The following is a 142,460-nucleotide window of genomic DNA, read 5'->3' on the forward strand; positions in this document are numbered from 1 at the left end:
TGTAATATATATATGACCCTGGCTCAGGAAACTCACCAGGTAATCAAGTTGTGGTCCCATCAGGAATGGATGCCACACTTAGGTGATTTTTTTTTATTATTTTTTATTTAAGAAAGGATAAATTAACAAAACCATAGGGTAGATAGGGTAGGAGGGGTACAACTCCATACAATTCCCACCACCCAATCTCCATATCTCATCCCATTCCCTGATAGCTTTCCCATTCTCTATCCCTCTGGGAGTATGGACCCAGGGTCATTGTGGGATGCAGAAGGTGGAAGGTCTGGCTTCTGTAATTGCTTCCCCACTGAACATGGACATTGACTGGTCGGTCCATACTCCCAGTCTGCCTCTTTCTTTCCCTACTAGGGAGAGACCCACCCTATTAGGTGATGTTTTGAAGTGCATTTAAAGAAGGCACTATTTATAATTGAATCGGCAAGGTATAATAAGACCCTAGACACTAAAATTCACAGTTGCTTGAGTCCATTGTATAAAATGGCATAGTATTTGCATATGACCTTCACACATTCTCCCACATATCTTAAATCATCTCTAAGTTACTTATAATACCTCATATGTTATAAATGCTATATGTATATTCGTTATACTGTCTTACTTAGGAAATAAGTACACGAAAAAATATGATGCAGACTGTGGGAGTTCTGGCTTCTGTAATTGCTTCTCTGCTGGACATAGACATTGGCAAGTTTCTGTCTTTCCCATTAGGGTAGGGATATGGGGAGGTGAGGTCCCAGGACATATTGGTGAGGTTGTCTGCCCTGGGAGTTCAAGATGAAATCATAGTAGCGTCTATAACTTACAGCAACTGAATGGCCAGTAAGCTATAAAGCAGGACAAAATGTTTAATAAACAGCAACTAAAAAGTAGGAATATAGCAGATGATAATAGGTATCTTAGGGTGGAAATAAGCTAGGAATACTATTTTAGGTAAGTTCCTAGATTCCCATGACTTTTTAGTAATTTCTTCCTGAGCTTGATAACTACCATAGAGATGGATTAAAAATACTGTCTGGGAAGATGGTGTCAAAGTGGAGAACAGGAATAGAAAGCTAGATTAGGGAAGAGAGTAGCTCCCAAACATGAAGAAAAATATATATACAGTTAACTGTTTACCACAAAGATCTGACCCAAGGCCCATATATGTTAATATTTAGCATACGACACAGTAGAACCTTCAAGTCCCTATTGGTCTGAGCTCACAGTCCGTGGTCACAGCAGGGAATATTCTTTTTTTTAAAATTTATTTAAGAAAGGAGACATTAACAAAATCATAGGATGGGGGGGTAGAACTCCACACAATTCCCACCACCCATTCTCCATATCCCATCCCCTCCCCTGATAGCTTTCCCATTCTTTATCCCTCTGGGAGCATGGACCCAGGGTCTTGTGGGTTGTAGAAGGTGGAAGGTCTGGCTTCTGTAATTGCTTCCCCGCTGAACATGGTCATTGACTGGTCGGTCCATACTCCCAGTCTGCCTCTCTCTTTCCCTAGTAGGGTGGGTCTCTGGGAAAGCGGAGCTCCAGGACGCATTGGTGGGGTCTTCAGTCCAGGGAAGCCTGGCCAGCATCCTGATGGCATCTGGAACCTGGGGGCTGAAAAGAGAGTTAACATAAAAAGCCAAACAAATTGTTGAAGAATCATGGACCCAAAGGTTGGAATAGTGGAGATGAAGTGTTGGGGGGTACTCACTGCAAACTCTAGTGTACTACTGCTTTCAGGTATATATTCGCCCTGGTTTATGGATATATGTGAACATATGCTCTGTCTCCTGGAACCTGGTCTATATCTAGGTTTTGGGACTTTGTTAGGAAGTGAACCACCTGAGATGGAATTAGAGAATACTATGAAAGGAAGGGTCTCACCCGAGTGATGAAGCTGAGGGGTTGTCATTCCACACCTGAAGTCTCTGGACACAGTCTGAAGTGAAGCATGCTGGGGTGGCACTCGTTGTGTTGATTAGGTTGCGATCAGCGGATGCAATATTATTTGATAAGAATTGGGAGAAGCATAGGCGAAAGTGGGCCCTATCCTAGGGTCCCAGGACTGGGGGAAGTTTAGGCTCTATAGTGGAAATGTGAGGTTTGTGCTGTCTTAGGGTTCAAGAAGACAATGGATAGTTATTCTTTTTTTTCCCCCTCCAGGGTTATTGCTGGGCTTGGTGCCACCGTTCCTGGAGGCCATTTTTCCCCCTTTTGTTGCCCTTGTTGTTGTAGCCTCGTTGTGGTTATTATTATTGCCATTGTTGATGTTGTTCGTTGTTGGATAGGACAGAGAGAAATGGAGAGAGGAGAGGAAGACAGAGAGGGGGAGAGAAAGATAGACACCTGCAGGCCTGCTTCACCGCCCATCCGTGAAGTGACTCCCTGCAGGTGGGGAGCCGGGGGCTCGAACCGGGATCCTTACGCCAGTCCTTGTGCTTTGCACCACATGCGCTTAACCCACTGCGCCACCGTCCGACCCCCAGATAGTTATTCTTATCATCACATTATTTGGTAATTGGGTTAACTTTGAAAAGTCCCTTTGTTAGACATATAATCAATTTTCCCCCCTCTCATATTAATTAAATAGTGATTTATATGACTACAATTTAATAGGTGTGTACATAAACACCATTCCCACCACCAAAAGATTGTTTCCCATCCCACCCACCCCCACCCCCACCCCCTGCCGGCCCAGAAAGCCACATATCCACCCTCCCCCTCACCACATGGTTTTTACTTTGGTGTCCTATTTTCAATTTAGTTAGATCCTGCTTTTAGTTTCCCTTTCTGATCTTCTTTCTCAACTTCTGTTGATAAGTGGGATCATCAGCAGGGAATATTCTATCCTGCACTTACTTCAAGACCAGTCTTCCTTAAGTGGCAAAATAGGATGACCCAGCTTCTCTTCAGAAAGTAGGGTAGTCCCTACCATTGCTAATTTATAGTGATGGTTTTCCTTGACCAGTGATGTTGGAGAGTCTAGGATCATTGCACCTATAGGGGAACCCAAGGATTCCCCAACTAGGGTCCTAGGTAATGGGGTGATCTGGTATGAACCAAAAAGCCATCATTAAGTGAGCCCCTTTCTTGCTTTTTTCTAGATGTTTGTAGTCCCTTCTCTGTCTGATGAACTTAGATCTTCTCTCAGTTGTTAAAGTGTTGAGTGTCTTTTTCTGTGTCCATATTGGTATTGGGTTTATAGGATCTGGCCTTTCTTAGGATTTTAGTGGGGTCTAACTTAACCTCAAGTTTTAATGCAATTACTTGTTTGGTCATTCTAATAAATTTTGTCATAGGGACAGTAATTGCCCTTTAGTTGGTATATTTCTTGCCAGTGTATCTCTTGACCAGTTGTATATGCTGTTTCTTCTAAAGATTATCAAGGAGTGACAGCAATGCTGGTATTGTCAGAAGAGATAGGAGACATATCTTACTTTATTGTGTATAGTTAGTTGAGTAGATAGAGTGATTGAAGAAAGTGAAGTGGGGGGGGGGTAGAGAGGGAAGGGTGTCTAGGCCTAAGTAATAAATATTTGATTAGAAAATTTATTAGGCCTTCTTTAGGCCTTTTTTAGATAGCCAGTTTTATTAGGTCTAAGTCTAGTACAGAATCCTATTAAGCACTCTTACTTTTAGGTATATAGTCGCCTTGAACTGACGAATATATGTATACCTATACTCAGAACCCTAGGCCCAGCCTATATCTAGGATCTGTAATTTTATCAGAGAACGTGCCACCTGAAATGGAACTAGGTAGTCCGACGTGTTGGGAATTATTGGATTATTGGAGATTATGGGAACTGGAAGGTTGACATTATTGGAGTTGGAAGGTTGACATCTCAGGCTTGGCATCTGAGAAGCAGCAGCGTAACATGGCATGGTGGCACTGGTTGCAGCGATTTAGTTGATGTCAGCAGTAGTAGTATATAACTCAATAAGGGGTCAAGAATAGTAGCATCAATAAATAGAGGCAAAATCCCAGAGGTACTGGGAGAAATACATATTTTAAAGAGAATGTGGAAGGGTCCTTATAGTCTTTAGAGTTTAGTCAATAGATAATTATTATTGTAACTAAGCTAGTTGGGAGCCTGTTTTTCTTTGAAAATCCCACAGTTAACCTAGACCAGAATAATCTAGTCCTGTCAGTATCTAATATACTGTTATTAGTAGATATTATTAAATGACATAAAGCATGGTGAGGTCAGTTATAGTTTAATACACCTTTTTAATTCTTGAGTAATTCTGATCCATTCATTTACCTGTATTGTGGGATACTCGATATCTCAATGCATATACAGAAGCCAAATCAAATTTATATAAACTGTGTTTAAGAGACTAGTTGTGTTTCCTATTATAGATGCTAATCTTGAGTCCTTTCTTCTTCCTCTTCTCCTCCCCTTCCCTTCCTCTCCTCCTCCTCTTCCTTATTCAGTTTGACTTATTTTGTATCAGGACAGACTGCAACCTTTGTCACAAAATAGTCAAAGGATGAGAAATTTAGTGATTATATTAGTTTCTTGTATACAACATCAGACATAAGAGTAGATATAAGATTAGCATCTTTTTTTGGGGTGGGAGGGTGTGGTGGATATTGTTTGCTTCTTTTCTTTTTTGATTTTAAGTTTTTGGTCACTGGTGCTTTACCACTCCAAAATGACTTTTTCAGATGGATAGAGTGAAACAAACAGAAATAGAAACACTATAGCATCAAAGCTTCCTTCAGTGCAGTGGGAGCTAGACTCAAACCTGGGTTCTCTGTGTAACAAAGTAAGTATGCTATCAAAGTTATCTTGCTAGCTGATCTAGCATCTCTTTTTAACTACCACTTACAGACCCATCTCAAATAGCATTCTAAAATTTAGAAACTTGGAATGTCAGAGTAGAAAAGCAAACATAAAGTTCTGAGACACAAGTACTAGATAGGGAATGCATTTCTAGAATGTTAAAGAATATATCTTAAATATCTCTGATATTGCAGAGATGATTGTGGTGCTCTAGGAAACTGGTAGTGAAGCTTACAGGGTTCTGCAGACCCCTTAGCATCTTAGAGCTTTCCCTGCCGTGTTTATGGGAGCACTGTTCTTTGAAAAATAGATTTGGTTATGTCCTATATAATTGCAGATTTCCTCTCTATGGTCTAGAAAGAAGCAACTAAAATTCTTTAAATTTGAGTATATATTGCCCATTGTATGAAACTGCCATTAGATTTTAATAAAGTCTGTTAAAATTTTCTAAAATTGATTAGAAAGTGATAGAATGTTGACATAATTCAACTTTTAAGTTGATTTACATTTGATTGTATAGATACACAAAGTTTTTAAAATGTGGCTATAATAAGGCTTATCTTTTAGTAATGATGTGAAAGCAAAAAGCAAATAAAAGGAATCCCAATAATTTGTAAAAAAGTTTAGCTTCTTGATGTTCAAAGCAGATCAGATCAAATCAGAGCAGCCCGCATAGCTAGCTTAATCCACATATTGTATGGTTAAACATTCTGAAATTATGTCTCAGAGTATCACTTGAACCCCATATTTTGTCATATATGACATGACACTATCATACTTGTGGCTATAGTCACCATAACAGTTTCAAACCAGTAGTTCCCCCATTTCTAATTTTTTACTTATAATTTAGACCCTCATATAATATTTTTCTTTCATATAATATTAATAAGGTTTAGAGTTTACCTCCACACAGAAGCCTTATTCTGCTTCTTAACCTCATATGTAGTCTGGAGTCTATCTAGTCAGTGCTCAACTTATATGCTTATAGATCCCCAGTGGGAAGTAAATAATGGAGAAACATTTTCTTTCTCTGAAGAGAAAATACTATCTCATACCCTTCTTTACTTTCTTAGTACTACAAAATGTGTTTCTGACTTATTTGTCACATGTGAATCTCTCATTTACAATAAATAAAATAGATCTTTGAAAAGAAGCAACATAATAATTTATATTTTAAAAAGTAAAAACACAATATAAAATAAATCAAGGTCCATTTCAGCCAGAAGACATTGAGGTTTATTATGTATCTACATTTGTCTGTCTGAAAGCTAGCATTTCATTATAACTTTTGTTGAGTTTTTTTTTTCTTTTCTTACCCTCTGAGTATGTAATTTTCTGGGAATTGTTAAATGGGTAAAGTAATAGATACTGTTTGACAAAATTTCAAAGTTTCCTGTCAAAATACTATAATGCAGAGATGCTTATCTCTTAACATATTATTTTATTATTATATATATATGAGTGTGTGTATTATAGTTGAGATAGATTAACATTATATATGCTGGTGTATATGATGTCAACCTACATGATTTTATAAATATATTCATTCATTCTAAACACGTGTGATTTAAATATATATAACTTACAGGGAAGGTGTTCTTCCAAGTACTAATCGTACATAAGCATATTATAGGAATATGAATGTGTTCTTTATATTTCCTACCAAATAACATTCATTCCTTATTTGATAAGGATAAACGATTTAAAGAAACCATAGTGCGGGATCTCCCACGTTAGTCAGTGAAACTATTGTTTGTCTTCTGCTAAATTAAAGAAACTAAAGAAGGCCAGGCGGTGCCATACCCAGTGGAATAAACATGTCACAGTGTACAAGGACATGGGTCCCAGCCTCTGGTCCCCACAAGCTTCACAAGCAGTGAACCAGGGGTGTAAGTGTCTCTTTTTCTCCCTCTGTTTCTTCCCTTTCCCTCTCAACATCTCTCTGCCTGTATCCACATTTAAATAGATAAAATATTAAAATGAAGAAAGTTAGGAGATAGGATTATCGCTATCACTTGAAAGGAGAGTAGTTCCCGTCATGCTTTGGAACCGATGGCTTTGCGGTTTGGTGTCTGGGATGACCTGGGATGATAATTTTGGTTAGACTGAGTTAGACTGAGACTTACTTTTCTTCTTGAGCAGGTCTATGGGCAGAAAACACTGGTGTTCATTCTAGTATTGATGGCCTCATGGCTCTGATCTTGTGCAACCACTGACTTCAAATCACCTTCACATTTTAATCAGGAGAAACATCTCCTGAGTCTCCTGTGTAGACCCTGCCATGCATTTTGTCAACCTGGGTAAGAAAATGGAGATGAGCGGGATTGTCATGTACACTGTTCAGTATACTTGCTTAGTCAAATTGTTTTTTAATATTCCACTCAGCCCAGAAATGAGTTTAACAGGTTTCCACAGCACTGTAATTTCCAGAATGCATGTGGGAGGTCACTGAGCCGTTGTAGTCCTCATCAGAGTTGAAGGAATTGTATTAATCTTTTCATTGTCTCGCCCCACACACAGCAGAGTGACTGATTGGTTTGCATATGCTTGAGTACCACATGGTGCAAAAACAGATGGAGACCACTCAGGCAGAAGCAGAGTTGGGCAGAGCTATACTCCACAAGGTAGTGTTTGTAAAGACAAACAATTGGCTAGGTTTCTTTTCTTCCTTTCTTTGGCTATCTGGATTCTGAACTAAAGGGGGGACATGCTGAATTTAACTCGTCTATTCTGTTGACATAGTCTCTTGAATGAGGCACATTTGTAACTGATCCAACAAACAAGTAAATTTGTTAATGATGGAAATTAGAAAATATATTTATAAACTTTGTTATTTTAGTTTAGAAAAAGAAAATTATTCGTCTCGTGCTGGCATGATTTCTCAAGTAGATAGTGTGCTTTCCTGTAGGTGCAATCCAGGTTTCAGCCCAACCCTCACGATTTTGATGCAAGCTTTGGTGCTGCGGTTTGTGGTCAGTCTGTTTCTGTCTGTGTCTTTCTGTCTGTTTATCTATTTATCTATCTATCCCTTCCATTCTGTGTAAAAAAAAAAAAAAGCTACCCTGGTTATCTCTGTGGTTAGCTTAAACTATGAATCCCCCACTTCTAGTGGACCTCTTTTCTTCTTTGTTATTTTTCTTTTTGATAGAAAAAATGATAAATTGTGAAGGAAGGGGGAGGTATAGGGAGAGAGAAAGATAATCACTTGAAGCACTGCTCCACTACTCATGAAGCTTCCCTCTTGCTGATAGGGAGTAGGGGCTTGAACCCATATCCTTGTGCACTGTTATGTATGTGCTAACTGGGAGTGCTACCACTGTGCCCCAAAAGGAAATTATTTCTTTACAACTTTGTCTTTTCCCCTAGGATTCTCTGTTTATTTTCTATAAATCTACTTCATTCATTTGTGAAGTTGTTATAGATATTATTATAATGGTCTCACTATAGAGCACTTATCAAAGGACTGGAGAAAGTGTGAGAGTTTAGATCCTTATGTCATATTAGAATAAATGAATATACTTATCAGTAATGGAAATAAATAGAAAAATAGGCCAGATGGTAAGTGTGGTGGAGAACAATAATAGGAGAAGAGTTGAGAAGCCATGGACAAAGTATGGAATTGGAAGTTGGAAAAAAGAATGAGACAGGGGCAGAACATAGGACATGTCTGTTTTAAAAGTTCCCAAGAATTAAAGGTGTTATTTTGTCCTATTTTTGGACAATTTTCTCCACCAGCTGAAAATTTAGACTGCAGTCTCAGCTTTAATTTTTTTTTTCCATTTGTTTGTTTTTTGCCTCCAGGGTTATCTCTGGGGCTTAGTGCCTGCACCACGAAAATCTACTGTTCCCGGAGGCCATTTTTCCCATTTTGTTGCCCTTGTTACCTTGTGGTTGTTACTGTCATTGCTGTTATAACTGTTGTCGTTAGGACAGAGAGAAATCAAGAGAGAAGGGGGAGACAGAGGGAGAGTAAGACAGACACCTGTAAACCTACTTCATTGCCCAGGAAGCAACCACCCTGCGGGTAGGGAGTCGGGGGCTGGAATAGGAATCTTTATGCTGGTCCTTGTGCTTTGTGCCATGTGTGATTAACCCTTTGTGCTACCCTCCAGCCCCCTCAGCTTTAAATTATTAACCCAGGAAAAGCACTCACGTTTTTCAGGGGATGCAAAAACTCCCCATTAATAGGCAGGTGTGCCTGAGATTAGGTGCCTGTAGGATGCTTGCTCTTTACTCCGCGCCACACACTTTGCTTGGCAAGCGCACTCTTTGCAGGGCAGCTGATGGATTACATTCTGTGCAGTCTCAGTGCCGCTGTGCCAGTGTGATGGAACACAGGCTGAAGATAAATGACTAGGGAACATATCCAATTTATGTGTTGACTTTTCCCGTATAGCTCCCAGCTAGGATCCTTTACAGGTCATAGGCATCTCTGAGACTCTGGTAACTCACTCACCTTCTCCTGCTGTCTACCAGCTCTTTCTTCTTGACCTCTGTATATCTTAAACCACCCATCTGAATGCAGACGGTGACTCTGTTGTAAAATTGATCTGTTCAACTTCTCCCTTTTTGGAATATTTCAGTGATTTATCTGAAAGAACATTTTCTATATTTTCCAATAGGCACTTCGGGCAGTTGTTGGTACTGTTGTTTTCTGATTCATTCCCTACATTTCACTCACATTTTGGCTAATTTTCATTTCTCAAGATTTACAGTGCAAGTGGGCTGGTGAAATAGCTCACTTGGATCCTGTGACTGGTTTGCCACATACATGACTCAGGTTTGAGCCTGGCCCCCAACACATGGAAGAAAGCTTTGATGCTGTGGAATCATTTACTCTGTCTCTGCCTCTGAGAAAAACATAATGGAAGTGTCTGGTGACTGTTCTCTTCCTTTTATTCTACCTCTAAGTGTGTTCACTGGAAAGGCAGAAAGGAAAGTTAACTAGTAGCCACTAAAGAGCATTTTACTCTATGAGACATGTGCTACTTGGGCTTGGGTCCTCATCTTCAACAGCCTTGGGATATAGCTGTTACTGCTCTATATTAATGGAGGAAATAGAGACTCAGCAAAACCAAGACTTGTGCTTAAAGTTTCTGAAGATACAAAAGTCATTCCTTTATATTCTACTTCCCTTTGCAAAACTGTCTTATAAACATCAGGCAGAGACTATACTGTCTGATTTCATATATATGTATATGTTTTTTGCTTAAACAACATTGATATAATATTGATAACATTTCTAAACTATAAAAACCAGCTTAATATAATTTGTTACATACAAATATACTTAGGGGGCCCAGTGGTAGCACAGTGGGTTAAGTGCACATGGAGCAAAGTACAAGAACCTGTGTAAGGATCCTGGTTCAAGTCCCTGGCTCCCCACCTGTAGGAGGTCGCTTCACAAGCAGTGAAGCAGGTCTGCAGGTGTCTACCTTTCTCTCCCCTTCTCTGACTTCCCCATCTCTCTCAGTTTCTCTCTGTCCTATCCAACAACAGCAATGGAAACAATAACAAAAGCAACAAAATGAAAAAATGACCTTCAGGAGCAGTGGATTCATAGTGCAGGCACCGAACCCCAGCAATAACCTTGGAGGCAAACAAACAAATACATCTAAATTTACAGATATACAACTTGGTAGCTTGTATAACACACGTTACACATTATATTCTTCAGCTAACTTTTTAAAGTTTAAATGTAATTTTTTCTTTCAAAAATTAGGTTCTAGTTTTGTAGATCTCAACACTAGTGTATGTTGTGACTTTATTTTTAATCACTTACTACTCTGCTGTTAGATGAAATATCTATGGTTTCGCTGTTACAAATAAAAGTGCAGCCAGCAACCATCTAGACACATCTTTTTACATATATAAATGCACTATTCATTTCTTTTCTCTTATTTGGCTCTTGTCCTTTTTCCATTTAAGACCCTGTAGTTTAATTAGCAAATGCACTGGTCAGTAGCTCTGCCAGCTTACCTCAGTCTTGCTCTGACATTTAAGTGATCTCCTTTTCATTCAGGCAGTTTAATGCTGGCTGACATTGCCACCCAAATATCAAATTTCTTATTCACAGCAATTCAGATTTTAAAACTATAGTATTTAAAATCAGTATTTAAGGGGAGTCGGGCTGTAGCGCAGCGGGGTAAGCGCAGGTGGCGCAAAGCACAAGGACCGGCATAAAGATCCCGGTTTGAACCCCGGCTCCCCACCTGCAGGGGAGTCGCTTCACAGGCGGTGAAGCAGGTCTGCAGGTGTCTATCTTTCTCTCCTCCTCTCTGTCTTCCCCTCCTCTCTCCGTTTCTCTCTGTCCTATCCAACAATGACAACTACAACAATAAAACAACAAGGGCAACAAAAGGGAATAAATAAATAAAATAAAATATTTTTTTAAAAAATCAGTATTTAAATACAGTATTAATATTGTCAGAATAGGTTCATAGAATTATAGAAATAAGAGATTGAAATGACCCATTGGGTCAATTGTTTTTTTATACATTCCAGGCCAAGATTGTTTTTTAAAATATACATTATTAGTTGACAAACTGAAATATATATATTTTAGAGTTGATTGCCCCATAGAAAAATAGGGAAAGAGTCATGAGTGAGGTTGGGGGGGGATCCTTTCGAGTGGACTGCATCATAGTCTCATAAGAGTGGGAATGTTGTGTTGGGGGTCCTGTGGGGGTGGCACGTCTACTTGAGCACACATGATGCTGTGCAAGGACCTGGTTTGAGCCCCCAGTCCCCACCTGCAGGGGAAAGCTTTGCAAGTGGTGAAGCAGCACTGCAGGTGTCTCTCTGTCTCTCTCCCTCTTTATCTCCCCAGACCCTCTCAATTTTTGGCTGTCTCTATCCAATAAATACAGATAACAAAACATAACAAGGCAGTGGGGATGTAGCTTTGTTATAACACCTTTTTTTGTTATAGCAGAATTAGGTGAAGCATTGTCATTCTGACCAACTTAAAATGTTCTAAATCAGTAGAACACTTCCCAGCCACTCAAGACACTATCTCACTATTTAAGATTGATTACCAACAGAAAAAAAATTCATCTTCAAAATAACTTTGCCAATAATCTTGAGTGTTCACTGGGAATGGTTTGACAGCTGAAGGAGTGGGTGATATTCTGATTTCAGACATAATAACATCAGATGACATAAACAGAATGCTTTTAAGATCAAGATAGGACCCTTGTCACATGTAAATGTATGATATGTTTGGATTTTCTGAAAATTAGGCAAACAAACAAATGCAGTGCTCAGTACAAAGCCTGACACATATTTAGTAAATATTGCTTCTTTTTCTCTACTCATTTTTAAAATGTCTTTACCTCCTAAACTCACATTCAGACTTCCCCCTTTCTAATTCTATATATCTTAGTCATTATTCAGTTGTTAAAAATGTGTTGAATTCCCCATGGTGTAAAGACTGATAGCCCTTTACTTTTAGAGAGTATATCCTTGTGATAAGCAAATTACAAGTTAGGAAATCAGGACATGAAAATGAAACATTTTAATATGGTAGATGGAAGAAATCTGTTTAATAAAACTGCAGGAGAGTCAGATCTAATCTATATAATCAGAACAAACCTCTCGCATTGACTACATTGAATCAAAGAATTTTCAAGGTGGAGAAGGGATACCGTTGTTTCCAGGAAGAGGAAAGAGTGAAGAGATCCTCTGTTCTGGGAGGGAGGATGACACATGCACCAGCCCACTAGAGGTGTTCTGGCTGTCGAAGAGAAAGTACAGTGATAATGAGTCAGATGAACTTGGGGAGGACAAAACAAGAAACCAGGAGATGAAGCAGGGACAGTTAAGGGAAAACTAATGACACAATAAGAACAGCACCACTCATAATAGCCCAAACTTGGAAGCAACCTGGGTGTCTAATAACAGATGAGTGGATAAGAAAGTATATACTTTCCCCGTATTTTAGAGCTGTTCACTGCCCTGATCCATGTTTCTAGTCCTATTTCAGACACTCTGGCACTTGCTTCCCAGACAGTACTTTTAGCCCATCTGCATATTAGCTACCCATCTCAGGCAAAAATTCGTGAAGTCATCAGCTCCTTGAAATATACCTGGGGAGTCGGGCTGTAGCACAGCGGGTTAAGCACAGGTGGCGCAAAGCACAAGGACCGGCATAAGGATCCCGGTTCGAGCCCCAGCTCCCCACCTGCAGGGGAGTCGCTTCACAGGCGGTGAAGCAGGTCTGCAGGTGTCTATCTTTCTCTCCTCCTCTCTGTCTTCCACTCCTCTCTCCGTTTCTCTCTGTCCTATCCAACAATGACAACAACAATAATAACTACAACAATTAAAACAAGGGCAACAAAGGGAATAAATAAATAAAATAAAATTTAAAAAAAATTAAAAAAAAAGAAATATACCAAAAATACATTTCCTAGCTTCTTCCAACATGAATACCCCAAATAGCATCAGCTGTATATTCCAGCTCTGTGGGATCCCAAGAAGGGGAGGGAAATGAGACACTTAGGCAAAGAACCTTGGAACCATTCAGGGAATGGAACTCTGAGCACATTTATTGGAGCATTTTACATGGCAGTTTTTGGCCCTCTTCCCCATGGACCTGGATCTGTCACACATTTATGTAACTATTTGTCTTTTTGTCTCGCATCAGAATCTTCCTCTAATCAAATGTGGGAGAAGGTCAGGAACAGGTCATGGTGCTCTTTTAGCATGTCCTACACTGCGGCTTTCCTCAGAATACTGTCTTAAGTCAAAGCTTTCCCCCTGCAGGTGGGGACTGGGCGCTCAAACCTGGGACCTTACGTACTGTAACATGTGCACTAAACCAGGTGCTCCACCACCTGGCCCCAACAAACATTTTATAAATGTGGGAAGAGCTGACTATGTCAAATGATATAATGTACCCTTCGTTTTACAGATATAGAAACAGAGACTTGGATAGATAATGCATAAGCTGATCCTGACTCAAACGCAAGCAGTATGTCCGTCAATGATGAATTAAAAATGCATTGGTGATGACAAAAGTTACACAACAGTATTATTATGACACACATGTTTAATATTTCACTGGTTTCAAGGTAGCATAATTGGGTTTGTGAACTGCATTCCAGTGACACTTCCATTTAACCCTGTTACTATCACACTTATCTAGTAACAGGTGGTCACTTCTTTTTCCTCCATGTTCTGAGATGGTCTCTTATTCTGATGAATTGTCTTATTTTCCAGTTTCATCACAAGATGGTGCCAGTGTGTCTCTAACACCACTGATTAAGATTAACAGATAATCTGCATATGCTGGCATTGGAGGCTGCACATGGTCCCACTATTGCACTTGAGAAGTTCCATTACTTGATGCTTCTGTGTGTTTACTTTGAATGTAGAGATAACTGAATTACTCAGAATGACTCCTCCAATTTTGCCCATGTAATCTGTGGCCAGCCATTCAGAGATTCTGCAACATCCTCTGGGATGCTGCCAGATCCTGCTTCTTCTCAGAGTGTGTCTGACATGTGTGCATAGATACTTAGCCACACACAGGCACTCAGGTTCAACTCTCCCTACCAAGAGACATTTGTTTCAGTCCAGAGTTGATTCCTTCCAATGAGCCTAGACTCTTGAAGACACAGGTCAATGTGCCCCCTAACAAAGCTGAAGAGAGAAAGTAATATTGGGCTCTCTACCTAGAGTGGAAGGAGAAAGGGAGGAGATGGAAGTGTAAAAGAATAGATTCAAGGGAAAAACAGAATCTCTGCCTCAGAATCAACTTCTTCTCCTTCTCCTTCTCCTTCTTCTCCTCCTCCTCTTCCTCCTCCTCCTCCTTCTCCTTCTCCTCCTCCTCCTCCTCCTTCTCCTTCTCCTCCTCATTCTCTTTCTCCTTCTCCTTCTCCTCCTCATTCTCTTTCTCCTCCCCCTCCTCCACCTCTTCCTCCTCCTCTGCCTCCTCCCCCTCCTCCTTCTTATTATCATTAGTAGTAGTAGGACAGAGAGAAATCAGTCAAGTCAAAGAGATGAAGGGGTGATAGTGAGAAAGTCACCTGCAGCACTGTTTCACTGCTTGTGAAGTTTCCTCCGTACAGTTGGGGACTAGCAGGTTGAACATGTGTCCTTACACATGGTAATGTGTACACCCAACTGTGTCTGTCTTTGCCCACCACTCAGAAAATTATTCTAGCATCTGAACATGAAAGTCATCCAATAACTGCAGACACTACTTTTTTACGTTCCCATTGATGTGTGTAGTGTGCTTTGTGGGTTTGATAAAAGAGCAACCAAAACGTGTGAAATGGAGAACTTACTAAGTAGAAAATACCCCTCACTCAGTGAATAAAGTAATCAATTTATTATAAATGGGTTATTACATAATTTGTCAGTCCAGGGAGGATTTAGTATAACTTTTAACTACTCATCTTGAATATGTGCATTTCCCACTGTTAATTAGACCTATTTGTTTATTATGACCAGTCCGCAGTGAGACTAGATCTTGAATCAAGATGATGATGCAGAGGAGAGAATTGTGTGCCTGGAGAGGCTGTGGGAATCCTTGATACTACACATGCCGCTTTTATTCTTCTCACTTAGGAGAGTGCCATTTACAGTTATTTTTTGTTCTTCCATAGCACTTATTAATAGAACATTTTTCAGTAATACACCATTCATATAGTCCATGTAGAAGTGAGGCTTACTAATCCTCTTGATCAATTTGAAAAACAGTAGTTAATATTCATTGGAGAAATATTTATACTCATCTTTACTGAGTATAAATATTTATTTATATTTATACTCATCTTATTGGCCAGTTATACCAGGTCATCGTATGTATAATCTGTTTTTATGTTTTGGTTTGATCCCAAACAGCTCTACTCTTTGCCAAGAGACTTAGGAGTTGTTCAATTTAAATATTAAATATTTTTATATCAAAACCACATTAAGTAAATCATTTTATATCCCCAAACTATGACTGCTGGCACTTAGGAGGGGTGACTCTCAGCAACAAAGGTAAGCTTACTGGTTCTCCCTCGCTGACTCAAGGGCTCAGTGATACAGACAAGAGACACCGGGGAGAATTGGAACACTCTCATTTATTGGCAGGTGGACAGGGGTTTAAATAGAGAACCAAAGGACATTTTTCAAATATGTCATAAATTACAGGTTTCTTAAAGGTCAGCTTGCCCCTATGGTAGGGGGCTGGTATGACAGGAATTGATGCCATACAAGACAGTTATTCTCCATGATGCAAACAGGTTAATTATCTAAAGGCATTTGAGAGAGGCATAGGGGTTAAACCAGCAGGGTGAGATAGAGAGAAGATAAACAACGCATGATGTAAATCATCATTTCAAAGGATATAAGGAAATAGTGTTTTGGGGGGCTTTACTGACTGATGTCAGGGAGGTGTTTGATGGAGTATGTTCTCTTTAGTGATAAAAAAAAGGGGTGGTTATGTGAACTCTGGGTGACTGTGAACTTTGAATGAACCTTAAGGCAGGCAGCCATGTGGCCTGCAGTTAGGGAGGAGAAGCAGTGAGATCTCTGTGGGCTTGAGAGTCTGATAAGGGAAAACTGAGTCTGAGAGACTGTTTTTCCCCTTTGCTCATCTCAGTGAGAGAGGCTAACAAGGGAGTGTCTTTCCAAGACCTCCATCCAAGGATGGGGGGGAGTTTTCCCTAAGCTCTACCAAGCTTACACATAGCCCCACCTAGGACAGACTAGAAAAACAAGTGTGTAGTGCTTATGTTTCATTCCCTGAAGAACAGAGAACTGCTTAATACCTCTAAGTTACTTCTGAAAGAGTAAAAGTAGAATGTGTGTGTGTGTTTTGCTTACATATGGTTTCTAAGTGATTATGATGTGCCTTAGTGATGAAGAGTTCCTCTTCTCTGTCTCTTGCTCTTCAACCTCTCAAATTTGATGTATTGGTTTTATATTTCATAAATATAAGTTAATATAAGTTAAATATAAGTTAATTTCATGCATACTTTCCAGCATATAGTAGTATCTCAAACTTAGTATTTTAATTTAGTTTTCTTTATCCCTCATCTCCTTCTCTGTCCCAAAGTTCTAAATAATTGAGTTTGTTTTACATATGTGTTTTTTCTCTCTCACACTACTATATTCCATCATATCTTTAGTTATTTGATTAACTTCTTTGTCTCTTAGGAAAGATTAATATTTTGCTGTTATATAGACAGCTATGGGGAAAATGAGTTGGTCTATATTTTATTCAGTCATTGGTCTGTTCTTTTTCTTATGGCTCATTTATTTAATGGCAGTTAGGAGCAAAACCCTGCATGAAAAAAAAGAGATAAAGAAAGGAAGAAAGAAAGAAAAAAAAGCCATGTGAGTCACTTTCTGAACCCTAAGAACTGATAGAAAATGAAAAATTAAGTGTCAGATTGGGGAGGATGTTAAAGGCCCCCTAGGTCAGCAGGTACATAGACAAGACAGATCAAAGTTGCATCTAGAGTTAAAAAAAAAAAAAAAGCGGAGTCATGGATTTCACACCTCAAGTTGGTCTATAAGCATCAATTGTCATTAATTTGGACTTCTTTTATTATTTCTTTGCAGTTAAAATACATTATAGTTAAAGAGTGATGCATAGTGCATATTTACAGTAAGTTTATGATTTCCCCTTAGGTCAACTATTCAAGAATATTTTTATTCAAATGAGCTTTACTGTGTGTGTGTGTGTGTGTGTGTGTGTGTGTGTGTGTGTGTCTCCATAGAAGCTGAGCCAAACACTAGATCTGCCTCTGGTCTGTAATCAAGCAAGTTTTCTCATCACAATTCTCTAGAAGGTTCCCAAATTTACTGTAGCACAATTCACACCAGCTAAGATATGGAACCATTCAGGAGTCTATGGATAGCTGAATGGACATAGGACATGTGGCCATGTGGCATTCTCTTGGGCTCAGGAGTGGCATACTCAGCTGACCACATATGTTACGGTACACAAGGACCCTGGCCCAAGCCCCCCAGTCTCCACCTGAAAAGGAGAAGCTTCACAAGTAGTGAAACTGTGCTTCAGTGACTTTCTTTTAAAAAAAATTATCACCTTTATTTATTGCATAGAGACAGCCAGTAATTGAGAGGAAGGGGAGATAGAGACAGAGACAATTGCAGTCCTGTTTCACCAAAGCTTTCTCCCTGCAGATGGGGACCAGGGACTCTAGCCTGGGTCCTAGAGCTTTGTAATATGTGCACTCAAGCAGTGTGCCATCACCTCACCCTGTGTCTCTCTCTTCCCCTCTCTATCATCCGTTTCCTCTTGATTTCTCTGATTCTATCCAATAAGTAAGTAAATAAAATATAAATAAAAGACATTACATTAATCATATAAAATGGATGAAAGGCTAGTGATTTCATAAATGTTTTTCTATTTTTGTTTTCTAGATAAGAAAACTGTTTCTCTTATTTAACATGATTTATATAGTCAATACCTCCTGGTGGCCATTTTTTCCATTTATTAATATTTTTCCTGTTTTATTCAGTAGGACAGAAAGAAATTAAGAGGGGAGAAGGAGACAGAGAAGGAGAGAAAAAATTGACAGTGTATAAGAGCGTTAAATGAAGGTTGTAACTTCTAAATCTAATTGATCATGAGAGGCAGAAGTTAGAAGAGTATTGATACTGTGGAGTTACATAATGTTTAATCTCCTTGAATATTTAGAATATTTTCTAAGTGAGTCCTTACTCTGATACTTAAGAGTATCTCCTGTGTTTTCCTCTTGTTGTTACCTACATATTTATGTGCACAGAAATTTCCCCCAATAATCGTAAGATTACTTAGACAAAAGGTTCTAGGAGTTATGTCATCAGATACCTATAAAAGAGCTTTGAAGAACTGTTGTCACTACTTTTAATTCTAGACTATTTCTCTTTAACTGGATGTTTAGGAAAACAAAAAACAGGGTGAATCTTCTGAGAAAAGTAAAATATTTCCTCTAAATTCTTTTTATTCCAGGAAACATCTGCTTTTGAAGGGCAGATAAGAATGTATTTTTCTTCTTTACAGTTAATTTTCCCCTTTTATGTCCAATCTTTCATTCTCCTTGGGTGACATTACTGATTATTCTCCCCTCCACTGGGGGACACTCACATAAAAGTCAGTGTTATTATAGAAGGAAGAGAAAAGCAAGAAGGGTAAATATCTGACCACAATTTATTTGCATTATTTGCGATTCCAATTACATGCAAGTCTAATTTAATAATTTTGACAAAACCTTGGTAATGTGAGCAGTTTTATGTATGTCATTCAGCTGGCTATTCACTCCACAAGTCATTTTTCTTAATCATAAATATGACTTTCCACCTAGTATTCTTAAATGGTTTTCCATTGTCCCAGAGATAAAGAATAGCCCCAATGCCTTTCACTGCCACACTTAATCCTTTCAAGCCACACTTAGTCTTTTATAGTTAAGACCTACCAACATCTTTAAAAATAGGCTGATATCCCTCTCACTCTGATTTTGTGCCTGCATTTTCCACTGCCTGATTAAGACCTCCTTCCAATTCTTCTGTATTCTTCATCTGTAGTCCTTTATTTTTTCCTCCTCTCACAGTCACCCAAGGCAATGGAAGTCAGGCGGAAATCTTCTGTACTGCAACTACCCAGGCTTAGTCCTGGATTTTGCAGGCTGACTCATGTGACCTATTTCCCAGCATATTCATTTCACTAGCATTTAAACTGTGTGCTTGTGTGTTATTTATGATTATGCATCTCAGACCCAGAGTGTTTCCTGTAATTTCACCAGCACATCCTGTTTGAAGAAAATTGTTGTTCTGCGTTCTTGATTAACTTATGTCACTATTAGTTGTGTTCTAAAGAGCTTGATATAAAAAAAGAATCAACTGATCAACTGTATAAAATAGGAAGAGTGGAGAGTCGGGCGGTAGCGCAGCGGGTTAAGCACACGTGGCATAAAGCGCAAGGACCAGCAAAAGGATCCCAGTTAGAGCCCCCGGCTCCCCACCTGCAGGGGAGTCACTTCACAGGCAGTGAAGCAGGTCTGCAGGTGTCTGTCTTTCTCACCCCCTCTCTGTCTTCCTCTCCTCTCTCCATTTCTCTCTGTCCTAACCAACAACAATGACATCAGTAACAATAATAACTACAACAACAATGACAGGGGCAACAAAAGGGAAAAATAAATAAATATAAAAATTAAAAATAAAATAAAAATAGTAAGAGTGGAATTGTCCTAATGATAATATAACCAATGCATGTGGCATTCTTTACTATCCCTAAAAGCATTTTATATCAGCAAAGTCAGATCTGTCTGTCTGTCTGTCTATCTTATCTTTATGTGTGGCAAGTCTAAATATTCAGATGGAAATTCCAGTCAGTGCATGTAAGGACCAAGGTGAAGGATAAAAGGTGGAGTTGGAATTCAGTTCAAAATGAGACTGCATCATATCTAACTTAAACGTTTTTGTAAACTCACTGTAAGCCTGTGTACCTCACCCTGTATAGAGCCAAGTCAAAACAGAAATGAAGAACAGATCCAGAATGATCACTGTAACCGAGTTTAGCAGACTAGCAGAGGGAAGACAGTTCTGATGAGAATGGTCAGTAATACCAACACTGTTCAGGTGAAAACTAGTTGAAACCATGACATTCCGCCTGATGCAGCCCTGTATCCCTTTCTTGGGATCTTCACAGGTATGACCTTTATTTAGAATTCACTGGCATTGTTACATTCACTCTTGCCAGTGGTGGAAGCCCTTTTGACACAGGGTGTGTATGTGCAGTTAATGAGGCAATTTGGATGTCAACATCTCTGCTTGGTACAAGCAGCTGGCAACATGATTTACTTGGATCGTGCTCTTGCTGTGTTATATGGACCGCCCAGGTTTGAACCTGACCTCCTCTACTCTGAAGGAATGCTGTAGTGTCATTTTCTTTGTCTTTCTACCAGAAAAAGTTTAACTGACATGAAGTGGTGAAGGCCCAATGATAATAAAAAAAAATGTAAAATAAAAAGAGGCAGACAGCTCACCTAGCAACACGCCTGCTTTGCTACGTCTGTGGCTCAGAATCAAGTTCCAGGCATCCTGGCACTGGCAGAAGCTGTGGTCTTGATCTCTCTCTCCCTCTGCCTCCTTTTCTCTTTCTTCCTCTCTGAAAAAATTCCACCCAGAATAGTGAAGTCCTTGTTAAAGCAAGGCAAAAAGAAAATGAAGCTCCATACCCCCTTCCAAGCCTTACGCTTTACATGGCTGTCTACCATAGCTGTCCCACTTTGTCACCTTCCATACCCTGCCTGAGCTTCAGCATCAGATGAACCCACCCACCAGGCCTTTGCCATCACAGCACTCCATGTTGGGTCAACACTGTCAGTGTCCTGAACAGAGGCACACTCCACCCCTTCTGGGCTCTAACACCTGCCCTTAGCCTTCCCTCCTGCTTTCCACTCTTCACTCAGGGTTTAATATTCTATAATAATGCGAGTCAGACTCGAAGGTAACTAATTAGATTCCCAAAACTTGGCAACTCCCATTACAGATAACCACCTTGCTTAGCTGACCCAAATATTTTTTGTTTGTTTGTTTGTTTTTAGAGTGAATATCCCAGTAGAGTAAGAACATTCACATTTGTTGTTTTTCAACCTTGAGAAAGATCTTCATATACATGATTCATATACAGAATATGAAGACACGCCTATGTTTAGAATCAGGATAATGAACAACTAGTAGTGGGATTCTTGGGGTCATTATGCCAAAATTGAGAACAAAATTCAGATGTTTTTTTTTTCATGCCAGTTATGTGAAATTGGACCTGCTAGTTTGTACTTGGATTCTCTTACCTGTAAATTGAAGATAGTACTACTACCTAGCTCATGGAGTTGTAAAGATTAAATGATTCATTGCATATAAAGAACTTAGAAAAGTATTTAAATAGTAAGCATGCAAAAAACAGCTAGGTATTATTGTAAGCTACAAAGTAGCTAATTTCTCTTAGATAAACCTGATAGCATTTTAAAGCTTCCATGATTATTTTATTGCAGTCTGCTTAGTATCTAATTACCTTCAATCTATAGAGAGAAAGGTTACTGCCTTGTTAACTACCCAATAGTAATCCCAAGAAAACTTAATGATTAACAGAGATGGAGCTAAATTCTTTCCAAATAACAGAAATTCCCATCTGACCTATTGTGACCTCTGGCAGTAAAAGGCACAGAATAGTACTCAAAGAAAATGTCTAGTAGTCATAAGATCATTTAAAGAAGAATATTAGAAAAAAAAAGAAAATTCTTTTTTCCTTAAGTGTGTGATATTTCTATTAAACAATAATAAAGGAAAGAGGAGTACTTAGGATCTGACAGGACTAGCTAAAAAATAATCTCTACAGGGAATGTAGAGATCAAACTAAAACACATGTATTTGAAGGGCTATGTGGGGCCCCAAAATTCAGATATGATCGTGTCTGTGATCTAAGAGAGTCTTGATATCTGTCACTGTATTTCATGAACTGCCTTCTTAGCATTGTTGAATATATAGCCAGTGGCTAGAAAGAAACATATCTCCTACATGTCTACTACATGCAAAGGAAAAATTTAATGTAACACGAATAATTTTTGTTTCGGTTTTGAGATCTACCTGTCAAAGAAATATAACAAAAAGAAATCATGAACTAACTCTATTAATGCAGTGCATATTCTTAGAGAATGTAACTAATGACACAATAATCCAAACACCTATTGAGTATGCTAATACTATACAGATAAGCTGGATAGAAATTAGTTTTAATTCAATTTAAAGGTGAGTACATCTTCTTGGCAGCATTTGTATTTTAATGCCTGCTTTTCCTTACTACTTATAAATCTTTCATCATACCCTCTGACATCTGGCCTAATTCCTTTTAAGATTGTCCATTGCAATGTTTTTGAATTTAGCATTAACTAGAAATTGGTGTCTATTTTGATTAATTCTTTATTTTCATGCAGAAGTTGTATTATGAAATTGGATATATTTGGGGACTTTCAGAAATTATAATGGAAACTATTTTGATTCCTATGACACTTTGCCGACACCTAGATTTCTTCACACATAAAATCTTTTAATTAGATGTCTTGGTTTGATGTTAATATCCATTAATTATTTTAGCATTGCAAAACTCTTTGTAAATGTTGAAGCAAAGCATAATCAACCAGGGAAATTTGCTTGATTTTGCACGAGAATAATAGAAAATTCTTAAGTTCAGAAACTGTGCCATTTTAAAAGAATAAAAACACATTATAGGAATGGTATAACTGTAACAGATATAATATTGGAAACAAAGGTTAATGCATCTTTAAGAAATTATCCAGGATTCACATAAATAAACAAACCAAAAAAAACAGCATTCTTAGTCACTGGTAGAGAATTGTAATTTAGCGCAAGTGATGAAATAACTTAAAATTATCGTTGCCTACACATGATAGAATACACACTTGTGCAGGGACCCCAGTTTGAGCCCCTGATTTCCACCTGCAGAGGGGAAGCTTCAGGAGTGATGAAGTCTTGCTGCAGGTGGCTTTACCCCTATCTATTTCCTTTCCACTTCCCTCTCAATTTCTCTGTCTCTGTCAAAGAAAAGGATAATAAACAAATGACCATCAAGAGTCCTGGATTTATAGTACAGATACTGAGCCCCAGTGATAACCCTGGTGTCAGAGAGAAAGAAGAGGGGGAAAAAAACCTAATAGAATGTAAAGAAATTGCCTTTCTTTCTTGTGTCTCTAATACCTCCAAGTTAATAACAAATGAGAGTGAAGAACAAAACTAAAAGAATGGATCTGGAGGACCTAAAAATAATAATAATTGATAGTGTTCTATATTGGCAAAAAATATCTAGTTATGAACCATTTACATCCCAATTATTGTAAAGTGGTTAAAATTTTTTTTTTAATTTCGAAGTTAGTGATTTAATAGTTATATACAAGTTTATAAGATTACAAAGGTATAGTCCTGTATGGAACCCACCACTAAAATTCTTTGACTAACTCACCCCCAACTGCCAAGGTGATAACCACCTCAGTACTCACAAAGTCTTAGAAACAGTTTTGTCACTTTCTTTCTCCTTCCTTTCTTCTTTTCCCTCCTCCTCCCTCTCTCCTTCTTTTTCCTCCTGCTCTTCCTTTTATTTGCATGTCCATGTATCTAAATTCCATATAGTCCACATATGAATGAAACCATCTACTGGTTGTCATTCATTTCCTTGCCTACTTCATTAAGCATGATCTCTTCTGGCTCCACCTGTTTTGTCCAAAGAACACCACTTAATCTTTTTAAAATTGCAGATCAGTATTTCACTGAATATTTATCTTACAGCATCTTTATCTGGTGATCTGTCTCTGGACATTTAAGTTGATTCCACTCCCTGGCAATTGTGAATAAAGCAGCTATGAACTTAGGGGTGCATATGTCCTTTTGAATTAATGTTTTCATGTCCTTTGGATATATCCTCTTCACTTACCATTAGAGAGATGCAGATTAAAACCACAAGGAGATAACACCACATGCTGTGGGAACAATCCCCATCAACAAAATTAGAAATGACAAGTGTTGGCAAGGATGTGGAGAAAAAGGAACTCTGGTCCAATACTGGTGGGAATGCAAACCGGCCCAGCCCTCTGGGAAACAATATGAAGGTACTTGATCAAATAAAGTGGGGATTCCTTTTGATCCCCTAATACCACCACTCTTAGATAAAGACTTTTGGAAGGTCGATTTGAAGGGGAAGAAAAGGTTTCAAATATGATTTCATTGATCAGATGTCATTGGGCTCAGGAGATAGCTCACCTCGTAGACCACATACTACCATGCTCAATGGTCTGGGTTTGATCCCCAGCACCACTGGGACATCTGCACTAGGAGAAGCTTCAGGGATGGTAGAATGGTGGCTGTGGTGTCTCTTATTTTCAAACCTCCTTTGTTCCTCCTTGAAGTATCCATGGCATGTACCCAGCTTCATCAAAAGCTAAGGTTGTGTCAGTTAAATGTGTCAGTGTTACTTACAGTGCATGTTTCAGTCACATCAGTAGCTGAATTCATTAGTAAAAAATGTGAATGTTCTTGAGAACCATTAGCATAATGTTGTCTAGGAAATGGTGTTGGAGAGGAAATTCAAATTATTGAATCACAAGTTCTGTTTTTCTTAAATTCTGTGTCAATTTTAGTGAATCAGGAAGGAAGCAACAATTGTGAAGTGCAAAGACTTCTGTTGCTGCAGAGCACACACACAGAATGCTTGTTAAGTCCCAAACCCAGCTGTCTTAGGAGAAAATATATGAACAGTTCCCTGGGGGAATCTGTAGGGCTGGTCAATAGGACACAGAGCCGGGTGTGGCTGCAGAGCTGACTGCTGGGAGGCCTCTCCACAGCAGAGTGCACAGTGGCCCCATGAGCTGCTGTGTGTCGGAGCTTGCACACTCATACTTCTCTGGCTCAGCTCTCCTTCACTTTCAGAAGCATGTTCTCACTGCACTTCCTCTTTGCTTAGTCCTGAGGTTTTACTCCTAATCTTAATTTCTTGCTTTCTTAGAGAAAGCTTGTAAAAATAGGTATTTGTTCCAATAATGCATTGTATAGCTCTATTCTTAAAGTACCTCTGTTCTTAAATTATTTAATTCTCGTATAAAAGTGGGAGAAATAGTTTCAACACTGCATCAGCCTTTGAATACCAGAAAATGTAAAATGTAAACATTTGACTGAGAAAAGGCTGCAGTGACAGAGTCTAGTCTCTGAGCAGACCAAGTAGAGAGTTGTAGGGTGGCACCTCTAGAAAGACATGACCTTGAGATTCTACTCCAAAGTCTCTCTACCACCGAAATCGCCATCCTGACACGTCAAGCATGCTATGCCTTTAAAATAGGCGCATTTTCCCTAGACAAAGTGTTTCTTAATAAAGCAAAACTGTAGTCATTGTGACTTTGAGTAACTTTGTAATGAAAATATTTGTGAAGGAGTAAAGCATTTGTTTAGGAAACATAGTGAACTCTATGCTAGGTAGTGTGCTGCTTTGCTGTGCTGGCCCTCTTTTGAGCTTGGACCCTACCTCAATGGAGGAAGCTTTGGGGGTATGGCCTCTTTAACTCTTCCTCTCTCAATAAAAAAAAAAGGAAGGAATAACAAGAGGAGGGGAGGGGGGAAGAAGAAGGAAAGAAAAAAGATGGGAAGAAAAGGAAGGAAAAAGAAAAAGTGGAGAGAAGGGAAGGGAAGTAAGAAGATAGGGAAAGGTGGTCCTCCCGGCCCACCTCTGGTGCAGTGGATAAAGCATTGGATTCTCAATCATGAGGTCCTGAGTTCAATCTCCGGCAGCACATGTACCAGAGTGATGTTTGGTTCTTTCTCTCTCTCCTATCTTTCTCATGAATAAATACATTCTTTAAAAAAAAAAGGGGGGGGGAAGAGAGAGGTAGAAAGGAAAGTGAAAGGAAGAGAAGGATAGGGAGGTAAGAAAATAGGGGAGGAGAGAGAGAGGGAACATACATGACAGCATACATACTTTAAACCCTGATAGACCCTGAGGCCAAACAAGAAGAGGAACACTATGGTAAGCACTGTGCCGGCGCTCCATGGGCCTTGCCTCCTGCTTTTCACCTGGAGCGAATCTTCCTCAGCAAGGACAGGCTGCCTTCCAGTGTGAAGCAGATTCTCACAGTGCTCCATGCCACTGAGAGGGAAAACTTGATTTACTCCTATTCTGAGCAGCAGTGGCAGCCATTTTATTTAATATTAAGCCCCACAGTCAATCACAGGTAATAGACATGACGTCTGTATAACTCATTGAGATACAGTGGAAGCCGACTCCTTGTTAGCTGACAGGGCTTACAAGCAAGTAAATGGCTGTCACTTTTTGTCCCTATATCATAAAATTTAATATTATTGCCCTTTAATACTAGTGTCAGTCCAGGTACTTTGAAAATTTAGCAAAATTTTAAAAATGGGAGACATTTTTTGAACTGTTGACTTAAACGTTCCTTAATACAAATTTTTTGGGGAAAGAGTATATACGAGAAAATATCGATTTGGGGGTTAGTTGGTGGTGCACCTGATAGAGAGCACATGTAACAGTGCACAAGGTCCTGGGTTCAAACCTGCAGTCCCCACCTGCAAGGGAGAGGCTTCATAAGCAGTGCAGCAGTGTCCAGCTGTCTCTCCCTCTCTCTGCCTTGGTGTCCCTCTGACCTCTGGATTTCTCTGAGTCTTTCCAGGAAATAATATTAATATACAAAGCATTTGAAAAAGATAATGTTGAAATGGTTCTACTATTTAAAAAAGAAAACATAAGAAAGAAGAGAAAGTTGTCTGATGGGCTACCATTTCTAATTGATGACTTTTCTAACTCAATAGTCACAGCCTTTATATTTGAAACCAAGATTTTGTCAAAATTATGTAAACTTGGTAAAAGACTGAGAATTATCAAGGAAACTATAGTCTATTAGAGAATATAGCTTTCTCAGATAAATATTTGTTGAGCTCTTTTTTTAGTCTGCGTTAGGTATTATGGAAAGTACCACAAACTTGATGGAAATTTATTTAGTTTCCTGCCACTTTGTAAAATGTTGATCCATATGGTTTGGGTCTTGTTGTTGTTTTGTTTTATTTTGTGACTCCACACTTTTCAAATGATAAGCTGTGTTTCTTTAGAAGAACAAGAGCTAGAAGTATCTGGCCTCATCTTTGATGCAAAAAAAAAAAAAATGCTGCTAGAATTAATGTTAAAAATTCAGCAGACACATTACTGGTTGGTTAAGGTTACACTTTTAGCAGAGAGCAGCCAGGACCACATTCATCAGTCTTACCTGCAGCTGTTGATAAATGTAGGTTAATGGTCCTATCTTCCACTGATAGCGAGTCATTTTGGCAATTAAGGTGTCCAAGAAATAACAAGTCTAGGAAACAAATTAGTCCTTAAACTGTCAGATTCATGGTGATTCTTCCGTATAGTGGCTGTTGACCTTGCTAGGTGATTTTTTTTTTCTTTTTCTCTTGAGTGATTACTGGGCCCCAGTGCCCCCACTAGGACGCCATGGCTCCAGCGGCCTTTTTTCCCCCTAGTAACCAAAGAAAGCAGAGCAGAGAGACAACTGCAGCTTCACTTCATGTTCATGAAGCTTCCTGTCTACAGGTAGGGACCAGGGGCTTGAACTTGGTCCTTGCACATGGTAACATGTGTGCTCTACTGGGTGTGCTACCATCCAACCCAAGCAGATCTTAATGCCACATTATTTAAATACTCTCCAGTAAGGATCACCAGTCATCTCTAAAATCTGAATAGCCACTGTACTATCATCCTTGTAAATATTACTAACATTTCTCTTCCTTTTTCTTCCTTCCTTCCTTTATTTATTTATTTCCTTCTTTTTCTTTCTGTCTTTTTGCAGAACTAGGGCCTCACACGTATGATACTACTCTCACGTTGCACTTTCATTCAGGTGTGTGTGTGTGTGTGTGCACACATGTTGGGGGGTATAGACAGCAGGGTATAGCGCGCACATGTTGGGGGGTATAGACAGCAGCGTCCGTGGTCCGTGCTGCTCCTGGTGCCATGGGTCTCCCCTGTGGTGCCTGGGCTTGAACCAGGGCTGCAGCATAGCAAGGCATACACTATGCAGTTAGCTGTATCTCCAGCCCACTGAGTTTACGGTTTCATATTGATTGAACACATGTTGAAAATACAGCCACAATACTTTGTAAAGGGTAGAAGAAATGTTAGAATTGTTTTCAGAATATCACAATCTTGGACTTGCTGAGAACTCTAATCTGTGATTCCCCAATCCTAGAGGATAAAAATGAGAGGAAAGATGGGTGGGGGCTGTGTTTGAGAACACTACACCTTTGAATCTTTGCTCACTGGAAATGTGGTAAATGATGGTACTTCAAGATCAGATTCTTTTTTTTTTTTCTCCTCCACCCTGCCGCCCTCCCTTCAGGGCTTTACTGGGCTTAGTGCCTAAGTGACTCCACCTCTCCCTGCATAGTCACTGTTCTTTTTGCTTCTGCTTCCATGTTTGCTATCATCTGGTGACTGGGGACTAGAACCCAAGTTCCTCCACATGGTGGCGCTCTCTATTGGTGGGAACACCTCCTGGCCCCCTCAAAAGTGTGTTTTTTAAATTTATTTATTTTTTCCATTAGAGATAGAAGTTGCGGGGAGTGAAGGGAGTGAGGGAGAAAGAGAGAGAATAGCACTGAAACTCCCTTCAACATGGTGGGGAATAAGCTTTGGCTGGCCACCTAACTTGACAGTTTTTGATGATGCTTTCTTATCCATAAGGTATTTTCCCCCAAATTACTGTCTCTAATTCAGTTTCAGTTATTTCTGTGATTGAGCACATCTGTAGTTTATTTCTACAAGTGTGCACATGTGAACTGGATTAGTTCTTCATCTCTTTGTTTTGTGTGGTTCTTCCTAGACCTATTTGTTGACATTGCCAAGTTCTATTATAAGACCTTCCTTTATTGGAAGCACTGTAGAGATTTAAGGATTAGCACACATTACTGTGAGAAATTTGGTTTAATCCAAACATCTTAGAGTTATTAACTATAAATTTACATTTTTCCAGTTGCCTTTTTCAACGTTTTCTATTCATTAACTGCAAGAAGTAAGTTTAGAAAGTAACCAAAAGAGCCCTCATGTGGACTATAAACAGCAGGTGCATTTTGACAAGTGTGTAGGATGAGTTACCACTGAAATCAGGCTACACTTGATGCCCTTGCTTGTCTTGTGGAGACTGACACATCACTTTTCCTTTCATTATCTGTTTCAAAGCCCCTTAAGCAATCTGTTTTTTTTTCTTTTTTTATTTAAGAAAGGATTAATTAACAAAACCATAGGGTAGGAGGGGTACAACTCCACACAATTCCCACCATCCAATCTCCATATCCCACCCCCTCCCCTGATAGCTTTCCCATTCTCTATCCCTCTGGGAACATGGACTCAGGGTCATTGTGGGTTGCAGAAGGTAGAAGGTCTGGCTTCTGTAATTGCTTCCCCGCTGAACATGGGCATTGACTGGTCGGTCCATACTCCCAGTCTGCCTCTCTCTTTCCCTAGTAGGGTGGGTCTCTGGAGAAGCGAGCTCCAGGACACATTGGTGGGGTTTTCAGTCCAGGGAGGCCTGGCCGGCATCCTGATGACATCAAGAAGGTCAGGGAGGTGAAAGAAAGTTGTGTTAAGTAGCAAACAGCATTCTGACTCCAAACCTAACATCACATCTGTCCTGGATTCTCAAAAGCATTTTTAACTAATGCTGCATCAGTTCTGTTAAATTTGCTCTTGTATCTGGATTCCTTTCCAGTGACTACTGGCAACTGAAGATTGTATGTATGACAGGCAACACAAAATAATAGTGAAACATTCACACTTGTTTAAGACATTTTAAAAAATATATATATCTTATTTTTTATTTAGGGTAGAAACAGAGAGACATTGAGAGGGGAATGGAGAGATACAGAGGGAAAGAGAAAGCTAAACACCTGCAGACCTGCTTCACAACTTGTGATATGTTCCCTCTGCAGCTGGGGAGCAGTGGCATGAATCTGGGTTCTTGAGCATGGCAATATGTGTTCTTGATCAGGTGTGCCATCTCCAGGTCCCCTATGAAATGCTTTTAAGAGGGCAGGGAAAGAGTCCATCCAGTGCAGCATACATGTGACCATGTGTGAGGGCCCAGGTTCAAGGTCCCACCTTCTCCACAGAAAGGCCATGAAAAGATTTTTTTTTATGCTGAGGTTGGAGCAGTGGCTAAAGCACAGGGATGACAAGCACTGTTCTCTGCACTGTGCTCTCCTGCACCACATGACTTCTCAGAAGCCAGAGGGGCTATATTGGTCCATCTTGACAAAAGGAGGGCGGGGCAGGCAGTGGCTTTACAGGCTCAGGGAATGATAATGGCAACACTATTATCCTTTTAAGTGATACAATTTATTTTGCACTACTTAAAGCAAATGTGTACTTCCACATAGAGCACTAACAGTGACTGAGCACAAACTCTACTCCTTACTTTTGAATATTCACTTATTATTTGAAAGCTTCCTCTAATTTATAATAAAACATGATGATAGAATATTCAGGAGTAAATGCTAAGTGACTCAAATGAGGAATGAACTCACTAGTACCCTGTTAATGGTTGTATTCTGTGAGACAAGACACAAAATAAAGATGAATTATTTTTACTGCATCTATGAAAGTCTCCTTTTGCTGGTTTTAATATTTCTTATTTAAATGTTACTTATTTGAATCAATTTCTAGGGTTAATCGCTGCCATCTTTAGACCAGTATATCAAAAGAACTTATTAAGAATACAGGCCCAGGATGAAAAGATGGCTTTTCCAGTAAAGTTCATACTTTATTAAGCATGAGAATCTGGGCTTGAGCCCCTGGCCACCACATGGGAGCACCTGCATTTGCATGGGGGAATTTGGCAAGGGCTGGAGTGGTGTGTGTCCTCTGTCTCACCCTTCTCACAATCATGCAGGTGCACAGTTCTAGCAATAACCACGGTGGCAAAATAAATAAATAAAAATATTAGAGCTGATAAGATAGCTCATATGGGAGAGTGCTAGGTTTGCATGGGTCCGCCCAGTTTTCAGTTCCTGGTACATACCACCTTTATGTGGAGGGACACAGCATGCTGTGGTGTCTCTGCATTTCTTTCTGTTGCCCCTCGATTTTTATCTGCAAAAATCAGGCCAGAGTGGTGAAATCCCAAGTGACAGCAACAGCAATAAGATGCCTATGATCCAATAGGATAAGTCATGTTATGTAAATAGGTGTGTGGCCACATAATCTCCTTGGCCAATGCAGAAAATCAGACATTTGTACTAATATCTTTTAAAAAAATGAAATGAAATTCCTATGTATTGCAGATGTGATTAGTGCTTTTTTCTGCTTTAACTGCAAGGACATAAACACTTTAATAAAGAAAATACTGATGGCATTGCTTTAAATAAATAATTTAAATGAAAACTGATTTAAATGAAACAGTAGGCAAGTATGGCTATGACATTAATCACTCAAGTTTCTTAGTGAAATAGCTGCAGTTTTGTCTTTTAAATTATAGTGAGTCGCTCTTTTTTAATGTTTTATATTTTCTTTATTTATTTTCCCTTTTGTTCCCCTTGTTTTTTTATTGTTGTTGTAGTTATTATTGTTGTTGTTATTGATGTCGTCCTTGTTAGATAGGACAGAGAGAAATGGAGAGAGGAGGGGAAGACAGGGGGAAAGAAAGACAGACACCTGCAGACCTGCTTTACTGCCTGTGAAGCAACTCCCCTGCAGGTGGGGAGCCAGGGGCTCAAACCGGGATCCTTATGCCAGTCCTTGAGCTTTGTACCATGTGTGCTTAACCCGCTGCGCTACTGCCCAACTACCTGTGAGTCATTCTTAATGTCTCTATATAATGCTGTGGTAGACTGTTAATAATAAATGGGTTGCAAAAACTAGATTACTCAACAGAAACATCCTACCTGCATAGTTCTTAAGACCTTATAAGGGTCAGACATCATTTCCAACCACATTAAAATAAGCTGGAATCTCTTATTTTTAACATCAGTGGTCCTACACCACTTAATTTTCTGTTCCTGATTTATTGAGAAATAAAATATACAAAGAATGAGAAAACCTGACTTCTAGGCCTCAGTATAACAATAACTGACACCTTGGTTAAATCACTTAATAGTTTAGTAAATATTCTTACCTTTGAAATGGTTTTTCAGGAGTGCTTGCAAGACTGTAGGTGTATATTATCATTAAATCATGTAAGAAGTATAAGAGTAGTTTTAACAATACAGAGAATACAAATATAAAGACATATATAAATATTTTAAATCTTTCATTTTGCAGATACTTAATTTTTTTCAGGGGTCATCACTGTGCATAATAGTATTTAGTTATCTCCATTTGTTTTTCTAATAGTATTTAGTTATCTCCATTTGTTTTTCTAATAGTATTTAGTTATCTCCATTTGTTTTTCTTTTATGGAGGTGTGAATAATTTATAAGATTGATCATGTTTACAATCTTAATTAAAATTTGTAAGTTAAATTTTATAAATTTAAGGATTTTACATAATATCTTTTCTAAATTACATTTACATTTGCCTTGTGTTGGTTCCTTTGACTGAACATGTTGCAAGATAGGAGATCAATAATCTTTTCTTTTATAAAATTTCATTAGGGGTTAATGATTTACAGTATATTCCTTAACACACAGGCACAACCTCTCAGCGCCCCTTGACCCACTGGAATTTGTGGCCATTGAAATTATCACAAGATGTTAATGATCATAAAACAACCTATAAAAGATTCTAGTTGAAAGATATAGACTTCAACTGCAGTCACTTAGACTAAACTCCAAGCGACCAAAATAAGACTTGATTGATTCCTGTTTTGATTCTCCCAGCAATAGAATTTTAGCCACTTCGAAATGGCCTGACCAGTGGCTGCAATATGCAAAGAATAAAAGCATGGAGACCCCCACTTCTTTGTACAGTACATATCTTTCTTGTTCCTGCTCCTTCTGACTATAAAATTACTTTGCATTGTACAACTCCTGGTCTCCCCTTTCTAGCTTTCAGACCGGTTCCTGTCAGAATCAGATTAATTTTTGCTCAAAGAGGTTCACAATTTTAACACTTCAGTTTTTTTTCTTTTGTCATTTTTTTAAAAATCTGGGCTATTTGCCAGTGTATCTAATTTCAGTAGTGGTAAGTGGAGGGGGGGGAATTATCAAAATTTAGGTAATCAATAGTATTTAAGGGAGACATGGGGAAAATCAATAGTAAATCAGGCATGTCTATATATAGCACAGTCCTTTAAGAGTGACCTCTAAATTTCTGTTAACTTGGAGCTATTTTTCAGTTCTTTATAAAGTCGAGAGTAATTTACAAATATACAAGCACATTCTATATTGTTTGGCAAATGTTAATTATTTTCCTTTCACTCCATGGGAAAGGGAAACCCAGTTATGCCATCATTTTCACGTTTACTTCCATATGTTTGATCTATAAATGGTCTTGTTTTAAAATTCTCTTTTGAACCAGTTGTAACCTCTTATTCTCTCACTAAGTTTATAGATTTTAAAATGCATACTCATTTTATATTTGTATGAGAGTAATTGTATCCTTTACTGAAGTTGTCTTTTAGAAAGGAAATCAGCTGAAGAGAACTGCTCCTCTGAATACATTTGGTATTTAGTATTTATTCAGAGGATTAAAACAATGCAAGGTAGAAATGATGTTCCTGGGGCCAAGGAGAAGATGATTTGGAAAGAAGCGAATAGTCACATAGCTCAATAGTGTCTGGAAAAATGAATAGGCTTAGGAGTCTATTGTATTGGCAACCAAAAGCCAATGGAATCTCTGCAGGAATGTTTTCATTATCAAGTATAATGCACAGCTTTGAAGAATGAATGAAATGTGAGGTAGAAAGACAGAAAAGGGATACAATTTTATTTTTCCACCATTTTCTTTTGAATAATACTCTTCTGTAATACAAAAGCAATCTTAATTTCAAAAAATAATCTAAAAACATTTTATGGAATGAGTACAGACCTCATCTGAAATCGTAATGACATCTGTTGAGTAACTTTCATGCACACAATTCAAAACGAACAGACTCATAATCTATAAGCAAGTAGGTCTCCAACTTTGATTATTAGTTGGCATTTTCAGTTAGCCTATTTCTTTTAGATGAAAAGACTTTCTATCCAAGAAAAGGTAATAACAACTTTACAGTGAGGAAACTAAGGCAGCCTCAAAGTTACAAATGTAAGTAGTCTAATTTATTTTTGCATATACAAATAAAATGTGCCAGGGTCTTCATTCAACAACAACATGGAAGAAACTATGAATGTCGCAAAAAAGAAGAAATGATTTCTGTCCTCCTTTCTGCAACTCAGAGTTACCTTAGTTAAGCTATTTAAACAAATACAACAATATTACACTGGGGAACTCTGAGAAAAAAACTGAACAAAGTAAGAATGACTGCTCAGTCTTCCTAGTCTGCTGATAGGGTTTGCAGTGCTATTACAACTTAAGTGTGATATAAACCAGACAATGTTTTTAGAAGAAATTCTGGTAATAAATAGGGCAGTGAGATTTTAGGGAGCTCTTTTGAGATGCATACTTGAATTTTAGACCAGCTCAACCTAAAGTTAGACTATGTGCCTTGCCGGGTGTGCAGTACACGTTCAAGTCCTAGATCCACATAGGAAGCCCATGACACCAGAGGACACTTCAGAACTGTGGAGAAGCTTCGTGCATATGGTAAACCCCAAACAGGCAAACCCCTTGATTTCAGGACTTCACTGAATGAACCAAGAAAACAAAGTAGGCTTTATTTTTAATTTTCATTTATTTATTTGTTTTTTACCTCCAGGGTTATCACTGGGGCTCAGTGCCTACACTATGAATTCACTGCTCTTGGAGATCATTTTGTCCATTCTGTTGTCATTATATTATTATTATTATTATTATTATTATTATTATATTGTTGTTGTAATTGCTGGATAAGGCAGGGAGAAATTGAGAGAGGAGGGGAAGGCGGGGAGAGAAAGACAGACACCTGCAGACCTGCTTCACCACTTGTGAAGTGACCTCCCTGCAGGTGGGGAGCTGGGGACTCAAACCTGGATCTTTGTTCCAGTCCTTGTGTTTAGGCTTCTTTTAAAGGTAAGCCTGTCATATAGACACAATGAAGATGAGTGAGAGAGTTTAACCAAGACACTATTAAAGTATGCATGCCATCTTCTCAGTTTCAGAGATTCATGTTTTCTGTCCTTCCCCCAGAAAAACTGGCTGTTAAAGAAAAGCTCTTTGGAGCTGAAATATTCAGCAAAGTGAGGGCCACTGCAGATACCTCTTGAAATGGCAGAAAAAGCAGCATGCATATAACCCTGACCTGGTGCAAAAAATCAGTATTGCAGCAGATCACCAAAGCAAGCTGCTTCTACTCAGAAAGTGAAGAAACGATAGACATTTTTTTTTAAATTTTCGGTCTATTTTAACTTAAACAGAGAAACTCATACCTATTTTGTTAGTTTAAGGTCAAAGGATTAACATGCATTTATATCTGTCAAGAAAGTGATTTGTATTTAATAAAAATTTTTTATAAATAGAGATGAGATTTGAGATTTAATTATCTTAGATTTTAATTGCAGAAAATAAATACTATTTTATTTGACTGGAAATCATAGGTAATTGATGTAACTATAAAATCACTGTCATTGAGAGGTATCCCTATTATGTGAACTTTATAAAGCACACTTTGAAATATAAAATATAAGGAGTATACATGACTATATTTTTTCATGGCTTTGATGTGGAAATGGTTACACATCAGTGACAGTTACATCACTTAGATTCAGCTCCAGCACTCATGAGTCCATCTACAAACTCTGCTGCACAGGTATTTATTTCCACATCACTTTTATTTATTATAAATTAACTTTATTTTTTAGCACAGGTTCCCTGATCATATGGCTACCTCGATTTGCCCCTCAGTCTCAGCTCTCTAGCCGTGCTTAATTTCTGGGGTCTGTTGCCGGGATAGCCTGAGGGTACTTCTTCCTGAGCTAGTGCTCTCTGGGTTGGAGAGAACTCAACTGGAGCTGATCTAGGCTGCTGTGTGGGAGAGGGATCAGGAACTCGTGCTGCACCAACTTCCGCAGGAGATACACTCTGGAACTCTCGGAGCCGGAAAGCAATTTCCAAGTGTCTTTAATCAGAAGAGCAGCTGTTTTTATACTCTCCAAGTAGGGTGGAAACAGGATGTGATATAGAGAGGGTGGAGAGAAAAGTGACTGGTGAAAATCAGAGTGTGACAAAGAAGGGATCAGTGTGTGACAAGGAGGGGGTGGAGCAGGAGAGAATCCTATCATAGAACCACCAATGCCCTGGAGTGCTTTATGTAAAAGTGATTTATGTAAATAGACCAAAGCTTTGGATCAGTAAAATCCCTATATAGGCATATGGTTAAGCAGAAGCCAGGGGGAGGTGGCAACTACCCAACAGTCTGTCATGGAGCCCAGTTGTTGACCATGTTCTCCTGTGCATTTCTGATGCCACTCAAGGTTGCTTGGGTGCCACTGTGCTGACCTCTTCAGTCACTTCATGTCAGATGAGGCTGGAGTCCCAGCCCTGCTAACTGAAGGGCCGGCCCCTTTGTGGTCATTCCACCCACCGGCTGCAAGTTCAAGAGGAGCTCAGACTCTGCTGGTCCTTAGCCCGGCACTTGTCTCTTTCTTCCTTCCTTAAAGTCACAGACCTTCTTCACTCTATGGCACTAGAGGAAGTTTTGGTATTTTATTCTTTTCCTTTCTCCCTCTCCTGGGTTTCTGTCTGTTGATCTGAAGAAATAAGTCACAGCTCTTCTCCTTTCATCGACTTGGCTTGGGCAGTAAATAAATAAATAAATACAAGAAATGGTGCCGTAAACCCTCTGTACATTTATACTGCAAAGAATCTGCCTAGTGACATGAATGAGAGGGGAAAAATAATTCCCAAGTATCTTGTCATACTTTGAAAGTGGAATTTCAGTATTGTTGGAGTGTTAATATATCCACAACATAACTTTCTAATTTTAAGGAGGAACCAGTCTGTCTCCCACACTCACCCACCAAGAAAGTCGTCAGTCATCATATTTTTCAGAATTGAATGCCACTCAGCCTGTAAATGCTAGTATGAATGTAAATATGGCTCTATGCCATCGCTCGGCTAAGATAATATATTTCTCTCTCTACGTGTGAGCATGTGGATTCATAGTTCTTCTGTCTTATAAATTGTTTATGTAGTCAAACAAAATACCTTGAAAGTTTTAAGCACCTCCATCATTCAACCTAGAGAGAATGCCAGTTTTCCGTATTCTCGAGCACTGCCCCTGGACTCCTTTTCACGCTTTATCACATTCGCTCTTGCTCAGTCAGGTCATGGCAGGTCATGTTGACCTTATTTACTTGGGGTTAGGTTTAACGACGGGATTTCAGTCTCAATTCAAACATTTCTTAGCTATGTGACATATATCCTTATACTTTCTAAACCTCCATCTCATTATTTGAAAGTGAGATCATAAAACTGTCTCACAACGTAGGATAGGGAATTCTATAAATATAAGATAATGCAAACAAATCTGACTGCATATTGCCTGAGACATATTTTGCACTCAGTAAATTGAATGCAGTAACATTTTGAACTAGACGCTTGGTAGGCAATTTTTGTGAGTGAATGGATGGATCATCATTTTTTTCTCTTCCTTACTATGTGCTCATTCGGGTAACATATACAGGCATTTGTTTTGACTCATTATGATATAAAATATAAACTATTTGGAATTATATGGTGGGTATAAAATGATTTGACTACTTTTTAACTAATAGAGATGTAATTAAGGTATAATGATATCATTTTTAAATCTATAAAATGAAAATGTTATATCTCTGTAGAAATATATACATTAATAAATACAGATACAGTTATCCCAATAAATCTAGTTAGTGTCTATCATCATGCATAATTACAATGTTTTGTTCCTTATGATGGGGACTTTTAAGATTCATTCTTCTAATAACTTTGAGGCATGCAATAAAATATAAAGATGTTTAATGTGATTCCATTTTGTAAAAGCACACTTAAGTAAAAAGTATTTCCCATATTATTTAAATGAAATGAAATTCAGTTCTGTAAATAACCTTTCCCTGAATATGAGGATCTGACTTAGAGGAGTCATTGACATGCAAGATCTGCCACTGTTGAATTTACACCATCTGTAAAGCTTAGAAAGTAGCTTAGTTATAGTATTATGTACTTGAAAGTGTAATTTTAGTTTAGTATATTTTTCATTCCCCAAATTTGAAGTACAAAGAGGAAAGGAATAATGACAAAATTATGAGACTATGCAGCAAGCAAGCAAGTTGGAAATTCTCCAATTAACAATAATTGCAGAATCAGCATTTGGTATGCACTCAAAACAAATGCCTCTTTAAAGAAACTACAATTTAAATATTCATAAAAATATAGAGAACAGCTCTGTCTCAAAAGGAAATAAAAGAAAAATATATTGATAGCTAGCTGAGATAATTACTGTGTTCAATTAGTCTTGTCTATTTTTACATTAAAAGCATAAGCCTTAGAGCGGGAAGATAGTACAATGGTTATGCAAACAGACTCTCATGCCTGAGGCTCTGAGGTCCAGGTTCAATTCCCTTACCACCGTAAACCAGAGCTGAGCAGTGCTCTTGCCAGAAAAAAAAAATGTGTATGCCCTAATTTCTATAGATATCTCTGAGAGAAGAGGGGAGAAAGGTGTTCTCTGGATTAAAGTCCTGCTCACCTATTTTGATGATGATAGCAGGTACTAATGACTCACAAAATTGACAAAATTATAGGAAATATCCACATAATAGCCCCTTGTCTTCTATGGGGCATATAAATATATTTTCTCATCCTGTAGGGTGTCTAACGTTTCCTTTTACTGTGCAAAAGCTTTTTAGTTTAATGTAGCTCCCGTAGTTTATCTTTTCTTTTGTTTTCCTTGCTGTTGGGCTCCAGACTCAGGAGACATTTCCAAAGCAGAGGCCATGTAATGTTCTGCAGGTGTTTTCTATGTATTTTATGGTTTCTGCTCTAACATCTTAGTCTTTGGTCTAATTTGAGTTTACCTTTGTGCATGTTGGCATGCTGTGGTCCTGTTTCATTCTTTTGCATGTTACCACCCAATTTTGTCAACATTGTATACTAAAAAGATGTTCCTTTCTCCACTTAAGGTTTTAGACCACTTTGTGGTAGATTAACTGACCTTAATATGAGTGCTTTAATTTCTACTCCATTGATCTAAATGTCTATTTTTGTCCCAATGCTACACAGTTTTCTTTTCTATAACCCAGCTTGCTAGCTGTTGATTTTGCTATTGCTAAGAACACAGAATAATAGTTTTGACAAACAGTAGACTAATCAAAAGTTGCGAATAGATTAAACCAGCATTTCCACTCCTAGCTATTCTGCCCAAATGTGAAAACATGCAGCAAGCAAAATACATGTGTGTACCTGAACATTCATAGCAGTGATATAAACAATAGTGCAAAATACATGTGTGTACCTGAATATTCATAGCAGTGATATAAACAATAGTGCAAAATACATGTGTATACCTCAATATTCATAGCAGTGATAGAAACGATAGTGCAAAAAAGTGTAAACAGTGAAACATGCAGCAACTGATCAATGAAACAGACAAATGGAATGTCTCTGTATAAAGAAATATCAACTGGGCATAAACTCAGTGTTGAGGAACGTGTTCCAGTTCTTAGTGGCTCCAGTTCCTTCTATTGTGTCTAGAGCCCAGGTCCTGCTAGTAGCAGTCACTGCTTAGTGAGCGAGCATACCTGAGTGGGATAGAAAAAAACCATCAGAGATCCTAATCCAACCATTAAACTAGGTCCAAGAATTTAAATTCTCTAGCCCTGAGTCACACACTAATATATGTGAATGGAATATCATTGTTTTACAGATAACATAAGATGATATGTGGAGAATATTAACAGAGTAAATCCCTAAATGCTCTGTCTCTCTCCTATCTAAAAATAAAAGCCTCTGGGAGCACTGGGGTCATACAAGCACTGTTTCAAAAAAGACACAACTTTAATAAAGATGTTTGCTTTTTTCCAGTATACTCTTTCCTCCCTACCCCCAGGTAGGAGGTAAGAGACAGAATGGGAGAGAGAGAAGGAGAGATACCATAACACTGCTCTGCAGCTTATATTTAGTGATGGCCTTCTGGTAACTGGTGTTGCAACAATTATTCAGATTCCTTACTTCCCATATAGCCTAATCTAGCACTGGTGAGTCTACATACTATTGGGGTGTGTGTGTGTCTTAGCTGGGTTTTTCCCATGTCACAAGTGTTTGTGAGCACCAGTTCTGTTCTGTGTATTCTGGCAGGCTCTCTGCTTACAGAACGAAATATGCACAGTTCTGACCCTAAAAGAGCTTATGGTTTTAGAGGAAATCAGACATTAAATGACAAAATCAAATTGCTAAACACATTATCACAGATTATGACAAGTATACCGAAGGGGTGGGGAATTCCATTTCATGCCATTAGCAGAATATCTAGTTTAAATTGGAGAACAGAAACATCCTCTTAAAATAGTTAAGGAAATAAGCATATGAGTTATGCCCATGAATAGTAAAGGGGTTTTAAGCAGAGGGAACTATATGTGTGTGTGGAGTGACTTGAGGTCAGACGTTTCAGAGTACATTGGGTCAGGGGTGGGGAGTAGGTGCATAGACACAGGGACATGTCCGCAAACTCCTTCTCATCATCAGTCTATGGAGATGGCACATAGTCTCTACTGAAGAGAGATCAGGAAAGCTGGTCTCTTAGTTACTTGTGTTGGAGGTCATCTCTTCTCAAGTTATCTTATTAGGAAAAAGGTCTGTGTTTTCCTTTTCTGGTTCCAACCATATCAGAAAATAGGGGTGAGGTATTTTTTTTTTCCTGAGGAGTGGTTTTTCAGCTTATAAACTCAGTTCTGGGTAAGGATTGGGCAATTCTGAGTCTTTGGTATTGAATTCTGCCAAATCAAGACATTAAATAGTGAGAGAGGGTGAGGGTAGATAGCATAATGGTTTATGGGAACAGTCTCTCAGGCCTGAGGCTCTGGAAGTTCCAGGTTCAAACCCCCTGAAACATCATAAGGCAGAGATAATCAGTGCCCTGTTTAAAAAAAAAAAGAAAAACAAACAAACAAAACATGGTGAGGGAGTGTTTTTCTTCGTGTGTGTGTGTGTGTGTGTGTGTGTGTGTGTAAGTTCACACACATGCACAGGGTTAGGAATTCCATGCATCTTCCATGTAGATTTCAGTTGCTTGTATGATTTCTTTTTTTCTTCCAAATTAAAATCTTCTCTTTAAAGTCTGCGCTTTATAATAGCATTTCTCCTGTTTGCTTTCCTTCATAAATTTAAACTGACTAAACTCCGAGGCCCCCTTTTTCTTCATGATTCTTTGAAGTCTGCCTTAGACATTGTACTGATGCCCTTTGTGGGTCTCTTCTGTTTGGACTTTGCTAAATTTAATAAAAACCAGAAGTTTCACTTCTCTTGAGGGAATCTTCATTTCCTCTACCAGTAAAGGCTAGAGATGGATTTCTTCTCAAACTACTTAATAGCAAACTCACCATGTCCAAGTGTATTAAATGTCTTCTAATGAATACAGAGTGTATTCTCATTAAGGGATGTAAATTTATCCTATTATTTCGACTTTAACCTGACATGAGACATAAATCTTAGCGTTATTGTTCTAGGAAGCATTTGCATCCTTTCCAAGGTTTTAGTCAGGACAGAAGGCAGCTAAAGGTGTGTAATGTGGAAAGTAACTTAATGTACAGGGCCTCTGAGAGTACACTCACTAACAAGCTACCCCAGAGGTCATAAAACAGAAAGGCCTTTAGACTTATTAAATCAACTACAATTAAACAACAGCAACAACAACAACAACAACAAAAAAAAAACTCAGAAAATGTAATGGGGTAGATTAAAACAGGTTCAAGCCAGGTTCTCTCACTTTGGTGCTCACAGTCCTCAGATATCCTGCTGTTCCTTGCCTGTATCACAGCTGATGCTTGATGGAGGTCAGAGCAAGAGAGGTCCATAGAGGAGGGTATCTGCAACCAGTGACACAGAACTACTTTCACACAGTTGCAGAGGATTGTGCTTGTGATGCAAGATTATGTGACAGCTTCTGGAGTATCCTTTGGTCTTATTTGTATGCTTTGGGTAGGGCACAGGCGGGATCAGAATGGGCATGTATGGAGTGTCAACAAGTGGTGTCCAGATCCGATCAGATAAAGTTCTAGTCCAGAAGTGGTGTGATCATGATGTAGGTCTTTGTTCTATTGTATTTTCTGTCCACTACCACACATCTGATAAACATTACATCCTAATAATTTTTTTAGTAATTTAATAAAATTAATAGTAATTTTATTAAAAGTAATTTAATAAAATTTAATAATGTAATAAAAGTCCTATGAATTCTGCCCATGTCTCACAAACTACTTCTTATCCACTATATAAGTAACTTCCCCTGTGAGTTTTACATGTGTATTATATGCTTACTTTCTACCCTATCACTATCCATGCTTAGCACTTCTTAGGGATTTCACCCTTCCTATTTATTTTCTTGCCTTTGATAACATAATAGAATATTCTCAACAGTATAGAAAATGCTCATTATAGAATGTCATTAAGTTAACCATCTAATTTGATTTTGTCCTAATTACAAAATCTGTTCTTTGTGTTTCCCAATATTTCCCCTGGCAGAAAAGGAGAATTTGCATGTCTTAATGGCATTAAGAGATGCCTGTGGTAATTCAGGTGAAAGATGATAATATCTCAGTCTAGTATGAAAGTATAAAATATGGAGAAATGGGTGAAATTAAAAGGGAATCAACTAACAGATATGACCAAATTTAAGTAGCATTTTCATGAAGGATATCTCATAAGAGCTTGTAATATATACCTATTTCACTTTCTAAGATAATGTAAAAGAATTACAGAGGTCTCATCTGTAGGTATGGGATTAATAAGTACAAATTCAACTTTAGAAATAAACTCAAGGGTGTCAGGCGGTGGCACAGTGAGTTAAGTACATGTGGCTCAAAGTGTAAGGACCAGTGTAAGCATCCTGGTTCGAGCCCCCGGCTTCCCACCTGCAGGGGAATCACTTCACAGGTGGTGAAGCAGGTCTGCAGGTGTCTGTCTTTCTCTCCCCCTCTCTGTCTTCCCCTCCTCTCTCCATTTCTCTCTGGCCTATCCAACAATGAACGACATTAACAATAACAACAAGGCTACAACAAGGGCAACAAAAGGGGAGAAAATGACCTCTAGGAGCAGTGGACTCATGGTGCAGGTACTGAGCCCCAGCAATAATTCTGGAGGCAAAAAAGAAAAAAAAAGAAATAAACTCCAATGGAGATATCTATTTGATAATTATTAATGTGAAACTTCAAAGACAAATCTAGCAAGTGATCATAATGAAACTCTGTTAACATGCAAATTGCTTTAAGTGTCATGAAATTGAAGGAGAGCATCTAGGAAGAGAATGTGGAAGGAAAGAGGCTCAGCAGATCGGCTTATAGGGGGACGTATGTATATGTGTCTTTGTCGTACTACAAGCAGCTCTCACTGTTTGGATTTTGTATTTTATTGTCTATGTTGATTTCTAAATTTATCTGTCCCTGAAGAATTTCAGGATAGCACCAGTCATAACAGGTATGTTTCATGAGAGTTGGGATATGGAAATGAAGCAGCAGCAAGTTCTCTGTAAACATGGGAAGTGAGGGAAGAGTGTCAGTCTTTGCTTGCAGCTCAGGTACGTTGCTGCCCACCTGCTTGGCTGTGGACAAACACTGTGCCCACACTCCAGTCAGACTAGGTTATGCCCTTCAGATTTATTTAGTTAGTTTTTATTGATTTAATTATGATCAACAAGTCTGTTGGATAAGAGGGGTACAATTCCACATAATTCCCACCATCAGAGTCCCACACCCCTTCCCCTCCATTGGAAGCTTCCCTATTCTTTATCCCTCTGGGAGCACGGACCCAGGATTGTTGTTATAGGGTGCAGAAGGTGGGAGTTCTGGCTTCTGTAGTTGCTTCTCCACTGGACATGGTTGTTGGCAGGTTGATCCACACCCCTACCCTGTTTCTCTCTGTCCCTAGTGGGGCAGGGCTCTGGAGAGGTGGGGTTACAGGACACATTGGTGAGGTCATCTGCCCAGGGAAGTCAGGTTGGCATCATGGTAGCATCTGCAACTTGGTGCCTGAAAGGCATTAAGGTATAAAGCAGAACAAAATGTTTAATAATCAGGAGCCTAAAGGTAATAGAGCAGATGATGTTTGGGGTCTCCGTTTTGGGAAAAAGCTAGGGAGAATATAAAAATACAGCCGATGAAAATTGGGGTCTTCATGTTGGAAGGATCTAGGAAATCTATTTTAGGTATATTCCAAGGGGCCCATGACTTTACTGATTTTTGCCTGAGCCTACCAGCTGGCATGAAGGTAGGCTATTGTCTGGGGATATGTGTCAGAGTTGGAAATAAGACTAGAAAGCTAGATTATGTCCTATGACAGTTTAGCTCCAGGTCTGACTTGAGCAGTCACTTCTTCTGAGAACTTACATGCCTATCTCTGAAGATGGAGTCTTGGAAACAGGAAGCCTGGTGCAAATTCAGTTCTTACTCTTGGTTCCTATCTGACCCTCACAGGTTTCTGTAACTTATCTTGCTTCCTCCTCTTCTAGTCCATCTTCACTCACTCTTGCTTACACAGTGGAGTTCAGACTTCGGCCATAGACACAGAGACATCAACCTCACGCCGATCAATCAACCAGCTTCCAGGTGGTCCTGCTTCTCCTATATTATATATTTATAACCAGTATGATTTCTATGGTAATTCTCCTATAGAAAAAAAAAGAGGGGAGTCAGGCGGTAGAGCAGCGGGTTAAGCGCACATGGTTCAAAGCACAAGGACCAGTGTAAGGATCCTGGTTTGAGTCCCCAGCTCCCCACCTGCAGGGGAGTCACTTCACAGGCAGTGAAGCAGGTCTGCAGGTGTCTTATCTTTCTCTCCCCCTCTCTGTCTTCCCCTCCTCTCTCCATTTCTCTCTGTCCTATCTAACGATGACATCAGTAACAACAACAATAATAACTACAACGACCAAAAAAAAAAAAAAGACAAAGGCAACAAAAGGGAAAATAAATAAATAAAATTACAAAAAAAGAAAAAGAAAAAGAAAAGAGAGAGAGAGCAGAAAGATGTTGAAAGGCTACACAGGGCAATGCTGCCGCTATTATTTACCTACCTCAAATTCACAACCCCATCATCTTTATATGATGTTGCTGCTAAATTTATGCAAACCCTGCTTTTTCTTTATTTGTTTACTCAGTTAGATTCATATGAAGTTCTTAACATAAGGGACAATGATAGTAACTAGAAATAAACTTAAGGTAGCTCTTGGTTGTGGGCTTGCTTTGCCGTGCACACAGCCCAGGTTCAATCCTGACACCCACTATACTGGAAAAAGCTTGCTTGCTGTATTCCCTTTCCCTCTGTCTCTCTATCTCTGCCTCTCTGTCTGAAAAAGTTGCCTTGGATCAACCAAGACCCAGTGACAGTAACAGGAAGGAAGGAGAAAGGGAGGGAGAGAAGGAGGAAGGGAGGAAGTTAAGGAAAACCCAAAAGCGAGACATAATAGCTTATTCATTTATTATTTTCTATTTCACTCTGTAAGTGGTGGTCAGCCTCATATCTGAACTTATCCCAGCATTCCCATAACTCATTTCAGTACGTCCATGAAGAACTCTCAACAGATGGTAAATCTCTTTCCTCAAAGGTCGGAAATCTATTACATAGGACCCTCATATTCAAGTTTTAAATTGTCTGCCACTGTGTCCCTTCCTCAGGGAAGTGAATTTGAACTTTCCAAGTCCTTTCTTGTACACATACTTAACATTCTGATAACCCCAACTCTGCTTTTGAATTCTTTTAACTTTGGGAGTGATTGATTGATTATTTCTGCAAAGCACAACTTTGTGTTTCTTCAATATTCCTTTTTTCTCCCTTTTTAGCATTTGAATACCTGGTGAGAAAAAGCTATTATGTTTCATCTACTTATCTTTATCAAGTGCTATCTTTTGTTCTACTTGAACCACTTTTAATAAATGCTTCCTCTCAGGAACAGGTAAAACATGTTAAAGGAGTATACAGTGATTAGAAGATGTCCTCTGTATGCACATGTTATCAGTGTTGCTGTATTATTTGGGGTGTGTGTGTGTGTGTGTTGATGAGTTAGAATAAATATTGAGCAAAGGAGACAGATTTTTTATTTAGGAAGTAGATTTATTTTATATTTATTTATTTATTTATTTACTTAAGAAAGGAGACATTAACAAAACCATAGAATAAGAGGGGTACAGTTCCACAATTCCCACCACCCAATCTCCATATCCCATCCCCTCCCCTGATAGCCTTCCCATTCTCTATCTCTCTGGGAGTATGGATCCAGGGTCATTGTGGGTTGTAGAGGGTGGAAGTTCTGGCTTCTGTAACCGCTTCCCCGCTGAACATGGACGTTAACAGGTCGGTCCATACTCCCAGCCTGCCTCTCTCTTTCCCTAGAAGGGTGGGTCTCTGGGGAAGCAGAGCTCCAGTACACAAGAGGAAGTAGATATTTACCTGACAGGGGAGACACCATGAACATACAGTTGAGAAGTTGGGTTGTCTAACTTGGAGAAGGACTTGATAGAAAGGGAGGAAAAAATAAAAAAGAGAAGGAGCTTTACTGCAAACCTCTGTTTCTGTTATGAGTGGGTGTATGGCAGGAAATGCCAGACATCAGCACAGTGTTTCTAGAAAGAATGGTCTGGATTAAGATTCTTGGTTTAGTTTAGCATGTGAAATGTGACTAGCATTACAAGGTATGATGCTGCCCTTATAGACCGTGTCTTCTCCTGGGACCAAATGGGCATGGGAGTGGGAAAACAAAAGTACGTAGTGTCATAAAGTAATCAGACCTGTTGGGACACATGAGGCAGGGTTAAGATGTCAAGTGTGGGAGGCAGGTGGGAGTGTGCTATTCTGTGCAGGGTGACTGGAAAAGCTCTGTGAGAAAGTGCTCAACTGTGATGTAGTAGGCAAGGCAGGGAGGTCTGGGCATGGATGGGAGGATTGTCTCAGGCAAAGTGTAAGCAGCTTCTGAAGCAAGAACAAGTCAGTCAGGTAAGAGGAACAGCCCTAGCTGATCTTGAGAGCATACAGGTAGACCAGGTGCCACTTCCTGTAAGTTCAAGTGAAGCCTACAGAGAACAAGGAGACACTAGCACTTGTGAATTTGTTTCAGGCCTGATAGATCAACAAAACTCATTATGAAGCTTGTAGGTGAAACTATCCAAACATGGCCTTTATCATGGTCTGATCACTATGAGAAGAAGCACATGTAGATGATTTTCTGAATAATTCCTGATGTCAAAATTTTAATTATAATTCTTCTGATACTTTCATTTCAATCATGTTGTGAGAAGCATAAAGGTATATTTACAATGGTACTTTATCAACAATGCTTACTTCAGTAACAAAACTGGAAATTAGTTAAACTCAATAAAATATGTTCTAATACACTGCTGAAATAGAATATTAAGAAGCCATTAGATTAGAAAGCACTCTAGCTTCTAATAGAAGCCTCAGGGGCATTTGTTTGTTTGCCAGATGATTTTATTCAGGATTAAAGGTTGTGGACACATGAATACATGTTGTTGTGCCAGATGTTGTGCGGGCCGCGGAGAAGAGAGAGGGGATCTGGAGCAAAGAGGAAACACAAATCTTTATTTGCGCTGGCACCTCAGAGTTGGGTGCTAGAGAGGCAGGTTGGGCCACGTGGAGGTAGCGAAAATGGCCGCCTCACGCAGTAACCTTTCCTGTGTCTGAACACTGGAGTGAAGCGCTGGCAAGAGAACGAGGTGCGGAAGAAGAAGGGCTTTTATAGGAGTAGCTTTCGCGAGAATGGGAATAGGGAGGAGTAACCATAGCACTCCAGGATAGGATAATAACTCTCGTGAGAATGGGAGGGGGGAGGAGTAACCAAAGCACTCCAAATATCGTGGGGAAATAGACAATGCCCTGAGGGCACAACATGGCTGAACAGGCACTCCAAGAATGTCCCAACTCTTGCGGGAACTAGCAGTAGCCTGAAGGGACAACATGGCAGATGTGACTGCATCGACACAATTTCCCAGCAAGTACAATTTCTCATCTTCCTGCCATAGATTCTCGTCCCCAATTTACGTCTTTTGCCACCATCATGCTCCAGGACCCTAATCTGCTCTCTACCCTTTCCTTTATTTCCTTCCTAGATCCCTCTCCTTTCGGGAAGTACACCACACCAAGTCCAAGTTTCAGTTTGTATTTCCCCTTTTTGTTTTTGCTGCTTCTTCCTCCCCTCCCCGCCCCCCGGGTTATCCTTGGTGCTCAGTGCCTGCACTAAGAATCCACTGCTCCCGGTAACTGTCTTTTTTCCATTATTGTTGTTGTTGCTGCTGGATATGACAGAGAGAAATGAAGAGAAGGGGGGAGAGAAAGACACCTGTAGACTTGCTTCACTGTTTGTGAGGCAAACCCCCTGCAATTGGGAGCCAGGGCCTCGAACTGGGATCCTTGCTGTGGTCCTTGTGTTTCACACTATGTGTGCTTCACCTGGTGCACTACTGCCCTGCCCTGTTCTTGCTTCTTAAATGAGACTGTCTAGTATTTATGCTTTTCCTTTTACCTTATTTCACTTATATCTTTGTCAACTTTCATCCAAGATGAGGCAAAGGAAATGACTTTATCATTCATAACAACCCAGTGACTATATATATCCAAGTTTCTTAACTACTTATCTGTTGACTTACCTGTTGTTGGGCATCGGAAACCCCCTTTTTTGGTAAGCTATCGCTGTGGTAACTATCACCAAATGTTTCATTGTTGAGTTTTCCTTGTGACTGATTTACAAAAATGAAGAACTGTGATTATCAATTAAAAGGAGACACGTGATTTGAATATGATGAAACTATGTAGGAATTTTTTTTAACTTCTCTGGTCATTCTCTTATATGAAAATAGATATTTTAGAAAATAAATGAAATAGACTGAAAACAATGTAAAACTTTTTAGATGTTCAATGTAGCTTCTGAGATAAAATTCATATGCATGTATGTTTAAAAATCAGCAGTGTCATTTTTTTTAATATGAGTTTATGCAAAGAGCAATATAAACCTTTACTTAAATATAGATTTCCTATATTTAATATTTAAGTAAAGGTTCATACTTTAAGATATACATATGTATATATGACTTAATGATTACATAAAAATATCTAGGCAATAACATGTACTAATTTAAATCTCATCCAAATATAATAGAAGACATATGTCATGATTATAAAATTTACCCAAAAGGATGTGCAATAAAAAAATCAGTTTTTATCAAGGAAGGATTAGTGGATTATAAAACAACAGTGTAGGCTTGATGTGGCTTAGTCCTGAATATAAACCAGTGCATTTCACTGTGTTGACTTGTGCTACAGCCAGAGTCCCACTATGTGATAGACAGTGCACAACTAGGCATTAGATATGCAGAGCACCTGCTAAAAATGAGCCACTACATACCTGGAAACTGGTTTCAGTAAAGGTAACTGATCCAAAATTGAAAAGAAGGACTTAGCCGACAATGGAAAAACTAATCAGGATTTGTTTTCCTGATTTTCTGTTATTATCCAGAATTCAAGAGACCTTGCTGTTCTGTTATTGTTTACTTTTCCATCTGAAGAAATAGGAGATTCTAGGTTTCCTATGTTGATCAAGGTTATTGGTTTTGTTTTATTTTGAAGCTCCTGAGTGGATTTTAATATATTATAGTCAAATATCTTTTAAAGTTGTTGTCAAAGTAATGTTTATCTTATATCCTCAAATCAAATAATCCAGTAAAAATTCTTAATTAGCATTATGAGACTGTACAGTAAGAAAGTAAATAAATAAATAATAAAAAATAATAAAAATATAAATAAAAAATAAAATAATCATCATTTCATTAATAGGTATTTTACAATTGGTAAGGCATTGAAAAAATATAAAGACCCTTCCTAATAATAATAATATCCTATGTGTAATTTAGGGATAACAGAATCATTTAAAATATAAGATTATATATAGAACAGTATGATATTTAAACTTGAAAATAGAGAAAACCTAAAAGTGTAACTATATTTCATTACTGCAATTTTGGATACTTCATAAAATTTCATACACAAAATTTAATATCAAAATACTAAAAATTTTTGCAACTACATGACCATAAGTTTTCATATTGGTGTCTCAGAAGATAGCACAATAGATAAAATATTGAATTTATGTACATAAATATTTTTGTTATACATAACTGATGGAATAACAAAGTTAAAAATCATATTTAGGACATGCATTATTGTCATTAGTAATGGTCATAACAAAGTAATAAGAAAACAGACAAACTATTACGCAATGTTTATAAACTTTATGACAAAATAACATAGATTTACTGTAGTTAAAAAACAATTAAGAGGTATCATCATTAAGATTATGTGGTGTTTTTCTTTGAGTTTTTAATCAGCATGCATGATTTACCTTTATGTAAGAAAGCAAACAATTTTGGAAACATGCTTTAACCATCAAGTCAGTCAGCAGTGGCACAAGGGTGAGCTTAGACTTGCATTTGTGGATGATATGCAGTTGGGAAGATTCACATACAAATCATCTTGCTTTAAAATTGACCTTTTAAAATAGTAGGTTCATAGAAGCTATAATGTCTCAGTTTTCCTGGAGAATGGAGAGAAAAGCGAATATGAGTAATGGGGCTATTGGAAGTAAGATATAAATAGAGCTAGTCTCTACTATGTGCTGTATCTTTGCGAAAAGCCTCTGGACTCCCAGCGCTAAGTGGGAGATTCTGCATCCACTGCCTCATAGCCGCAGCCTGGCTCTGCAGAGTCAGCTGCTCTGTGCTGCAGGCAGGCCTCCTGGTAAAAAGGCCTGTGCCCCAGCTGAACTGACTTGGGGAGGAAGCCATGTTCCAGCTCTCCATAGCATGTCTGCTTCCTGCCTGCATGAGATCTAAGTCTTTTCTTCTCATTGAATCAGTCCTGGGGAAAATGTGGACTAGAAGGTTTTCTAAATGGAGTTAAGCCTTTAACACAACCACTGTACTGTAGCCACTGTCAGGAAGGCCAGGATTTCACCTGCAGCTATTCAGAAGAGCCTCAGTAACTGCTGAAAAGGGGTACTCTATCCTTGTTCTTCACCCTGACTTCATGTACAAACTAAGCAGGAACCATAAAGCCCATTTCTTGGAATACTTACCTGACTTTTAATTCCCAGGAAAAAGGTAGAAATATCTTGTCATGGATACTCTTTCCATCGTGGGGATCTGGGCAGTTTGGTTTGGAGACTCAAATGAACGTTGTACCTGCCATAGTAAAGAAAGGCTTTAGTGATTCACCAAAATGGAAATCTGTACTTCTCTCATAGAAGTGAGAAAGTTTGCAGTGTAGCAGAGCAATGTCAACAGAAGAAAGCATTGCACTGGATGTGGTGCACAAGCAAGTGAATTAGTAACCGTAGAAGCATCCCCAAAATGAGCAAGGCTGTTAGAATCAGAAGTTCCAAAGCATGAATGTTTTAATAAGCTTGTAATACAGAAGAGAAAGCATCAGGATGGCTACAGAGCTTCAGAATTCCTTAAACAGGTGTGCAAATGGCCCCAGAAAGTGTTCTGGGGAGTAATATTGAAATGACATGAAAATCCCTACCTTTCGAAAAATGTCTTCCAAATGACAACACCAAGAATATTTCTTGAAGTAGTAAATAAGTCGGGAAATAAATACAGAGCCTGTTTCAAGTCTCCAAGAAACATTATCTGTACATAAGAGACAATAAAATATTGGGGAAGGGTGACATTTGTGTAAATGTAAAAGACACAGTCACAGGTTTGACTTTTTGGTGCCTTCGAGGATGCAGGCAGGGCAAATCTGGGCAAAGCTGGCCTAAAATGCATCAAGCTTTTCAGAGAGAGACTTCCTTTATCATCTGTAAGACTGCAAGTTGTGGTCAAAAACCAGTCATTGAAATGTTTATGGCATTATTGAAAAGGGGACAACTCAGTTTTTTTTATTTTTATTTTTTTAATTTTTTTTTTTATTTAAGAAAGGATCAATTAACAAAACCATAAGGTAGGAGGGGTACAACTCCACACAATTCCCACCACCCAATCTCCATAACCTACCCCCTCCCCTGATAGCTTTCCCACTCTCTATCCCTCTGGGAGCATGGACCCAGTTTTTAACATTCCTTCATGCTGGGTCTCCTCTTCAGTCATCCTTACTTGCGACTGTTTGACTGTTCAGTTTGTTTCATTGTGTAAACATACTTTTATTTACCTCTTTGAAGTGTGATCAGATCCATCGTGAAAGGATAATATTCTTCTGCTTTGCCATGCATACAACCCAGGCCCAGGCCCAGCTCCCACAGCAGTGAAGGAAACTTTGATGTCGTGGTCTCTCTCACTTTTTACTTCTCTACCTCTGTATATCTGTATCTGAGTATTTTCATCCTGGAGCAGTGAAGCCTAGCAGTGACATTTTTTTAATGGTAATATTCTCCAAATAGCCACCCTATCTGCTGCTCATGTTACAGTCTAATTTCCCCAAATTGTCTCTCCTTGTCATCTTCATTTTTATTTTTCCTCACTTATTCTGTTCTGACTTCTCCTTCTCACACCAGTTCTACATTCAAGAGACTCCAAGGAGAGGAGGACTACAAGAGATTCTGTCTTACCAACTTTGACAGCAAAAAGACCTATTTTTCCCCATACTCTTTAATTATATCTTCTGAATCCAGTTTGCTGACAATTTCTAGCTCTGATCTTGAACTGTGGAGTTCTGGAAATGTTTTGGAATCTCGTCTTCCAATATTTCATGTTCCTGCATAATTTTACCCATTTAAAAAATAATAAATATTCTTGAATAAAAATATCCCAATATCAGAATGCACAGCTGTGTATGACTTCTAAGTAAAAGACAACTACCAAATGATTTCACTCACATGTAGAATATAGGGAATTGAAACACAAGAATTTGCAAGAAAGAGAGAGAGGAGAGAGAAAGAGAGAGAATATGAGAATGGATGAATGGGATCAAACTCTCTAAGACTTTGTAAGAACTACATTGGTTCTCATTGTAGGTAATATGGTTGTGGCAGAATGTTGGTGGTGGGTACGTGTGGAACTATAACCCTGTAATCTTGTAACCTTATAAAGTATGATTAAATAATAATAGTAATATTTTAAAGGATGGCATTTAAAATTTTTTAAATATTTTAATATGTATTTATTCCCTTTTGTTGCCCTTGTTTTATTGTTGTAGTTATTATCGTTGTTGGATAGGACAGAGAGAAATGGAGAGAGAAGGGGAAGACATAGGGGGGAGAGAAAGGCAGACACCTGCAGACCTGTGAAGTGACTCCCCTGCAGGTGGGGAGCCGGGGACTCAAACCAGGATCCTTAACTCCAGTCCTTGTACTTTGTGCCACCTGAACATAATCCACTGTGCTGCCACCTGACTCCCAAAGGATGGCATCTTTATGTATGCCCAAGGTAACACTTACTTGCCTGCAGAGTCCTATTTTGATTAATGTATCACAATCATCTACTTGCAAAACTGAGTCATCTCTCATGCTAACTGTTGCACCTTTCATACCTAGTAATCCACCAGTTCATATTAGTTCCAAATATTATTCCTTGAATCTAACAATGCTTTTCATCCCAAGGCTATAATGGACACTTACGGCTTCTAATACTAAGGTAGCCTTGTGATGCCACACCCTATATTTAATAATTTTGTTGTGCTCTAACCCTTTCCTCACATCACCCCACAGTAAGTTATTTAAAATGAAATTCTTATTATTTCATTGTTTAAATCCTTAAACTATTGGTATTAAGTGATATTAGTAATTGATCAGATCACTATAAAGGACCGCATCTTCCCTCACAGATTCCATCTCAAATTGCATTGCTCCTGCCTGTCTTTCCAGCTTCACACTAGATTCCCACTGTCTCAGTGCTGCAACCTCTTTGGCCCTCTGGTACAGACTGCCCTCTTCCTCTGCCCCTGGGTGAACTCTGCTTTTCTGTCTGGACTGTACCTCTCTTATTCCTGACATGGCTGGCTCACTCTTCCTCTCACACATGTGAGCAGGGAAAGCGTTCAAAAGAAACATATTGTCTGTTAGGCTATATTTCTGGTCGCCTATGGCTTTTGCATTCCCTCTTGTAGGTAAAGATGTGCAGCTCTTCTTTTGAAGAAAATCCTATTAAAATCCCACTGTGTAAAACAAAGGGGACTGTTCTGGTGGTGGCATGGATGTCACCTGCATGGCCTTTTTTCTCTCCCTCCAGCCAGATGAGAAGATCCTCTAGTTCTTGCTGCTCCCTGGTGGCCTTGGTCACTGCTATTAGCATTGACATGGAACTTGGTAGAAAGGCAGCTTCTCCAGCCCCACCCCGTAACTACTGCACCAGAAAAATTCAAAGATATCTCTAAGTATGCACATGAAAGCTCTGTCACTATACGAATCACTATACCAGCATTTTTAGAACTGAGACTTCAGTAAATCAGGTTTTTAACAACTGACCTTATTTAAATCATTGATAAATGGTACCTTGGATAACCCTTGGATAGATTTCATACGAGCTTGGCCAGGCATAATCAACCTTTCCATACAACTTCTAACTTCTATTATGACTTTCTAGCCAAAGGAATATTTTCAGTCAATAGCTCCCTTATTGTGAAGGGAGGGGGGGGAAGCATTTGAATATTTACTATTTTCCTAAGCCTGGATTCAAATAACAGGTTAAGAGTCTCTAGGATGCTTGGAGTATCACATTTTTAGTCTCATTGGCTTGCTTAATTGCTAGATTAAATTATGAGATGGACCAAATCACTGAAAAACGGATACATTTCTGTTCTATGTGACTGTTACACTAGCTTTGAAATCTATCTTCATTTATTTGTAGACTATTGTTAGCATGACTCCTATGAAAATGCTGTTTTATTTAAATATTCTTTAAAAAATCAAGATTTATACCTCTTCAGTTATAGTTCTCAAGATTCCTCAATGTTTTAAATCTCTTCTCCATGTAAAATAGTGCATTAGTTAGAGAAAAAAAAAAAAACATTATTGAATTTGTGATAAGGTGCAGTCATAGTCATACTTGGAAACTAGGAACAAATAGGAGATTTAAAATCATTCTCTGAGGGGCCAGGCTGTGACACATCAGGCAGATCACATGCATCAAGTGCATATCAACAGGTCCAAACCGCTGGTCCTGCAGGAAGTTTCACCAACAGTGAAGGTCACTGCAGCCGCCTCTCTCCCTCCCTTCCTTTCACCCACTTTCCTCTCCCTATCTCAATTTCCCACTTCCCTATCAATTTCTATTCATCTCTATCCAAAATAAATACATAGAATATTAAAAAATGAAAAAACACCCTCTATGAAGTGACTTACGTGGAGTTGAAGATTTGAAAGCAATGAAGTCTTTCTCCACGTGGGCTTTGGTGATCGCATCATTCCAGATGACACAGGTGGTTCTCCTGACCAGCTGCATGTACTGGTCCTGTCCGCATGCAGAGGCTCCACCCGCGTCAGCCACATAGACAAATCCTAACCCTGCTGAATAGACAACCGGAGCTCATGCAAGATGTTGCACTTGACTATGTGCGCACACACGCATGCACACACACACACACACACACACTCACTCACTCACTCACTCACTCAGGATTTACTCCTAGAAAAGCTTCCCTGCTCACTGGAAACCAGAGGGGACACAGGTAGCTTGAGGACAGCTGTGCTAAATGATCTCCACAACATATACTGTTCTCTGACACAGCCATTTCCTCAGCAACGGCACATACTAAAGTATGGTGTCTCTTTACACCAGACCTAAGACTAGAACTAAAATATCGATTCCTTCACCTACCACTGGCGTAATGACAGCTGGACACCAGGCCAAGAGGACATGAATTCTAACCATTCCCCAGGTTTCTGAATGTATACTTACTGCCTCTGCAGGCCTGCATGATGATGACCTTGGGTTTGTCTTTCAAACTTCTGCAGTTACGGTTGTTGAAAATTCGGAAGATGGTGTCATCATGAAGAATATCCTCCTTTTTGTCACTGTGCTTAGTCCCGCAGATTCCATCCAGGGTGCCGTGCGACATAAATACAAGGAATGTACTATCTGAGTGTGAGTGCTCTGGGCGGGCAGCAAACCGTTGCAGTGCTGCTTCCATACCCTGGAAGAGACATCAGAATCGCTCGAGGAACCCGCCACAGCCACATGGAGGTTACACTCAGGTGGCGCATGGAGTTCACAAAAAAGAAACCTTAAAGAGCTGGGTATTTTGGGCTGAGAGAAATTATATTCTGACACAAAACCAAAAAAAAGGTCAATGCAGCAGATACTAAAGTAATATAGACCTTCTACTTGCATAGATGCTGGAATATGGGATCTAGAGAGGGGAGTGCAGAGTGTCTCCAGCAGGAAGGCCTTGTGTCCATCTATTTTAATGATGGAGTTGCTTGGAGTTTCCATTAAGTGACAGGAACAAAGGCACACACAGAATCTTTCTTTCAGCAGAGCATACCTCTCCTTTTCTTAGTTTATGTGCAACACTTTTTTTTATTATATATGTGATTTGGTCACATGCTGTTGAAACTCTGCAGGTGCCTTGAACTCTTTCTGTAGATGCCCAGCACCTGTCTCACACTGACCTTCAAGTAGCACATGCCTCTCAAATACGAATATTTGGAAAGAACCGACCATTCTGCCAAAATACTACTGAGTAGAACTATTCTGAATCTTTACAAAGTGACTTTGCTTTGAAAGAGGCTGATGTCCAGAGAATTCTTTTCTGTAACATCATTCCTGTACTATCACACATTGTATTGCTATAGCTGCTAACTAAGAACTCAGGACTATTGAGGAGGGAAGGAAGCTTGCCCCATCCCTGCTGGACCGTTACCGGAGCTGTGAGATTCTCTTCAACAACCACTGAGTAGCCAAGGCTTTCAAGCAGGTCTCGCACTCCCCTAAGGTCCACTTCACAACCATCTCTATTAGACTGGCATTCAAATTTCTTGTTGCAGATGATAAGAGCCAGGCGAGTTCGACCCTCCTTCTCCATCACTTTATAGATCTGCAATTAACCGACACAGACTGAGTTGCCCCAAAGCTACACCCTATTGTTTTCGAAGTTCATATGAAATAGGTGCTTACAGTGACAACATGGATGGTTGAAAGTGTGGAAACAGGTCCTCATGAGGAAAGAAACAGGACCACAGGTGGAATGCATGCCCCTGAACAGACAGAATGCATGTAGTGCATTGGAGCTTGGACTTCAGGAAGCTGGAATGGTTGGATGTTGGAGAGCAGTTTAGAGACTGTTTCATGATGAGATGACAGAGAGAGAAGAAATATGATATAAGGACCTTGAGAAAACAGATTAGCTACATCCTATGACTGGGCTTGATGTTCAGATATTTGAAAAGATCAAAGTATCCCAATGAGTCTCCAGAGTCCTAGTTGAGTTAGCAATATTATGTCACCTTGTTCTACAGTGTTCACCTTTTTTCTCTTTTTTTCCTTCAGTGTAAGAAAACGGTCAGGAGGACAGAGCTTCAGCTTATCACTGGGTTGGGAAGCCTGGTTTTCTTGAGAAGCTAGAAGAGAAATCATTAAGCTATAGTATAGTCTTGTAGTCATGCAAATCTGTTAGCTGGGTGCTCCTGGGGAAAGGTATACTGTCATCCCACAAAAGAGCTCAGTGTAATAAAAAATAAATAAATCCCCCTTTCAAATGGATGAGACAAAAATTAGGCTACTATATTTTCCTTTCTGTTTTTATCTGAATCACCATATGTGTTAGTAGTCATGGCACTGAATAATCTTTCAGTCAGCACACTAGACACATATAAGCCCCATATCTCAGCTTCATGTTCATCTAAACTAACCAAGATGTTCTTCAAATATCTGAACTCCATCTCTCTTGCTACTACTATCTGAGATGTCTCCACTAGCAAGAAATAACTGTTCCAAGCTATTTTGGGACAGTTTTGTTCATCAGAAAGTGTGATCCTTCTAGAATTCCTTCATTGGACTCATAAAAAATAACACTTTCCTTTTACCAAGTCCATGAATTCTTCATGACTTCAATCTGTCTTTCTGGTGATTTCATACCCCATATAAAAGGTTATTGTATTTTATCTTTTTTTTCTTTTTTTTTTCCCTCCAGGGTTATTGCTGGCCTCGGTGCCTGCACCATGAATCCACCGCTCCTGGAGTCCATCTTTCCCCCTTTTTGTTGCCCTTGTTGTAGCCTCGCGCTGGTTATTATTATTGTCATTGTTGATGTTGTTCGCTGTTGGACAGGACAGAGAAATGGAGAGAGGAGGGGAAGACAGAGGGGGGAGAGAAAGATAGACACCTGCAGACCTGCTTCACCACCTGTGAAGCGACTCCCATGCAGGTGGGGAGCCGGGGGCTCGAACCAGGATTCTTACGTCGGTCCCTGCGCTTTGCGCCACATGCGCTTAACCCACTGTGCCACCGCCCGACCTTCTGTATTTTATCTTAATTGGGTTTACTTCACTACAAGCTCAGCTAGAACAAGTGTGTTCTAGAACAGGTGCTCCCTTTCATTTTTGTATTCTTGGTAACTAGGATGACACAGCTTGTAAGTTTATAACTGTTTACTAACGGATACTTATTACCATATATTTGAAAAGAGCTGTCACTTATTTATTAATTTTTGTTCTTCCTCAGAGCAACACACCTGCTTTTCCATCTTATATTTTTACCTAAGTGTGCTTTTAGGGCCAAGAGCTAGCTTACCTGGCAGAGAACATGCATGAGGCCTTGGGTCTGAGCCCTGGCACCAACGTGGCAGCACCAAGGCACTCCACAGATGATGGAGCTGTACTGTGGCATCTCCACTCTTTCTCTGTCTCTCCCTCTCTCTCAAAAAAGCAACAAAGAGTGGAACATTGTGCGGTGAGGCTGCACAGCAGATGCACCAACTGTGTGATCACCCTGGGTTGTTTCCTGAGAACTACAAAATTTTTTATAACCTTTTTACTCTCAGAATCTTCCAATTTGCCTCTGTCTCTATCCTCCTGTCTGCTTGCTCTCTTGCTCCAAAGAAGACCTATTCTTCCTATTTTCTAAGTCCAGTCCATAGGGTCCATATTTAAGTCTACAGAGTCTCCCTGTGTACTTTAGCACAGGTACGGTCACTGTGTGCCCTAGACATTAAAGTCAGAGGTAGAACTGTTGCCTGGGCAACCCAGCATCCTCCTCCGTTTCATCGTCTTCATTGTCATTTCCTGACTCTTAGGAGAATTAGAGACCAGAGGGAAGAGGGCACGGTATACATTTCAGATTTACTTTGAGTGGCATAAATAGTAACTCAGATTTTGAGAATCTCAATTTAGCAACTTCCATTAAAACATAAGGTCCCCAATCCATTTGTCATAGCTCACGTTAAGCTACTGGGATCGGTGGTGGTTACCATTTGGCAAAGGATCCACTGAGTTTTCTGAGCTAGCTTCTTCCTCATCTTCACTTTCTTCACTGTCATCTTCAGATTCTGAGGTGAAAGGAGGAAGGGATAGATATCAGTGTTCTCCTCTGAGGCTTGTTTCTGAAGATGAGAGCTGACTGAGGACCATGTTCCCTGAGGCCTTTACAGGAGCACCTGCTGACAGCACAGCATCCTCTGAGCTCTCCTGTGAGGTGCGAGAGAGAGAGAGAGAGAGAGAGAGAGAGAGAGAGAGAGAGAGAAACACTTACCTGTAGATGAAGAGCCCATGTCCTCGGGCTCCTTGGTATCCTCACAGTCATCATCTTCATCTTCATCAAGAAGTTCTGAAATAATGGAAGATACTGTGTTAACAGGACTCCACCCCTGGAGTTCACCCTCTTCAAGCCAACTCCCTTTACCACCCCCAACCCCACACATTGATAATGTCCTGACTGTTTATGAGGGCTGCCGGGAAAAGCATGAAGACCTGCTACTCCGTTGGGGTGTTTTGGAGGACTTGGCCATTATGTTCTCTGCTCAGCACACCTTCTACAATGTCAGGATTAGTCAGAATCTTTCATCAGGGCTTTCCTTCAATCTGGAGACTGCTTAGAATGCTAGAAATAGACCCACTCTACAACCCAGCTATTTCTGTCCTGGGGATTTACCCAAAGGAAACAAACATCTCTCAGAAGAGATCTGTGTATACTTATGCTCATAGCAGTGTAATTGATAATTGGTAAAACTTAGAAGCAACCCACATGTCCAAGAATAGATGAGTGGGTAAAAAAAAAAAGTGGTATATTTACTTGGTGGAGTACTACTCAGTTGTTAAAAATGATAAATTCATCTCCTTTTCATCATCATCTTGGATAGAATTTGGAAACATCATGTTAAGTGAAGTTAGCCCCCAAAAGAAGGACAACTACCTAGTGTTCTCACTTATAAGCAGGGCTTAGCGAACAGAGACACAGAGAGAGAGCATAAAGTGAACCATGAACCGGACAGAGTGTATTGCATCAAAGCAAAGGGCTGTAAGGAAGGAGTATGAAGGAAGGGTGGAAGAGTGCTTCGGGGTGGGGGTCCTGCTGCATAATGATGTCATATTTTTGTCAGTGACTCATTTTAAACATTATTCCCCTCCAATGATCAAAAGACTTCCTATAAAGTACTGCCCCAAAAGAATCCAAATTTCACAAATTTGAAAATTTTCTTATGTGTATATTTAACTCTTATGGTGGGATCATTAGAGTGTGGTTAGCAGTCAAAATTCAGTGTGTGTGTGTGTGTGTGTGTGTGTGTGCACGCACGCGCGCGCACATGCAGCCATGTTCATTTTGCATTATCTACGGATACTAGTTATCATATTTTCTTGTTTCTTTACCAGAACAGGACCTCACCATTTCAGGCTTAGTTTTCCAGACAGACACAGTGTGTGTGTGTGTGTGTGTGTGTGTGTGTGTGTACAGACACCCCATGGTCTATAACAGTTCAAAGTAATTTACTACTTGGTCAAAGAAAACACATGACAACTCAAGTTCTAGGTAGAGAAACACACGTTTGGTGGAGGACACTGCATAGCGGTTGTGCCAAAGACCTTCATACCCAAGGCTCCAAAGTCCTAGGTTTAGCCCCCACCGTAAGTCAGAGGTGAGCAGCACTCTGATCTCTCTCCTTCTCTGTATTTTTCTTTCTGTATCTCTCACTCATTAAAAATAAATAAATAAAATTTAAAGAAAGAGAAACATTTATTTCTACCAACCCTCAAAGTCCCTGCCTCTTCCTTTTGCAAAGAGCAATCTAGGTACGCAGAGATTAATCCTTTGTGCTAAAGCACAGCTAGACAGAAGATGATAGTTTTTTCCGTTTAAACATTCTGCACCTCAAAATGGCTCTAGATTGTTACCTAGAGTAGCTCACAATAGATAAAGACTACCACTGCATGCGTGCAGTTCTGCTGTACAGTTCTTCTGTCATTCCTTTAGCAGATACTTACTCAGCAGCATCAAATTCATTTCCAGAAGTTCAGGATAGCTTCATGATCAAAGCAGACAAAGACTTTTGGCTCATGGAACATAGTTTATGGAATGATTAAGCGTGGCAATTGCCAAACGGGAAAATAACAGTGCAGTTGTGTGGAGTAACTGGGGATCCCCGGGCAGAGACTGGTGTAGATCAGGCCATTTCCTGATAGGTAAGGAAGGTACTAGACATGCATGCAGCTAGATATCTACTTATAGACAAAAGAACTAACAGATAAAATGCTTAGGGAGAATAGCAAAGGGGCTGGGCTCACATATGAATAAGCACAAAGACCCAGGAGTGGTGGACTGTAGTGCTGGCACCAAGCCCCAACATTAACCCTAGAGGCAATGACAATTCATCAGTTAATTAAGGAAGCTGCTAGTCTCTTGAGCTAAAGGTACTCACTTAAATTTGGGTGGTTCTTGGGTTTGCTGAAGCGGTCCTTTAGTAATTTGCCTACCACTTGGGTTTTCTCAGTGAAATCCTCAAGCAGGTTTTCAGACACCTTCACGATGGTATTCACCCCTTTTCCTATTTTTTGCAGCTCCTGCCTGTTTAGGACATTATTTTCCCTGAGGTCATCAAAAATGCCATCCAAGGTGTTTCTGGTAAACAGCTTTAGCACATTGATGGGATCCTCCTCTGCTTGTTTTCCTATAAGAATGACATGGTTTTAGATGTGGACCGTCCCTGAGAGTTCTGATTTCTAGGTTGTGACACTCAAATTTTATTGTTAAAGAATCTCCAGGGGCCAGGTGGTGGTGCACCTGGTTGAGTGCATATGTTACAATGCGGAAGGGCCCAGGTTCCATCCCCTGGTTCCCACCTGCAGGGGGAAAGCTTCACAAGTGGTGAAGCAAGGCTGCAGTTGTCTCTCTGTCTCTGTCACCCCCTCCCCTCTCAATTTCTACCTGTCTCTATTCAATAAATAAGTAAATAAAGATAATTTTTAAAAAATTTTAAAAGATGTTTTGAAAAAAAAAAAAGAATCTCCAGATTAGCTGCACAAGCAGACATTCCTAGCTGCGGGGTCAGCGTGGAAGCCTGGACTTGTCGTGACTGCATTTTCTCAGGCAGTGACAGAACTGCTGGTTTTGGCATCGCAATCAGAGCGTGTCGACACCTGACACCTGTGTGTTCAAGCCTCTGCTTCTCTCCAGCTGGAGGACGTGAGGCTGAGGGGAGAAGGGACCCCAGTAAGGAGCTCAGTGATCTCTAGCTCCCAGTTCACACCGCTCATGACACCCTCGTGGTCTCCCCTGTGCATCATGTGATAATCTCAGTAACTTGGCAGCAGTTGAAGTAGTAAAACACGAATGTCCTTCACCTGCGACATTCTGCCATTCTGTTTGTTCTGGCAGCTGGTAGGACTGCACTTTATGCAGGGTTGAGAACATGGTGTGGCTGGCTTGCTCCCTGCCAGAAATGAAAGTTCATTCAGAGAGCAGAAATACGGAGGAAGCCACTGATTTGGTTCAGATGTCTGACCTCTCACTCTGGCAGTAAAACACTTGTTAAATCAATGAGAGTTTGTAGGTCAATGTGAACTCAGAGAAAACTTATAAACTTATAAATTTCAGGAAAAAAAAGTTTATGGACACCGGTGCACATTTTTGACATACATTCTCATTTCTGCCAAACCGTAATGTTAGCAAATACTTGTGTCTATCAGCACATTCATTGCCTGTTAAGCCCTATTCTGTCCCTTCCACTTTGTCTGCACCCATTGTTCCTGGAAGGTGCCTTTCCCTGCCTTCTCCTCCTCTGCCCACCCTGCTCTCTAGGCTACTACGTCCCTGAAACACAGTAGAAACAGTGGAAAACCTGGAGGAACTCACCAGCCATTGTAGCTTCGGTTCTCTGAGCAGAAGGGCGGGGGAACCCAAAACGAAAGCAACTTTCTTCTTTGCTCTGAGTGGCCCAGCATGTTTATAGTGCCTACACTGCCTAAATAGGAAGCCACGGCAACTTCTCAGAGCCACTGTCCTGCGTGTGTGTGTGTGTGCGTGTGCGTGTGCGTGTGCGTGTGTAGTGATTCCTCCTCTGCTGCTAGACAGTAGTTTTCCTGTAGGAAAACGGGAAGCAGAAATGCACCAAAGTCCTGGGATCTACCTAGGTCCCTTGGCTACAATTGGCTCCTCAGAATGAAGTGAAGCAAGTGCTTGGACACACACACACACACATATGCACATGCACACTTCTTTCTATGTTCCCTTTTCCGGTCACAGTTCACCACAGTGAACAAATCACTTGGGCCTTGCTTGTCTCTGTGGCTTTAGTCACTAGCCAGCATTGAGGCCCACTCAGCCCCAGAAGTGAAGTATGGTTTTTCAAAACCTCACCCCTCAGTCTACTGGAAATCAAACGACCTCTGTTTAGCAATAATACTCCTGTCATATTTTTAAAGTTTATATAAACCACCTATGTCTGTCTCTCATTCCTGATCAGCTTACTTTGTAACGAGTATTGTTGATCCATGTGATTCATGTTCATGACTGTATTTTTGTCTGCTGAATAGACATAAGTCATTTCTACCTCAAACTTGTGTTTAAATAATAGATGCGTGGGAGTTGGGCAGTAGCACAGCAGGTTAAGCGCAGATGGCGCAAAGCCCAAGGACCGACCTAGGGATGCCGGTTCAAGCCCCCAGCTCCCCATCTGCAGGGAAGTTGCTTCACAGGCGGTGAAGCAGGTCTGCAGGTGTCTGTCTTTCTCTCCCCCTCTCTGTCTTCCCCTCCTTTCTCCATTTCTCTCTGTCCTATCCACCAATGATGACATCAATAACAACAACAATAATAACTACAACAATAAAACAATGGCAACAAAAGGGAATAAGTAAATATTTAAAAAAATAATAGATGCTTGCCATTAAAATGAAGTCGTCGCTTACCAAATGGGGTAGGGTCATCCACCATCTTTCATTAGACACTGTACACTGAACACAGTGATCTTGCATCTTTTCACCTTCTTCCTGTGGTCTTGTAAAGTGCCTGTGATCATTCTGGCTTTGTTGGTGATGCCAGCCATTGGCCTCCTTGTATCAATTCTTTGCCTGACTACAGACCAGCTTGATGACTTGATTCTGGTCAACATGTGCGACTCTTAAGTCCAGACTTCAAGAGAATTGTGCACTTCTGTCACTGGGGGACCCCATTCCACCATGGAGATAAGACTGGGTGGTTCCATGGAGAATAGGAGTCTCATGTGGGAGAGACCCATGTGGTTCTAGGAAGATCACCCTAGGATAGTTCTGCTCATTACTGATCTTCTCAATTTGGGGTTTCATGCTATCTCATCATTGTTTTCTTTGCAAGCTTCATTACTTGCTTTCCTCTATTTTCGTACTTATTTAAAATTTACCTAACATCTCAGTTGGATAATTGTTTCATAAATTGTTATTTCCTTTTCTCTATGTATGCATGTACTTGGTAATCTGTATAATATAAATATTCCTGCTGTGTGATGCTGAAAGTCTTTGCAATTGGATTTCTAATATTATCTTTCATTAGTCAGAGGATGAGATTTATTTTTTATTTTTCATTTTTATTTTTATTTTTTTTGCCTCCAGGGTTATTGCTGGGGCTTGGTGCCTGCACCATGAATCCACTGCTCCTGGAGGCCATTTTTCCACCTTTTGTTGCCCTTGTTATTGTAGCCTTGTTGTGGTTATTATTGTTATAGTTGATGTCGTTCGTTGTTGGATAGGACAGAGAGAAATGCAGAGAGGAGGGGAAGACAGGTGGAGAGAAAGATAGACACCTGCAGACCTGCTTCACCACCTGTGAAGCGACTCCCCTGCAGGTGGGGAGCCAGGGGCTCAAACTGGGATCTTTACGCCAGTCCTTGTGCTTTACACCACATGCACTTAACCCACTGTGCCACTGCCCAACCCCCAGAGGATGAGATCTTTACAAATATGTATTCTTTGATTTTTGTGATGTCTTACGTTTCCACATGGACCAACTAAGTCCAGAAATATAAACATGGACCTTTGCATTGTTAGCTAACCTCTACAATTCAAAATTCGGTTAACCATCATGATATTTTCACTCTCTACTTGCTTTGTAGTGGCAAAGTGCAAAATGGTTAACAATTTAGATTCCCCATGTTAAGGGGAATCTCAAATAGAGAGACAAATATCACCATGTTAAGGGAGATAAGGAGAGAGAGAGAGAGAGAGATTGGAAGAAATGTCAGACGGCCTCACTTATAGGTAGAACTTAAGAAACAAGGGCTGAAAGAAAAGACACAAGTGAAAGTGAAACTCGGACTGGGTGTGCTATATTGCACCAAAGCGGGAGACTCTGGGGGAGAAGAGGGAGGAAGAAGACAGGGTGTTGGAGTCCGTGTGCATGACCGTGGAAGTGTCCTAAGTGGGGTGACAGTGTTGTGAAGACATCTGTGACAGAGAGAGGAGAAACTGTAGTCATGATAGTTTTGTAGAGAGCACTATGAGCTCAGACTCGGATGCAGCTCCAGGACAGGAATGCCTCCTTTCATTGCACTTGAGTTTATTGTGCTTCACAGAATGCTGGTGTTCTTACGATGAAGGTTTGTGGCAGCACTGCACAAGCAAGTCTATTCACACCATTCTTCCAACAGCTTGCACTCAATTCTTGTCTGTCACCTTTTTGGTATGCTTGCAGTATTTCAAGCGTTTTCATTATTATTGTACCTGTGACAGTGTTGAGTGATCAGTGATCGTTGATGTCTCCATTATATTGAGGGCACCGTGACTATGTCCTCATATGACCATAAATTTAGCCAAGATTATGTGTACTGACTGCTCGGCAGGCTAGCCATTGCCTGTCTCTTGTCTCGCTATCCCCTCAGGTCTCACTGTTTTCTGTGACATCAGCATTCTAGAAGCTAAACAACTAATAACCCTGCAGTAGCCTTTAACTATTCAAGTAAAGGGAAAAGCTAGAAGTAACTAGGTTCAGGGTAGAAGGCATCTTGAAGGCTATGACAAAACGCTAGATATCTGTGCACAGTGATAAGTGCAAAGAAAAAGATATCACAGGAAATTAAAATGCTACTCCAGTGAGCACATACATGATAAGAATGGGAAATAGTCTTACTGCTGATATGAGAAAGGTTTGGTTCTTTATGGAAGATCAAATCAGCAATATTCCCTTAGGCAAAAGTCTAATTCAGAGCAAAGTCCTAACTGCTCAGTTCTGTGAATGTGAAGAGAGGGGGTGAGCTCCAGAAGTGCTGGGAGCTAGCAGAGAGGGTGACTCCTGAGACTTAGTCAGTAAACTGCTTCCAAAACCCAGAGTGCCTGACGGAGCAGCCACTGGTGCAGTAACTGCAGTGAGTTGTGAGCTCAGCACCAGGGGGGTGATTGCACTGCACAGCAGACTTTCAGTGCGGATTAAACAGCTGCATTTGGAACAAGATGGCATCAAGGACTTCAAAACATATTGTCTGGGAAGGTCACTGATTCATGGGAGACCCGCATATCATTATTTATTAACAGTAGTTTGAAAGAATCTGATACCAACCCTCTTCACAGGTGACTTTGAAGGGTTCAGAATTTCAACAGAGGGCATAACTGCAAATGTGGTAGAAATAGCCGGAGAACTAAAACTAGAGGGGGATCCTAAAGAAGTGACCGAGTGGCCGCAGTCTCGTGATGAGACTGGAATGATGAGTGGCTGTTGTATAGATGAGTGTTGCATATCAGGTAGTCCCAAGCTTTATGTGGACATGTTAAACTTGAAGAGTCTAGTCCATTGCACAGAATAGCAATAGGATTGTCTTAGTGCATTTTTTCAGTTGAACTAGTATTAAAGGTTGTAGAAAGGGCTGTGACCCCACTATGACCCTGGCCTGAAAATAGACACAGCCTGCTACTGAGCGCCGCCCGCAACACCGCACCCCCTGCTGCAGTTTTCCTTACTTTCTTCCTTTTTCTCTTCTTTTCTTTCTTTTTTAAAAAACATATATCTACGTACTTAATGGAAGAAAGATAAACAGACTAGAGCACAGCTCAATTCTGGCTTATGGTGGTGTTTTGGGTTGAACCTAGAACCTGGGAACTTCAAGCGTGAGCCATTATGCTGTCTCCCCAACCCACAGTTTTCCATGTGCAGAGAGGAGCCAGTTCTCCCCACTGAAGAAGTCTTCTGGGTCACGGACAGAGCCTGGAAAGCATCTCAATCTTGATGTCATTAGTCAGAGGCATCTTACCAGAAGGGACCACTTATAGATTCAGCTTGGGCAATAATCAGGTATTGCTTCTTTAGCTCCTGAGTGGCTACCACCTTTTCATCAGCGGGGACACCCTCCTATCTGAGTGTCCACCTCCTGTGCTTTCAGGTTATTGCAGTGTAAATGCACATGCTACTCTGGTCTGTCAGGATTACTGCAATACCCACACATGCAACAGTGGGCAAAGAGAGTGGTTTCTTGAGATAAAATCAACTCCTGTGAAGATTCTGTGAAGGTTGCTGCAATGACAACAAAAGATTTAGAATATTCTACAAAACAATGGAAAGGTTTAAGAGGATTGGCTCAGCTTTTGAACTTCTGCCGTTCTATTCTAAATGCTGTTGCTATAGAGAAATCTTTGTGAGTTAATAGACCTGCAAAACTTCATGGTTTTCTCATGTTAAGAAACTAGTACAGTTGTTCCCAGCCTTCACCAACCACAGCTGGAATTAAGTCATCAACAAAGAGGCAAGGCCCTCCACCAACAGAATATGACCAAACTAGACTCAGATCATGGTTAGCACTCTTTAGCAGGAACATGTTTTTACTGGAAATTTAACTTTTTAAAAAACACTTTAGGTGGATTAATTTTTAACAGTACAGTTTTTTATACATGAGCGCATTTTCTCACCTCCCTATAGTAGGTGGCTCCCTCTACCAACATAGGTCCTAAGAAAACATTGTTTCATTTAGGCTTACATTTTTTACACAAAACTCTACTGCACACTTAATGAGGACGATCAAAAAATGAATTCATGTGACTCTCTCCCCCCCCCCCAAAAAAAAAAAAAACAAATTCATGTGACTCTTTTGCAAAAGTTCATTTGAAAGCTAACCCTTGATGGCTCCAAGATAAGCCCTGATAAATAAGGAAACTTTTTCCAAGTCACTTTAAACCTGGGTGTGATGAGTGTATACATGGAGAATTGGCCTTTGGGAGCCAGCTGGTGGCGAACCTGGTTAAGCAGACGCATTACAATACACAAAGATGCAGGTTCAAGCCCCTGATCCTCACCTGCAGGGGAAAGATTCATAAGTGGTGAAAGCTTCATGAGTGGCTGTAAGTGTCTCTCTGTCTCTTTGCCTCTCTATATCTCCAGTCCCCTTTTGATTTCTCTGTCTCTATCCAATAATAAATAAAAATAAAAGAGAGCTGGTCTGTTCATAGATGTCATATCCATATTTTTTTTAAAAAAATTTATTAGTAATTGAATAAGATTGTAAGATAATGGGTACATTTCCCACCACCAGAGTTCCATGTTCCATCCCCTCCATTAGAAGCTTCCCAATTCTTTATCCCTCTGGGTGTAGGGACCAAAGATCTTTATGGGTGCAGAAGGTGATAATTCTGGCTTCTGTAATTGCTTCTCTGCTGGACATGGGTGTTAGCAGTTGATTCATATCCCCAGCCTGTTCTGTCTTCCCTTATTGGGGCAGGACTCTAGGAAGGTGAGGCTTCAGGACACACTGGTGTGGTTGTCTGCCCAGAGTAGTCAGGGTGGCATCATAGTAGCATCTGCAACTTAGTGGCTGAAAGCTGATAAGATATAAAACAGGAAAAATCATTTAATAAACAGGAACCCAAAGGTGGGAATAGAGTAGATGAATTTAGGGGTCTTCTTTCACATCCATGTTCTTATAGCTACCTTGTTCATTTTCCAGCCTATTGCTAAGGGCATGTCTTTTTTTTTTTTTTTTTCCTTTTTAAGAGAGAGTGAAAGAAGTCACTTCCTTCAGTGTAATAGGAGCCAGGCTCAAACTTGGGTCACACACATCATGACAAAATAGCAAAATAGCACACTGGTCCAGAGGGCATATCTTAATCATGCCCTCAGTGAAAAGTAGAGCCCGACCACAAATCTATAAAGTTCATCTTGTTTCTTTACTTCATTTCCATTCGCCCACCTTTTTTAAAAAAATATTTTAATTAAGTATTAGATAGAAACAGAGAGAAATTGAAAGGGGGGATATAAAGTGAAAGACACAGAGAGATGAGAAATTGAAAGGGGAATAGAGAGTGAAAGAGACAGAGAGATTCCAGCAGCCCTGCTTCGCTACTCGTGAAGCTTTCCCCCTGCAGGTGGGGACCAGGGCCTTGATGCTGGGTCCTTGCTCACTGGAGAGGGGGCTCGGTGCCTGCACTATGAATCCACTGCTCCTGCGGCTTTTTTTTTTCCTCTTGATTTTTTTTTTTTTTTTTTTTTTTTTGTATAGGACAGAGAGAAATTGAGAGAATAGGGGAAGATAGAGAGGGAGAGAGAAAGATAGACACCAGCAGACCTGCTTCACTGCTTATGAAGTGACCTCCCTGCAGGTGGGGAGCTGGGGGCTCGAACTGGGATCTTTGTGCAGGTCCTTAACCTTTGTACTTTTTGCATTTAACCCGGTATGCCACCACTCAGCCCCAACTGTGATTTCCTGAAGGAGATAAAAATGGCAAGGTCAAGGTGATAATCCCTAGAAACCTTGAATCGGTGTCTCATGATTCTTCTTCCCTCTGCTTCTTTGGGCCTTTGCCACTTTCCTACCTGTGACCTACGTGATCTCTTCACCAGAAGGTACACAGGGTAATCTTGATAAATCTTCATTGGAGTGTATCTGTCATTTAGAAACACTAGACGGGTGTCCACTCTCAATCACAGTAACATTCTTAGGACATTGGACGTGCAGTCCCAGAGCCCATCGATGAGGCTTCTTTCTCACAGTCTGTAGTTCCCCCAGCCCCTCCCTCTTGCCCTGCCTTAAACACGTGAAAGAGATTCCTGCTGCAGGACATTTGTGCTTGCTGTCTTCTGTTTGGAGACATTTCCTATATAAAAGCACATTTTCTTGTTTGATTTCAACCCCTCAAGAAGCCTTTTCTAAATGATACATCAATCTTAGCATAGTGTCCATCTTTTTGTGTTTCTTGATGTCTTTGAGTTTTGTCTCCATTCTTATCTCTGTATGTATAATTAAAGTCTCTCTCCACTCACTAGAGTATGGGATTTTTGAAGCGAGAAATTCACTTTGCTCTGTTTACTGGCATATTCTAACCATTTAGAACATAATCCAGAACATAGTAAGTGCTTGCCCGAGATCAATGAAAGCAACACTTCCATTCTCAGATGGGGTTCTGTTGGACTAATCATGTGAGAAAGCTGTTTTGCTGAAGGATTAATGCCATGTTGCCATGGAGACCAGGAGCTAAGAGTAAGAGATGGTGTTAATAAGTAAGGATTGAGATAAGATTTACCAGAGTTTTAATGTACAGTTTTAATTGTTTTCCAGACAAAAATACTGCACTTAAAATATACTGTCATATAAAGCCATTATGACTGAATCAAGGAACTGTGGGTCAGAACTCAGTGTATCCATCTCAAATGTGTTTACCCAAATGAAATCATGTGGCATAAGTGCCTCAAAGTCCAGACTCCAAGTGCTCTGTGATCCCCACTGTGGGAGCATGCAGCACCAGTCTGCACTGACACAGAAGGAATTGCGCATCTCATCCAGTCTGGGAAAGGTAGTTCACTCTCAGAAATGCCGTCTGGGTTTAGTTCTGGTTTTCCCCACAGCCATGTCATCTGTTTCTTCATCATCTGAACCAGAGTTTGGTTACTCAGTGATTTACATGTATGTGAGAGAGTGGTGGGTGGAGGGGAAGATAGAGATGAATATAATTAAAAACTGAACTGAATAAAATTGTGTTTTTATGATTGCTGCCTTATGTCTTCATTGTTTATTTTACTAATTTTTGTCTTTGTTAAGGTTACCTCCTGTATCAACCTATTGATTAAGTTCTTGATTGTGAAGGAGGGCATCCAGATACTTAGGAGAAGAGTATAAAATAGCAACTAGGCATCTAATGCCATATATATATATATTACATACACATCACACACACACACACATTGATCTGACCACACAAGTAGCCAACTGTCACCAGCCATTAGATTTCACTACCAATCTGATTTTCCTACTAATTTGATACTAGATAGACACTTACAGTTTTCAGTGGCCAGGAAAGAGATAGAAACGTCTTAGCATAGTTTTCCGGCCAATGGTGGGCATCTGGGCTTTGCCACTTGGTTTTTCAAATGACAGTTGTACCTAGAACAAAACGGGTGTATAAGTGTGCCATGCATTTTACTCTCAAAAAAAATAGCAGCATGAGTCATGAGATTCTGTGTTTGAAGGGTACTTCTAGGGCTGACAAAAATTCTAACTCCCTGCCATTGCTAACCCTGCCCCTGAGACCTCGCACTCCCTATCAGGATGTGTTCCTTGTCTCAAAAACCTCATAACTAATCTAAGGCCTTTCCAAATCTATTTTCTCTGTTTTGCATGTCTGAGCTACAGGTGGGGGGCTGGGGTCTGGAACACAGGGACTTGCACAGTATGACGTGTGTACTCAACCAGGTGCACCACCACCTGGCCCCTTGGCATCTCTTTCTAAATTAGATTTAAACACAGGAACGAGAGAAAGCAGGTACCACTGTGCTTTTTCTGTGTCTGACAAATTCTGTCTGAAAGGAAAACAATTTAAAGTCTTTGTAAACAAAAATGGATTAACAAAAGAAGTTGCTTACCTTGCGAAATATTTCCTCTAAGTCACAGCACCACGCATATTTCTGGAAGTTTCTGATGAGCTGCGTAATGAAAAGAGAGCCCCTTGTCTCGTGTCTCCAGGACTTATTATCTGTGAAAACCAAAGTGGGAGCCTTCAGCTATGGCTTTCGTTTTTTCTTATTGTTTGCATTTTTTTTCTTTTAAAGGATGGCTAGGAAATTATCACAACATGTTTAGGGAAAGCATTTGCATTATGACATGAATGTATTTTCCACAGAGGGAACTGACCAACCAGTCACCACCACCACCACCACAAACAACACACTGTTGTAAAGTTTGGGTAGAACATCAACCAGTCAGACTTACAGGTGCTTGTCTAGTGACATGGTGTTTCACTGAGCATGAATTTTTGCTTTGTGCTCAAGTGGTTTGAAAAAAAATTTAAAAAACAACTAATTAATCCATCTTACAGAGGGAATGGTAGAAAGAAATTCAAGAAGAATCAAGAATTGCCCCACAGTCAATGAGTAACAGCAATAACAACAAAAGATCATTTAGTAATCGTACCATCTTATAACAAACTATTAATAATAAATAAAAATATTTTAAAAGTCATCATTTTAGTCCAAGATTATTTACCAGTGAGACTGCTTTTTCTCAGAATGTGATAAGCAAAATGGAGAGACATATCTAAAAGGTCTGTGTACATACCAGTAGAGGATTGTTTATGTCATAGATTGTGGTGGTGCTTTCAGAGATGAATACTGACCTCCAGTACATTAACATATACTTAACTATCCCCAGCCATTTATATGTCAATTACACCTCCACAAAAGGTTTCCAGAAACAGTTAAATTAAGACTTCTTTTTTTTATATTTATTTATTTTCCCTTTTGTTGCCCTTATTGTTATTCATTGTTTTTGTATTTATTATTGTTGTTATTGATGTCATCGTTGATAGATAGGACAGAGAGAAATGAAGAGGGGAGGGGAAGACAAGAGAGAGGGAGAGAAAGACAGACACCTTCAGACCTGCTTCACCGCCTGTGAAGCGACTCCCCTGCAGGTGGGTTCGAACTGAGATGCTTACGCTGGTCCTTGCACTTCACTCCATGTGCACTTAATCCACTGTGCTACTGCCGGACTCCCAAATTAAGACTTCTTAAGATGAGTATTTGGGATTCCAGGACTAGACATTGTTCACAATCACAGAGAATGTTTTTTCCCTTCTCCTATAAAAGGACATGTGGAGGGCTGGGTTGAACACACAACTGGTGGAATGCATGTGTTACAATGTGCAAAGATGTAGGTTCAAGCCTCCAGTGCCCACTGGCAGGGGGAAAGCTTCAAGAGTGGTGAAGCAGGGCTGCAGGTGTCTCTGTCTCTCTCCCTCTCTATTATCCTCATCCCTCTCGATTTCTGGCTGTCTCTATCCAATAAATACAATAATAAAAACTTTAAAAAACAATAAGAATAAAAGGGCATTTGCAACCCTGCAGAGGCCTGCAATGGCACAGCTCTTAGTAAGATAAGTCAGTGAGATAGTTCACCTAAGAGGGGGCCAGCTTTGCCCCACCAGAGACTCAGATTCAAGCCCCCCAGCACACCACATGGGAGCACTATGGCACCTAGAGGAAGGTGGTGCATGGAGTCTCTCTCTGTCTCTATTTCTCAGTCAGCCCAGAGCCACAAAGCCCTAGTAACAACAACAACAAATGGTAAATAACATACTAAGTGGAGAAGGCTTGGAGTTGATCATTTGTGGAAGGGCAACCCAGTCAGGATCCATAAAAACTCAACTCTAAGTATTTTTTTCTTTTTTTTTAAAGATTTTATTTTTTTTAATATTTCATTTATTTCCTTTTGTTGCCCTGGTTTTATTGTTGTAGTTATTGTTGTTATTGATGTCGTCGTTGTTGGATAGGACAGAGAGAAATGGAGAGAGGAGGGGAAGACAGAGAAGGGGAGAGAAAGACAGACACCTGCAGACCTGCTTCACCGCCTGTGAAGAGACCCCCCCTACAGGTGGGGAGCCGGGGGCTCGAACCGGGATCCTTAGGCAGGTCCTTGGTCCTTATGCTTTGTGCCACCTGCGCTTAACCCGGTGCGCTGCCGCCTGACCCCCTCAACTCAAAATATTAAGTGGACTTCATAAAACACTGAAAAAGCCAGCCAGTGATGGACACTTAACGGGCTCGGTTGTCTCAGTGTTTAAATTTCCTTTGTAAGATATGAGACTTGCAATAAAAGTACAGTTTTAAAAAATACATTTCTTTTCCTTTTTAATTTGGAGCCAAGGCCTCCTATGTGTAAGCTATCACTGCTGAGTGACCTAGTCAGCTCAATATTTTTTATTCTTTATTTTAGAGGGAGAAAGTAAAAAAAAAAAAAAAAAAGGAGAGACACATTGAAAGAGAGACCAAGAAGAGACTCCAGATCCACTTCACCCTGCACTGAGCTCCCACGCCACTGCCAGGGCTGGAAGCCTGAGCCTCACACAGAGCAAGGTGAGTGCTGTGCTGGGCGACCTATCTCCTGCCCCCCACACCCCCCACTCTGATTCCCTGGAGCCGGTCAGAGATGGCCCCAGGCCCACAAACCCAGCGTGTCCCTGAAGCACACCTACGTGGCGTGGACGCGTAGAAAGCGATCAAGTCCTTCTCTAGGTGGGTTTTGTAGGAAGCATCATCCTCCAGGTTGTCAGGGGACAGAGAGGCGCTGTCTGCAAAGACCTCTGGGGCAGCACTGACCATCACATCCCCACGATTCACTGGAAAGACAGCAGTATCCTGCCGTGTGCCTCCCTGAATGTGTCTGCCACAGAGACCCGTCTCACCACTGCATCTGTTATCCTGACCAGTCGCATGCACAGGCATACTGTGTGACTTTCCATGTCACCGTGCCAGTCAGCGCCGCCACCTGAACCACATCGTACCACTTGGTTCTGATAGTCCTGTGACACTGGGGCAAGAGCAAAGGGCTCAAAGCCTTCAGTGTATAATTTCAGCAAAAGGCTACCAATTTCATAATAAATTGTTTCTCTTCTGCATGCACCAAGGATATTATAATTCTCCAAAACTCAGAGGCAGCTGTGGGCCAGGAAAAAATGAGAGAATAGATGCTTTTGACTACAGTTCAAAGTTCCCTGACCTCCCTACTCACTTTCCTTTCAATACTCTCTGAGGGAGAATAGGTGCTGCATAGTGGCCTTATTTTTCAAACGCAAGTCTGATCAAGCCAGAGAATGTCAAAAAAGCTCCCAAACATTTACAAGCAAAGTTGTCATTAAAGTGATCTCATTCCAAGACTTGAATATTTTTGTTTTACTATGATTTGGAGATTCTGGCCAACTCCCTCACCACTTGTCATGAATTAAACTGAATACAGTTTCTCAGCTGAGAGAACACATGTTCCTTGCTCCCAGCCCCTGAAATGGAACTTCCAGATAATTCTCTTCCATATTTGCATGGGGAGGGAGGGTCTAAGGCTGTTTCCTCCCTTGTAAATAATGCCTCACAATCCTCAGCAAAGCCCTCCCTCCCTGTAGTCCTTTCCCATGTGAGGACCCACCACCTCTGCAGGCCTGGACAATGACGACCTTGGGTTTATCCATCAGCAGAGGGCATTTGCGGGTGTTGAGAGTCTGGAAGATGGTGTGATAGGACAGCACGTCTGGGTTCTCCTCACTGTGCTTGGTCCCAAAGATCCCTTCCAGGATGCCATGTGACATGAACACCAAGAATGTGCTGTCTGAGGATGCGTGTTCTGGACGGGCAGCAAATTTCTCCAGCACGGACACCATCTCCTGAAAAAGAGCAGAGTCTGACTTCAGCGGGGCCAGTGTTACCACTGATTTGAGGGGCGTGATGAACACGAGTCTGTCTTGTTCCCTGGTGCCTTCTCAGAGTGCTCTTTCAGAGATGACAGCTGGTGCATCACCTTCCTTTTTAAAAAATATTTATTTATTCCCTTTTGTTGCCCTTGTTGTTTTATTGTTGTAGTTATTATTGCTGTTATGGATGTCGTCATTGTTGGATAGGACAGAGAGAAATGGAGAGAGGCGGGGAAGATGGAGGGGGAGAGGAAGATAGAGACCTGCAGACCTGCTTCACCGCCTGTGAAGCGAGTCCCCTGCAGGTGAGGACCTTTTTTAAAATAAAAAAAAAAACATTTTATTTATTTTGGATAGGGACCGAGAAATTAGGAGGGAAGGGGGTGATAGAGAGAGAGCGAGACTGGCAGCACTGCTTCACTGCTTAGGATGCTTCCTCTTGCAGGTGGGGACCGGAGGCTTGAACGCTGGTCCTTGAACACACTAACATGCTGCTAGACTGGGTGTGCCACCATCTGGCCCCCTGGTTCATTGTCCTTCTACAGTGGAGCGGTTGTGAATACTGGCCTTCTAGAACCTAGCCTCATGAGACATTTGATATTTGCTTATAGCCACTTACAGATTTTTACCTTTCCATCTATGTCGCCTTCCCCTTTTAAGATCATCTCATCTGGACTTTGACTACTACTGACATGGGCAGACTCACTGCTGCTTTTGTGTCCCTGTCCTGTGCCAGGGCCACTCCTGAGCTCAGAGCTCTCACTTGCAGTCATCTCTGCCTGCAGATGCTTCATGCACCGCTTTCCAAAGCCGTCTTGCTCCTGGTCGCTGTGCTCAAGTCCCCACGTTTCCTCTTCACACAGGCTTTTCTTGACCCTCCCTTCAAAGGTTATTACTTCCCATTCATCAATTTGCTCGTTTCCTTTGTCCTTTTCTTTTTACTTATTTTAACTTTTTCTCTAACTCCTACAAAGACACACACTCACCAGATCTCTGTAATTGTCTGGACCCAGACCAGGTCTCTCAGGCCTATCCCTACAGCCAAGAGGAGCTTCCTGGGGACTAGTAAGACTGAATCCCAGTCATTCTGTGTTCAAACCAACAGTTATGTAGATACATTTGGAGCCATTTGGAGCTCAAAAGAGAGAGAGATTTAACCTAGCTAGTACTTGGATGTTGTAAACGCACATGCATTTAGACCCACAGACTACTTGAGGGTGTGGAGAATTTTCCCACCATTCTGAATGCCAGCAGAGATGCCTGTTGAATATAGGGGGGGTCTTACCAGCAGAGTTGCCTGTTGGGGTGGGAGGCTTACCGTGGCTGTGAGCTGCATTTCCACATCTACTTTATAGTCAAGGGCCTCGAGGAGCCCCTTCATCCCAGCAATGTCCTGGTCAGCCCCATGCCTGAAAGAAAGGTTGTCAAACTCCATATTGCATATGATGAGTGCCAGGCGAGTGCGATCCTTCTTCTCCTTTATGGGGTAGATCTGCAACAAGGGGCAGCGAGAGTGAGTGACTTTCCTGCACCTCTGTCAGACGTCCATGTGACAGTCGCTGCTGCTTTGCTGGGGACTCTTGCAGCAGCCCTCTTGCTCTCTTTCCCTGCTGCTCTAAGGAGACACCACCCTCCTCTTTGCACTGGAATGAAGAAAGTGTGACTTGGAAATGAATTAATTTTCAAGCGCCCAAAACAATAGTTAATAGGTATCCAGGGTGGCTACTCAAGACTCTTAAAACTAGAGTATGTTTTCCAGATCTTTGTTAGCAGTCAAAATCCAGAGCACGATTTGTAAAATACATGAACCATTTGCTGCTGGTTCCAGCTACAAAATAAATATACCAAACAGCCTCTGGCTTTGGCAACAGTTTTTGATACTGGTTTTTGACACTTCGGTATATATTGCTTTATAGATTTTATCTTTTTTAATATGCTTCATGTCTAGGCTTCTCAACAAGAATGTAAGCGATCAGTGTATAACTCTGTTATTTTATAACTATTTGCATTTCATGACTACAGTTCTGTCATAAATCCCAAATAGTTATAAGAACAGAAAACTGAACAGAACCAGAAATCTGCATTCTATCCTGGAACTGATAGAGTTAGAATCACTGTGAAGCCACATGACTTGCTCCTTGTCCAGTGTAGCTGTGAAGAGGACTCACACCCCTAAATCTGCCTCTTCTACATTTAGCTCTGTAAGAAGTGATGTATTCAGAGAAAAGAAAAGAAAAAAAACAAACAAATGAAAGCAAAACAACAATAGCAGCAACAACAACAGTCATTTCTTCATTTCATGTATAGCACAAAGCACCTCTCCAGCCATTTGATTCCGGATCCTCAGGAACTCCTCTGGAGGACAGAGCTTGAGAGCTTCTCTAGACTCTTCTGGCTCAGGTGGCCCAGCGGCAACCTCCAGATCTCCTGTGGGATATGTCACGATACGAGCTGCAGTGACTTGCTCAGATATTACCAACATCACAGAGAAAGCTGGGGACGGCTCCTCTGTTTAACTTCAGGGTAACCATTGTATTCTAGTGTGAGAGGTGAGGAAAGGTTTGACTGTGAAATGAGATGCAGTACTTTTTCACCCACCAGCAGACACACTTCAAATAGAGTACTCAGTTCAGATAATTTAAGGAAGACAATAATGATGATTTGGGGTCAAATATACCTTTTTGTAATTTGGCTTTTTTCGGTAGCTTTACTCTAGCGTCTTCCCTCATTCTTCCAGACTTCCTGTTGTCTCTGATCATGGGTGTAGTGAGTAAATACTCATCAGGTTATAGCCATTGGAAATATAATTCCAAATTTGCCCATGCCCATAGAGGCAAAAATAATCAGATAAAATTAATTTTAATAAGGGACTGGGTGGTGGCAAACCTGGTTGAGTGCAGATGTTACAGTGTGCAAGGGCCTGGGTTCAAGCCCCCCAGCCCCACCTGAAGGTGGGAAGCTTCATGAGTGGTGAAGCAGGGCTGCAGGTGTCTGTTTCTCTCCCTCTCTACCTTCTCCTTCCTCTTGATTTCTGGCAGTTTCTATCCAGTAAATAAATATAATAGAATTTCTTAAAAATAATAATTTTAATAATTCTAAAATATAATCAGTCTGAGATAGGTCACTGACCACAGCTGAAGTTCTTAGCTGTGACTGTATGGGGTGATGTGCCAGCTGCACTCCTAATTCATACAGATAAACACCAGACTACTCAGTGAATAGTTAATCTTGTATCATCTGAATGGTATATTTTTAGCAACCTCATCCCAAAATCGTCACTTTTCTATAAGAGAGAGAGAGAGGCTTCAGGGAGAGTTCAGTTGGCACTTTTGAGGAGAAATGCTAGCTAGTGAACCCAGTGCTGAACCCAGCCTCACCATTTGGCCCAAGCGTGTAAATATGTTACACTGGATGTCCTTTGTCCCCAAAACTGAAAAAGCAGAACTATTTTCTACCCATGTTTTGAAATGTGAGGGAACAACTCCTCTACATTGGGAGCATTCGTTTTTGACTCACCCTAAGCCTTATTTGTCATCAGAGAAATGGAACAGTATTCAATGCCACTTGGTGTCATTTTAGGAACATTGTGTGAGAATCTGGGAAAGTCCAGAGATCTTACGTAAAAGGGGGAAGGAAATGAGATTCACAAAGAGAAATAAGAAATACGGATACGTCTTTATATACAGTCACATGAGCCAACCATTCTCTGGCTTTTGTTTTTGGTAAATGAGGCTATCATTATTATCCTGTATAAATTTTTCAGTGCTTATGTCTTACTATTTTTTTCCTACTTCACTTGAAAGTATCCATTTGTTTTTAAAATAAAAATCTTAAACTCTTTCTTAAAAATATGTTGAGACCCTAAACTCAAGAAACACAGCAAGTCTTAGATCTTTAAAGTTACCAGAATTTCTAAGGACTTCTCTTTTGTTATTTGAGTGTGACACATGCTTTTCCTTCTCACTCTAGGAAATTCCACCATTGGGAAGATAAACAAGATGCTGGGATTCCCCTAACCTGAGGGTATGTTTTCTCAGTAAAAATTTCTTTCCTATATTTTGAGTTTACTTGCAAGTTTGATAAAGTCTCTAATTTAATTAATGTCATTGACTATTATGTGCCTATATTTAGATAAAGTATTTGCTGATAAAAATAAGGAAATTAGAAATTCTGCCTTATATTTGAAAGTAAAATCAGCATGAAAACAAAATTACAACTTAATAAACACGGCAGTGTGTATCCTGATGCTCAAGGGAATTTCCATTAGTATGGAGATAGCAGAAAGAAATGAGGAAACTAGATAAACTATTTTAATAGCTGGTATTCATCTGTTGTCTAATGAGGTGCTCATGAAACCCCTTAAACTGATACAAAAAAGGCAAAAGGAGTTGGTGCCAGAAAAGATAAAACCTTCTCCTCCAGAAGGTATGAATTCAAGTGGTTACTTCTATAAGTCGCAGTACCTGGTTCAGGGTTTATATATGTATATGTGAGTGGGGTGAATAATAATAAATATCTTGTTGTTTTTTTCCCTTCCCTCCACCCTATGCTATGGACTGTTAGAATTGTCCTATGTCCAGAGGCCTAGGCAAGGGCTCTGATTATTCCTCAAGCCCCTGTTGTCCATCTTCCCGGCATGCTGGGACAGTGTCCTTTATGAGGCCTGAGATCACCCTGAGGGCCTCATGTTCATGAACGTCTGTCTGTCTCCACCTGCTTCCTGTCTGCCCACTCTCACAGGTGGGGCAGGTTACTTTCTGTTAGTGCTTATTGTGATTTGCGAGGTTGATAAAAGGTTTCTGAAGCCCTAACTACTTCAATTCTGTTTCTCATTTGCTAAAATATCTCCAATCCTAGATTTTTTTTTAAAAAATGTAATAAAACTCCACATGGACCAGTTTAAATAGTAGCAGGAAAACAGCTTGAGCCACAGCCTTGGACATCTGTGAGGCAAGATGAGTTCCCTTTGGTGCAAGTGCCCCTTCTCCATCAAGAAGAGTTTCTAGAAATAGCTTATGTGAGAAGGGGTTGGGGGGGGGGGGTCCTCTGCAATTCCTGTTACCTTGTATTTGTGATTGCTTCGGTTATTATTACTGGTAAACCCTGATATACAGCTCATCCTCTGTTAGACTGAATCTGTCATTGGTGAACGTGAGCCTAGGAATATTTAGGTCTCTTGATATCCATCATTCAGTCTAGGTCAAGCGTTTTGGAAGACTTTAATGGTAAGGGCACTTTACAGGAATTCTCCTAATTATATTTTCTAAACACACGAATGATTAAGCACTGCTTCTCAATATCAGGAACTGAATTGCTATGGTGACCAGTGCATATTGAGCATATGCTCTTCATTTGAACGCCCATCCTGTTACTGCCTTCAGTGTGTCTGGTACTCTGCTAAAACCTAATGTTCATAAGTATGACAACTGTAGTGCTCTGGATTAGGAACTTGATGAGAAAGGGAGTATATCTGGGGCTCGCAAAATAGCTCACTCAGACACTGTGGTGCTTTGCCACGTGCATAGCCCAGTTCAAGCCGGCCCCACCTCACCGTCTCACTGAAGGAAGATTTGGTGCTGTGGTCTCTCAGTCTCTCCATCTGCTTCTCTGCCTATACAAATGGGGGGTTGGTTTAAACTGGAATCCGTTTTGAGGGGGGAGTCAGATGTTTGCGTTCAGTACTGTTGGGTTTGTGAACCCAGTGGATCATATAATTATCTAAGTCCACACTGTGCACCTAAAGCTAGGTGCATCTGGAAGTCAGACATTCTGATGAAATGTAAATGTCTAAAAGTCACCAATGCACCCTCCCCTACTCCCCCTCCCCTCTTAATGGCTCTCTGTCTCTACCCAATAATAAACTAATTTTTGAAAAAGTTAGTATGCACCTGCCGCTATGTCCCTAACATTGCAGGGTCTGTGGTGGCTGAAGTGACCCACGTCATAGATGCTGAAGCTGATGTGTCCAAAATGATAATGAGATGCAGGTACCACTGACTCCAAAGGGTCTGTTTATCTGTCCGTATGAGTGGCCTAAACACAAGACCTTTGCTTCTTAGCTCACTGGAAATGGGATTCCATCCCATCCCACAAGGTCAAGGTGATCTCTTAAAGGACAATAGTGTGTTCAATATAAATGATAGTGTGGTACTGGAGTGGTGGCGAGGGCAGGTTATGGAGGACATGTAGAAGTCTTGGACTAAAAAGATACTGGAAACTGTCAGAGAGCCATTGTAGATGACTCCACCCTCACCTTCTTCTGAACTGGTGGAGTTTGTGTCGAAATTGAAGAAGGTCTGGATAAATCGTTTGCCTGCTTCTCGCCGTTTGCCTTTGAAGGTGTCTGCCAAGACCCAGGCCTTGTCTCTCGGGTTGGCATTGTTGAAGTTCCTCTTCTCCTCTTCCTTCAATTTCAAGACATCCTGTTCCACCAGCTTACTCAAAACACCAGTGAGGACTTCTTTACCCACAACTTCAACAATCTTAAATGGGTTTTTGTTGTCTCCTGTTGGAAATACAAAGATGCCTGTGACATTAGGAATTCTTCCCTGTTTCTGGAGACCTTCCTGTAATGGGAAAGATCCCTGAAAATACAGTCTGGGTCATTCGCCTTCTACTCCATCAAGGACATACCTCCTGCATTCTGTTTGTATATTTCTTCTAGCCATCAAACCCCCACCAGGTTCTAGTGTTTAAGGACCCATTGCCATTAAACTGTCTGTCTAGTGGCTGAACACCAATTTTCTTCCTTTCCTTTTCCTCTCCCTCACAGTGATCAAGCTGATAACACACTTGAACTGTATTTTCCAAGGAAAGTTCACACTCAGGTTGAGACTGTCCATCTTTCCACTACACTGCAAGACCTTTCTCTTCTGTCCTTTGCTTCCTCTGTGAAAACACTGTGTCTTTTAATCCACATCTTTCTGTTTCTTTTTTTTATATTTATTCATTCCCTTTTGTTGCCCTTGTTTTATTTATTGTTGTAGTTATTATTGCTGTTGTTATTGATGTTGTCATTGTTGGATAGGACAGAGAGAAATGGAAAGAGGAGGGGAAAGCAGAGGGGGAGAGAAAGACAGACACCTGCAGACCTGCTTCACTGCCTGTGAAGGGACTCCCATGCAGGTGGGGAGCTGGGGGCTCGAACCGGGATCCTTATGCTGGTCCTTGTGCTTTGTACCACATGCGCTTAACCCGCTGGCTACCGCCCAACTCCCCACATCTATTTCTATTGTGTTCCGCCGCCTTGATTCTTAAAATATGCGAAAACACATCTATGCTTAATGACTGTTACTATTTACTGAGTCCCCATGAATATCAAATGCTTTATAGGAATCATATAAACTGTATGCAGTGTGTACATATGTGCTCCCATTATATAGAAGAGATGTGAAGTAACTGACCCAAGTTGTGTGTAGAGCTGTACATGGTCCACATAATACGTGGGGCAAGGGATTCAAGCCCAAGGGTCCAGAATCAAGGGTCCCCTCATCATACTATGGCACTAAGTGAGGAGTTACTTAGAGGAGAGTAAGGGATATTTCAGGGACTCGGGTAAGACTGGATCAACCTCTGCAGGTGATGTCACAACACTTCATTTATTTAAAATTGTTTTTTGAAATCTATTTATTGGATAGAAACAGAGAGAGATCAAGAGGGAAGGAGGAGAGAGGCAGAAAGAAAGAAAGAGACACCTGCAACACTTCTTCACCACTCATGAAGTTTTCCCTTTGCAGATGGGGAGTGGGGACTTGAACTTGGGTCCGTGTGTGTTATAATTTGTGTGCTCAACCGGGTGCACCATCAGTCCCAGAAGCTTCTTTAAAAGGGTGACAGAAACAGTGGTTTTGCAGTAGAGTAGGTGGGCACAGCAACAGAGCTTTTGAAGAATTGCACACAGCCTGTGGAGTGCTCATTCCTCCTGAGTTTGGGGGGGGGTTCTTTAAGACCCACATTTATTGATTTTTCCTGAGCGACAGAGAAGAGCCCAGAGCCCACTGTTCAGCTCTGGCATATGCTGGTGCCTGTGACTGAACTTGGAATTTCCTGGGTTTCCAGTCTGAAAGTCTGGTCTGCTACTTTGTGTTACCTTCTCATCTCAACTTTTTAATTTCTTGGTGTTGTCACTGGGCTTTCACTGCTTTGGGCAGACTTTTTCAGATATAGAGAGAGAAGGAAAGGAAAAGACAGCACAGCACTGAGACATTCCCTGGTGCAATAGGGGCCAGGCTCAAACAGGGATCACATGTACGGCAAAGCAGGTGCCCAGGCAGCTGAGCTGTCTTGCTGGCCCGCTGGCTTTCAGTTTCTGAATTGCCCTTAAGTCTGAGATCTCTCTGTGTGATGTCTCCTGCCCCCACAATCCTCCCTGCATCCTCCTCTTTCCCTGTTAAGGATTCAAGTCTCAAATCACACGCCGTAGTCTGATGCAGGCATCTAGGTAGCAGACTGGTGGAGTTCTAGCCTCAGGTAGCCTCTTTCTCCTCAGGCTACAATACCCACCTCGTCCTGTCCTTGCTAATGAGAGGGGACAACTACCAGCCAAACTGAATTGTTCACTTATCTGAGCCACCAGACTCTTCTTCTTCTTTTTTTTAAACTACCTTTATTTATTTGTTGGATAGAGACAGCCAGAAGTTGAGAGGGAAGGGGGTGGTAGAGAGGGGGAGAGACAGATACCTGCAGCCCTGCTTTACCACTAGAAAATCCCCCTGCAGGTGGGGACTGGAGGCTTGAACCCAGGTCCTTGCACACTGTAACATGAGTGCTCAACCAGGTGCACCACCACCTGACCCCCTGACTCTTCCTATTTAGTGGTTTTGAATGTGTCGCCTCTGTTAAATGATGACTCTTGATTCCAATCCCTTAATACTGAGATAGGTCTGCCTGACCAGAGAGGAGACTGATTGTGATGGGTAACTCACAGCCCCCAGCAAATGATTTGTTTGTATCAAGAAGAAAGAGTGGCCTAGGAGTGGCACAGTAGATCAGGTGTTAAACTCTCAAGCGGGAGGTTGGGAATTCAGTCCCTAGGGTGAAATAAGCCAGAGGGATGCTCTGGCTCTCTGTCTCCTTCTCTGTTACTCAGTGAGGAGGCAGGGGGTGCTGGTGGCAGCACACCTGGTTAGGCATTCATAATACAATGTGTAAGAACCCAGGTTCAAATCCCTGGTCCCCACCTGCAGGGGGTAAGTTTCACAAGTGGTGAAGTAAGGCTGCAGGTGTCTCTCTGCCTCCACCCCTCTCTATCTCCTCCTTCCTCAATTTTTGTCTCTCTATCCAGTAATAAATAATAACTATTTAAATAAATGAATGGACATTAAAATAGGATGAAAATGTTTTAGGTGTGTAAGCTAAATGACATGGGATGGAGATATACCCCCTGAAAAGCATTAAATTGCAGGGAGAAGCCGGGAGGGGACACAGCAACAATGAGAGGAAGTGTGGATATGGAGGAAAGGGTAGTGCTGGGAGAAACAGACGCAGGGGCTGAGCACGGAAACAACTTTTTAATGAAGATGAGGACATGTGTTACAGGAGTTCATGGGAAATGAACAAAAACATTTTGAAAGGTATGAAAACATGCCTTGAAAGTTGACATTCATAACAGACAATAGGAAAATTGCACATTTCTGTATAAGATAAGTATATTACTTGATACCAAGATGAAGGAATCCAAACCAAGCCAGCTGGCTGACTTCCTGGTAGTGCTGATTTGCAGGCTGAGCTGATGCCACACCAGCTATGTCAGAGGACATGTAGAGCTTATGAAAGATTAGAAATGTCTACATTTTAATATTGAGGAAATAAGGAAATGTGAAGTGATCAGCATGTTTTGAAATTGTCTACAGGGCCTGGGAGACAACCCACTCAGTAGAGTTCATCGCTTACCAGCCACAAGGCCCTGGGTTCAAGCCCCAGCACCACATGGTAGTACCATGGATGGTACAACTAACCTATAACCTCTCTCTTTCTCTCACCCTCCCCCCCCAAAAATTTTTTTTAAAAATGGCATGAGACCCTTAGCAGTGGTATTACATGTGTGTGAAGCCATAGGTTCACAATTCCTGTCTCAAAATAAAAAAAAAAATGCCTACATATTATTAAGATTTATTATAAGGAATTAAAAAGCATTAAGCTTGTGGTACCACTTCCTTTCAAATGAGGAAAAGAAAGTCAAAGAAGTGGGGGCCATGTCGTAGTGCTCACATTACAGTGCTCAAGAACACAGGTTCAAGTCTCTGGCCCCCATCTGCAAAGGGAAAGCTTCACAAGTGGTGAAGCAGGACTGCAGGTCTCTCTCTCTCTCTTCCTCTCTACCTCCTCTTCCCCTCTCAATTTCTCCATCTTTATCCAGTAATAATAAACAAAAAGAAGAAAGAAAGTCAAAGAAGTGACATATGGTATGACACTAGCTATGTAAATGACAAACAATCCCACATCGTGTCTCTATGCAGAAATATGACCCAAGGGACTGGGCTGTGACTCTCCTGGCTGAGTGCACACATTACCAAGGACAAGTACCCGGGTTCAAGCCCCTGGTCCCCACCGTGTGTGTGTGTGTGTGTGTTAAGCTATTAAGCACCCTCTTCTTTCACTCCCCTCTCACCCTCTCCCGTACCCACTCATTTCCTCTTTCCTATCAAATCAAAAACTTAAAAAGGGAAATATAGCTGCTGGGAGCAGTGGATTCAGGCAGTTCATACAGGCACTGAACCCCAATGATAATGTTAGTGGAGGGGAAAAAAAAGGTTAAACAGACAGGATGCAGTCTGAATTGGAGGGTCCAATCTTAGAGAAGGGAAGGAGGGCAGTTAGAAATTGTACAGCCATCAGGACTACAGGAGAAGGGGGGAATTGGAGTCATTTTAAAAACAGACCAGGGGCATAAGTCACGGCAGAAAATGGCAAAGGGGGCAGAAAGCCCAAGCTTGTTCTCATGATTGGGAGGACAGTCTTTACCACCCTGATGACTGAATTGGAGTCAGAGGAAGTAGAGGACATTTCATAGTACATTTATAAACTTCTAAATGTCTCTCACACAACTCGCTAGCTTTGTCTCTGCCCCTCCATTGATGGCCGGGAGCTAAGGAAGTACCTGCTTCCAGCCCCTCTGTGTGAAGACCACCTCCCGCTTTCAAACTGCACAGAGCTAATGCAGCTGACTGGTGTGCAGTGCAGAGGTGTTATTTCTGCCTGTCACAGAGCTATAGAAACACTTTGTTAGATCCCAGATCCTGAACCTCTAATGAGAAAAGAACACCCCATCCCTCCACCCCCACTTACCAGCCATAGGTAACAGCCTCAGTCCTCCCTGCAATCTCCAGAGCCACAGACTTCAAAGTGAAAGTGACTGGGCATTTACTTAGTGTGGGATGGGCAGTGGCTGCTCGGAACTTCTGAGTTGACGGCCAGCAACTTCCTGCGGCCTCAGCTGGGACTGTCTGTGCATTAGGAAGACAAGTTTCTCTCTCTAGGAAGCAAACAAAGGCAGAAATGGAAAAAATACTGTCCGGTAGGGAAGACCTAAGTCAGCAGTTTAAGGGGAGGTCGTTAGTACGCGGCCTTGTCTGGCCCTGGCTTTGTCACCTTGAGCTCTGGGGCTTGTGGATAAGTCACTCACTTTTCTCCATTGCCACCTTCCCTACATCTTTCCTGATAAGTTCCAAACTCAAGACCTGCTATGATTCAAACCTACATTTGGAAAACAGAAAATCCAGTAAATGCTTTCTAGGAAGAACAAATGTATCCTCAGCCAGCGGAGGACTTCATGGACACAAGAATAAAGGCTTCACATTATTGCCAGTTCCAAAGGCCACCCCCTGCCTCCTTGGTGTGTGTAGATAAAAACAAAGACAAGAAACCTTTCATTTTGTTTTTATTTTTTGTTACTAGAGCTACCATGGGGGCATGGTCACTTCATGGCTCCATTTCCAGCCGGCATTTCTTAGGCAGAGAATGGAAGAGGCGGGGGGGGGGGTGTGTGCTCATGAAGGCTCCCCATGTAAGTAGGGAACAGGGACTTGAACCTGGGTCTTAATGCTTGATAACGTGTGTTCTCTACCTGGTGAGCCACCACCTGGCTCTCATTTTTGGTTTATAATCAGGACAATATCTGAGGAAATGTACTCCTCTTGCAGACATGTAATCCATATCAGGTTCAGGATGGCAAAACTCCAGGCTTCCTATAGGATGAGGAAATGAAACACACATAAATGAGTTCTGCTAAAAGAAATGAGAGCTCTGAGACTGCTCTTCCTGCAGTGATGTGCAGAACCATGACATGAAATATGTTTAACTACGTGGGTTATTCTGTCACCAGAAAGCCACCTTTTATTCCACTGACCTTGACACAGCCCCACCTAATTCTGCCAATCTCAGAGAAACACAGAGCTGTGTCCTGCCCTCACCACCCCTGATTATCGTGCTAGACCTGGAGACTCCTGCTGTCTATACACACTCACATGCACACACTCACACACACACACACACACACACACACACACACACACATGCCCCTACATATAGAGGTAGCCTGCTTACCTAATGTCCTGGGAACAGATAGAAACATCTTGTCAAAGTCACTCTTTCTGTGGTGGGCATCTGTACCCTACCTCCTGGCTGCTCAAATGAAAGCCGTACCTAGATGAAAAAAAAGATAAGTCTATAGATTGTTGTTGTTCTGGGTAGAAGAATCTTACTGGGGCTCAGCTGCTGGTGCACCTGGTTGAGTGTACACGTTACAGGGCACAAGGACCCGGGTTAAAGTCCTTGGTCCCCAACTGCAGGGGGAAAGCTTCACAAGTGGAGGAGCAGGTCTGCAGGTGTCTCTCTGTCTCTTACTCTATCTCCCCCTTCCCTCTTGATTTCTGGCTATCTCTATCCAATAAATAAGTAAAGATAAGCAGGATGTATTAATTGATAAGAGCAAAAATAATAGGTATCAATAATAATTATGAAAGTTTTCATCTTTAAGCATGAAAGGATCCCCAGCCTTCTAGAAGTGACTGCTGGACCTAGTAGCTATGGACACAGGCAAATTGGAATCCACAGTTTTTTTTTTGTTTTTTTTTTACTATTTTGGCAGAAGAGAAGTTAAAATAAACAACTGGAAATCAAGCGAGTGAGTGAGCGAGAGAGTTAGTGAGTTAGTTTTCTGAGGGAAGTGAACAAGCAAAAGACAATAGAGCAGCACTGGGGATTGAACACAGGGCCTCAGACATGCAAAGCCACCTCTAAGGCCATGTGATGTTTTTTGAGGTTTTCTAGATTATGTCTAACAGATGGATAAAATACTTGCAACTTCATCAAAGGATCTAAAGGCTTGTTGAGAAACAGAGGTATTTTGTGAAGAAAACCATGTCCTGAGCTGCTCCTAGGTTTCTTTCAGAAGAGTCAAATATTCAGGGAAGTTGAATAAGAACAGCGTAGAGACCCCTACCTTTCGGAACATGTCCTCCAGGTCACAGCTCCAAGCATATTCTTGCAGAACTTGGATGAGCTTCATAATGAACAGAGAGCCCCACTGAGGATGTCTCCAAGAAAGATTATCTGTGAAGGAAGCATATTGCAGTCTCATACGAGGCCCTTGCCCGGCCACAGAGCTAGTGGTGCTGGGCTTTGCACACCAGCAAGGCAGGTTGTGGAATTCATTCTTTCTTCTCTACTCCATACCACAGACACTCTTCAGCGAATATACTCAGAGTTCAGCAATTATAAATATCAAGGTATGCTTACTTTTGAGAGAAAGAACCAGACCATCACTGTGGAACATGCAATGTCAGGGGTTGAACTCAGGACTTGGTGTTTGGGAGTCCAGTTCTTTCTCCATCAGCCCCCTGCAGAGCCACCAGTGAGTACATTTTTACTGACTGTCAGCGATCACTGAGGCCATGTGGAGGACACGCTACAAAGTGCATACACTAGGGCTTCAGGGTGTCTGTCAGAGAGCTACAGATCGACACAGGAGGAAAGGCAGGTGCGGGTCCCAAGAGGGAGACTTGTTCATTCTGTGTCAAGTCAGTCATGTCCTCTTGGCTATAATGAGGCAGGGTAGTGATGCACGAAGACACGTGAAGATCTGGTAGCACACATTATATGCGCTGGAAGAACACAGGATGCTGAGCCCAAGTCTGTGCAGAGTCATTCAGTCAGTCATCCAACATACTTAATATATAAACCATTTAATTAAATTCAAATAATTCTAACTACAAGGTAAGTGGACAAAGAAAAAATCAGCTAAAAATGAAAATGGCATCAAAAGCATTAAAAAGTGCAAACCAAAAAGTGTTTAAAAGGAAGAGATCATTTTATATCGGAATATTAGACTGTCTTATGGAAGAGAAATATTGAGGAAAATAATGCCAATTATATGAAAGCATAGAGATAAACAGTTTTGAAATTATGCAGAAAAAATGAGAAAAGTGGCAACAATAGCTGTATGCTAAACTACAGGCAATGCTTTAATGAAACCTTTTATGTGATAACAGTAATACCATGGTAGAATTATAGTTATGAGGCCGGTTTTTATTTAAGGAAGTGGGCAAAAGAGTCCTTCTAGCAATTATGGAAGTAAGATACTAGTTTTTCTCCAAGAATGAGACACTAGTAGGTAGCTGGGATTAAGGCAGGAGAAGATGGAACTAAGGTGACTGGCAGAGGCTGGAGATGAATGAACTGCAGACTCTGAGTCATATGGAAAGAAAAGAAGGCAGAAATCATCGAGAGACATGTTAGAGGCTTGCAAAGGACTGTACAGCTGAAGGGAAACTTCGTGTGGAAGGTTGGTGTTAGAGAATCGTAAAGAATAGCTGTGCCTGACACCAACTTCTGCTGAGAGCACTCAGCTGACATGTGTGAATGCCGTGCGTGGCCTTATTGCTTATTGAAGATAACGTCCCTGAGCCCATCAGGAAAATGAGGTCAGCACAGGGCAGCATCAGCTATCTCCCGGGAGATGCCATGTCACTGTAGGTGGGGGAGAACCTAAGAAGTAAACTGATGGAGCTGAGGCCGGAGCCTCGAAGGAAAGAGGTAACGAGAACTGCGGAATGCTGCGGATGAAAAAGTCGAGTGACTTTCATTTCAATTCTGAGACCAAAAATAAGCTAAGGGGGCCAGGCAGTGGTGCACCGGGTTAAGCACACATAGTACAAAGTTCAAGCACCCTGGTTCAAGCCCCTGGCTCCCCAGCTGCAGGGGTTGCTTCACAAGTAGTGAAGGTATTTCTCTTTCTCTCTTCCTCTCTATCTTCCCATTCCCTCTCAGTTTTTCTCTGTCCTACCACCCCCCACACACACCCCAAAAAAAGAAAAATGGCCACCAGGAGCAGTGAATTCATAGTGCAGGCACTGAGCTCCAGCAAGAACCCTGGAAACAAACAAACAAACAGAAAAAGAATGAAAAAAACAAGGTAAAACCTTCAGTTAAATATAAATATCTTTGATAATAATGTAATTTTATTTATTTTAGTGAGAGAGATTGAGATACAGAAGAGAGACACACCAGAACACTGCTCAGCTCTGGTTGATGGTGTTGCAGGGACTGAATTTGGGACTTGGGGGCCGCAGGCGTGAGTCTTTCTGCAGAACCATTATGCTGACTCCCCCCCATATCTATAATATTCAGTGTGATTTACGCTGCTCTACTCAACATTCCCCACACACTGCTTCATTTGATGTGCAGCACAAATGTATGTTGTATTCACAGATACTAGGGAGGGATTTAAATACAGCCTAGAGAGTCTGAATTCCTGGGACTGGTCTACAGATGACCAAGCAGCCATGCTCGAACTCTTCTCCTGAAACCTCGATGTAGAGTCACTCGTTCTTCTGTCTCCTTCATTCCATACTCCAGTGTCGACTATTTCAACTAAGAGCTTCTAGACATTTTGCCTACTTTCTGTCTCCTGCTCCCTTTTAGAAATACTACTTTTCTTTCTTTTCTTTTAGTATTTTTTTAAATGAGTGTGTTGAATTACCCACCGTCTCCTAGGCCCAATGTCCTCCCTCCCCCGTAATTTATAGGGAAAGGAAGAAATGTGAAACAGCACAGCCCTGTTCCACTGTCCGTGGAGCTGCCCCAGGACCGCCTAGGTACTCGTGGTGCCAGGGCTCAAACTGTAAGCCATGGCCGTAGTAAGGCGTGTACTTTCCTAGGTGAGCTGTCTCCTCAGCCCAAGCACCGTTTTCTCTATAGACATAATTTCTAGACAGATTGGATTCTGAGTGGATTCCAGCACTGCAGACCTCTTAGTGGATCCAGGCTGTGACTGACTTCACTGCAGAGAATCTATTTATCCTTCAGAGTTCCAGTTAGATGTATTGCACCATGAAGCATCTTAGTGAAGCTGGGTGCACATCTGGCCTCAATAGAGAAAGGGAACCGGGGTCCCAGTAGGCAGAAGCTAGAATGATCCCCCTACACTGACAGCCCTTACCTGGGGTTGAAGAGCAGAAAGCAATGAAATCCTTCTCCACGTGAGCCTTCTTAACGGCGTCGTCCTCAAAATCTTCAGCACCCAGTGAAGGGCTGTCTCCAACAGCTCCTACTGAATCTCTCACCCACGTCACTCCTTGTCCCTCTGGAAAGAGATTTGACTGGCTGTGAATAAAAACCACTAAGAGAATTATTTGCTCGATTAAGCATCCTTCCCATCACATTGACTAATCACTGGCTGTCCTACACATGTGCATACATCCCAGGATCTACCTTTATCTCTTCTCTCCCGTAACTCTCAAATGAATCCTAAAGGTATAGAAACATCCATCTGTGGAGACCCATCTGGCCTGCTGCCCCAGAGGCTCAAGTTCAATTCCCAGCACTACTGCCATCACATGCCAGACCTGAATGATGATGATATATTCTCATTCTCTCTCTCTCTCTCTCTCTCCCCCCCATAAAAATAGATACAAAAATAGACACAAAAATAGATACAAAAACTTCAAAGTCTTAGGATTAAAGAAAGCATCACTTTAGTTAAAAACCCACTAGGGAAAGATAGAAACTGGCTGGGCATATGGATCCACCTGCCCACGTTCAGCGGAGAAACAATAACAGAAGCCAGACCTCCCACCTTCTGCACCTCATAATGATCCTGGGTCCATACCCTCAGAGGGATAAAGAACAGGGAAATTTCCAATGAAGGAGATATGATATGGAACTCTGGTGGTAGGAACTATATGGAATTGTACCCCTCATATCCTATGGTCTTATCAATCATTATTAAATCAATAAATACATTTAAAATAAAGTAAAACGGAAGTTGTCAACCTAACATACAGTTCTCAGAAGGTCTGCATATATGCATTATTTACTGTCAGTAGGTGGCCTTTCCTGGCACTGAGAAGCAGACACAAGGAAAGTGGAGAATGCGGGGTTCCCGTGGATGCTGATGTCAGCACTGCAGCACCTTGTGCTATTCCCGACACCGACACCAGCACTCACCACCTCGACAGGCTTGGATGATGATCACCTTGGGCTTGTCCTTCAAACCTGGGCAGTTCTGAGTGTTCAGACTTCGAAAGATAGTATCCACATGTAAAACATCAGGGATGTCAGCAGAATAGTTCTTCCCGCAAATGCCTTCTCGAATACCGTGAGACATGAAGACCACAAAGGCACTGTCTGAATCTTTGTGTTCTGGGCGGGCGGCAAATGCCTTCAGCTCCCCAATCATGTCCTGGAGACCAGACCACCACTGTCAACTGTGACTCATTAGTCATGGCACCTTGCAAAGCAATAAGGCTGCACCTGAGAATTCCTGGATGATTAGAAAAGCAGTGGAGTACAAACAAAAACTTTGAATTTGGAGGGAGACGAAGAGAAGGGTTGCCAGGAGTCGGGTGGTGGTGCACCTAGTGAAACACGCGTCCCAGTGCACAAGGACCCAGGTTCAGGCCGCCAACCCCCACCTGCAGGGGGAAGCTGCACTAGTAGTGAAACAGGTCTGCATGTTTCTCTTTCTGTCCTTCTCTCTCCTTTCCCTCTCCATTTATCTCTGCCTCTATCCAAATAAATAATAAATAAAGCATTTTCAAAAGGGTTACTAGATGCCCTTTGGGGACTAACTGGCTGAGTAAACAGTACACTTTGTTAGAAGGAGTTATGTTGGCGTTAAGCTCCCTCCCAGGGAAAACACAGGTTTGGATTACCAAGTTATGTCCTTGCTGGAGGTACTACCAAGCTGTCTGACATCCCTCGGGAACAGCAAAGGCTTGGACACAGCTCCACATGGCCTAGGCCTTACCGAAGCCGTGAGGCTTTTTTTGACATCCACGCTGTACCCCAGGCCTTCTAGCAGTGCCGTCATTCCTCTGATGTCAACATCAGCTCCAGTCCTCTTGGAGAGATGTTCAAACTCAATGTTGCAGATGATGAGAGCGAGACGTTTGCGCTCTGACCTTGGCATGATTGGGTAAATCTGTGCAAAAGCAGATGGGAGGTAGTCTTGTCTTTAACTCAGTACCATAGTGGGAGCTTAAGGCAGCTTTGACTCAGCCAGACATCTCCAGAAATCACACCCACAAGCTATATATTAAAAGCGGGCAAACTAGTCTTGACACAGGAGCAAAATGGAGCTTGCACATGTCCGGATGCCAGCTGAACACTGAGGTAATTATTTTTGAGAAGAAAGATTATTAGATGAATAGATTTGGAGGCCAGGGTAGCTGAGAAATAAAATTGACTCCTCTACTTACTGGCCTGTTGAAAGTATTTAACATCCCATGGCTCAGTTCCCTGGGTTCTAAAATGGGTTGTCTTGAGAATTAAATGGAGTGAGGACACATGGCATGTTTGGGATAGTGTCTTACTCTTTGTACCTGCCCAGTAGATGACCATAAATTGTTACAATGATTTACTCAGGGAACTGGATCAAACTTGGAAGTCTCTGCATAAGCCTAGCGTTCTAGTGGACACAAGTCCTGTATGTCAGGGAAGCACCAGGCTGAGCTGTGGGTCCTCTGGGGGAGAGGCTCTCTGAAAGCAGGCTGCACTTGAGGCTTGCCCCAGGGCATCTCCCACCCAGATGCTTGTGTCCTGAGCACAGCACCTGATTTGACTTTTCCCTATGTATCCTTTGGGCCATTTCCAGGGGACAAAGCTTGAGTTGCCCTCCCAGCTCTGAAGATGCTGAAGATTCAGTCCCAAGTGGGCTTCGTTCCGCACTCATTGCCTGGGGAACTGCAAGAGATAAGAGGCACGCTGAGTGTCAGCATCCCGAAGTCCCCGTTGGTGCCCTGTCTGTGTGTGAAGCCACGGGGGAGCCAGTTGCCCCAGCAGAAGGATGACCCTAGACTGGGCGTACACACTGTGACAGTGAGGCCCTGCCATGGGGACAGCGTCCACACCAGAGGAGAGTGCCCTTCATCTCAATGCATCAGAGCATTTAGAGAGGCTGTTGAGTATAAAAATCAAAATGGGATTTCCCTGGTCATTAATTCATGTAAACTGAAAAATGTCAATAATATATTAAATAGCTGAGTCATAATCTCACTTGTAATGATTTAAAGCTTAGAACACATTGTAATGGAGATAGGAGGTAGGAATGGTGCTTGGTGTTCCCCTGTGATAACAGGGCTCAAACCCAGGGTCCTGAGCATGACCGGGCATGCACTCCACTGGCTGAGCTATCTCTACCCCAAGAGAAATGTTTGGTTTATGTTTGAGCCTATAAATATTTTATGTGTATTGTGAATGTAACAAAAAATCATATTGTCCTTAGTACTGCCACAGGGCTTTTGGTTTCAGTCAAATAGCTAAGAAAGCATGTTTTTGATAGTCATTAGGTTCACCAGAGTAGTTCAGAGCCTGGTGAAATACTAAATCCCTGACATCTAAATTTCTTCCAAGAAAATCTCTTCCAGGGGAGACAGCATGATGGTTATGCAAACAGACTCTTGTGCCCGAGTCTCCAAAGTCCCCCAGGTCCAACCCCCATATCACCATAAGCCAGAGCTGAGCAGTGCTCTGGAAAAAAAAAAAAAAGAAGAAGAGGGGTGGCTAAATATCTTCCAAATATAATTTTTGTTTTTATTTTTCTAAACTAGAGACAGAGAGTTAGAGGTGGAGAGAGGTAGAGACAGAAGAAGGAAGAGAGGCACCATGGCACCCAGGCTTCCTCCTGTGAGGTAGGGCCAGGCTGGGAACCCAGGCTTCCTCCTGTGAGGTAGGGCCAGGCTGGGAACCCAGGCTTCCTCCTGTGAGGTAGGGCCAGGCTGGGAGCCCAGGCTTCCTCCTGTGAGGTAGGGGCCAGGCTGGGAGCCCAGGCTTCCTCCTGTGAGGTAGGGCCAGGCTGGGAGCCCAGGCTTCCTCCTGTGAGGTAGGGGCCAGGCTGGGAACCCAGGCTTCCTCCTGTGAGGTAGGGCCAGGCTGGGAGCCCAGGCTTCCTCCTGTGAGGTAGGGCCAGGCTGGGAGCCCAGGCTTCCTCCTGTGAGGTAGGGGCCAGGCTGGGAGCCCAGGCTTCCTCCTGTGAGGTAGGGCCAGGCTGGGAGCCCAGGCTTCCTCCTGTGAGGTAGGGGCCAGGCTGGGAGCCCAGGCTTCCTCCTGTGAGGTAGGGGCCAGGCTGGGAGCCCAGGCTTCCTCCTGTGAGGTAGGGGCCAGGCTGGGAGCCCAGGCTTCCTCCTGTGAGGTAGGGCCAGGCTGGGAGCCCAGGCTTCCTCCTGTGAGGTAGGGCCAGGCTGGGAGCCCAGGCTTCCTCCTGTGAGGTAGGGGCCAGGCTGGGAACCCAGGCTTCCTCCTGTGAGGTAGGGGCCAGGCTGGGAACCCAGGCTTCCTCCTGTGAGGTAGGGGCCAGGCTGGGAACCCAGGCTTCCTCCTGTGAGGTAGGGCCAGGCTGGGAGCCCAGGCTTCCTCCTGTGAGGTAGGGCCAGGCTGGGAGCCCAGGCTTCCTCCTGTGAGGTAGGGCCAGGCTGGGAGCCCAGGCTTCCTCCTGTGAGGTAGGGCCAGGCTGGGAGCCCAGGCTTCCTCCTGTGAGGTAGGGCCAGGCTGGGAGCCCAGGCTTCCTCCTGTGAGGTAGGGGCCAGGCTGGGAGCCCAGGCTTCCTCCTGTGAGGTGGGGCCAGGCTGGGAGCCCAGGCTTCCTCCTGTGAGGTAGGGGCCAGGCTGGGAGCTGAGTCACCCACATGGCAAAGCGGCACATTGTTCAGGCGAGATGTTTTACTAGCCCACAAATGCGAGATATTATTAAAGAGAAAATGAATGGTTTGCTTTGAAATGGAAATATTCCATACGTTTTGTGAAATGCTTTTCTAGAAAAATAAAACAATGCCTGTTTGGTAAGCCACAGGCCGGCCTCATGAGAACACTAGGGTTAGGGCCAGGCCGGGCAAGACAGCTCACTTGAACTGTGCTCTGCTTTGCCCTGTGCATGACCCAAGTTTGAGCCCAGCCTCCACTGCACTGAAGGGAGTTTCAGTGAGACGGACTCTTTCTTTCTCTCCATCTGTCTCTACAAACAGAAAGAAAATGAAAGGTGTGGTGATGAGGAGCCCCACACATGCTGACCTTTGCTAGACTCATTGACCCTGAGACCACTGTGTTTAGCTAGGACACTAAGTGCTGTGGCCATCTTGCTTATCTAGCAGCTGGGCACTGACTGTTATTGTGTGACACAGACTGGTGAGAGCTGTTCTGTCCTGACTACCACCGAGAGCGGCAGAGGTAGACAGCATAATGGTTATACAAAGAGACTCATGCCTGAGGCTCCCAAGTCCCAGGTTCAATCCCCCACAACACCATAAGCCAGAGCTGGGCAGTACTCTGATATTTCTTTCTCTCTCTGCATCTCTCTCAAAAAAATAAATAAATAAAATACTTAAAAAAAGAAAGGAAGAAAGAAAGAAAGAAAGAAAAAAGAAGTGCAAGAAAGGGCTGTCAGGATGGTTCACTTGAAATGTACTGCTCGGCCATGTGTGCAGCCCAGGTGTGAGCCCAGCCTTCACTGCTCTGAAGAAAGCTTCATCCTGTGTCTTTCATGCGCTCTCCCTGCCTCTATCTAAAAATAAAAACAAGAAAACGACAGCGATGAGAACTATGGCTGGAGAATCACAGGGCACTGTCGGAATGTGAGTGCTGAGGTACAGATAGGAAGTAGGAACAGAGCAGCCAAGGAAAGAACTCAAAAACATCCTTACCTGAGAGGGGAGAAGCCACAGCTGGGGCAGCTTGTGCACCAGGGTGAGCTCCAGGCTGCCCATCTGAGGAAAGATGAAGGACAGTTAGGGAGCCACTTCTCAAGAAACTTGCCCCCCCACGTGCAGGACACTCCCTGCTGGGAAGAGAGTTCATGACCTTCATCCCCTCTAGGCCTGTGGGGCCGGGACCCCTGTGAGCGGCTGGGAGACACATGGCGTCTGCACACAGCCGACTGCACACTCGCCTGATGCAGAACAGGAGTGTCTCTGAGTGAGTCTGAGGTGTCTGCTGCCTTCAGGAAAGTGGGCTGAGAGAGCACCGGCCAGAGAAACAAGCACTGCAGCAGCCTGCTTCACAGTGGCTCCCGGACGACTGCAGATGCCTAGTGGGCCTGGGCAAGTGATATTGTCTACCTGGGAGCAGATCTGGTTTTTGGACAAAACTCAGAAGATGAGTCATCCGTCTGCACTACCACTCTTGGGTTCTTCATCACGGAGCCACTCTGGAGCCCACAGAGACCAGGTATGATTGTGCGAGTACAGATCTGCCGGGGCACAGTCTCTGCAGCACACTGGGCCCACCCCCTGAGATGAGCATGACTCTGAGGAAAAATGCTAGAGAGCCTCAGCTACCTTCTCACGGGCCAGCACTCAGGCCTATGGATAAATCCTCTGGGACACCATGCGTCCAGGACACCAGAGCTGAACTTACGTTTATTTCATGCTTCATAAGGATTTTCTATCGCAATGCCTCCAACAAGCTTACCCCAGAAACTTTAGGAATTGTCATGAGCTAACAAATGAGATGCACTCTGTCTTCAGATCCTAGCTCCCACTGGAGACAAGACTGCCACAAAGCAAGGTGCATCTCCCTCCTCTGAATCCATGGCCCACAGCACCTCAGACACAGCCATGGGCTGTGAGGAAAGAATTCAGCTAGCACAAAGCTCGGGGCACTTCCTGCAGGATGCTGTGTGTGCCAAGCACTTCCCTTTAGGGAGATCCTTCACTGTAGCGCACCTGTTAAGCACACATATTGCGAAGCACAAGGACCTGGGCAAGGATCTGGGTTTGAGCCCCCGGCTCCTCAACTGCAGGGAGTAGTTGCTCCACAGGCGGTGAAGCAGGTCTGCAGGTGTCTGTCTTTCTCTCCCCCTCTCTGTCTTCCCCTCCTCTCCATTTCTCTCTTATCCAACAACAACAGTAACAACAAGAATGGAGAAAAAAAAGATGGCCACAAGGAACAGCGGATTCGTAGTGTAGGCACCGAGCCCCGGCTATAACGCTGGAGGAAAACAGAAAGACCCCTCTCCTTAAATGATGATCCGACATCCAACACCTCATCTTCCTTTCCTATTGGAAAGCTCTGAAAAAATGGCAAGTAGGTGAGGGGTAGACAAGGGTAGGACCCCAAGACCAAGGAGGCGTCTGACAACTAGAAGGTAGACTCCAGGTGTTGGAGTCCTCACAGGTGGTGGACAGTAAGTGTCTCTAGGGTACGAGAGTGAGGGTCCCAAGGAATAGGGCCAGGGAAATGCAGCCTTGCCTTTGATAATACGCTAGACACACAGAGAGGGATTAGAATTGTGGGTGGGGCAGTAATGAAAAAGGGCTTGAAAGCAGAAAATAGGAAACGGGAATATTTGCTGTGTCACTCAGACTGGCAAGCGCCCTCACCCCCAGAGTCACCCCTGTCCATCCCCAGAAGTAAAAAGACCTCATGCCTTCAAAGGACAGTTTCTCCCTCTCCACGGCAAACCCACGCAAAGGGCCATCTTTGCACTGAGGAGGGACTGAGGGCCACAGGACTCTGCTGCCTGGGTCCTTTCTTGGCTCTCAGGTGGGCAGGTCACCATGCGGCTGACACTCTTACAGCAAAGCATTTGAGAGGACCCTGGGAGCAGAGTTCTACTCAAACCCTCCCTTTTCTGTCAGCATTGAATTTATCTGCAAGTTCTCCATTGTGGCTTAAATAGTTTCTTTTCCTTCTGGTGAGCAAATTGAAAAGTCACAAAAAGTATTTGGTTGCAGACTTTACATCTTCGGGTCAGATGACTAATATAAACACCTAGGAACCCTCTGGACTTAACTATAAAAAATTTAAATGCACAACCAACGTGCCTTGCCCAGAGGTCAGCAAATTCCAGTATGACCTTTCAGGCTGTTCTCATAAGTGTCAATGAATGAGCACTCCATACCTGGGGTGGGAAGTAGGTTGAAGACAAAAGGCCAGAGGGGCGGCCTGAAGATGGAAATGGGTTGGGGAGAGATAGCACCCACAGTAGTGATATAATGTCCATGCTTGAGGCCCCAGCAATACCAGGTTCAATCCCTGGCACCACCATAAGCCAGAGCTGAGCAGTGCTCTGGTAAGAGAAAATAAAAAAGAACCAGGAAGACAGGAAGCAGAAAAGAGGAGTCACAGTGGGGCCTGTGATACAGAAAGGAGTCGTGACAACAGAGGTGAGCAGACTCACAGGACCAGTGAAGGACACAGAGCTTCTGGGACTGTGATGGAGCCAGGCTGCCTTCCTTACCTGTGGAGAGGCCCAGTGTCTCTGCCAGGAGGGGGTCCTCTTCACAAAGGTGACTGATGAACATCTGGCAGGGGCGGCGCCCTTTCTTGATGACATAGTCGCTCAGCACTCGGGCCTTATCCATCACGGTGGCATTTTCATCCCTCACCTTCTCCATCTCCTCCTGGCTCAGCACTCTCAGCTCCAGCAGCTTGTCCAGCAAGCCATTGAGGGTGCCGGGGCTCACCATGCACACAAATGACCTCCTCTTCTCCTTCAGGAGCTGAACTGTTGGGAACACAAGGATTCCCCATGGCAGGAAGACAGCCGTCTCAGGTTGAATCCAGAAAAGTCCCTCTGCAGAGTCGGGCTGCTGCAGATGCCCACGTTTCTGCCTGGCTATTCCAGATATGCTCCCTGAGTGCCTAGGCACTGGGCCTTCCTGTCTCTGCCTCAGTACTGAAAACCAGGTGGGAGCCTCTCTCCGGTCCACACCTGCTCAGCTCTGCGTGAGCAGACCTGTGCCTGATCCTGGCTTCCCTGGGGAAGTGTCTGTAGTGCTGATGCAAAAGCCTGTTTCGGTTTGCAACTCTGCAGATTTCAGTTTAAGTTGTGAAATGACAACAGGATACCAGTAAGGCTTGGCTTCCTCTCTGGCCCTGCTTTTCCTCTTGGGAGGCTCTGAAATTCTTCTAGGTCCATTCTTTCTCCTCCTGCTCTGCCTGCTCCCTCAATTCTGCTCACCTAAACATTCACAGACTCTGATCATAACTTCCCCCAGAGCCCTTTCAAAACCATTCCTCCCCCACTACGTGTCCTTTCAGACAGTGAAACTCACCGGCCATGGCTCTCCTCTGTTAGCCTTGACGTAGACTATGAAACCGAAAGCTTGTTCTACTATTCTCTGCAGGGCGGGTGTGTCTATTGAGAAATACTCTGCTTTTGCATATGCATGTCTCCCTCCTCAACCCCAAAGAAATGATCCAGTCTCTGAACCGTACATGCTACCAGGCAATGCATTCTTGGTAAACTTCTTTCCTTAGTACTTGGATCAGGCTGGGCTAGAATGATAAGTGACTTAGACAACAAGAAAAGAAGAAAAAGGTGATTGTGCACAGTAATGCACCTCTCCTTTCTAAGGGAAGTGTGGCTTGATTTCTAAATCCTTTCAGACCTCCCTAGAAATATCACAAGCTGGAGGAGCACTGAACAAGGTGAGCTTACTGTGCACAGCTCTCCCAGCTGGAAGAGGAGGTCAGGACATCCTCTTCTGCACTACAGAGGCCTAGCTTCTGCCGTGCCCTCCCATGGTGGTAGAAACGGGAAATTGCCCAGACTCTCTTAGAAGGGTGCAAACCCCAAACTGGAATACACTTTCTTTTCAAATCCACATAACACATACTCAAGGATAGACCACATGTTAGGCCACAAAGACAACATCAATAAATTCAAGAACATTGAAATCATCCCAAGTATCTTCTCAGACCACAGTGGAGTAAAACTAACATTTAACAACAAACAGACAATTATTAAAAGTCACAGAATTTGGAAACTAAACAACATGCTCCTTAAGAAGGGTGCAAACCCCATTTGGGAGAGTTCTGTGCTCAAGACCCAGTCACATTCCAAAGGTCTCATGCCTGGATAGCATCACCCTGGGCATGAGGTTCGTAAGTTAGAGCTTTGGAATCTGTGAACATAGTTATTATTCAATGACTTAGAGAAATCAGCCTGCTGTGACCTGTGTCTCCCCTCCCAAGGTTCTGGACTGTGTCTGAGGGGCCCTGTGCCTCTATGAAGTCACTCCGTTCAGGGCATGGAGACCTGATCAGTGCTCACATCAATGCTCAGATGAGACTGTTCTTTCTTCAAGCTTCTGTGTCTGAAGGGACTCTGAACAGAGTGAAAGCTCAAGGCTCACATCACCAGACTTCCCATTTTAAACATCCACTCTTCAGCAAGGTGTTAGGCTTTCCTGTGCCTTGGCTCCTCAGTCTGTGAAATGATCTCATAATAGCAGACACTTAGATGGCTTTGAGCACTAAGTGAATGAATATACAGAAACTGCCAGGAACATTGGCTGATAAATGGTAAACACTGAATAAGGGGATCTCTTTTATGTAAACACTCAATACCAAGTGACAGTCGTGGCTAATCATTTGCAGACTGATCATCTACTCTGGTTTTTTATTATTATTTTTTTTTAAATATTTATTTTATTTATTTATTCCCTTTTGTTGCCCTTGTTGTTTTATTGTTGTAGTTATTATTGTTGTTGTCGTTGTTGGATAGGACAGAGAGAAATGGAGAGAGGAGGGGAAGACAGAGAGGAGGAGAGAAAGACAGACACCTGCAGACCTGCTTCACCGCCTGTGAAGCGACTCCCCTGCAGGTGGGGAGCTGGGGTTCGAACCGGGATCCTTATGCCGGTCCTTGTGCTTTGCGCCACCTGCGCTTAACCCGCTGCGCTACAGCCCGACTCCCTCTCTGGTTTGTTTTTATGAGCATTCTAGTGTAGCTCATACATTCATTCATGTAGCAAATATTGGTAGGCAGGATTGTTGACAGAAGATACTGTACAAGGGTCTTGCTCTAAACAGACACATTCAAGAGTAGAAGACAGGAGGCTGGTTGGTAGTGCAGTAGTGGGTTAAGCGCATGTGGCGCAATGCGTAAGGATCCTGGTTCAAGCCTCCAGCTCCCTATCTGCAGGGGGGTTGCTTCACAGGTGTCTTTCTCTCCCCCTCTCTGTCTTCCCCTCTTCTCTCCCTTTCTCTGTCGTATCCAACAATGACATCAATAACTAACTTTACTTTGAAGTCATTTGAAAAATCTTTAGGGAGAATTAATATTTACAGTAAATACAGTTGTTGATACATGTGTAAAATTCCTCAGTTTTATTCAAAGCACTCTTACCCTCAGCCTTGGTCTGCCTCCACAATCATGGGCCTGAGAGCCCCGCTCCGAGTCCTTTGCTTGGTGCAATCCACCAAACCCCATCTAAGTTCTGATTTGCATTTCCCTTCTGTGTTCATTTCTCAACTTCTATCTCAGTGAAATCATCTCATATTCTTCCTTCTCTTTCTGGTTGATCTTACTTAACATGATTCCTTCAAGCTTCATCCAAGATGAGGGCAAGAAGGTGAATTCACATTTTAAAAAACTGAGTAGTATTCCATTGTGTAGATCCACCACAACTTTCTCAGCCACTCATCTGTTGTTGGACACTCAGATCGGTTCCATAGTTTGGCTGTCAGTGGAAAGCATTGCAGTCCAGTGATGAGAGAAATAGACAGAATGTTAAGGTCAGAGATGGAGTAAGGGAGAAATTTTTTTTTTTAATTATTTATTTAAGAAAGGATTAGTGAACAAAAGCATAAGGTAGGAGGGGTACAACTCCACACAATTCCCAACACCCAATCCCCATAACCCACCCCCTCCCCTGATAGCTTTCCCATTCTCTATCCCTCTGGGAGCATGGACCCAGGGTCGTTGAGGGATGCAGAAGGTAGAAGGTCTGGCTTCTGTAATTGCTTCCCCGCTGAACATGGGCGTTGACTGGTCGGTCCATACCCCCAGTCTGCCTCTCTCTTTCCCTAGTAGGGTGTGACTAGAAATTTTTAATAGCTTTGCTTGAATCAAAGCAAGTTTGGGAAATTCGTCTGAGCTGATACGTGCATTCCATGCTCTCACAGTACCTGTGCTCCCTCGCAACCTGATTAACTTAACTTATGTTACCTGTCAAGTTTCATGTTGCCCACAGGGTGACTGCAAATCAGACTTTGGACTCATTTTTAACGTATCAGCTCTTTCACTGGGCTGATTGGTGTGCTAATTCCTCTACAACTCAGGTCTCAACTTCCCTGTCTGTAAAGTGCCTATAAAGTGTATTGTTCTTGAAATGTGGACACCCAGCAGCGGTAGGCATCACCTGAATGTAAGTCTTCAAGTATCTGTAATGCCAGAAGACCCTGAAAGGTTTTTGAGAGAAAAGTTCTCATGAGTGAAAAGCAGTGCATTCGCACAGGGAGTTAGTTCAGAGAGTGAATGACCACAAAAATTAAAGGACGGGATGGGAGGGGTGACATGGACATTCTGATTGAAAAGGAAAAGCAGTCTAAGGCATACATTGTTTTACTAATAATTTTCATGAGAAATGTAGTATGTGGTGTTCATTTGCAGTAGAAAGATGAGAAAGTCATCATCATTGCATGCACAGCCCTTCAATCCACCTGACTAGAAAAAAAGGGTACAGGGAGGGGGTAGGGTGGTAGCACAATGGGTTAAGAGCACATGGCATGAAGCACAAGGAATAACTTAAGGATCCCAGTTCAAGTCCCCAGCTCCCCACCTGCGGGGGGGGGGGGGTCACTTCACAAGTGGTGAAGCAGGTCTGCAGGTATCTTTCTCTCCCCTCCCCCGTCTTCCTCTCCTTTCTCTCGATTTCTTTCTGTCCTATCCAACAACAACAGAAATAAAAATAATAACAATAACAACAATAAGTAAGGGCAACAAAAGAGAAAAACAGCCTCCAGGAACAGTGGATTTGTAGTGCAGGCACCAAGCCCCAGTGATAACCTTGGAGGCAAAAAAAAAAAAAGAGTGAAGAAAAAAAATGTGTACAGGTCTGGGGGATGAACCCAGAATGAACCTATCTAATTCCAGGGGTGCTAGGCCCTCATGCATAATGAAGTGTTTGTTCTACCCACTGAGCTATCTCCTGGCCTAGCCCACGCACTCTGAATGTGCTTCTGGTATGGGGGGCCCTACATATATGGTCAGGATCATCAAGCTCTTTCAGCGTTGATGTTTAGATGTGCCCACCTAAGAGCAGGCTGTTCAGCTGTGAGTATCAGCAGTGTGGCTGTGGGGCAGGGATCAGGCTGTCCCGGTAGTCATTGAATAGGACGCCCTGACATAGCTCACACAGGAAGGTGCCTGCTTTGCCAGGAGAGATACCCAGGCTCAAACCCTGGCCCTCATGGCTGGGAGAAGCATCTGTACTCTCTAGTCTCTCTCTGTCAACACAGAAAGGAGTCAACACAGAAAGGCAAAGCCCTAGCAATGACAAATAAATAAGTAAATAGATAACTAACTAAAGTCAGGATACCCTCAAGATATTGAAACCTGATTTCTTAGAGCAGTAATAAATTCATTGGTACAAAGCCACACTGGAGCTTCCTGAAAACCCTTTCAAAGAAAAAAAGGTGTGTGCAAGTCCTGACTCCATCTCTGCTTTCAGGGACATCCAAATTGAGATCTCCTCCACTTCCTCCTCTTGCTCATCCTCCTTTCCCTCCACTTCCTCCTCCTCCTCTCCCTGCTCCCCCTCCACTTCCTCTTCCTCCTCCTCCACTTCTTCCTTCTCCTCTTGCCCTTCCTCCTCTCCCTGCCCCTCCTCTTCTCCCTCCTCCTCCTCTTCCATCTTTATTAAACACTTTATATGTGGTGAGCACTGTGCTTAATTTCCTACAAATAGAATCTCCTCAGATCTTTCTCCATACTATGCGACCAGGAGTGGTAACTCTCATCACAGATAAAAGTGTGTGGATAAGATGAATTACACATATAGACTCACACGAATAAGGAGAATGAGGCATGGTAGACATAAATACATCTTCAAATAGGTCCAACTCCTACTGTCTTTTCTAGATGAGTACTGGATTCACTTCTCTAGTAGCCTGTGCATCTCAGCAAACTTTCCCTTCCCTTTTTTTTTCTTTTTTAATTTTTATTTATGAAAAGGAAACACTGACAAAAACCACAGGATAAGACGGGTACAACTGCACACAATTCCCACCGCCAGAACTCCATATCCCATTCCATCCACTGACAGCTTTCCTATTCTTTATCCCTCTGGGAATATGGATCCAGGGTCATTATGGGATGCAGAAGGTGGAAGGTCTGGCTTCTGTAATTGCTTCCCCGCTGAACATGAATATGGGCATTGACAGGTCGATCCATACTCCCAGCCTGTCTCTTTCCCTAGTGGGGTGGGGTTCTGGGAAGTGAGACTCCAGGACACATTGGTGGGGTTGTCTGTCCAGGGAAGTCTGGTTGGCATCATGTTAGCATCTGGAACCTGGTGGCTGAAAAAAAGAGTTAACATATAAAGCCAAACAAATTGTTGACTAATGAGCCTAAAGGCTGGAATAGTGCAGATGAAGAGTTGGAGGGTCTCCTTCCAAAGAGCCCATGACTATACTAGTTTGCGTTGTTTTTTTTTCCTTTTTCCTGAGCCTGACAACTGATATGCAGGTGGATCCAAGTTATTGTCTGGGGAGATTATATCATGGCTGGAAAAAGGACCAGAAAGATGGATCATGGAAGAGTGTAGCTCCCAAATATGGGAAAGGAGTATAAATATTATTGACTGTAAACCTTATCGATTTTGTGTGATCTGGGGCCCATATTCACCTTAGGAGCCTATGTGACCTCTGAATCTCTGTAGATCTGAGCGCATATTCTGTGGTCATGAGTAGGAACGTTCCAAGCTGCCCCAACTTCAGGACCCATCTTCCTCAGGTGGAAGATAGATTATGTTGTCCAGCCTCCCTTCAGAGGATGGAACATTCTCTACTGTGGTTGATCCATGTTGAGGGCAAGGCCCTATGGGGGCCCAAAGAGGGGTCTATTGTATTGTTCCTGATAAATGACCAGTAACAATGGAGAGAGGGATTTATTCGAGATCTAGGCCCATGTCTGTTTGGGAATCTCAGGACTCCCAACCAGGGCCCTAGCTGATGGGGTGGCCTGATAGTGACTAAAGAGTCATCATTAAAGTATGCCAGTCTCTTGGGAGTGTGGTGGTTGCACAGCAGGTTAGGTGCAGGTGGTGCAAAGCGCAAGGACCGGCGTAAGGGTCCCGGTTCAAGCCCCCAGCTCCCCACCTGCAGGGGAACCACTTCACAAGCGGTGAAGCAGGTCTGCAGGTGTCTATCTTTCTCTTCCCCTCTGTCTTCAGAGCCTCTCTTCATTTCTCTCTGTCCTATCCAACAATGACAACAATAGTAACTACAACAATAAAAAAGGGGCAACAAAAGGGAATAAATATATTTTTTTTAAAAAGTCTGCCAGTCTTTTGCCCTTATGCAGCTTTTGCAGTCCTTGCTTTGATAAGGTTAGCTTTGGAGTGAGTGAGGAAAGTGTAATAGGAAGCAGGTGAGGAGGGTATCTAAGTTTAAGTAGACACTATTTCATTAGGAACTTTATGGTGTCTTTTTAGGTCTTTCTACTTACTTGCTGCATACACTGACTCACTGCAGACTATTGTGTACTTTGCTTTCAGATATATATTCTGCCCTAATTTATGGATACATGTGAACATATGCTCTATCTCATGGGACCTGGCCTATATCTAGGTTTTGGGACTTTGTTGGGAAGTGAGCCACCCGAAATGGAATTAGAGAATCCTATGAGGAAGGAAAGGTCTCACCCGAGTAATATGAGGCTGTCTTATCTTGTCTAAAGCCTATTGTGACATATTTGCATTCTGTTCAAGAAAAAGTAAAAATACAGCTGTGTCTGTGGCTATTTGTAAGGGAATGAAATTTGAGTGTGATGGTGATTATGTGTGAATAAGGAAGTCCCTAGAATATGGGGCATTCTTCTTCACTGACTCCAGATTCTGTCCACAAAGGCTATGGCAGGGAGGGGGGTGCTTTCAGCCCTTCAATGTTAGGAAACAGTTCTCTTGTAAGTCTTGAGTTGAGGTCACCAATATTAACACTGCAGTGACCACCAGAACAGGAGCATAAAACCACACAGTACCTGTACATAAGAGGTTTAGACAGCTGAAATGAGTTTTTGTTGTCACTGTGACATTTGCGTATTTACGTATTCCTGCCTGTGCTAGCTCAGACTCCAAGCATGCAAAGAAAACAGGCCTCCATAACCATGCCACACAGTGTGCCTGCCATTTAATGAATTCTTCCATGAATAGTGGGAGGATCACAGGTGCCTCCGGAAATCAGATTTGGAAAACAGAAAGCTCGCAGTCTGAGCAGCTTGGCTTGTCTAGTGCTAGTGAACAAATATGTGGAGGTCATTGGGGACGAAGTGTGGTCAGGCTAGCAGGAAAATAGTTTCAGGCTGAGAAAGGGAGGGGAAGATAGAAAGAGAGAAACATGAATAGAGAAACAGAGGGAGAGAGGGAAAGATACCAGTAATGTGGTGTGTGTGAGGGGCATGCTAGGATCTAGTCATGTGCAAGACCAAAGAGGTGTTCTACCAAACCCTTCTCCAGACTTTTTGTTACTCAGTATCATTATTCAATATCCCTATTAACAAACAGTATGACTGGGTTGGCATGCAAAATGTATTGCTTGTTGTGTCAGTGGAACCTCCTGGGCTGGGACTTTCCAGGCTCACTAACTCTCTGAGGCTTCTGTGGAGTGCTGCCATACAGTCCAGTTTATCAGTGAGGAAACTGAGTCTCAGGAAGTATAAGGGTTGATTGCAGAGTTTAGGAGCACTGACCTTAAATATTTGCTTTTCATCACTGGGACCACCACTAAATCACCCTCAAAATGGCAGTCTTTTAACAAACTATGTTTTTTGAAAGAAACAGGTTTGATATGAAAATGGAGTCCTGACCCCAATCTCTGTGCCTCACAGACAAATAGACTTTGTCTTAGAGGTTTGTGTCTGTGCTTGAGAAAATCATCAGAAACCTCCACCCTCTGTACTCAGTGGCAACCCACAATGCTTTTTCCCAAAAAAAAAAACAAAACTCATAACTAACAAATATAAAACATGAAAAGAACCACAGTATGCTTTATTTTAGCTTTATAAAAGGCTCTTCAAAAGAATATAGACCTGAAAAATTCAATAAATGGTTTGGTCTCAGTTCCTGGCACCCAGACATCTATGGCAGAAATTTTAGAAATGGGCATGAGGTAACAGATTAGAAATGCTCCCAAGGCTTCTGGAAGATAACACTTTATCATTCATTACAGGACGGGCAGGGGGATACAGCATGGGCACAGTGAACAGCCATTTCTCTGCTCTGAAAGAGGCAAGTCGTGCAGTGTGGTGACGCTTTACTGACTCCATACATCTCCCTTCTCAGGCAGGGAGCCACCCTGCGCTCCAGCCTGCCCACTCGGACTTGAAAGGCTGCATTTTATTATCACTGCTTTCATTTATATTTATTTTTTCCAGGAGGCTTGGTGTCTAGCAGTGGAGTCTCTGCCCATGGGTTTTCTCTAGTGCACTCCCAGTGAGGAAGCTTGTCTATGAGTTCGACCTGGCTCTGAAAATCTAGCAAGCAGATGAGTCATGCCAAAGAGGCCATTCTATTGAGGGCCGACTGAAGGCTTCCCTTGTCTCCTATTGAAGGACTCACTGCGGAAAGTGTCAAAATGGACGCTTTGTGCGTGTATAGGGCTGCTGGGGTGGGGTATCATGAGGAGGGGGAATGAGAAGCACGCCTTGTAATGTAACAGTGGGAGGTTTGTTTTAAAAGACCATCAGCTTTGACAGAAGCAGACGTGTCTCATCTTCTCCCACAATAGCTTCTTCTCCCTGTTCAGTGTCTTTGGGAGATGCCAGTGGCCTGCAGTGATTCCAGCTTCACTCTGTGGGCAGCAAGGCCTTATGAGAACATTCCACCTATGAGCACCTGGAGCTGGGTTCTTAGGAGAGCTGGAAGGAGACTGAGGTTATCTCACAGACAGCCATGCATATACAGGTGCCTGGTAGTGGACAGGATCGCATGATACAGAGAGCCGAGGACTTAGTCAAAATGTAGTGAGATGATGCAGGTTTGATTCTATTTGCTCAAACCATTCTTTGACATTGTCACTCTATATTCTTGAGTAGAGTCAGAATACAGTTCCGTGTAGAAGAAGCTGGTTTTTTCATCCAACAGAAGCATGAGTCCAAGGCTCTGTCTGGAGGACATGGAGACTGCAGGACACAGCAGATGCACCACTTCACTTTCCCACCAGCAGCACAGTGTTTCCAGTTGTCCAACATCCTAGCCAGTATCTGCTGGTTTCTGGGGGTTGCCTGGTTTGTCTGTTTGTCTGTTTGTGGTTCTCACAAGCTCAAGAGACTTCCAACCACAGAATGGCTCTTGTGTTTGTGAAGATCTTTTCTGTTTGGGAAAGAAGGAGTTTTCCTTTTCTTCCGTAGCTTTTATTATGGAAGCATCAGTTTACAATACTACATAGTCTGTGAACACAGGTACACGCCTCTTCAAATATGTTACACCACACCCACCACCAGAGAACCAGTAAACCTCCATTACAGACAACCTCCACCCCTGCTCCCACCCTCTCTGGAGACCTTGGTTTAGCATCGTAGTCCAGGGATTTGTTTCTGTGGGGTTTTGTGCTTTGTTTCTTTGTATTTCACACACTAGTGGAATCACTTTATATTTTTCCTTTTCACTCTACAGTCATCATGATTTTTTATGTTCTTGGGACAGACACCTAAGAGCAAAATTACTTCATTGCATTAGTTTGTTACTAGTCTATGATCTTATGTACTTGGATGAGAGACTTAACCAAAATTCTACATGCAGTTTTGTGTAGTAAGCTGTCGTGTGCGAGAATTTGTGCATGTGATACAATGGAACTATTAGAAACACTGGTAAAGGCTCTGTCACAGGGCCTTATGCTAGTAGCAGGTCAGTATCTGATGTCTGAGCATTCAATGTACTAAACAGCTGAATTCACCATGGTGAGTCTTATCCTTTAAATCAGGAACATCCCTGTGCAAAGGTTTACTTTGGTTAGACTCTGGTACACATTAAATATCTATTTTATATTTGGTATACAGTCAGTATTTAAACTCTCTCTCATGTATTACAGACAATATACTTTGAGTTATTTATCTTTATTTTAATTGACTGTATCATGTTACACTTTACGGACAATAAGAAATACTCAGTTTAGAAGTCAAGTTGATTGTGTTCTGTTAAATGCACATGCTCTGTTGAATGCACATACTACCAAAGTCTCCTTATGGAATCTTTCTGTTATCTTAACAAGTGAAACTGTAGTCATTTGCACAAGCACTACATTTAAGGAAAGCATTTCTTTTACTATGGATTACTTTTACTATTCCATTATTTTCATATGCAAATTAAATTTTATTTCATATATTCTTCATGTCAGTGTTTAGATCAAAACTATATTTCAGGCTAGCATGATAGCTGAAGGCCACCTGCAGATGCCAGCATCACCATGGTGTGACTCAGCTACAGAGCCCCAGTACAGCATGTGAGAGCACTACAGCACTGAGGGAAGATCAGGTGCTGTGAATTTTCTGTCCCTGTCAAAAAAAAAAAAAGTCAGAAAAATTGGCCTAGACCAGTAAGGATGATGACCAAAAAAAAGTGTTTTCTACTTTGATTTACGTAGGTGCAGTTCATTCCTCTCACTGCTGAGAAGCATGCCCTTTACATCCAATCACTGGCAGTGAGTCTCTGAAGTGAGGAGTTTATGGATTGATATACTTTTAATTTAAATTGTATTAGTGATTTAATACTGATTTACAAAATTATAAGACAGTAGGGTAGATTTCCATGTAGTCCCCATCTCCAGAGCTCTGTGTCCCCATCCCCTCCATTAGTTCTGCTGAGGTCACAGATGTGGGCTGAATTGATATCTACCACTATCAATATCTATTTATTTATTTTTTGCCTATTTTTCCTATGGTCCTGCCTTTACTTCCTTTATAAGTCACACCTACACCTATTATTGTATGCCTTGTGCTCTCACCCCTTCCCATGGAGACCTCTGTTTTTCTGTTCTGTAAACTCCAGCCATGCTTCTCACTGGACTCTTCTGCCTCCCCAGCTCAGGAGTCCATAACCCTAACCCTGTATTTCTACCACTGTTGCACCTCCTCCAGCCACATATGGAGTTTGACTTTAACCACTTTTTTGTTAAAATAGATTTTATTGATTTGTTTTACTTTAATTAGAGAGAGATACAAAGACACAAAGAGAGATCAGAGCACTGCTCAGCAGTAACTTATGGTGGTGCGGGGGATTGAACTTTGGAGCCTTGGGCTTAAAGTCTGTTTGCATAACCATTATGCTATCTCCCCTGCCCAGTTTTCACCAGTCTTTAATGTGGAATTAAATAGCATTAAACAGTCAGTGGTGAGTTACTTTACATTCTATTACTATCTATATGTACAGCTTTAGGGGGGTGTAGAACAAGGGCCTCGCACAGGTTCACCAATCTGGGCCACATTTTCCTTCAGACAAAGGGAAAACTAGAAGGGGAGAAACACCACAATACCAAAGCTTGGACCAGGGCCACAGGCAAGACAAGGGACACACCCTATCCAGGGAGAGTGGCTCAGCATAATCAAAACTTGCACACGTACATTGAGCTGGCAAGATAGCTCATCTGGGTACTGTGCGTATTCTGCCACTCACATGACCCAAATCTGAGTCTAGCCCCCACCACACTGGAAGAAGCTTGTTGCTGTGGTTCTTGCTCTCGCTCTATCTCTATCAGAAAAAATATTTTGACTCAGAGTAGTGAACATGACTGACATAACCATAGCAGATGTCATACGAGGGCTTCAGCTCAAAGCCTCAGGCTGGCAAGTCCTATATTCTGTGACATCGCCTTAGAGTACACATATGTCCAGCACTGCTTATCATGCCTGTCCTAAGCCTTGTAGCTAACTATAACACGTACTCTGTCTCCCTTCTTTCTCAGTCCTTGGTGAATGTAATTCTGTCTCTTTCAATTCCTTATTCTAGTACATCATATATGTGGACTTACACAATGCTTGTCCTTTTTTGTTGCCTTGTTTCACTAAATGTAATATTCTCAAGACTATTTATGATGTAAAATCTATTGAAATGTCATACCTTGGGCCAGGCAGCAGCATACCTAGTAAAGCACACACATTACCATGCACAAGAATCCAGGTTCAAGTCTCATGTCCCCACCTGGGAGAGGGGATGGCTTTACAAGTGGTGAAGCAGAATTTAGGTATCTTTCTTACTCCCTCTGTATCAGAAAAAAGGAAGGAAGAAGGAAATCCCACCAGTAGTGGTGGAGTTGTTGAGAAGGTACCATGCCCCAGCAATAACTTTGATGACAAAGAAATAAAAATTAATGCCTTTTCATGGCTGAGTGATATTTCATTTTATATAAATGCCATGTGCTCCTATCCATTAAGTTATTTAAGGAGGGACTAGGCAGGGGTACACCTGGTTGAATGCACACCTCACCATGCATAAGGATCAGGGTTCAAACCCCTGGTTCCCATCTGTAGGGGAAACTTCATGAATAATGAAGCAGCTGTCTACGGCCATACCACCCTGAACACGCCCGATCTCGTCTGATCTCGGAAACTAAGCAGGGTCGGGCCTGGTTAGTACTTGGACGGGAGAATAATGAGGCAGCTGTTTCTCTCTTATCTAAATTTCTGTCCTGACAAATAATGAAAAAAAAATGAGCACTTTTTTATTCTTTTGCAGTATAGATATCCAATTTTCCCAGAAGTGTTAGCCAAAAAAAAAAAAAAAAATGCATTCTGGAGGCTGGGTAGTGAACCTGGTTGAGCACTGCAGTGTACAGGACCCAGGTACAAGTCCCCAGCCTCCTCCTGGAGGACAAGAGCTTCATAACTGGTGAACAGGGTTGTAAGTGTCTATCTCCATCCAAAATAAATAAATATAAATAGCATTGACAACTTTTTCAGGAAGCAATCAATAGCATATAGAAGGCTTTATTTCTGAGTGCCGTATTCATGTCTAAATCACTGTAGCTTGGTAGTACATTTCAAAGGTAAATTCTTGATAGAAGACTTCTAACTTCATTCTTCTTTTTCAAGATTGTGATTGCTGCTTGGGAAGGTCTTTCATTCCATGTGAATCTGATGGTTGTTTTAACCATGCCTGCAGGAAATAGGCTGTTGTTGGCTTTCTAAGAGACACTGCCTTGCGCCTGTAGGTCCTTTTGTGGAGTGTCAATGCCTTAATCCTCTGTCTTTCCCTCTATGAAAATAGATTGTTTTCCCTTTCATTAATATCATGACTCATCCTTTGCAATGTTTTATAGTTTTAATGTACAGTTCTTGAGTTGGTTAGATTAGTCAAACTGATTATTTTAGTTGCTATTTTAAATAATTATTCTTCTAGGTAGTATTGTAGTATATGGAAATGAATTGATTTTATGTTAATCTTGTACCTGCAACTTTGCTTAAATTGCTTATTTTAATAGTTCTAGAAGATTTCCCTCTGTAATACAGGTCACTAGAAGGAGAAAGGTTTACCTTCTCTTTTACAATTTGAACAATTTTTATGTATTTTTCTCATCTGGCAGTTCTGGCTAGAACTATAAATACAGTTTGAAATAGCAGCCATGGAAGTGGGAACCCATGCACTGCTCTGAACTCAGTAGACAAAAAAAAAAAAAAAACCCTTTTATTCTTTCACTATCAAGTATGATGTTAGCTGTGAAATTCTCCTAAAAACTCTTCATCATGTTTGATTTTCCTTGTATTCTTAGCCTTCTGCAAGGACTTTATAATGAAAACATGTTGTATTTTTTATATTTCTTTCCTGCATCAAGATCAGCTTTTTTTCTCCTTTCTGTATGCTTTATTTACTTTGGTTTTGTGGAAACATCCTTTCTGCAATAAATCCTACACATTTTACTTACTGTATTTCTGTGCCAGAGGTCAGCCTGGGGTGGAGGCTTAGGGCCTCCTCAGATGATTTTTGAGCTGAAGTACAGATGGTAGCATTCTGACTTCTTCCATGTTAATCGTGGCTTTGGATGGTCAAAACAGCATCACTACAGACAGAACCCTTCTGAATCTCCTGGAAGCAACTTTGCTGTGCGGGGGTTGGATCAGCTTCTGTGCCCGTGACTCAGATCAGAGCTCATGGTCACAACACTGTACCATAGTATCTGGAGGACACAGTGCTTTCTCCCACCCTGGTCCCATCAAATGGCGCCATAAATGCAGGCTGCTGGGTAGCCACCACTGTCCTCACCGCTGTGATTGACGGAAATTAACTGCAATTTACCCAGCCAAGCTGTTCCCTAGAAGCTATAAGTGTTCAAATAAAGCTTAACGTTCCAAAATAGTCTGTTCAGACTGTTTCTGTCAAACAGTTGTTCTCCAGGTGGAGAGAGAAGTGGATTTCCAGCGCGTCCTCCTCTCTCTTCCTTCATGTCACTCTGCTGTGCTGGCTATTTCTGACATGCAGTCCATCGGTGTGGCGCTCATCTTCTCCGGAGTGTAGCTGGATGTCTCATGCCCATTGGGTTGTCTTGTCAACAGACTTTTTTCTTTTCTTTTTCTTTTTTTGCCTTTAGGGTTATCACTGGGGCTCAGTTGCCCACATTACAAATCCACTGCTCCTGTGGCCATTTTTTTTCCCATTTTCTTTCTCCCTTTGTTTCTTTCTTGGGCAGGAAAGAGAGAAATTAAGAGGAGAGGGAAAGACAGACACCTGCAGACCTGCTTCACCACCTGTGAAGCGACTCCCCTGCAGGTGGGGAGCTGGGGGCTCCAACTGGATCCCTTTAGCTGGTCCTTGCGCTTTGTGCCACGTGAGCTTAACCTGCTGCACTACTGCCCAACCCAACCTTCCTCTCTCTCATCTACTAAGCCAATCTTTCTAAGATTAAAGATCCATCTTACTTTGCAAACATTGAAAACATTCTCCACTTATTTTAGTCTACCTTGGTCATAACTAAATCTTGGTGTACCATGTAGGGGCATTTTTTTTTTTAACCAGCTATAGCTCTGGCTTGTGGTGTGGGGAATTGAACCTGTGACTTCAGAGCCTCGGGCATGCAAGTCCCCCTCAGGATCCCAGCGCATTTTGTATCACGGGAACCTTTCTACTTAATTTAACCCCATTCCGTTCATTGATCAGCTCACCCTTTCTCCCATCTTGTAGAGTAGTTGCAGGAAGTTTTCATGAGGACAAAGCTTGAGTGTGCTTGTGAATTCTGTAGGTTTCCTCAGTTCTCCCAGCAAGAGTCTCTACAAGAGTTTTAAAAGACATGGCATTGTGATATCTGGCACACTGAGCCCTTCCCTTGGGCTTCATACTCTAGATCACCTTAGAAGCTATCAGAGAGAAAGGCACTTACCTTTTTGGAAGAAAAAACTAAAAAAAAAAAAATGTTACAGTTTTGTTCAGCATCTTGCTAATAGAGGGTTAGGGTTAGAACACAGAGGTGAGTCCTGGTCAAATAAGAGAGGCAGCCAGCTCCTCTGTGGGATAAGCTATCTGGTAAAAATCTCCCCAAAACATATAGAAATGTATATTTCTGATTCTGGTGAAGACAAGAAAGAATGAAGTCTAGTAAGGCTCTATTAACCTGTTCCAGTTCTTGGTAATTGGCTAAGAATTTCCTTTAAATCTAGGTGTTCATAGGACCAATTCCTGAAAACCAGAATTGACTTTTGTTTTCAGTGGTACTACTGCCTGGCTGAACAGTGCAGGGAATGCTTTTTGTTGTTGCTGTGTTCTCCTCAGCTCCCAGTCACGCAGTAGCTGGGGTGACAGACCTGCTGAGGTCCAGAGACACTGTCCTTGCTGGATGCCAGACCTCAGAGGCCAGTCTCCTGGACCAAGTATATTGGGGTCCCTGAGGGGGCAAGCTGAGGCTGAAGAGCACAAATGATCGTTTCTCCCCTGACATCTAGGGTTTAGTTTACTTATTTAGGAGCTTATCTCTCAAAGTCCCATATGTGCCCCCGGGAAAGAAAAAAACAACAAAAACTCATTTTGGCTTTAGCTACTATAAATCTAGAGTATAAGAAAATAATCAGTTTTCCAGTGGATGGAGTGGGGACACAGAACGCAGTGGTGGGAACGGTGTGGAATTATTCCTGTTATCTCCTAGAAACATCTGCTTGCTCAAGAATCACTACAGAGTACAGTTTATCTAAGCAAACTCAAATCTTCCTTTTTCACTATCCTAAGGAAGAGCTTGTGACTGTATTTAGCACCCCTTCCACTCTAAGATCATGGGTACCCGTCCTGAGATAACAGAGCAAAAAAGTCAAAATTAGACTATTCCAGCCTTGCTCTGCTTTGCTTAGTTACCTAGCAAGGCCCAAGAGTTTATGTGTGTGTGTGTGTAGTCATGGAAAAGAAGTCATGGGGGTCGGGCAGTGGCGCAGTGGGTTAAGCGCATGTGGCGCAAAGCGCAGGGACCGGCGTAAGGGTCCCGGTTCGAGGCCCCGGCTCCCTACCTGCAGGGGAGTCGCTTCACAGGCGGTGAAGCAGGTCTGCAGGTGTCTATCTTTCTCTCCCCCTCTTTCTCTGTCTTCCCCTCCTCTCTCCATTTCTCTCCGTGCTATCCAACAACGAATTGCGTCAACAAGGGCAATAATAATAACCACAACGAAGCTACAACAAGGGCAACAAAAGGGGGAAAAAAATGGCCTCCAGGAGCGGTGGATTCATGGTGCAGGCACTGAGCCCAGCAATAACCCTGGAGGAGTTAAAAAAAAAAAAAAAGAAAAGTCACTACCTCAAAGAGACATATGTACCCCTCCATGTTCTCTTTTAAGTTAATTATATTTATAATTTTTACAAAAATCTAAACAAAGTTATATAATCTGTACACATTTAAATATATAATTTTATTTATTTATAACTAATTTTTTTATTTTTTAGATAGAGCCAGACATTGAGTAGGGAGAGAAAAGGAGAGACACCTGCAGCCCTGTTTCACCACTCACAAAGCTTTCCTCCTGCAGGTGGGGATGGGGGCTTGAACCCTGGTCCTTGAGCATTGTAACATACACTCAACCAGGTGCGCCACCACCCGGCCTCCCCTCCATGTTCATTGCAGCAGTGTTCACAGTAAACACGACATGTACACAACCTGTGTTCATAGATAGATGAGCACATATAGAATGCAGGGGCCAGGCGGCAATGCACCTGTGGAGAGCAACTTGTTCTAATGCTCAAGCATCCAGGTTCAAGCCCCAGGCCCCAACCTGCAGAAGGAGAGCTTTGCACACAGTAAAACAATATTTTAGGTCTCCCTCTCATTCCCCCTTCCTCTCAATTTCTCTGTCTTTATTCAATAAACAAAACATTTATAAAAAATTAATAAAACATGCTGTATACTTTCAATGGGATATCATTTTGCCATGAAAAAAGACAGCCCTATTTATAGTAACAAAAAGGCATGCTAAGTAAAAAAAATCAGAGAGAGAAAGACAGATACTGTGAGTCTTGCTTATAAGTGGAATCTGACAATCCAAACTCGTAGAAACAGAACAGTCTGGGTGGTTAGAGACCCAGTAAAGGGCACATGCTACATTGTGCAACGACCTAGATTCAAGATCCTAGATGCCACCTGTGGGGGGGGGGGGAGCTTTGCAAGTGCTGAAACAGGACTGTAGGTGCCTATTTCTCTCTAGTCCCCAAAGTAAGTAGATAAATAAGTAAATAAAATAAAATACTAAAAAAGTAAACAGAATAGATCATTGTTCCTTTGTAAAGAAATCAACTTATCTAGATAATTTCAGTATTGTAACTGCTCTGACATTCTCCCCTTAAAAGAAAATGCCCATCCTACTTTTTATCTTTGTCATTCTAGTTATGTGATTGTTGTTGTCAGTAGTTTCAGTATCAAGCAAAAACTTCAGAGTGTTATATATGATTTATAACTATCACAGTGAGCTTATGCTGAGCTTAGCTCCCCTTTTAGGAAAATATTCCCTTGCTTTGTCCAAAAGCCCTAGATTGCAAGGCAGATGATATTTCTAAATAGCATTTACAACTAAAAGAAAGGAACAGAGACTCCTTGTAGAGACAGCTGACCTCAGGTCACTCAGTTTAGACAGAAACTCTAAACAGTACATGATGGTCACCTTGAACAGGAGGACCAGGAAACCTCTGGATTCCCAGCTACACATGAGGGGCTCCCACTGGCCAAGGATGGAACAGTATTTACCCAAAATTGTCTTTAAATGATTGAAAACGTACAGGCCATATAAACAAATAAGAGTGTAACATTATCATTTTATTATTATTAAGTAAGAGAAATAGCAGCATTGTATCATCACTGCAACTTGCTAGGACAGTATTTAATTTCTTAATTACTTCTTCATTATTAGGAAGTTAATTAAACTTTTATCTTTTCCCCTTATTAATTATATTTTAGGGTAACCACATTATACATAATACCTGAGGGGACATTTATATTTAGATGAATTTAGCTAGTTAATGAAATATAAAAATAGAATACCATTATTTCATAAAATGACAATGAAATCTGTGTGATGGAAAAGTTATTAGTGAAAGATTGGCAGGGACCTTTTTGAAGAATTGATCAGACTGTCCCTGAACTACTGATCCTTTTTTTTTTTTTCCCTCCAGGGCCATCGCTGGGGCTCAGTGTGAGCACTCTGAACCCACTGCTCCTGGCAGCCTTTTTTTTTCCCATTAGGATAGAGAGAAATTGAGAGAGGAGGGGGAGATAGAGAATGAGAGTTGGGAGTCCAGAGGTAACGCAGTGGGTTAAGCACGTGTCGCAATGCATAAGGATCCCGGTTCAATCCCCCGGCTCCCCACCTGCAGGGGGTCACTTCACAGGCGGTGAAGCAGGTCTGCAGGTGTCTGTCTTTCTCTCCACCTCTCTGCCTTCCCCTCCTCTCTGCATTTCTCTCTGTCCTATCTAACAATGATGACATCAATAACAATAATAATAACTACAATAACAATAAGAAACAACAAGAGCACCAAAAAGGGAAAATAAATAAATATAAAAATAATTTTAGTCTTTAAAAAAAGAGATCATGAAAGATAAAAACAGACACCTACAGACCTATTTATCTGCTTGTAAAGTGACTCCCTGTAGGTGGGGAGCTGGGGGCTCAAACCCAGATCCTTGGCAGGTCCTTGTGAGCTTTACTGGATGTGCCACTGCCACCCCCATGGTCACTTTTCCATACCTTCTGCTTTGGTACAATCACAAGCACTCTGAGCCACTTGAAGTTTCCTGCAAAATGAAATTAGTCTGACACTACTCGAGCTTCTAAAGCATCTACTAATTAACAGGATATCTGGGGCACAGCGTCTTTTTCTTTTGCCTCCAGGGTTATTGTTGGGGGTCGGTGCCTGCACTATGAATCCCCTGCTCCTGGAGGCCATTTTTCCTATTTTGTTGTTGCTATTGTTGTTGTTGTTGGAGTGGGGAAGAGAAAGACACCTGCAGACCTTCTTCATCACCTGTGAAGCAACCCCCCTGCTGGTGGGGAGCTGAGGGCTTGAACCAGGATCCTTATGCCGGTCCTTGCACTTTGCGCCATGTGCACTACTCCCCTCCTTGCCCCCTAGAGTCACTTCTTAAGCTTCTCTACAAACAAGCCTTCAGAAATCAAAAATATGGAATATTCCTTAGGACAATCTAATTTCTTCAAAAATGTGACTTGAAGTGGAATGAGTCCTAATCAAAAACATTTTTTATAAGCTACTTAGCTATAACCAAATATGAAGAGTAAGCCTTATTTAGGTACTTATTCAGACAAATCCACATACACAAATGTACTTATTACAGGATAAAAAATGAGCTGGAATCATAACCTAAAGGCTTAAATAAATACCTGTGAACTATGCTGGTGTGAATGGAAAATTGACTAAAGAAATGCATAAATAAACATGAGAGAAAGGACAAGATCTTCTTGCTGAAGAAGGTAGAGTGAATGGAAATGGAGACCTGCACCACTGCAAACCCACAGCAGACAAGTGTCTGTGTGTGTAGTCAGGCCTCTGGTCAGACCAGCAAGGTTTCACTTGAGCCTCGTGGGCAAGGGGGACTGAGGTCGCCTGCACTCCCTGTCAGATTCCTTCCCGCCCATTTATACTGAAATAAGTGATGGAGTGCAGCAGTGTTCCTGGCAACGTAAGGACTCAGTTCATAAATGATTTACCAAATGGCTCTTTTTCCCCTAAATCCCCGACAGGAGACGCACTGTAACAAAATCTACTTATAATTTAGATGAGTGTCTCCTTCTCTTCTCACACCCCTCCAGAGAGCTTCCCAGGGCCCCTCCTTGCTGGTGTAACACGCACTATGGACTGTTGTTGGGGCCACTCATCTCTTCCCTCTCTTTGTGTATCACGTGGGATCTAGTGGGGAGCTCGCTGGGCAGCGTGCTAATTCCAGTGATGGACAGTGAAGCCCCTCCCTCCCGGAGCAGCTCTCCGTTTTCCCTGTGAGCAGTCCCACCTGCCTTTCCCGCCATGGAACATCCTTCCAAACAGCACTCCTTGTGAAAGTCTCACTTCCTGTTCTGCTGAGGAGGCAATCTGCAATTTCAGCTTCACACACTGGGAGCAGGATTACTGGAGAAAGAGCACACACAGCCACCAGGTGTTAGAGGTCTGAGCCGGGGTCTCAACTTGTGCAGGGAGGAGGGCCACAGGGCACAGACCTGGCACAGGGTATCTGAGTGACGCTTTCTCAGGCCCTCCTTGTAGGTGAGCAGGAAGCCACTTCTGCTATATCCGTTATCTTCCTCTGGAGCTTCCATCAGGATGGGGGGAGACGTCAAGCTGGCAGGAGAAACAGATGTTTCTGTTTGATGGAATAATGTGGGTTTTTGTGGAGCGAGGGCTTCCTTGGAGAGGACAGCTATTGTTTAGGCCACCTGGCCTTGGCACTGCTTTCTCCTCCAGATGCAAGCTCTGCTCGAAAACCAGCAAGTATTTTTTCCAGCCTCTGGCACAATCACAGGAAGGAGGTGTGTCTCCATCTTGGCTGTGTTCAAGCATTCTTGTTTATTAGCCTTATTGTCTTATAATTGCAAGGAGTGATGCGGTACACACTCAAAGCTAGGTAGGCACAATAATCCTGCTCACATAGATGGCCGAGTCTTTTTATTACTACTCTTCTTGTCAGATGGGTACTCTCTGACAGGAATACCAGAGTGGTCCTGATGTGACCCTCTCTTAGGAAACATCTTATGTCGTGTCAGGAAACTTAACAAAAGTTCGGAAGTAGGACAAGTGCTGCAGCGGAAGTCTAACTATGAGAAAGCTGTTGACCGTGCAGAGAGCCCAGCCTGCGTTCTAGTCATTTCCATGTTTCTGAACATACTCAGATATCCTAGTTGACAAAGGCTACATGTGTTTTATCTGCACAAATGCTGCAGATGTTTCTGGCAGCACCTCTCTTTCTCTCTCTCCCTCTCTCTCTCTCTCTCTCTCTCTCTCACACACACACACACACACCTACCTCTTGACTTAGCATCCCCGCAGGGCAGCCCCGTGAGCAAGGTGGAGGGTGAAGGTAAAAGTGGTGGCCACCTTATTGTCAGCTCAGGGCTCTCTAGACTGTCTAGTGCTTTTCTGCAGGGACTTCCAGCACCCGCCTCTTATCACAGCCCAGTGTTTGGTAGTAAAGGGGGACAGGAGGAGGAATCCCATGTCAGCGCCTCCAATATCAAGGGAAAGGCATGCCCAGGACAGGCTGACTGTGGCATTGTCTTGCCTTGGGCCCCTTAAGGGAAGGAAAGTGCCGAGGAAGCTATTCCCTGGTGAGTATGGACCTCAGCTCTGAGTGATGGTACTCAAGGAATAACTTGTATGTAGTTTTCCCATTTCAAACTCCACCCGGAGCTACACATGAAACCTCACAGCCAATAAGGAAGCAGTTCTTAAATCATTTAGACTTGGATTAAAAATGGTCCTTTATTACTATTTTTCCTTTCATAGAGTATAATTCAGAACTGCTCAGAATGTAGCAGTCCTAACAAGGTGTGCTCTCTGCTGGCTCCTGAGCCTGAATAGGCAGGCACCTCTCACTCAGCCCAAGGGCATGGAAGGGAAGGTGCTATCAAGGTTCTTCTTTCTGGTAAGAGCACTAAAGTTAAGCACCCAGTATTAATCAGGACACACATCCAGCTACTGTTTAAGAGGCTTGAACAAGATAGGAGTTTACTTCTCTCTTAGCCAGCAATCTGACCGGCCTGATGTACATACATCATAACTAGGACTTGTTGACTTACTGTGGCTTAAGATAATCAGCCTGCATCTCATGTCAACTTACTTTCTCATTCAGAAAAGGGAAATGAGAGGAGTGATAGATGTTGTTACCTTTAAGTTTAAGTCTCTAGCCAGACCTCGCACATGGAGGTTTCACTTCTGTTTAGTCAAACCCTAGACAGTAGGCCAAAGCTGGTTACCAGAGAATTGGTGGAAAACACAACCTGAAGTTGGATTCCCACAGACCCAACTGAAAGGCCCAGAACTGTTGGAGAGTAGTAACCAGGAACCAGGGTGACCACCACAGTTCTTTCCTTGCCTCAGAAAATGCCTGGCAGGCTCTCCCAGAATGGGAGTGGCAGTAAACTGTCGGGTGACCTTCTCACCAAAAGATAATCTCTTACTTATTTTCAAGATGTCAGTCCTGATTTCACTTCTAATTTCTCTGTAAACTGACAGTAGTTGTGACTCACCAGTTCCCCTGGGCTAGTCTACTTCCACTCTCCTCATTGCCCTTCTTTGACACACAAAGGACGTGGTGGCCTTATGCAGCCCTCCATCCTGCCTTTCCAACCAGCTCCCAAACTGCAGAAACGTAGACCAGCCATCCCTGAGAAGCAAACCTGGGGTGTGAGCTTCTTGCCAGTAGGACATTGTAAAGAGAAATCCATAGATGTCCCTGCCCATTGCATTAGGCATCCTAAAAATTCCGCAGTTCATTTTTCCTTGATCTATGAAAGTGAGCAAGTTTTAAAAAGGTAAAGCTAGGAGGTTTTGTGATGGCTCATCTGGCTGAGTGCATATATAGCCAAATGTGAGGACCTAGGTTCTAGCCTGAGGTAACAAGCAGTAGAGCAGTGGTCCCAGTGTCTCTCCTCTTTCTCTCCCTCTCCTTCTCTCTGCCTCTCATCCATTATTAAAAAATAAGGAAGGGGGAGTCGGGCAGTAGCGCAGTGGGTTAAGCGCACGTGGCACAAAGCGCAAGGGCCAGCGTAAGGATCCCGGTTTGAACCCCGGCTCCCCACCTGCAGGGGAGTCGCTTCGCAGGCGGTGAAGCAGGTCTGCAGGTGTCTGTCTTTCTCTCCCCCTCTCTGTCTTCCCCTCCTCTCTCCATTTCTCTCTGTCCTATCCAACAACTATGGCATTAATAATACCAATAATAACTACAACAATAAAACAAACAAACAAAAACAAGGGCAACAAGAGGGAATAAATAAATATTAAAAAGAAAAAAATAAGGAAGGAAAAGGGAAAAACGGCAGCTCAAAATGGTGGACACTAAAGACTGAGTGGTCTGTGAGTGGACAAATATGATATGGAAGCCAGAGACTGGGTTGCAGACTACAGTGGCTGTTTCATCCCATCCTTACAAGAGTCCATTGAGCCTTCCTTGGAGAGAATGGTCGGTGGCTGGCAAGACACAGGGCTCTGGCACACGCAGCTGAGGGACATTTGCTGTGTCACTGTCAGCTCTGCCTGTGCCCACCTGCTCTTAATTTGGTGCCCTCTCCTCAGACTGGATTCTTCCCTGCCCCTGGAGTGGACAATAAAGGCCTGACTTGCTGAGAGAAGTGCCTCCCTGTTAGTGGTGAGCTTGGTGGAGGATAGCATCCACCCCTTTCACATGCTGGTTCAGGACTCTGCCATAACCTGCTAGCAGTGGACTCTTCTCCCTTTTATTTGCTTTCTTCCTCGTACCTAGTGCTGTCAGGGGCCAGAAGTGGGCCAGGGCAACTGTATGTAGAAGACTTTGTGCCAGGGAGCCCTCAATTCCTCACTGCTGTGCTGCCTACTGTGGAGCTGAGCAAGCCCTGGGGCCTGTGTAGGTGCAGATGCCATGCAAATGAGGCGGCCTCAGTCCAATCTGGCCCATTCCAGAGACCGGGGAAGAAGCACAATGCACTAGTCAAAACCCAACAGACTCTTCCGGACTTCATCGTCCTCTTCCAAAAGTCCAGGGGGTTCCTGGCTCCTCATCACACCCTTACCGACCAAAAGAAGCAGAGCTTCCAATTCTTCCAATTCCCAGAAAAAGCATCCAGGCTGGCCAGGCAAGTTTCTATTGCCAAAATAGTTTTCCTTCCTTATCTCTATCCCCCTCCTCCCTCTTTCCACAGTTAAGCAACCTAACAAGAGTAAAGATGGTTGTGGTTTTAAGAACACACTGTGCTCCCTCTCCAGGGCAGCCTTAGATACAGCTGGCTTACATGATAAAGGCCCACCAGCAATGGAGAAAGCAGGGGACAGATTTAAGAAAAGCATCTCTTGGGAGTCAGGCGGTAGTGCAGCAAGTTAAGCACACAAGGACTGGAGCAAGGATCCTGGTTCAAGCCCCCGGCTCTCCACCTGCAGGGGGGTCGCTTCACAGGCAGTGACGCAGATCTGCAGGTGTCTCTCTTTGTCTCCTCTTCCCCTCTCAGTTTCTCTCTGTCCTGCCCAATAACAACAGTAACAACAAGGGCAACAAAAATGGAAAACGATGCCCTCAGGAGCAGTGGAGCCATAGTGCAGGCACCCAGCCCCAGTGATAACCCTGGAGGCAAAAAAAAAAAAAAGTTTCCTTCTCTTTCATCAAGATGTTTATATAGCCCTTATTATTTTACTCCAAGTCTCCCATGCAACCTTCATGAAACAAATGTCTACCACCCTCCTAATAATATTCAGCATGGCCTTCTCTTCCCCCAGATGCCGACTTCCATGGGCTAAGACTGCAGTCTGGAAGGACATAGCACCTCTGTGCACATGTTTGTCTGAAATATTCTTACTGTCTCTGGCATTTGTATAAAATGGGGGAAGAGTACCATGTTCTGGATTCCCATGAGAAAGGAAAAGGGGATGTGACTGCAGAGATTTCAGAAGACTGACACACAGAGGAGTAAGGCAGTAGTTTACAGAGGTGGTGATATTATCTTTGATTTTTTTAGGTGGCAAAGGAGACCTACCTGATAAGATGATTTGTCCATAAATTTAACTCAGGAGAAATGGGAGTAGAAAGAGAGTTTAAGTGATAAATATATGAAACCTTCTTAGTGACTGTGTGGACATACAGAACTAAGTCCAGGACACTGGGAAATTCTAATTCTGCATTTCCCCTTCATTTTGGCAAATGAGACAGACTAAGCCTTGGGATTAATGCAAAATGAAGACCAGAATGTCACCCAGTGGTTTTCAGTGGCCACCACTAGTTTATGAATACCTCCTGCAGGCACCTTTAACCATCTGAGAACAGAAGGCTTCAGGCTAGGAAGGTGAAGCAGAGACCTGTCTTAAGAGCGATTAGTAAACTTGGTTGATTGCAAACTCAGCACTGCTGCACTGCTGTGTCTATTTTGTATTACTAGCTTGAATATTTATTCATTTCAGCTGAACATAAGTTGAGACGTTGATAGGTTTTTCCAAGAAAATAAATGAGTCATGGTAAATCTTTTCCTGTGTGAGGATGAATGTGGGGTGTGTGATCACTGCTTGGACAGGATGTTTCTTTAAGAAGCAGATGAGTTTGTGCATCCCGAGACTTGCTTGGATGGCAGCAAGCAGCCTGGCTGATTACAGGACTTTGCTCTTTTCTGCTTCTCAGATGCTTACAGAGATCAGGAAATTAACTTCTTTGGGTGACAAATGCCTTTCCTTGCTTTTTCTCCTTTGATATTGTGACCACACTCTTATGTGGGTTGCCAGGCAGAATTAATTTTAACCTCTTCCCAGTTAAATTAAAAATGTGGCATCCTAAAGAATCACACAGAGAATCAGGATAGAGAGAGAAAAATAAGGAAAGAGAGGAAGAAAGGAAGAATGAAAGAAAGAAAAATTAAGGGAGGGGCAAGAATGGTTATACAAAGAGACTTTCATGCCTGAAGCTTTAAAGTCTCAGGTTCCATCCCCTTCACTACCATAAGCCAGAGCTGAGCAGTGCTCTGATAAAAGAAATAAAAATTGAAATAGCTACAGAATGCTTTTAAAATTCACTAGATGTGCATGTGTAGTCATCTTAGCTATGGTGATAATAATAATTTCTAGTTAGAATTTTAAAGAATAACAACATAGCATGGAACCTGTTAACTGCCAAACAGACTCCATCTAGTCTCCACCAGCCACCTTGGCAAATCAACAGCCAGACCTAGGATTTGACAGCTAGGAGGCAACGGGAGGCATATGTTGGTCAGGACATCATGCATGGAGGGGAGGGGTAGAGAGGTAGGTAGGGAGAGCCACACTTGCACCCACTAGTCATCTATAGAAGATGAATATAAGAATCAAATAAAAAAGGTTTCACAATCAATGGTTTCAGTTCATATCTCTTGCTTAGCCCAGTCAAACTGTTGCTATCGACTTTAGTACTACTCTTTATGAACCTAAACTTCCATTCCTGTTCTCAGGCTTCTTCTAGTGGTATTACAATCTGGCCTATCTCTTATTTTGACAATAGGTTGGCTAAGTGATTTTCTGTTAGCTTAAAAAGGAAAGAATTTCAGGGCTCAATGTGCTTTGCCATATGCACATCCCTGGTGAGGGCCAGACCTCACAGTGTTGGTGGGGGCTCTGGTGCTGTGATAGCTTTTACCTTTGTGTCTGTTTCTATCTATCTGGAAAAAAATGGCTTAGATGAGTGAATCCCAGGCAGTGACAAAGTAATAATAATAATAATAATAATGTCTGAATAGCATCAATAAACTGTAAAAATGCCAGGCATTGAAGAGAAAAACCACCCACATTTCCACTGTACACACATACTTTGGTGTCTGTGTTGCTATTTGAACTTCAGAAACACACTATGACAGGGACTAGAGGCCAGCTAACTCAGGTTTATCTCTTGTGAATGGCCTGACTCAAGCCCCAGCTGCATAATGCAGTGCCATGGTAAAGGCAGGGGAAAGGTCACTGTACAGTGGTCTCTCACTCTCTCAAATAAAAGAAGTAAAAACTTAGCCCCAGGAGCAGTGAAACCATACATATGCAAGGGCAAAAGCAAACAACCAACACTGTGACAAAATTGTATTTTTAAAAAATCACCAGTGCTATCTATACTATCCGTGTCTGAATGCTAGGTGCATTTGGACAACAGGCCCAACACTAAAACCTTGTCCACTTAGCTTCTGCACATACTGTTTCTCCTCCATGACTGGCTAAGAAAGAATAGTCAAGAAGCAATGCAGATATGTTGTACAGAGTTTTTAAGAGAAAAAAATATATATAAAGACAATGTTTCTTCAGTGTTTCTTTTGTGGTTAGAGTTCTACTTTAAACTTCCTTGTTCTTTCTTTTCTCCTGAGTTAAATTAGCCATCTGTCTGCCACAAAGGTCTTGTGTAACAACCACCTAGAAATTGTAAAGGTTTTTTGAGTTGCTAAACCAGAGGATATTACAAAGCACTGTAATGCCTCTTGGCCATGTTAACTTTATATGAACTGCAATTAGTGACCTAGATTCTCTCCTCTAACTTATGTAGCTCTAATCTCTTTAAAGCATTGTGCTTTATCATTTATGAAAATAAAGGGATATTATTTTATTTTGTAATTATGGATAAAATAGCACAACAAGAGAAAAGAGTTGCAGAAAGCCTAGCAGAGACTTGGCAGTACTAACGAGGGGGAAGTTGACGGTTTATGTCAGGGCCCTGCTGAATGTCTATCCAGCAAGGTGCCCTTTCAGCAGTATTCTAATCTCAGAAGAAACACTTGCTGGCATACATCAGAATGCACTCTGCATATCTATGGCTTTTAGATTTGCAGTATGATCTTGGACAAAAACTAAAATAAATGCTATAGACTAAAGGGGAAATATTAACTTTAAAGAAATGAAGATTTCAAATAAATGATAAAAACATGTCACTAGTCAGAGAAATCAATAGATATATTGCAAAACAAATTTAAGGAAGAGGGAAGAAAGATGCTGGAAAAGCTTGCCACTAGATCAGGAGGAAGAAAAAAACCTAAGCACTAACTGAAAACATATGCGCTAGAAAGAGGATGGCAGGAACTGAAATAGCATCAGCTCTATAGCCTGTTCTTGTTTCATAAGTAAGGGATGGAAACTAGTAGAACAAGAGCTTAGACTTCCCTATATCTTCCTGTTGTATATCTGACCAAACAGTCAATAAGCATATTGCTCTGCAATCCTAATTTAAGTGAAAAATTGGTGAAAATCAAGTGGGAAAGTGCTGAGAAGTCTTCTTAAACGGAAATGTGCACCCATCTCAGATTAAGAGATATATAGAGAAGAGACGAGGACCAGATTTAAAACTGGCATCTTTCCTCTGAGGATCAAGATGCCAGCCATGAGTTCAGCACCCTTAAAGTCTCCACAGATTAAAAGGAAAATGTTGTGTTTGACTATCCCCTAGCTTAGTAGGCACCACTGCATCCCTTCTAAAAATATGAAGAATCATGACGTCTCAAAAGCTGTCTATGGAGCTGAATTCAGTTGGCATTGCTTATCTTATTTATTTATCTGCTTTTAGCACAATATGTATTTTAAATCTCCAGTGTTTTCCCTTCTCTTAACTTCTGTGTATCTTTTTGTATGTCATGGTTCTTTCTCTACCAATCACACACACACACACACACATATATCCAGGTATTATAAGAAGTCACGCAAGAACAACCTCATTGTGCTGTCGTTCTCATGAGCTTTGAACTATCACCCTGCTTAAAATTCCTTCTGACTTTTCATTCTCTGAGTCACTTTGTTTCCTATGTAAATACACTGAAAATATTTTACATTTAATTCCTTTTTATATTTATAATTCCTTTTATATTTTACATTTAATTCCTAATTTAATTTCATTTATTTTACATTTAATTAAATTACATGTTCAATATCCTATCCCAGTGATTCGACTTTTTGATTTATTAAATAGATCGTTCTACGTAAAAGATAAAGAAGGAGGTAAAGATAAAGAAGGAGACTTCCATATTCAAATACAGACTTCCAATATTCGTATCAGTTTTCCTGCACTTTCAGTATGACAAAGATATGTGGAGAAGAATCAGATCCTATAAGATTTATTCATATCTGTCACTGGTTACTATGCCTGAGGTGCTGGATTTGAACCTTCAGAGAACTGAAACATCACTATAGGTCCCTAGGCAACCCAGGACCCGAGGGAAGGGAGCTGCGACCTCCTGAGAGTCTGGTGCTAGCATATGATGACCTCGCCTGTGCGTTTGTTCACTGAATGACTACATGAACCAATGAGTCAGATTAACTGCTTGTTCACTTGGCTGATACGAAGGAAAATAAACCCTCCTTATTAGCTATTCTAGCTCACTTAAAACACTCTCTTCTTTCTTGTTACAGCTAAATGTCGGCATTTCAGCTCTTCCTTTTCTTATTAATAGCAAGTACCTAGGTCCCCACAGGAGACAGCTACTTCTTTAGACACTGATTTTTAAGGAACAAGATGATGCTCACTAAAAATGTTAAAAATACGTGATAATTACCACTTTGAAAATACTACCACTTGAGTTTTTGTCTTAATCTTTACCCACTGGATCTCTCTCTCTTTCTCTCTCTCTCTTTCTCTCTCTCTCCCTCCCTCCCTCCCAGGTTATCTCTGGAGCACATGCACCATACATCCACTGTTCCTGGAGGCTTCCCCCCCTTTTGTTACTCTTGTTGTTTATCGTTGCTGGATAGGACTGAAATAGAGCAAGGAGGGGAAGACAGAGAGGGGGAGAGAAAGACAGACACCTGCAGACCTGCTTCACTGCCTGTGAAGCGACCCCCCTGCAGGTGGGGAGCCAGTGGCTTGAACCGGGATCCTTACGCCAGTCCCTGTTCTTCACACCATGTGCACTTAACCTGCTGTACCATCGCCTGGTGCCCCCACTGAGTATTTCTAAGAAGCTGGCACAGAGCAGAAGATAGTAAATAAAATAACTGTCTGACTTGTAGGTAGTTTTTAGCATCAATTCATGCTTTTCTCATCTTCATTCTATTTAACAGAATCAAAAGGGGGGGGGGAACAGCAGCTCTGTGAATGACTGGCAACTATTTTGAAAAGAAATGTGTTGTGCTTTTGACCAGAAAGGTGATAAGATGACTAGCAATTTCCTTTGCTCAGACTCATCATGCACCTGAGCTCACAGGCCTTAGACTTCACTTGCACACTGCAGAGGGAGCAGCTTGCATCTGAGGCAACAGTGTGGCAAATATGCAAAATGTAAGAACTTTCTACTTGGTTTCAATTAGGGGCCTTTAGGGGAAAAAGTGATTAGAGTTCCATTTCTATGAATCTTTCTATATACCTTTATCTTTCTTCCTCTCTCTTTTCACTCTTCTCTCTAGTAAACAGTACTATATAGAAGTTCTGGGGGCTGGGCAATAGCTCACCGGTTTAAGTGCACATAGTGCAAAGTGCAAAGATCCTGGTTCGAGCCCCTGGCTCCCCACCTGCAGGAGGTCTCTTTGCAAGCAGTGAAGCAGGTCTGCAGGTGTCAATCTTTCTCTTCCCCTCCTCTCAATTTCTCGCTGTCCTATCCAACAACAGAAAAAAAGATGGCCACCGGAAGCAGTGGATTCCTAGTGCAGGCACTGAGCCCCAATGATAACCCTGGAGGCAAAAAAAAGGGGGGAAGGTAGTGATGCACCTGGTTGACAGCACACCTTACCACATGCAAGGACCTGAGTTCAAGTCCCCAATCTCTACTGAAAGGGGGAAGCTTCATGAACAGTGAAGCAGTGCTGCAGATGTCACTCTCTCTCTTCCTCTTTATCCCTCCACTCTCAATTGATCTCAAATCCATCAAATAAAGGAAGAAGAAAAAATGGGTGCCAAGAAGATTAGTCATACAAGGACCAAGCCCTGATGGCAAAAAAAACCAAAAAGCTCTAAAATACATTGAAATACTAAAAGTATATGCTTCTACAAATCAGTTATACAGAAAGCGCAGATCAGCTATTGGTCACAAGAAGAGATGTAATGGCATAGGAACCTAACTAAATTGTTCTGACATTACAGGAAGGAGGGAAGGGAGTAAAGAATTAATGAAACAACATGACACTAAGGTATCTCACTATTAGTTTGTCTTTTTTTTAAAGATTTTATTTGTTTATTAATGAGAAAGATAGGAGGAGAGAGAAAGAACCAGACATCAGTCTGTGCTGCCGGGGATCGAACTCAGGACCTCATGCTTGAGAGTCCAAAGCCTTATCACAGTGCCACCTCCCAGACCACTAGTTTGTCTTTTTATAGTGAGGGTTCTCTTAGAAAATGTCATGAAATTCAAACCGTATTTTTTAAACAATTGTAGGCATGTTTGTTTACTTAGTACGGCCTATCTTTAAACATAGACTTTCAAAATTTATGAAGACAATACTTAGAAAAATGCAGTAATGATCAAGAGAATGATAAGGATTGGAAAATAAAAATATAAAGTATAACCTTTACCAGATGAGTCTTACCAGATAAAACTCTACAAACTAAAATAAATACTGATAAATATATATCAGCATCCTATGTCATTTGGGAACTGTGAATAAAGCAGTCAGATGTTGCAACACCTGCTACAATGATGAAATTCCAGACTTAAAGCATAAACACTGATGAAGGCATAGAACAATTAATCAGAATTGCTATTGCTTATAGCGAAGAGATACCCTTCAGTAGGTTCATGGTTAAATAAGCCATTCCAGACAATGAAACACTCAACACTAAAATAATGAGCCATCAAGGCATAAGTAGACATAGAGAAGGCTTAAATGTATATTACCAGGTGAATAAAGCCACCTTGAAAAGGCTATTATCTTGCACGATTTCTGTACTAAAATAATTCTGGGGAAAATATGAAAATGGAGACAGCAAAAGAAACTGTGTTTGCCAGAAATCACAGGGTCGAGAGGGATAAACCCACAGCATACAGGGCACTTGGAGAAACTGAAATGATTGTATGGGAAGCTGTGGTGCAGACGAGCCACACCATACTCAAGGCTAGCAGCGTGGGCAACACCGAGAGTCAACTCCAGTGTGCACTGTGGGCTTTGGGAGGTGACGGAGTGTGCGAGCCTGGAGCAGACGCTAAAGGTGGGGCAGCTGAAAATGTGTAGGAGCAGGGAAGTATGGAAATTCTGCTTTCTATTCAATTATGCTATGAATCTAACAGTGCTCTAAACATTAAGTGTTGTAAAATTATTTCATATGGCGGTTTCACATGAGGGGGAGATAGAGAAGCTGGAGGGGGAGAAAAACAGGAAAAAATATTGATGAATAGCCCAGGGGAGATAGCAGAGTGGTTCATGGTTATGCAAAATACCTTCATGTCAGAGGCTCCAAAGTCCCAGGATCTATCCCCCACACCACCATAAACCAGAGTTCAGCAGTGTTCTGGTAAGAAAAAGAAAAAGAAAGAAAAGAAGTGCATTTTGATTTTAACATGATAGTCACTCTGAATATTTATTTATTTTTACCAGAGCACTGTTCATCTCTGGCTTATTGTGGTACAGGGGGTTGAACCTGGGGCTTTCTATAATCTTTTTTTTTTTTTTAATTAGTTATTTATTGGAGATACAGACAGAAAGATCTAGAGGAAAGGGGAAAATAGCAAGGGAAAGAGAGAGACATAGAGACACTTGCACCAGTGTTTCACTGCTTATGAAACTTTCCCCTGCAGGTGGGGGCTGGGGCCTTGAACCCAAGTCTTTGCACTCAGCCAGGTGTGCCACCACACAGTCCCCAGACATAATGGTTTTTGCATAACCATTATGCTATCACATTTGCCCCATTCTGAAAATTAAAACTGTCCTCAATTTTGAGGAATATTTGACTTCCTATGTTTTACAGTAAATTTTGTAAATTGTGACACTGTTACACTACACTACATGTAAGAAATGCAAATTTTTGCACAAGCCACTATATGCTATCAGAAATACTGCTAGCCAGCAGCGCATGCAGGATGGCATAACTGACTGTTGTATGGAAAATTAGAGCACATATATGTGTCCTTTTGTTTTCTTCAAAGGCTTTTGCCACCTTCTAAGTCTCGGTTAGAAAATCCTGTAAGGTACTTTTTGCCATTTAATGTATGTTCTAAGCTCAAGGAAAATGATTTTAAACCTTCGTTTTCACTCTTCTTCATTCTGCTCATTACATGGATAGACAATGGTGTATTTTATTAATGCATTTGCAGTATTTCTCCATGCATGCTTCTATAATCAACTAAAGTTTTGGCAAGCAAGGTTTTGTCCCACAGATTTATGAATAAAAAGAGGCCCACATTTTATCTTTGATCTAAAAGCTTACTAAACATGAAGTTACTCAAAATCTTTTCTTGACTAAATATAATGACCACTTTCATAATTTGAGAACTTTTAAGAAGCTGAACTATGTGTGTTGAATTTTAATGACTTTTAGTTCGTAGAACAAGTTTTCAAACTTCTAACAGATAATTACAGATTCTCAAAACTGTAGAAGCAGTACGGAGAGCTCTCTGATCTTTATTTCCTCTTTTCTTATAGTTTGATATCTTACTTAGTTTCTTGGTGTTGATATTCTGTAACTGACAGGGAACAGTACAAATATATAGTTAATCTCAGTTCATTACATGTGGTGGTCCTTGTAACCACTGAAAACAAGACACAAAAAGATTCCATCACCACAGAGTCCCCACGGCAGGTCCCTTTGAAGTCACGCCTTAACTTTCCCATTTTTAAACGCTGACAAATACTAACCTATTCAATAGTTCTTTAACTGTTGTGATTTAAAGAGTTCTCTGTGCATGGAAATGTATGATAATCTTTGAAAATGACTTTTTAAATTACTCTGAGATCCACCCTATCAATAGTCTTTTAGTTTGGTTGTTTCTTTGTTTTGTTTTGTTTTTGCCTCCAGGGTTATCGCTGGGGAAGAAGGTGACTGCACTATGAATCCACTGCTCTTGGAGGCCATTTTTGTTGCCCTTGTTATCATTACTGTTTTATTGCTGTTATTGTTGAGTAAGACAGAGAGAAGGAGAGAAAGATAGACACTGGCACATCTGCTTTATGGCTTGTAAAGAGACCCCCCTCCTGCAGGTGGGGAGCTGGGTGATCAAACTGGGATCCTTGAGTGGGTCCTTACACTTCCCACCATGTGCACTTAATCCCCTACTCTACTGCCCAGATCCCTATATTGTTTATTTCTTAGTATTATTCTATGACATGGATATGTCAGTGTGTAATGATAAAGATCTTAGGTTTTCCCTTCCTTAGCAGCCAGTAATGTTGAAGATCTTTTAATTTACTAGTTTTCCATTTATATAGTAACTTTGAGGGAGGGAAGGAGAGAGAGAGATCACTGGAGCCTCAATCTGGTACACGCATTGCCAGGCTCCATTTTCTCTTTATTTCTGATTTATATAGCAATGTCTCTTCATGACCGTCCTTTCCTAATAAATTGATTTCTCTGTCTATAAATGTCTTCACTGGAGGTCAGGCCTCTCTGCCGCCTCTAGGGCTGAGGCTCTTTGCTGTCCTGTGGGTTTACAGGTCCTGCCTCTTCATTCTGCCATCTTCAACACTATCTTAGGAGGGAAAGACTTACCACAGTCCCTCAGGGGTAAAGTTCAAGAACTTCCGCTTGACTTTTGCTACAGGGATGAGATGGTTTCTGCAGTGTTTGTCTGGAGTTTGGTGACTTATCTGACAGTTCTGGTTTTGTTTGTTTGTTTTTCATGCTATATATTCTCCTGGTTCTTTGACTTAGAAAAATTTTGCTAGGAGACTTTTTGGTCTACAAATATTTTTGGATTTCCAACTTTTGTTATACCTTAAGTCTGGAATACAGAATTCTTTAAAAATATTATCCCCTTCATAAATATATTCATGGCAAAAGAAATAATCATTCAAAACTTTGAATATTTAAAAGAAAAACATGCCAGAAACTTATTAGTGGGTGAAACTGCTGATCTTTTATTCTATTGAAGCTACTCTATACAGTGCTATGGCAGGTATACGTCTGTCTGAACCCACAGAATATATATATCACACAAAGGATCACTAATGCCAGCATGGACTCTGGGTGGTGAAGGTCGGTGTGGGCCCTCAAGCTGATCACACTTTTGAGGGAAGAGATGCCATGCCAATAGGTGATACCATGAACAAACAGAGTTATAGGGCATATCACTTACTTCCAGTTGATTTTGTTATAAAACGGGGTGGAGTGTCTTATCACATGAACTGATAGTTCACTAAAAGTACATACAAGTCATCACCTTCCCTCAAGTCCCTAAAGAAGCCTCAAATTTGAAAGAATGAATTGGGCATGAAGTTAGTTTAGTTTGTTTTAGAATGGAATTCTAGTTAAGACTAAATTTCCCAACTGCTGTAGTAATGAGTCATCATTCTCATGTCTCTAGTTAATAAGAGAGTTACCATGTCAGCTAAACAAAGCCATCTGGGCCTCTCTGTGCTGGTATATTAAGTGGCCTTGAGGAAACTACTTCGCGAAATCAAGTGTACAACTTCTGCCACCCCATCACTTTTGAGGAATATTTTCCTAGTAGAAAAGCTCATGTTATTATCTCTTCAATGACTTTGCATTACATTTAGCACTTGAGCAAATAAGATTTTTCTAAACTAACCTCTGTTCACGTTTCTGGTTGTAAGTCTAATTTTGTTTTTATAGAACCTAGTCACTAGTAAAGTAGTTATGACATAATGACCTATTATTTTTGAGTACTGAAATGCAGCACCTGGGAGTCACCATGAAGATGGCACCCTAAACAGGGCCCATGCCATCGTACAGCTAGAGGCACCTTACTGTACTATAGATGCAGACTTAACTGTGTCTTAAAAAAGCAAAAGCTTCCTAGTATTTTCAACAATCCTTGACTATCCTATAAATTGTCTATGAAACTAAACCTATGTGGCATGACTGTATATCGCCTATGAGTCTTAGGTAAGATTTGCAGGCACTTAGCAATAAAGAGCAATAGGTAAATCTATAAGCTGAGATCTGGCCCCTGAAGCCAGTATTGCCTTTAATAGAATCCTCTGTCCCAATACAAGTGGATAATAGATTAGTCTAGTTCTGTATTGCTATTAAACAGTACAAAACTTAATCAACTGTGATAATTGTTTGAATATGAAGATCCCTTAACTTAACCAAGACCCCTTAAGGGCTTAGTTAAGTTCTGAAATAAATCTGATGATTCCATAGAAATATTTGATTCAGTTAGAAGTAGTAGTAAAAGGAATTATTTTATTTATTTATTTATTATTATTTTTATTTATTCACTGGATAGACAGCCAGAAATTGAGAGGAAAGGGAAGAGAGAGACAGAGAGACACCTGCAACCCTGCTTCACCACTTGTGAAGCTTTCCCAGTGCAGGTGGGGACCAGGGGCTTTAACCTGGGTCCTTGAACATTGTAACATGTGCGCTCAACCAGGTGCACCACCATCCAGCCCCGAGAATTATTTTCAATGCCTTAAATTTTCTTATTTCTTTCTAAACTTTAAAATCATTATATGATTTATGTAAATGGTTAATTTATTGATCTCTCTAGCCGAATATGCATTGATGAACATGTGCTAATATGTTTGTTGTTATTTTTGTATTGAGACAGAGAGGTTGAAGGAGAGAGAGAGACAATGGCACCAAAGCTTCCTTCCATGCAGTAGAGGCCTGGGTTGTAAACACTGCACAACAGCTCGGTGCCCAAGTAAGCTATCTCATCAGACTGTTAATAGGTGTGTATAAATGTCTGTGGCGTTAATTTTGTCCTAGGGAATGGCGGCACAGAAATTCACCAGATGGCTCACCAGCTAGAGGGTGCACGTCACCGTAGGTGAGGGCACAGCTTCAAGCCCTCAGCCACTACGTGGAAGCACCTGCAGGAGGGAGACTGACAGGCAGTACAGTGGCGCTGCAATCTCTCTCTGTCTCTCCTTCCTCTGTGTCTTTCACTCTAGCTAACAGCAAAAACGATGTTCCTAGGGAGCAGTAGAGTCTTGCAGGCACTAAAACCCAGACTGATGCTGGTGGCACAAGTAATCTGCCTCAGAAGTAGGTCTGTCACAGTAACCTTTGCTTATCTAGGGGGGTTCTTCCAGCTCAGACCATTCTAAGGAAATGATATAAACATAAGGTATAATGATATAAATACTGCATAGCATGTTGAATGCTATGGACTTTTTATTCTTTGATAGAATAGACAGAAACTGACAGGGAAGGGATAGGTAGAGAGAGAAAGAAACAACCGCAGCCTGCTTTAGCAGTCCTGTAGCTTCCTCTCTGCAGATGGGACTGGGGCTTGAACCAAAGTCCTGTGCTCAGCCAAGTGATCCACCACCTGCCCCCAACATAGATTTATTTTGCCTCCAGGGTTATTGCTGGGGCTCAGTGCCTACACTACAAATCCACTGCTCCTGGAGGGCATCTTTTCCCCACTATTGTTGCTGCTGTGGCTGCTACTGTTGTTGGACAGAGAGAAACCGAGAGAAGAGGAGAAAACAGGGAGAGAAAAATAGACACCTGCAGACCTGCTTCACCACTTGTGAAGTGACCCCCCTGCGGGTGGGGAGGCAGGGGCTAGTCCCCTTACACTTTGCATTATGTGTGCTTAACCCAGTACACCGCCTCCTGTCCCCCCTCCAACATGGAATTTTAAAAAAATATTTATTTTCCTTTTTGCTGCCCTTGTGGTTATTGATGTCGTTGTTGTTGGACAGGACAGAGAGAAATGGAGAGAGGAGGGAAGACAAAGGAAGAGAAAGATAGACACCTGCAGACCTGCTTCACCACCTGTGAAGCGACTCCCCTGCAGGTGGGGAGCCGGGGGCTCGAACCGGGATCCTTACACCGGTCCTTGTGCTTTGCATACGCTTAACCCGCTGCGCCACCAATCGACCCCCCAACATGGAATTTTTAAGGGAAGGAATGAGAAAACTCTTGAAGATTTCTTCATGACTTCTACAATTATTCTAATAAACCTAGTAATGAGTTTTATGGTCAGTTTTATAAATGCTTGCTGTTTGCAATCTGCTCATTGGCATAGTTACTATTAGACAGAGGACCACAGTCTTCCTTTCATCCTCTGAGAAACTAGAGCTTCCCCAGGCATATCTGGAATGGGGCAGGGAAGGGTCCTATTAACAGTTGTGATAAAGCATCACACATCAAAAGGAGTTTATGTATTACTGTTGCATTGTTTCTGTGCTCAGTAGGAGTGAAGATAAAGCAAAGCTCTTTAAAGTGTTAATTTATATTTCAAGTTTAGGACCAAGAAACACCCCAGAAGCAGCTGATGACTTTTTCTTCCAAAGTCCTTTGTCTTCAGTTAGTACTGCAAACAGTAAATTATTCACTTTGCACATATCATATGCTAGCTGTCTGCCCAGAATAGCCTAGTTAGAAGAAAGTGAGCTGAAAAGGTAGGTCAGTAACACATTCAGGGGAAAATTAGCAAAGTGTAACCTGTTTTTATAATCTTTTTTGTAGTGTTTGGAAAGTGTCTGTCTTAAACATCAAAGCAACATTATTTACAATACAAATATAACAATAGCTGAGACAAAGGAATCTTTTCAGGACGTTTCCTTCTAGTCAGACTGAAGATCTATGCTTATCCCCTCCCCCCTTGTATCAGCATTCATTTCTTTATTATTCCTGAGTTCCCAAAAGTGTTCTGACAGTCACCTTTTTATCAACTGTGAAAAAGAACTGTCCTTTACAATTGTTGTGTGAACTAGACATTTAATAGTATATGCAAACTCCATTCTGTCTGCATCCAGGTCTCATGATCTTGATCTTAGCTACTGACAAAGATGGCTTCTTTGTCCTTTTTTTTTCTATAAGGCTTATTGAAGTAAAAGTTAAGATCTTACCTAACTATTACGTAACAGATTAAGATAATTCATGGTATTTTACAAAGAAAACTAAAATAAGATTCATGGAAATTCCTCTGAGTGCCTTGGCCTTGAGCCAACCCAAGTCTCAAAGAATGTAAGCGATTCAGCTTGTGCTTTATAACAGATCTAGAAATAGCTCTGAAACTTTACAAAGAGCTAAAGAAATATATTCTCCGAGACAACAAAAAATCTTGAAATTCCAGTGAACCATATGTAAATAGAAAATTATGCAATATTTATCTTATTTTTAAGATGTAAGCATGTTTCTAAAAATATGAGCATGCTTCTGTTTATCCATCTATCATTATTCAGTGGTCTCTTAAAATGTCTTCATAGAACCATTGTAAAAAGGATTATGAGTACAAAAACTGTACAGTCTCCCATAAAGCACAGAAGGAAGGTGAAGAACAAATATTAAGTGAGGAAGTATTAATTAGAAAAGCATACGTATACTTCTACACCTCTTGTCAAGTCATGGAATGATAAGATGTGCTTTCTGTGGAGACTATAGACAGCTAACAAGTGTCATCAAAATGAGACAAGCCTACCTGTGTTGTGAGCTGATTTGAAACTATACTTCTGATGAAAACAATCTTATGCTGATACACTAAAATGAAGAAAAATGTGAGTTTGTTTAAAGAGAACAACAATTTGGAAGTGAGAACATTTATACTTCTGGTTGTAGAGTTTAGGAAGATGATTGCCTTGCAAACATGATTAGATGCGTGAAGACTCCATTGTTAAATAACCTAAGAGACAGCTAAAGCTTCACGAGGAAAACAAAATCCGTCATTTTGTGGGCAACTCAACAAATTAGGAAATTCTTGTGACTTTGAGTTCCAGAACAAGTGTCCCAGGAACAGAGAAGAGCAATGACAAACACACACACCAATCTGTGTACTGAAATCTTCCTTCTCCCTGGGAAAAAAATGTCATTTTTATGTAAATATCACTGAAAAAATTAAGTATTACGCTAAAGATATTGCCCTTATAAAAATGTGCAATGTGAATGAGAACTCTTTTGACGGACTTTACACTTTTAATCTAGTAAGTCCTGATAATCACCTTTACGTAACTATTGTGTGCATGTATGTCACTGCGCAGTCTCTTTTTACATACCTGAATGTAAGTACACAGCACAACAGTAAGTTCTCCTTCCTTCTCCTCAACAGCATTCTTGTTGTCTGGCCTTCATCCAATCACACTGTGATGGAAAATAGCCAGGGCACTGACAGTTACTAATTTCTAACTATCAATAACTATCAGAGCAAACCTTTCACTTAGTACAAATTAGCACTCACAGATATCAGTTTAGAATTTTATGTTGTCAGGCTGGGAGGCAGCAACATGTTACCAGAGGAGAGCTCACACCTTCACACCTTACAATGCACAAGGACCTAGGTTCAAGCCTTCAATCCCCACCTGCAGAAGGGAAGTTTCAAGTGTAGT

General features: G+C 41.8%; 2 protein-coding genes across 2 annotated transcripts; both read right to left on the reverse strand.

Moving 5' to 3' along the window:
• Positions 1–51,692: 51,692 nt before the first annotated feature.
• On the reverse strand, positions 51,693–102,208 carry LOC103111356 (uncharacterized). Its single transcript, XM_060179831.1, has 17 exons — positions 102,075–102,208; positions 101,258–101,524; positions 98,721–98,783; positions 95,640–95,770; positions 94,836–95,009; positions 94,034–94,268; positions 93,027–93,170; positions 90,030–90,139; positions 89,135–89,230; positions 82,685–83,154; positions 79,718–79,770; positions 78,906–79,096; positions 77,907–78,080; positions 76,327–76,561; positions 75,383–75,526; positions 72,777–72,886; positions 51,693–51,791 (listed from the first exon to the last, which is right to left on the reverse strand). Exons 1-17 carry the CDS (start codon positions 102,079–102,081, stop codon positions 51,693–51,695), a joined length of 2,703 nt encoding a protein of 900 aa, XP_060035814.1. The 5' UTR covers positions 102,082–102,208.
• Positions 51,780–63,983, reverse strand: LOC103111396 (caspase-12-like). The gene is made up of 9 exons (XM_060179753.1): positions 63,828–63,983; positions 62,395–62,643; positions 60,234–60,308; positions 59,953–60,030; positions 58,011–58,105; positions 57,409–57,582; positions 56,445–56,679; positions 55,889–56,053; positions 51,780–52,241 (listed from the first exon to the last, which is right to left on the reverse strand). Exons 1-9 carry the CDS (start codon positions 63,832–63,834, stop codon positions 52,054–52,056), a joined length of 1,266 nt encoding a protein of 421 aa, XP_060035736.1. The 5' UTR covers positions 63,835–63,983; the 3' UTR covers positions 51,780–52,053.
• Positions 102,209–142,460: the final 40,252 nt, after the last annotated feature.

Source organism: Erinaceus europaeus, chromosome 20, assembly GCF_950295315.1.
Source record: "Erinaceus europaeus chromosome 20, mEriEur2.1, whole genome shotgun sequence".
Lineage (NCBI taxonomy): Eukaryota > Metazoa > Chordata > Mammalia > Eulipotyphla > Erinaceidae > Erinaceus > Erinaceus europaeus.

Coding starts and splice junctions, on each gene's coding strand:
- LOC103111396 (XM_060179753.1), bottom strand. Junction 57,583..58,010: donor AGGAAAAAAAGAGAAAAAAG/GTGAACACTGTA, acceptor GGTTAATTGCAG/ATCTATAAAGTGATGGAGAA. Junction 56,680..57,408: donor AAGAGAATCTCACAGCTCCG/GTAACGGTCCAG, acceptor TGTCTCTTCCAG/GGTATGGAAGCAGCACTGCA.
- LOC103111356 (XM_060179831.1), bottom strand. Junction 95,771..98,720: donor TGTGGCTTCTCCCCTCTCAG/GTAAGGATGTTT, acceptor TATCTCTTGCAG/TTCCCCAGGCAATGAGTGCG. Junction 90,140..93,026: donor TTTCTGCTCTTCAACCCCAG/GTAAGGGCTGTC, acceptor CTTCCTTCACAG/ATAATCTTTCTTGGAGACAT.